Source organism: Callorhinchus milii, unplaced genomic scaffold (genome assembly GCF_018977255.1).
Source record: "Callorhinchus milii isolate IMCB2004 unplaced genomic scaffold, IMCB_Cmil_1.0 Scaffold9, whole genome shotgun sequence".
Classification (NCBI taxonomy): domain Eukaryota; kingdom Metazoa; phylum Chordata; class Chondrichthyes; order Chimaeriformes; family Callorhinchidae; genus Callorhinchus; species Callorhinchus milii.
The window spans coordinates 594,458-713,172 of record NW_024704750.1 but is presented as its reverse complement, the minus strand read 5'-3'; the positions used below and the strand labels follow the sequence as shown (position 1 = coordinate 713,172).

At 42.8% G+C, this 118,715-nt stretch overlaps 4 protein-coding genes across 10 annotated transcripts; 2 read left to right on the top strand and 2 right to left on the bottom strand.

The window, feature by feature from the left end:
* The first annotated feature begins 5,848 nt into the window (after nucleotides 1–5,848).
* Nucleotides 5,849–38,555, top strand: tc2n (tandem C2 domains, nuclear). Of its 2 annotated transcripts, none has more exons than XM_042337859.1 (13): nucleotides 5,849–6,069; nucleotides 10,749–10,839; nucleotides 12,202–12,330; nucleotides 13,101–13,298; nucleotides 13,820–13,984; nucleotides 15,013–15,101; nucleotides 15,820–15,895; nucleotides 16,484–16,569; nucleotides 17,058–17,174; nucleotides 17,810–18,001; nucleotides 19,732–19,846; nucleotides 20,316–20,524; nucleotides 37,646–38,555. In XM_042337859.1, exons 2-13 carry the CDS (start codon nucleotides 10,806–10,808, stop codon nucleotides 37,652–37,654), a joined length of 1,419 nt encoding a protein of 472 aa, XP_042193793.1. In that variant the 5' UTR covers nucleotides 5,849–6,069; nucleotides 10,749–10,805; the 3' UTR covers nucleotides 37,655–38,555.
* Nucleotides 38,122–67,551, bottom strand: LOC103188496 (cation channel sperm-associated protein subunit beta). Its single transcript, XM_042338099.1, has 24 exons — nucleotides 67,287–67,551; nucleotides 64,888–64,970; nucleotides 64,377–64,526; nucleotides 63,031–63,091; nucleotides 62,140–62,235; nucleotides 61,365–61,523; nucleotides 60,770–60,862; nucleotides 60,178–60,302; nucleotides 58,678–58,707; nucleotides 56,715–56,781; nucleotides 56,297–56,343; nucleotides 55,054–55,209; nucleotides 53,908–54,057; nucleotides 53,342–53,486; nucleotides 51,516–51,667; nucleotides 49,952–50,106; nucleotides 46,332–46,519; nucleotides 44,971–45,294; nucleotides 42,381–42,505; nucleotides 41,478–41,675; nucleotides 40,564–40,674; nucleotides 39,993–40,103; nucleotides 38,582–38,723; nucleotides 38,122–38,243 (listed from the first exon to the last, which is right to left on the bottom strand). Exons 1-24 carry the CDS (start codon nucleotides 67,363–67,365, stop codon nucleotides 38,122–38,124), a joined length of 3,069 nt encoding a protein of 1,022 aa, XP_042194033.1. The 5' UTR covers nucleotides 67,366–67,551.
* Nucleotides 67,552–70,676: 3,125 nt separating this feature from the next.
* rps6kl1 (ribosomal protein S6 kinase-like 1) lies at nucleotides 70,677–87,298 on the top strand. Of its 5 annotated transcripts, none has more exons than XM_042338231.1 (12): nucleotides 70,677–70,799; nucleotides 71,641–71,705; nucleotides 77,469–77,588; nucleotides 80,132–80,247; nucleotides 80,663–80,755; nucleotides 81,318–81,365; nucleotides 82,040–82,172; nucleotides 82,613–84,082; nucleotides 84,857–84,946; nucleotides 85,623–85,705; nucleotides 85,909–86,004; nucleotides 86,608–87,298. In XM_042338231.1, exons 3-12 carry the CDS (start codon nucleotides 77,495–77,497, stop codon nucleotides 86,716–86,718), a joined length of 2,334 nt encoding a protein of 777 aa, XP_042194165.1. In that variant the 5' UTR covers nucleotides 70,677–70,799; nucleotides 71,641–71,705; nucleotides 77,469–77,494; the 3' UTR covers nucleotides 86,719–87,298. The 5 variants fall into 5 exon arrangements, with proteins under 5 accessions (XP_042194165.1, XP_042194166.1, XP_042194164.1 ...); XM_042338230.1 differs by lacking the exon at nucleotides 70,677–70,799 and adding an exon at nucleotides 71,106–71,199; XM_042338232.1 differs by lacking the exon at nucleotides 71,641–71,705.
* Nucleotides 87,299–92,785: 5,487 nt separating this feature from the next.
* dlst (dihydrolipoamide S-succinyltransferase) lies at nucleotides 92,786–115,975 on the bottom strand. 2 transcript variants are annotated; one of them, XM_007908520.2, is made up of 15 exons: nucleotides 113,872–113,955; nucleotides 109,796–109,829; nucleotides 109,231–109,276; nucleotides 108,538–108,599; nucleotides 107,521–107,595; nucleotides 105,666–105,721; nucleotides 104,861–104,972; nucleotides 104,296–104,448; nucleotides 103,036–103,124; nucleotides 102,375–102,472; nucleotides 98,349–98,479; nucleotides 96,797–96,870; nucleotides 95,980–96,063; nucleotides 95,346–95,513; nucleotides 92,786–94,724 (listed from the first exon to the last, which is right to left on the bottom strand). In XM_007908520.2, the coding sequence occupies exons 1-15, from the start codon at nucleotides 113,938–113,940 to the stop codon at nucleotides 94,590–94,592; spliced, it is 1,386 nt and encodes a 461-aa protein (XP_007906711.1). In that variant the 5' UTR covers nucleotides 113,941–113,955; the 3' UTR covers nucleotides 92,786–94,589.
* Nucleotides 115,976–118,715: the final 2,740 nt, after the last annotated feature.

The following is a 118,715-nucleotide window of genomic DNA, read 5'->3' as shown; positions in this document are numbered from 1 at the left end:
TTGGCCAACACCATTCAATCTTTACATCCAACAGTACGGTGGTGCCAGACACAATACTACAATGGGGACATGGTTCTCAATAACTGCAGTGATATCTCTCTTCCAGCTAACCTTGAATTAAAGGCTATACAGCTTCCCTACCGCCCCCCACCCACACCTCCCTGGGGAACTGGCCTATTTTAATCAAACAGGCGCTATTGAATTAAGAACCACCTTTAAAAATTCTGTTGTCGGCTTTATTTTCGATTGAATAGATCCAACAACCCCCTGAGAGTTGATTTCATAAGAAGCTCTGGGATCCTTTGTTATTAGGTTGTCTGTGGGCATCCGCAGCACAAGACATTCTAGACTGCACACATTTTCAGCGCAGAAAGAGACTATTCGGCTCATCGAGTCTGTGTTACTACAGTTCTATCCGTTTTTCAAACCTTTGTTTCTTTATGAACCTCCTTTGCAAACCCAGCTCCCAACATAACATTGGCCTTCAGTTTCAGCAGATCAAATGTAGCAACTGAAAGAAGACATATGTGTAACTGACCTAGATGAGTCATCTGAACACACTAATCCCCTCCTGAAGTTTGGTTCTGGTTGTCTTTATATTGTTGCAACATGAGTTCCACATCTGTGTATCATAAACAGGGTCATTTTAAGCAAAGTTCCTTCTCCCTGACTGCTCATGGTATTATATCCAACTCTATTGTTCACATAGAGTCACCAAATCAAAGCATGACTGTATCAAAGGCTGGTGTGAGAAACACGCTACATGGCATTGACAACCTCCGGGTCTCTCTTGGGTATTTAACACATTATGAATTCACTCCACATCCAAATCCGAATGTTTGTTTTATTCTAAATATGTACATTTTATACTTTTAAGTATTTGGACAACAGTTATTTTATATGTAAACAAAATAAATGTTTCCCTCCTTCCTCCGAAGCCTGAGGCACTCGTTTCCTGCGCTTCTGAAGAGACAGATTTGACCCTGTGTTTGGCGATGTGTTTTGTTATATCTACTGTGTGACGCTGTCTGAGAGATGTGGCTTCTTCAAGGTGAACTGAAAAGCAGCACAATGTCCACTGGTATAATACCTTTCAGGTAGACAGGGGTCAGGCTGGCTCTGTGACTCGCTGTTTGCCTCTGGGTCAGAAGGTAATGGGTTCAAGCCCCTCGGTGGGGCGTTTCCTCCACAAAATACACAGTCACTACACTTTGCAGTATATCTGGAAAGCGCTTTGAGACAAGTCAATGACATAAGGCGTTATATCAAACGGAAGGAATATTATTAAGCGCTCTGACACGCGACCCTGCTTGAGGACGCTATATAAATGCAAGTTATTGCTGTTTGAATCTAGGCTGATGCTCCAATACAGTGCTGAGGGAGTGGGGGGGGGGGGAAGCTCTGCAGTGTCGGAGGTGCCATCCTTTGATGAGACGTTAAAACCAACGACCCCGTCTGTGACTGTTTAGGTGGACGTTAAAGATCCCGAGGCACTACTTGAAAAGTGAAGGGAGTTTTTCTCTCTCTCTCTCTCCCGATGTCCAGGCCAACAATCTCCCGGATAACATTGGCCATTGACTTCATGGCTTTGTGGGACATTGCTGTGGCATCAGTAGTTTGTGCACGTGTCCTTGATCTGACGGGGCGTGAGATCTGGAGATGTTACTGACAGATTTTATTCGAGTCAGTATTTTTTTCTCTGTGTTTCCTTACCAGAAATTGTGGTTTCTGGGTAAGGAAACACAAATAAATAAATTTCCGTTCATCACAGTTACAGACAGCAATACAAAAAATGTTGCACTTGTGCATTTCAGGTGAAGGGAGATTCCTGTGGCATTATTTCCTCTTTTGCTCATTCCTATTGCCACACTTAAACGGGCCGCACATTCCAGAACAAAGAGGCAAGATCTTAACTAACAAGGAGATATGTTCTTAAATAACAATAATAATAATCCTTGCATTTGAGATAGGCTCTTATCACATTGTCGAGACATTTCAAATACTTCACAGAATATGCTGTAAAGTGAATTGACTACATTTTGTAGGTGAAACGTGGCAACCAATTGCACACAGCAGCACTGTCCCACAAACAGTCGCGGATTGAGTGACCACATTTTTGGGGGTGAAGGATTATTACCCACAGAAAGCGAACTGCCAATCAACTAACAACCGGGTTTACTGTTAGGTAAACTGACCCGTGTGGCGTAAGGAAATGATGATCTTAAAATTCAGAGCGTAGGTGGTTTAAAGTGAAACCATTTCTTCACAAAAAAAGGTGATAATATTGTCTAAACACCCCACCCCGGGAGGATATGAAAGCAGGATTGATTGAGGGAATTAAAAGAGAGATGTGGGGGAGGCGATAGGGGAAAGAGAGAAGGAAATGGGATGACAAATATAAAGGAATCTCGTGATCCAATGGAGTCAGCTTATCAGACAACAGGGAGAAAGGAGGAGGCAAAGGGGGCTGAGGGGGTTTTATTTACATAATTGCATTGGGTGTGAGGAATGTCCTGGCAGACGCGCACAATTCACATTAGATTTGAAGAAGGAAACAGAGCAAGATCTAAAGAGGAGTCATTTGCAGAGATGTGTGTGTGGGGGGAGGGGAGGCAAGTAAATTGGATCAATTGACCGAATGGATTGCTCTTTCAAAGAGCGGCACAGACACAATAAGCCATATTTGTGCTGTAACTCTCGAGGGGTTCAATGGTTCTAAGGATAGCGGTGAGGTGGGTTAGGGCAATAGCAGCCATTTTCTAGGACCTGAGTTTTAATCTAACCAACGATTAAAGAGATGAAGATTCTTTACTGTTAAATAGTTAATATTCCCTTTGATAAGTGCCATAAAACTATACAACTTAATTTCAGAAAGTTAGTGCATAATTTTTCAATCAAGACATCTGTTGTGCCCTAATCAGACAAAGTGCTGCTATTAAAATTACATCAGCATTCTGCCAGTTTAATGCAGTACTTCTGTCAACAGCTGGCATCACTTCCCGAACCTAAGTGACTTTGGAAGCCGGATCTAAGAATTCCAGTTTGAACCTCACTGAACAGCCCCCAAACACTTCAGCCCAATTACAGTATAAACAGTTCAGCGCTGGGTCGGAGATGCTGTCCTTGGGATGAAACAATTAACAACAACAAATCATGCTGTTCAGGTGGACTTTAAAGAGCGTTATTAGAAAAAGAGGGCGTTTCCAGGAATATAAGACCAGGAGGAGGCCATTCAGCCCCTCAAGCCGGTTCTGCCATTCTATAAGATCATGGCTGATCTGTACCTCAACTCCAATTACCCACCCTTGCTCCATGTCCCTTGATACCCTGACCTAAATAATTGCGCACAGCAGTGTCCCACACACAGTCGTGGATTGAGCATTTTTACGTGAGGGCGAGGACTTTGAAGCTGATCTGTTCGCAGACAGGGAGCCGGTGGTTATAAGGAAAAACTCACTGATTGTAGCGACTTGCACATGGTTGACCCCATTGTTTGCGATGGTAAATCAATCCGACTGAGAGTCTGTCTGCGCAGTGAGACGTGAAACCCACAGCTCAAAGCTGATCTCACCAAAGACTGTGATTATATCCTCCCCAAACTGTTACAACATCTCACAGCAACAAAACATCCGAACCCAGACTTCCCCCATGCATTCAGCGCATACATTCAGGCTTAATCCTCCTCTGGGGTAATCTTTATTTCAACGTTCTGGTGACGTGCGAGAGTTCAGAGTGCTCTGCGGGAAATCTCCCAAACACCCGCAAATGGCCAGGACACCGGGAGAGAGAAATTCCCTTTTTCCTTCCCGGGATCTTTAACATCCACCTGAACAGGCAGACGGGACTTCGGTTTAACGTCTCATCCGAAAGACAAAGTAGTGGGTTTGTTGTTAACAGAAGAATTGTAAGGAATTAATTCCCACAAGTGGCTGTTGATATTGGATCAATAGAATCATTCTGCAGGGAACTGGATGAGCGAGTGTGGAAAAAGAACTGGCAACGGGGATTAATAAAGACAAAGGTTGACCTAGAAAAACAGGTGGCACAGACGCACACGCAGACACAGCCGAATGGTAACCTTCCATGTAGAAACTCTCTGTGTCTCCCTGCAATCGAACAAAACACTGTGATGCCTGTTTGTGCCAAATCAATATTACTGCTTAACTCTGGTCTGACAGAGAAGACTCAATGTCTCTGGTCCCAGCCACACAGGCACCTTCACAGTCTGCGGAGCATTGTGGAGTCCTGTAGCTCAGTGGTAACTCGCAACTCGCTTCACAAGTGAGAGACCTGAGTTCAATTCCCGGCAGAGGGCGAAACCTTGGGCAAGTTTCCTTACTCCACACAGAGCCTAATAATAATCCCTCCAAAAACAATAATAAATTGGTCATTTTCAATCTACGACTGTTTGTGGGACATTGCTGTGCGCCATTGGCTGCCGCGTGATGATAATAATAATAAAAATTAATAATCCTTGTATTTGGAATAATGCTTTTCAGGTCATCATATATAGTAAAGCATTAGATCAAATGCAGGGATTATGTAGGGATTATACTTAATATTATTACAATAGCCCTTACTGCCGGAGTATAATTCTGTGTCTCGGTGCACACAAAAGTATTATTCTAAGAATAATAATAATAATAACTTGCATTTGATATAGTGCCTTATCACGCTGTTGAAACGTCTCCAAGTGCTTCACAGGATACACTGTAAAGTGGAGTGACTGCGTATTTTGTGGGCATTTTTAAAATATTTATGTATTTTCTGTGTTTGCTTTCTCAATCCCGTTTGAAATCCTATAATCCTGTACGTCTAACACGTTCCCTCTCTCTGAGATCAAATCGTTTTTCTTTCATAATTTGGTGGGGGAAAAAATTATTTTGTGGGGTTGGGGGGAGAGAGTCGGGGGGGGGGGTGCATCAGCCGCTGTCTGACACATGAGGAAACCCATCGTTAAGAAGATCCAAACCCAAGCTAAGGTTTGGAGGACAAGGAGCTGCTGTGTGGGTGGCAGCACAGGGGTTAATGGTGTTGGGAGGCAGCACAGGGGTTAATGGTGTTGGGAGGCAGCACAGGGCTTAATGGTGTTGGGAGGCGGCACAGGGGTTAATGGTGTTGGGAGGCAGCACAGGGGTTAATGGTGTTGGGAGGCGGCACAGGGGTTAATGGAGGCGGCACAGGGGTTAATGGAGGCGGCACAGGGGTTAATGGAGGCGGCACAGGGGTTAATGGAGGCGGCACAGGGGTTAATGGAGGCGGCACAGGGGTTAATGGAGGCGGCACAGGGGTTAATGGAGGCGGCACAGGGGTTAATGGCGGCGGCACAGCACTAGGACCACACGGTGCCTCTCTCTGGGTTAATGGTTAATGGTGAAGCCGATGCTGATTAAATGAGATTGAGAAGTGAAGGTGGAAGAGAGCCTCAGACACCGGTCTGTGGGAACTCACAGACACAGCAGCAAATCCTCTCCAGAGAGAAGCATCGGGAGGGGAGGGGAGGGGAGGGCAGCAGTGAGGGGAGGAGGGAGGGGGTGGGAGGGGGACAAGTTGATCAGCAGAAAGTTTCAGCAACTTTTCAGAACTTGAGAAACTTTTCAGAAACTCGAGAAACTGTTCAGAGACTTTTCACAACTTCAGAAACTGTTCAGCGACTATTTCAAACTTTTCAGAAAGTTTTCAGAAAGTTTGGGGAACTTCAGAATAAATGGTCTGAAGTTTCTCTCCACCGCCTCCCTCACCTGGGGATCGTATTGTATTTATTCTCAAAGTGATTGGGCTTTGTGTGTGTGTGTGTGTGGGGTTTTTTTTTAATTGTTGGAATTTTTTTTCCCATTTCCACCCCCAAAAAAAATACAAGTTTAAGGCCAAGATTCTTAATTCCCTATTTTTTTTTAAAAAACAAAAAAAATCTCCCCCAGATTAAAAACAAAAGTATTTTTGTTTCGCGAAGAACAGTGAGGCCAGGAATGGAAATCCAGTGAATATTTCTGATCTGTGTGGATTCCTGGGATAAGGTGCATCTCTCAGAACTTAGCACCAGGCGCGATCCGCAATAACAGGTAACAGGTAAGCCTTCGTTTCTCTCAGTTATCTTCCTGTGAACACCTAAGAGAGGGTGTGGTGGATGGGGATTGAGGGAAGGGAGAGTGCATTTATAATAAAATATTGATTCTTGAATTTGATACAGCGCTTTATCACATCGTTCAGACATCTCAAAACGCTTCACAGAATGTATTCTGAAGTGTAGTGACTTGTGTATGTTGTGGTAAAATTTGTATATGATCTGCCGAGAGCTCCCAGATGCTACCCTGTGTGAAGGGCACTGTATAAATATAAGTTTAAGTATAAGTATAAAATAATACTGTGCTAATGACCCTCGCATTTGAGACAGCGCCTTATCATGTCATCGAAACGTCTCAAAATGCTTTGAAATGTTTTTTGTCACTCAATCCACACCTGTTTGTGGGACACTGCTGTGTGCAATTGACTGCTGCGTTTCACCCACAAAATTTACAGTCAATCTACTTTACAGTATATTCTGTGGTGCGCTTTGAGATGTTCCAACTCCGTCGTGAAAAGCTGTATCAAATACAAGGATTATTATCATACGATTCTGTATGGAAAAAAGACGAAGATTTGCTTAAAATTCCCAGTGATAGCTTTTCAGATTCCTGCCTTATGTTTTCTTCTTGTGCTGATAAACTGAGAGCTTTATGATACGGGCGGGTGCTGTTAATGCACCTTTTAGAATATGATAATAGTCTGCAATGACTGATAATCCTCCATCTGAAATGACGCACACTTGACAGGACTTGCCTGACTCAAAAATGCATTGCCAAACACTCTTAAGTGTTTAATCTTAATATTAACAAGTGTATCTTTACATTTTTGTAGAAAAATAAATAACTCCCTTTGTCTTTTCCCTCCCGTGTCTGTAAATGTGATGGGTTTCATTCTGTTATGTGAGAGAGGGAAGATGAGTCAATGTGATTGTGTCTCTGTGTGGGACCATAAATTGTAGAGTTTCGCAAGGTGTTCCTTCTGATCATTGTGACTAGGAATGTGGTTTGAAATACAACACAAATTTCACCCCACGGGGCTCATGGCAAGCCCTGATTGCTCTCTTGGTTGGACTGATATAATAACATAAATAATCCTCACTTGATATGTTGCAGTCAGAATGTCCCAAAGTGCTTCAGAAGTAATTGCTGTCAATCGCAGTGACACTATTTATAAGCAAACATGGCAACAACAACAACAACAAGATTACATTTGTATAGCGCCTTTCACGTCGGGAGGACGTCCCAAGGCACTGGACAGAGTACAGCATTTCAGATTTTTTTTATTTATTTGAGATTTTGCATTTAATAAAAATATTTCAGATATTTCAGATGGCAATGTATAATGTGCATTGGTCAATGTACTGTAAATCTCTCCCAAAGAGATAATAATAATAGTAATACACACATATTCGAGATGTCTCAAAGCGCTTCATAGAATGTATTGTAAAGTGAATTGACTGTATACTTTTGTGGGTGAAACGCGGCAGCCAATTGCGCAGCAGTCATGGATTGAGTGACCAAATTAATATTTTTTTTAAGGAATTATTAACTCTAGAAATTGATCCGCCAATCGACTAACAACCGGGTTCCTACATACTGCTCGGTAACCAGAGGTGTGTGTGTGGAGTAAGGCTACGTGGGTAAAGTTTCGCCCTGCCCAGGAATGAAACCCAGGTCCGCTCACTTGTGAGGCGAGTGGTCGAACCAATACACTACAGGACTGCACAGCGATATCCTCCAGCCCTAACCCTAAGTTCCTGATGCCGTTACAGAATGTGCAAGAGTCTATTATTGAGAAAGACAATTGTTAGTTGGTTGATCCCTTAACCAACTTAATTATATAATTACAGTCCCAGCCATTGTGTGACTATTGGGGAAGTATCATTATCTGATTTAAACACAAACCTTCTATAATAAAGAAGGTAACTCGGACAGCTGAGCATTCTTGTGAGTGTTTAATTTTAATAGGAATAACTGTTTGGAGGTTGTTCCCTTTGGGGAGTGGGGCAGTAAATGTGATAGTGATAGGGGAACAGTATTGACTCTGGGTGCTGTGCTGGTGTGAGCTATCTATTCTAATCCCATTCCCTGTCTCTTTCTACGTGCATCATGCACAGCTGCCCGTTGCTGTCTGCCAAGCTAGGATGCTAACCTTTTAACAACCTGTAAACCATTGACTTCAAAACCCACTCATCTTGAAGAGAGGAGAGGAGAAAGAGAGTGAAACAAACAGTGCCAATAAGGTCACGACGTCTCAAAGAGCTTCATGATAACTACCATGTAGTGACTGTTCTTCACAGGCATGTGAAATAAAGCCCTTGGGTGGAATTGGAAATGTAGTGTTTGGCTACAAATACACTTTACAGTCAAACACGTGAAATGCTCTGAGATGTTTTGATGAATCATCGAATACCTGTCCTAACATTTAAAATAATTTTTTTTAAAAAATCCTCCCTAACAATTAAAATGAATAAAAATTTAATTTTAAATAAATAGAATAAATAATAAATTGCAATTGTTTACACATGGGTTTTTGGTTTGCAGAATTTTAAAATTTAACCACTGTTTGTGGGATGCTGCTGTGCGCAACTCGCTGCCGCGTTTCGTCCACAAAATACACAGTAAATTCACATTGCAATATATTCTGTAAAACGCTTTGAGACGTCTGAATGATGTGTTATGATGCTATATCAAAGGCAATGATTATTATTACTATCAACAATATCATTCAATCTTTGTCTGTACCTTTCTAGGCAGATTATCACCAGTGTTGTTGTTTTGTTAAATATTCATCTGTATATACTTTGGGAAAAATGCCTAAACTTGAAGGACCCCATTAGTGTGGTGGTAAGGTATCTGTGGATTGTGTGTAACTATGTGGGGGGTGATTGCCAGCCATGCGTGAGCCCTATCTGGCATTAACACAGGTTGGCTGGTTTACTGCTAAGCTCACTCTTGCCAACAGTGAAGAAAGAACCTTTGCAACGTGGAAGCCTCGGAGGCAATGTTCAAATGCCAATCAGACAAATGCCGTTGCCAACGAGATTAGCTGGAGAAGCTACTGGTGCACAACATGGGAACCTTTTGTCTTCAGTTCTCTCGGTTCATAGTTCAGTCAGACCAATAAACACCAGTCGAGGCTTGGTTTGTAGACGTTGCTATGTGCAAATTGGCTGCCAGACTCACCCACAAGAACAAGAAACACAGTTACTACTGTCACCGCACAGTACCTTCCTGTGAAGTGCTGTGAGATGGTTTGTTGAAGGATGAGGCGCTGTATCACACTGTAAGGATGATTATATCTGACAGACAGACAGGGCAGCACATGAGAGCTTCAGTTTTGAGAGAAGACATCTCGCGGGTGATCTTGTAGATCTGGTATCAAATTTTAAATGGGAAAATTAAACCCAGAACAATACTCTTAGCATACACCAGGACAACAGACAAGAGGATGTGGGTTTAGAGTTGCAAAGGGCAGTGTCAGGACAGACAGACCCCAGGAAGTATTTCTTTAACCAAGGAGACATTAATGACTGGGACAGGTTTCCAGGAAGGGTGTCTGAATACTGGACTAATTAAAATAAACAGCTCCATGCTGAGATGGGGGGAGTGGGGGGTGGTTCTGGAAGGATGAGATCAGATAGGCGAAGTGCCTTTTTCAACCAACCACTATCCACACTCTTCCCCCCCCCCCCCCAACCCACCACATCACAGGATCAGCCTAGACAATCTGCTCTCAAAGTCCCCACTTAAAGCTTGAACCCACAACCTTCTGACTTGGAGACTAGTGTGAGAGAGAGAGAGCTACCCACTGGGCCAGGCTGACACACAAATGTTTGCAATGTAATGTGAGAATGAGGAAATAGATAATATTTGCTTTCCCATTTTTTTGAAGTGTTGTCACGCTTATCTGAGTTTATCTTTCACTTGTTATACTAGTGTGTCACGAGGACCTAGGTGTGACCAGAGTGAAGTTTGCAAGACTAGATCAGGAAGATTAAATTCTTTAACAGTAATAATCCTAGCATTTGCTATAGCAGTTTGTAACATCACTTCACAAACAATTGCTGTCCAGTGTATTGATTGTGTATTTGTAGGAAAATCTGGCAAACAATTTTCGCCGAGTAAACTCCTACAAACAACCATTCAGTATCAGCCTGGCTCAGTCAGTCGCGCTCTCACCTTTGATACGGAAAGATGTGAATTCAAGCCCCCACATCTGGACTTTGAAGGCACAATCTCGGCTGACATTCCAGGACAACAACAAGATTGCCTTTGTATAGCGCCTTTCAAGTTGGGAGGATGTCCCAAGGCACTGGACAGTGACAGCATTTCAGACCCGAGCTGGGGTCAGGGAGGGAGAGGGGAAGGGGGATGACCGAGGGGTGGTCGAAGAGGAGGGTTTTGAGGCGTACAGTGCTGGAGGAGCCAGCGCTGCATTGTTAGTTAGATCCGTTTTTTAAACTGAGACGTTAAACCAAACTTGTTCTGGTGGATGTGAAAGATCCCAAGACGAATAATTTTGGAATCCAATATTCTCATTGCACGATTTTCATTCATGTATTATTTGTTGTTGCAAAGACATGATTTTAGACATTTTTAAAAAAAAATTAACTTTTAAACATTTATTATTCCATATATTTATCTCAGAACAATAAATACACGTTGTTGTTGCTTATCTAGGGATCTCGCACACTGGTGAGGCCACCCCCAAACCTCTGATGACCCAATAGTAAAGTGATGGCAGTGTTGCAGACCGACCTGTCCGCTATAGGTAAGCAGCCACTGCTTTTCCCAGTGATGACTTTTATGCGTTGATCACATCCCGTCGGTATCCAAACCAAACCTGTTTTTCATCAAGAATCGAGGACCCGATTGTTCTCATTGTCAATCTCTTTCATCCGAAATCTCACTCCAGCCCTTGTTTAGTTCTTTGCTTCTCATCCCCAATCTCCCGGCCAACAATGTCTCTGAGGAACAGAGAGAGACCTGGATCTAGTCACCTCATCCATTAAACTAGTTCCAATTTCATGTTTGTGTGTGTGTGGATCTCTCTCCCTGTGTGGGTGTATCTCTCTCCCTGTGTGGGTGTGTGTGGGTGTATCTCTCTCCCTGTGTGGGTGTGTGTGTGTGTATCTCTCTCCCTGTATGTGTGTGTGTGTGTGTGTATCTCTCTCCCTGTGTGTGTGTATCTCTCTCCCTGTGTGGGTGTGTGTGTGTGTATCTCTCTCCCTGTGTGGGTGTGTGTGTGTGTATCTCTCTCCCTGTGTGGGTGTGTGTGTGTATCTCTCTCCCTGTGTGGGTGTGTGTGTATCTGTCTCCCTGTGTGTGTATCTGTCTCCCTGTGTGTGTGTATCTGTCTCCCTGTGTGTGTGTGTGTATCTGTCTCCCTGTGTGTGTGTGTATCTGTCTCCCTGTGTGTGTGTGTATCTGTCTCCCTGTGTGTGTGTGTATCTGTCTCCCTGTGTGTGTATCTGTCTCCCTGTGTGTGTGTATCTGTCTCCCTGTGTGTGTGTATCTGTCTCCCTGTGTGTGTATCTGTCTCCCTGTGTGTGTATCTGTCTCCCTGTGTGTGTGTATCTGTCTCCCTGTGTGTGTATCTGTCTCCCTGTGTGGGTGTATCTCTCTCCCTGTGTGTGTGTATCTGTCTCCCTGTGTGTGTATCTGTCTCCCTGTGTGTGTGTATCTGTCTCCCTGTGTGTGTATCTGTCTCCCTGTGTGTGTGTATCTGTCTCCCTGTGTGGGTATCTGTCTCCCTGTGTGGATGTATCTCTCTCCCTGTGTGTGTGTATCTCTGTGTGTGTGTGTGTGTATCTCTCTCCCTGTGTGTGTGTATCTGTCTCCCTGTGTGTGTATCTGTCTCCCTGTGTGGATGTATCTCTCTCCCTGTGTGTGTGTATCTCTCTGTGTGTGTGTGTGTATCTCTCTCCCTGTGTGGGTGTATCTCTCTCCCTGTGTGGATGTATCTCTCTCCCTGTGTGTGTATATCTGTGTGTGTGTGTGTGTGTATCTCTCTCCCTGTGTGGGTGTATCTCTCTCTCTGTGTGGGTGTATCTGTCTCCCTGTGTGTGTATGTGTCTCCCTGTGTGTGTATCTCAGTCTTGCTCTCACTCCCTGTGTGTCTTACTCTCTCTAGGATGGAGTTGGCTGGCTGTACTAGTTGTTGCGGGATCACTGATGACCATTGTGCTGGGGCTGACAGCTGACTTTATAAAGGATTGCTGCAAGAAAGCATTTAATGTGGAAAATGAAGATCATGAGGAAAGTACGTGGCTGTATCCTCTTTCTGCACCAACTGGTCTGGATTTACACTTCCCTGTGTGTGACACTTCACAGCCTCCATGACACTGTTTGGAAAGAGAAGAGAGTTTCTCCGTCTCCGTGTCCTGACCAACAATACGCACGGATTTTAAAAATTGTCACTCGCTCCACGGCTGTTTGTGGGACATCACTGTGGCAATTGGCTGCCGTATTCGCCTACAAAATACAGTCACAGTAAATCCTGTCAAGCGGTTTGAGACATCCTCTCAGCCTGAAACGCGTTGTATTAAATTCATTTATTATTATTATTATTAAGTTTGATGACGTAAAACAGAAGGAGATAAATCCGTTCAGTCCATCAGACCTATTCCACCAGTTTATTAGATCGTGGCAGATCTGCGACTCCCAATCACACCCACTTGGCATTGACTACCTCTGTTTGTGGGGTGGAGAGGTTAGCTCTTAAACAACCCACTTAAGCTCTACTTAGAAGTTTGTGGTGAAAAACCCCAGAGATAGGTTCAAACTTGAAAAAAGACAGGTTCGTACGTATGTGATATAACACGTCAAACCAGCAACTTGCAGATACTTGGGTTTTGTAATAACATTTGGTTCACATTCACTTACAAACCACACAGTCACTCCACTTTACAGTATATTTTTTGAAGCACTTTGAAACGTCTCAACGACGTGATAAGGCGCAATATCAAATGCAAGGATTATTATTGTTATTAAAGTTAAACCTGCCGTAACCACAACCCTAATTGTTCTCAGTTCCTGAGGAGCCTAAAGGTGCCTCTTCGCTGCAAGAGGTCACGTCTGGTCCAATGAAGATGGGGTGCACGGAGGATATCCTGCTGTCAAAGCTGCCTCTGGATGGCAGGGAGGTGCCCTTTGTGGTCCCAAACCTTCAAGCATCCTACATTCAGCCCAACGTTCAACGGAACTACAGCTATGCAGAGGCCAAGCCAGGTGAGCTTGTGGTTAGGAGTTAACCCGTCACTGTTGCTTAACAGTATCCAAACCAAGCTGAGATTTCCACCCATCCCACCTACACATGGAAATCCCAGAGACAGACTGTGGGAATGGAATGTGCTCTCTCTCTCTCCCTGGATTAGATTGTATCAGAGCAGAGTTAGTTCCAGAGAATTGGCATGAAATTTCTTCGGTTTCATTCAGTTAGAAACGCCCGGCTATTAAAAGGCTTGTATTATCTTTTTGAGTGTCCTTGCCACTTTGTAACCTCATTCCCAGGCCCTGTAATCCTCTTTTAATTTAAAATTAAATTGACCACCAAACACACAGTGAATCCACTTTGCCATGTATCACGTGAAGCACTTTGAGATATCTCGACCACATGATCAGGTGCGGTATAAAATGCCAGGATTATTATTATTATGATTATTACTATTATTGGGGTCGGGGCTGGGACACATGACTCTTTGTGATGATCATGGAGTTCTACCCTGTACAGTATATTTCTCTGTGTCCAGGTTTCTCGAGGACCTCCTATGTTGAGAGGAAGCTGGAGATGACGGGTGGGCTTCAGTGTATGCAGGAAATTGACGAGGTGTACAATCCCAACTTCGTGTTGCAGTCGGTGGGGGCCAGTAGAGGGCCCGGACCCCTGGGGAACACTGCGGGGCCATACGGCTCAGGTCAGTAACAATACAGAGTCTGCGACCTCCAGGTCGAGGAATCGCGTTATTAATAATAATAATAATTAATCAATCACAACCTTCTGCTACATAGTCGAGAGAGAGCTGCCCACCTACCCACTGAGCCAGGCGACGTGTTACAGAAGATTTGGCTGCATTTGTGACACATTTTACATTTTCATTTTTTAAAAAACCCAAACCACGTGATGGAGATTCTCTCTGGATCTCAGTATCTCACAGATCAACAGCTAAACACAATGGGAATCATTGTGTGGGCTTTGATTTAGATGTGCGAGATTGATATGTTTTGATTGGTTTATTGGATAGCCATGTTGATTAGATTGGAAGATGTTGGAATGCGCTTGGCTCTCCCAGTCTCACTCTGGCTCCCGTTCAGCTGCCAAAATAAGGCGGCTTCTCCCCCTCCCCCCACCCATTCGCTAATCTCACTTTGTTGGTGCCTGCACTTCAGATTAACAAAACCCTGTCACTGTTAGTTACAAAACTGTGTGAGCGACAGTGAGGTGAGACACACAATCTACTAATCAACATGTGCCAAGTGTTAGCGAGGTTTGTGCCTGCAGATGTGTGTGTGCACCAAGGTACAGAGTGCATGGTGACCGAGCTCTGTGTATGGACCCACTGCTGGAAGGAAAGGTCCAACTTCATCAATTCCTCAGAGTTTATTCTGCCTCCATTATGTTGATTCACGCACGGATCAAGTTGACAAACATTGCTGTGAGCGGGGCCGATGGGACCTCAGTTTAACTTCTCGTGTGAAGAGTAACAACCGCTAACGCTGTGTGTGGGTGTCAGCCCAGACCGGGAGCTCATGGCCCCCAAAGTCAGGCTTGAACCCACAACCTGCTGACTGTGAGACGAGAGTGGTTCCCACTGAGCCAGGCTGACGCCTGCCAGTGCATGGACTGTTTGTATTGTTTGATGGGCGTTTTCTGTCACTGCCCCCCCCGCCCCGTGTATCTCCTGCAGGACTGGGAGCTTGACGTGTTGTGACTGCTTTGTTTCAGTGTGGGACCTGAGGAGCCCCAAGCTGTCTGGCCAGGCAGCTCTCAGCAGCTCTATGTTTGATCTGTCCACAGCGCAACATCGAACCCAGGTGAGTCTCCGAGAGTCCTCTGGGCCCGGCCCTGCCCAGCTCCACCCACCTCACTATGTACTACTGGTACAGAACAGGCTACACAGAAACATGCTGATGAGTCTCAAACCAAACTGAGAATTCCCCACATCTCATCTCACATGGAAACCCCAGAGATTGTTGAAATGGAATGTGCTCTCTCTCTCTCTCCCTCTCTCCCTGGAGGGACACCTCCTGCTTACCTAATTCCAGAAAGATTAGGCGCAGGTTGGCAAGAGCCAAGGCTTGGGGGGAGCCCAGAGTGTGTGTTGGGAGTAACTGCTGGTGTCTAATCAGCTAAAACCGGACATTGAGAGCACCGTCTGGCCAGCTTTCCTGCTGCTTGTCCAGCAAGGACCACCCTACACCTCCAGTTAGGGCTTTGACTCACAGGGTTAACAGGAGCCAAGTGGGACGATTTCCTGCTACGTGACTGGATGATTCACAAAACAGAACATCAATATTTAGCAATTGAAATTACATTAACCATCTCTTTAAAAGAGCCATTGTGTTTGTCTCTCTCCCCACTTCTCCTCCCCCCAACAGAAAGCTGGAACTCACTTGGTTATTCCTTTCCAGACTCATTGCTAATCATTGCAGCACCTCAAATTGAAAGGAAACTGAGTGTCTGAAAAGTGCGCTCGCAGAATATTTTGTAATGCTGGTTATTAAAACTCTCTCTCTCTCTCTTTGCTCACAGAGATTCAGCTCCACGTCCAGTATCAACAGCAGCGTGTCGTCCATGATGGATTTCCAGGGAAGCAGTCGCAGTCTAGGTGAAGTAAATAAATAACTAATCCACTTAAAAGAGAAGGGTTAGCCATCTGGCAACAAGTTAACTGTGTCCACTGAGCTCTTCTGAGCTCAGCCATGCCTGTAGGTATCTAATCCTGCATACCCGCCTGTCCACTTCCTCCGCTCGGCGGACTCCAGCTTGCTCCATGTCCCCCGCTCCACCATCGGCAGTTGGGGCTTCAGTGGCTCTGCCCCAACCCTTTGGAACTCCACCCCACAATCCCTCTGTCTCGCCTCCTCCCTTTCCTCCTTCAAGACACATCTCAAGGCCCTCCACTTTGACCGCGCCTTCGGTCACCCGCCTACCCTCATCCTCCTGCCCTCCACCCCTCCTGATGCCAACCCCCAGCTCGGGTCCAAATCCCTGACTGTGCAGCACTTTGGGACGTCCTCCCCTCATGAATTACAAGTGTAATTTGTTGCTGTTGATCAACTTCATTATTGGAATCGGATGCCAGATTTAGGATGTTCTTGGCTCCCAGGTTTGTCGTCAGGGCTACAAAACGTCCGTCTGTATCTTTGAGTTGCATTGATCCCAGGATCTAAATGTTCTTTTCGATCCACAACAGATAGTCCTCTGGACGATTTGGGAAAACTGACCCTGAAGCTCAGCTACAAGCCATCGAGGGAGCAAATCTGGATCACCGTGGTCCAGGTAAGTTCTGTGTCTCCTAAATTGGCTTTGGTTGTCACAGAAGAAGGGACGGAGGCTGTTTAATGATGATATACAACACAGCCGTGTTATATCCCTGTGCCCAGGCCCTCGGCCCGCGTTAGAAACAAATGTCCAACTCCCAGGTTGTGAGGTCGCCGGTGAGGTCACTTCCTGCACACTGCATACGCATGCTGCTCGCCGCTGATGTCACTTCCTTTGTGACGTGTCATCGGCGGCACTTCCTGCAATAACCTGATGACCTGGAAGTTCACTTTTTTTTTTAAACGCAGGAAGCTGATCAGTCGATGCCAAAAGCCAGGTGTATTTTTTTTAACATAGAATCATAGTCTTACAGCACAGACGGCCTCGGTGGTGACGGCTCTTTGAAAGAGCCACTCACCCGTCCCAATGGAATCATTGCATTTTCTTCCTGTGGAATGTGTTAAAGATTCAAACTGCAATCTCTTTTTTTCCTTATTTTGGTGAAGGTGAAAGATTTGTACCTGGGCTGCAAACCCACAGACAAAGTGAACATTTATCTGAAAGGAACAATAACGTTACCCAAACCAGTGCACTTTAAAACGTCTGTCAAAGAGGCGACCAGTGTGAGTATCTAACCTTCAAACCTCTCGTTTTGCAATTTCATTGCCACTAATTACATTGCTGTTTTGTAATCTTGTCCCAGTTTAATACAACAACTTGCACTTATTTCACATCCTTTATGCAGAATAGTGTTTCCTTGTCCCAGTGGTTCGAGTGGAAGATCCTTGTTCTCACCTCTAAATCCCTCTCCGGTCTCGTTCCACTGTACCTCTGCAAACACCTTCAAGCCAACCGCCCTTCTCTCAACCTGCTTCATGTCCACTGCCCAATCTGCTTAACCATTAGTTTTAGCCATTAGCTATTCTACCCCTGTTCTCTGGAACTCTCTCCAGCTCGTTCCCTCCCATCTTACAGGATTCATCACAACATGTATCCATCCAGCACTGGGAAGGATTGGGACATCTTCCTGATGTGAAAAACCACGTAAATTATATTGGCTTGTAATGGCAATCATTGGCTTGGCACCTGAGCTGGGTGTGTTGAGGGGTTGTTAGGGAGGAGAAAGAGGACTGAAAGCACAGTAATAGAGATAAATCCTGAAAGTTGGGATTTCAACTCATTGACCAGTTTCCAAAGGGATTGATGATTCCTGCACTTGAACTAATGCACCACGTTTTTTCCTGTTTCTCTTTCCCAGGACCAGCTGTTCATGGAGACGTTTGTGTTTAATATCAAGCTCTCCATCCTCCAGACACATGGCCTCGTCTTCAAGGTTGTGGCTCAGACCTCGCGGAAAAGGCCAGTGGGCGAGTGCTCAGTCTCTCTCCGAGAGCTCAGCGATGTGGAGTCTGACCTCTGCCTGGAGATTCTCCCCCCTTCCAAAACCCCAGTGAGTGTCACTGTCTGGTGTGTGATAATATTAATAATACTAATGATAATGATGATAATAATAATGTAATCATAATCCTTGCATTTGATATAGTGCCTTATCATGTCGCTGAGAGTCTCAAAGCACTTCACAGGATATAGTGTAAAGTGAATTGACCGTGTGTTTTGTGGGTGAAACGCGGCAGCCAATTGCACTCAGCAGTGTCCCACAAGCAGTCTTGGATTGAATGGCCAAATTTATTTTTATTTATTTCAAAAGGATTATTACCCCCAGAAAGCAATCCTTCAATTGACTAACAACTCATTGCTGGTAAACAGGCGTGTGGAGTAATAAATAGATTTAAGTAAATCGACACTGGTGGAATTTTGACTGATCTTTGTTCCTAATTCCGTGGTGAAGCCTCACAGTTTAGCTGTTGTGTTGTGAGCTGAGTGGCAGTTGCGTGAGATTTAATAAAAGCAATATTTTCAGAGCAATTAATGATTGATCACCTCATTTTGACAACGCTACCTTTCAATCCTGTTTTTCCTGTTTTTATTTCAAGTAAAATTTTATTACATCGAAAATTGTCACCAGCAATTAAACAGCGAGAACCACCCAAATTTACTGAATGGCCTCCTACTGTTGATAAATTTCCGTGATTTACATTCGCTGCATTTTGCAATCCATTCTGTGAGACCTGGTGACTGAGCTTGTCTGCTACGAGCAAGGAATTTACCTGTACAGACTTAATGGGCCGAATGGGCTCCTTCTGCAATGTAAATTTCAAGGACTGTTCATCAAAGCAATTGGGGTATTTATTTATTTTTTGCAATTTGTGAAGCTTCACGACGTAAAGCCTGTTCTCAGTGGTAGCGCTCTCTCTCACAACAACTTGGATTTATATAGCGCCCTCCAAGGCGGACGGTGTCTCAGAGCGCTTCACAGTAACGGATCCTGGAGCCGAGCCGGGGGGAGGGGGAGGAAGGTGACCAAAGGCGCGGCTGCAAAGTCAGAAGTTTGTGGGGTTCAAGCCCCCACGCTGGGACTTGGAATCATACAGTGCAAGCTGACACTCCAATGAATTGCTTGGGGGTTGTTACATTGTGGGAGGTGTCGTCCTTCAGATGGGATGTTAAACCGAGGTGGTGTCTGCCTGTTCACGTGGATGTTAAAGATCCCGCAATGCGATTCAAAAACAGAAATCAGTTTCTCTCTCCCGGTGTCCAACAATCGCCTCCAAATAAAACTGGCCATTCGCTCCACAGCTGTTTTTGAGACGTTGCTGTGCACAATTGGCCGCTGTATTTCACCCCTAAAATACACAGTCACTGCGCTTTACAATATATTCTCTGAAGCGCTTGAGATGTCTCAATGGCATGATAAGGCCCTAAATCAAATGCAGAGATTATTAAAGCTGGATGTGGGCACGGGTGGGTACGGGTGGGTATGGGTGGGCGCGCGGGTGGGCACGTGTGCATGCGTATGCTTGTTCCGCGTCTTACAGAACCAGCCGGACCTCGAGTGGGAGGGACAGCAAGTGGTGTTCATATGGGGTGGGATAGTTTAATGACCCGCTGACATCAGCAGTAATAATCATCGCTCAGTCTTAGCTTGGCTAACGAGAGCAGAGTCAACGAAGGGCTTCTGTTTCGGCTCTTGTTTCAACTATTAAATTGAATCGAATAAAAAATGAGTAGTTTTCCCTCTTGGCTCCTGTGCTGAGTTGCGACTTGTTATTTTCTCCCCAGACCTGCCATGCCCTGCTGCACATCGGGACCTGCTTCCAGGCTATCAGCAACCGCATCCAATTGCAGGTCCTCGAGGCTCAGAACCTGCCCACCTCCTCCACACCTCTGACACTCAGTAAGTGAGGAGCTGACTTCACCTGTACAGTCCTGTAGCTCAGTGGTTAGAGCACTCACCTCGCAAGCGAGAGACCTGGGTTCGATTCCCGGGCAGGGCGAAACCTTGGACAAGTCTCCTTACTCCACACACCTCTTTTTACCCAGCAGTAAGTAGCAACGTGGTTGTTAGTCAATTAGCGGATCGCTTTTCCAGGGGTAATAATAAAATAATAATAATAATTTGGTCACTCAAACCACGACTGTTTGTGGGACACTGCTGTGTTTCGCCCACAAAATTCACAGTCACTACACAGTCAACCACTTTTCAATATATTCTGTGAAGCGATTTGAGACATCTCAATGACGTGATAAGGCGCTATATCAAATTTTAAGATTATTATTATGTATACTCACTATTTGTTTCCTGTTGTGAAACTTTTCAAAGTTGCCCAAATTAATTGTATCATTGCCTTTCCCTCCTTACCTAGATTTCTTTGTGAAGGCCATGATGGACTGCAGGGACGGGCTGATTAACAAGAAGAAAACTCGGCCTCTGAAATCTGTCAACGGGAAGGTGAAGTGGGGAGAGACCTTCCTGTTCCCCGTCTTACAGAACCAGCCGGACCTCGAGGGTCTCAGCTTCACCCTCAAACTGTACAGCAGGAGCTCAGTCAGAAGGAAGCACCTTTTGGGGCAGGTAATTTCTAAGTCGCATTTCTTTCATTGAATAGTCTCCTGCGATGGCAAAGGGCACGGGTTTAGCTGCTTGAACTCCAGCAGTACCTCACTGCATACTCTGAGGTCCCCAAATGGAGTCCAGTAGTTTATGTGGAACCTGTTGTGTATTGGTCAGAGCACTCGCCTCACAAGGCAAGAGGACCCGGGTTCGATTCCCAGGCAGAGCGAAACCATAGACAAGTTTCCTTACTCCACACACCTCTGTTTACCCAGCGGTAAGTAGGTACCTGGTTGTTAGTCGATTGGCAGATCGCTTTCTGGGGGTAATAATCAGTTGAAAAATAAATAAATTGTGGTTACTCAATCCATGACTGTTTGTAGGACACTGCTGGGTGCAATTGGCTACTGGGTTTCACCGACAAAATATACAGTCACTACACTTTACAGTATGTCCTGTGAAGCACTTTGAGATGTATCGATGATGTGATAAGGTGCTATATCAAATGCAAGGATTATTATACGCTTTGGCACTTGCCAACCTGCACCTAATACTCTCCCAGATTAGGGAAGGAGTGTGTACTCCGTGACTGACAGACAGACATCATGTTAAACGTGTGTGAACTCTAAGTGGTTTGTGTGGTGATGATTTTGTGTGTTTATATCTGACCATCAGCAAAACGAGAGCTTTGTTACTCGAATGAGAAATGAGCAGCTTTATCTTGTTAACGATTGTTAACATTGCACTTTGACAATGGGTTTGTCAGGTAAGGAAGGTGGTGTTATGCGGCGCCTCTCTCTTGTGTTTCCAATCCAGTTATTGTTAAATGTTAATCGAGTTTGATCCAGGCTCATTGTACAGCACAATGATGGATTGAAACAACAGATTGACGCAAGTTTTTTTAAAAGAAAGATTAGGAGTAAGAGGGGAAATCAGGCAGAACCTTTTTACACAAAGGCTAAAGGGCTCGTCTAACACAGCTACTGTAGTAATGGGTTCTAGAGGCCACTCAATGTCTTTCTGTGGAGAAGGGATGGATTACATGACATGGTGACAAGGCTGGCAGCTGAAGTTCTGAGGAATCTAGGAGGAATGTGCTTTTTTTTTTATTCCATTGCCCTCCTTGCCGATCCCCCCCAGCTCCACTATCCACAAAATCCAGTTGAATTCAGATTTCTGCCACCCATGTACTCATCCTCTCGAAACTCTGAACCTCCATCACCCCAGCCCTCCCCAGGCTCCACTGGCTCCCTGTCAAAGGACAGATCAACTGAATAGCATTTATATAGTTTTTATCTGCTTACTCCATTTTAAAAATAATAATCATAAAAAGTCTCACAAATAGCCATGAAGTGAATGACCCATTTTATCTGGAGTGATTGCCGGCCAGGACATGGTGGTAAACAAACAGGCCATGTTTAGGAGTTCTGACATAGGGGAAAGGAGTTGATCCTCATTTGTATGTGATTTTGTGTTTTTTTTTGCTTCGTTGAATGTCTTAAATGCTTAATTTTAAACGTCCCAAAGCTTTGTAGCTTTAGTGCTCCGGTGATAACATAACTCGACACACAGATCTGTTTTCTTTCCTCTTTGTTCTCCTCTCTGAATATTTTACTTAACAAGGACAGCCTTTCATCAAACATTCATTCAGATAGTCAGGCAGCTACTTAAAGCTACTATTCATTACAGCAGGACAGGTGGAACTCCTGGTTTGAGGGAAAGTCACGCTGTTGGTTTCAGTACTGCAACAATTTTAATATACTTTTCCAACAGCACTGTTCAGTCTTCAGAAGAGAAGGCCTTCACTGAGGTTGCTGTAAAATAAGCAGCTTTTACTTTTGAAACTCAAAATTAACACACTGCCTTGCTGAGAGATAATAATCCTTGTGTTTGATACAGCGTTTCTCACGCAAGAAAGTTGTCTCAAAGGCCAGGAGGAGGATGTTTGGTCACAATGCTTTGTGCTTCTGTGTGAAGGAACCACCAGTTGTTCAGGGTCTTTTTCCCAGCCCACATACCCTCGAGATGTACCACAGATTAGGCCCCGCACGTTGGGAAGATTTAGTTTTTTTGTACTTTGCCCAAGGCCAGTTATCAGTCGCTGCTCTCAGAGCAGTTGAGGACGATAATGGCAGGTTATTAAGGCCAAGCGTCAATGCTTCTTGATCAGCCACATTCTCTTCTAAGATTGGCCCCAAGGTGTCCCGCTCCTCATGCTGTTGACTCATTGGTTACCTTCCCAGCAGCACCGATGAAGATCAAATGATCTGAACAACTTTGTGAGAGTTTTACTGAGTAAAGTTTTCCTACTTGTCATTATTTTATTCACACTGAACCCCAGGTTAATTACAATTAACACAGACTTAACACATTGTTTATATGACTGACCCTATGTCAGGCAAGTTTCCTTACTCCACACGCCTGTTTACCCAGCAGTAAGTAGGAACCCAATTGTTAGTCGATTGGCGGATCGCTTTCCAGGGGTAATAATCCCTTTTTAAAAAAATAAAAAAAAGATAATTTAGTCACTCAATCATCAGGCCATCATTTTCATGGCAGATAATGATCATCCTTCACATGATGGAATGAGGAGGGGAAAGGCTTCTGTGATATCTCAGCTTGTTTCAGCATCTCCAGTCTTGTGTCGCTGTTTTGTAACCAGGGGGTAACAGGACTTACCTGTGGACACCCTGTATTTGAGGCCAGATAGACCTCAATATGTTTTTAATATCTTTCCCAACACAACCTCTTCCTGTTCTTAAGACCACACCTGACCTAAGTGCGTATTTGGTTAATAGCTCGGGGCTATGGGAGGAATAATGACACATAATGTAACCTGTCAGTTGAAGTTCTCCTCAAGGGGATTTTTTCCCTGTTTCCTCATTGATTAAAGCCACTTAAAAGAGGAAGTTATTTCCAGTAAGATGAAACATTCAAGACTACAAATGGCAAACAATCCACAAGATAAGTTTCTGTTTCAGAATCCAACTCCCTGTTAAATGAGCCTCAGTGAGGCTGAGCCTTACAGTCACCTTTAACTCCTGAGGAGACAAATGCCATTATTATCTCTGAACCGGAGAGTCAGGGATTTGAGCCACAAGAGTCTACGTGCTTCTAAAATCATTTTTCTGGAATTGGAATTAGCCTCGTCTGTGGGTAGCACAAAGGAGACTAGTGTGTGGGTCTGTCCACCCGACTGATCCTGAGCACTATTACCTGGGACCAAAGACGGCAGTGAACTGGCTAGTTCTCACCCTACTCAGTGTGGAACTGTGTCAAACAGGAAAACAGAATTGAGACATTCATGACTGTTTGTGGGACACTCACTGCTGTGCGTTCAATCCACGACTGTTTGTGCCCACAAAATATACAGTCAATTCACTTTACAGTATATTCTGTGAAGCGCTTTGACACGTCTCAAAGACGTGATAAGGAGCTATATCAAATGCAAGGATTATTATTATTAGCTTCTTTTGGTTCCAAATTGCTGTTCCACTTTTTGTTGTCTGACCAAACACATCTGAGCAATCCATTTACCAACTCAAAATCAATTATCCTTACATTTGATGCAGTGTCTTTCACATCAGAAGGATGTCTTGAGGTGTAAATTGTAGTGGCTGTGTATTTTGTACCAGGAGAAACTCACTTCCCTTTGGGCAGATGCAATGGGATCTTCTACCTACACAGGCAGGCGGGACCTCGGTTTAATGTCTCCCCTGAAGGACAGCACTTCCAACAATGCAGCGCTTCCCCCAGCACTGCATTGGGGTGTCAGCCAAGACGATATGAGTTCCAAGTCACAATTTGGGGCTTCAACACACAGCCTTCTAACTCTTGAGGGGGAGTGCACCCAACTGAGCCAGACTTCTGAGCTAGTGGAAGATTGAACCCTTAGCATTTCCTAATCCAGAGTATTGCACTCGGCTCTGGCACAGGGGTCTGTAAGAAAGAAAGATAAAAAGATGGGAAGAACTGACTTAATCGTAACTGGTTACCTATGGAAATACTTTGTCCCTATTTACCCTCGCGTATGTGGCTGTTGGTGACTAATGTATGCTGTTGGCTGGAATCTGACTTTGTCCTGTGTGTCTTTGTGCCTTTATTTAGGTAGTCATTGGTTCGGACAGCACCGGAGAGGCCTGGGAGCAGTGGCAGGACATGGCCAAGCACCCAGAGAAAGTTGTTCTTAAGTGGCACAAATTGAACTCCAGCTGAGGCCAAAACAGCACTTGGTATTGGATAAACCTGATCAGATCTCAGCAAATAGGACTTAGGATCTAGAACGGGAAGTTTCTTAGCATCTCGTCTCTCTGAGATGATGAGGGAGGGAGGGAGTAGGGGGAAAATGTTTGTATCATTGTATCTCGATTATTGCTATCTCATCTTCTGAGGTGGAATACAAACAGGCTGGTGTGTTACAAAGCAGTAAAACATTACGGGCTGAAATGAATGTAAATGAAACATCTCGAGGAGCTGCTAAAATTCCAAGCTGTGCTTCTGCCCTGTAACAAACTTCAGGCTGTCCATTTAATAGCGGGTAAAAACCTCATGGACCTGCTGTTGTGTGTCTCTCCTTATTGTTCCTGTTCCTGATGGACAGAAGCTGGACTGGACATGGCAATGACCAAATTTCTGTGGTTACAATGGAAGTGATCCTGTAGTTCAGTGGTTAGAGCACTCACCTCGCAAGCGAGAGACCTGGGTTCGATTCCCGGCAGGGCAAGACCTTGGGCAAGTTTCCTTACTCCACACGCCTGATAATAATCCCTCAAGAAAAAAAAAAATAATAATTTGGTCACTTCAATCCATGACTGTTTGGGACGTTGCTGTGCGCAATTGGCTGCCGTGTTTCGCCCACATACATACAGTCAATTCATTTTACAGTCTTCTGTGAAGTGCTTTGAGACGCCTAGAAGACATGAAAAGCGCTATATCAAATGCAAGGATTATTATTATTATTCTATGGCCAAAACCTTTATGTGAATAAAAAGTTGGTGTCAGATTAATGCTGTTAATAATTATAGGCTGTTTTGTGCAGTGGCCAAGGTGGTTCAGGGCCAAATTAAAATTCAGGGTGTGAAAAGCGCTATATCAAAAAGCATTATTATAAGTAATATGAGGATGTTTGGGATATGTAATGGGGAGGGGTTGGATGGGGAGGATATCTTAGTCAGGGTTGTCCAGCTGGCGGCCCACTCCCTCCATAATCCACAATATTAGGGAAGGGAAACACAAAACCTTTTTTCTTATATGGCCCACAGACATTTCTCAAATAGGGTAGACAGCCATCAGCAGCCAAAAGGCTGGACCAACCTGTCAAACTTATACACATTCTAGAATGAAGCCTGGGTAAAAAATGCACTTTTAAAGGTCTCGGAGAGATCTTGAATTCATTGTAAAGCCTCTCAGCGCAAAGCACAATCTGTCACAACGTGGCTAACTGGGATGATATAACTGGTGTTCAAATAAATTAGAAATGTCAAACTTCTTCAGGAAGGAAGAACGAAAGGGATTTTTTTTTCTTGCATATTACTGGGAATGTTGAAGGAATTTAGGGTTTCAGAAAACACGGATGAAGAAAATTCCTTCCAATTTGTTGCACATGGAACAATGCAATCTACAGTATGTCAGGTAATCTGTGGGGAATCAAAGGTTTTTTTTGGCATTGTGACCCATAGTATTTAACTCTTTATTTCACGGGTGACATTTCCATGGTTGACAGCCAAGTTGCTTCTACAGAGTATCATATTCTGTGTATAACACACAACCCAAATGTAATTGTATTGAGTCAGGCCCATGGCGAGGTGGGAGGTAGGGTGGGGGAGGATTTAGGATTTGCTTACAAATTGTTTCCTATCCTTTCTTATGGGAATCTATTTGTACTGTTGGAACCTGCATTTGTTTTGCCTTACCAGCCAATATCTACCCGCCTATTGCCTGTGATATAGTTCCTATCCAGAACCTACTGATGGTACCATTGTGCTTAGTTATCCGTGAGATGCAGTCTATGGAACCCGGTATCTCACATTATTAGATCAGAACTATTAGTGGAGTAAGCAAATGGTTATTTTGGCTTTAACTAGAGGAATGTATTGCTTTCTGATTGGCTAAACTTCAGCTATTAGGCTACTGAGTTACTGATTGGCTTTGGTTTATAAATATGGATGTTTTCTGCTCAATGTTCATCTGTTCATTTATATTACACTCCTCTGGGGGGGAGGTATTAACATAGACTCCCATATCTGATTGATAAGTTTACACAAAATCATAAATAAACCCTGGCTTCAATTGTCTCGTGGATATGAAGCATTTTGGAAGTATCTAGTTTTATGAAAAGAAATTGTGTCAATGGTGTTGATATATTTAAAGGTGGTTAAATAGCACTTTCAAGGTCTGCAATTCTATTTGAATGGGGAGTGACAAGATTTGTGCGTTACTGGGACTCTTTGTGGAACCTCTGTCCATTTCAGATTGTGTTGGTGAACAGAGACCAGTGAAGGACTCCAATAAGACAGGACCATCGACAATTGTGCTTCAAGAAGCTGATGGATTTTTTAAAAAAAAAATTAGGCTTTAATATGGTAATTTTATTGAAAATGTTACTCTACAAGCCTCTATTTTTAATAACATAGCTGTATGTTTTAATAATGTAGAAACCTGTCACTCTTATTTACCATACTAATAAAGGATAGAACTTTATACTAAGTATTTGTTGTCTCCATTTTTGTGCCAACTTTTTAATTTAATTACTCGTTGATACAAGTGACTGAACTGAATCCTCTCAACCCCTCTGCTCTGTCATCAGTGCCTTCAGCCACTACCCCCAGAACCTCTGGAACTCAATGCGTGATACATTATTGTTCTTGGGATTTAAAAACAAAACAAGATGATTAAATTCTTCGCTGAAATATGTTTGACCTAAGACACAATCAGCCCTGCCAGATGTCTGCAATAGGTGCATAGCTCACCATTGCTGGAAATGTCCCCTTCCTGGGTTAAACATTTATTTAAATCTTTATTGACATCCTAATTAAGATATTGCACTACACCTCCCCCCCCACTAGAATAGATTTATTATAGCATTTAGCTATAATTGTGTAAAAACAAAAGTGGGATGATTATATTGGTCACTCACTTCACAGATGTCTGGGGGACATTGCTATGCACCAATTAGCTGCTGTGTTCATTCCTGAAACACCCAGTCACTACACTTTACAGTAAATCATGTGAAGTGTTTTGAGCCAAGGTGCTGTAAACACTATCAATGCAAGGATTATATTATTATTTTGTCCTTCTGATGTGAAAGGTGCTTTACAAATATAATTTTGTATTGTATTTTTATAATGTAATTTCCTAAATTTACCTGCAAATTCCCTTTCAAGTGGAGGGAATAATGTATCTTTCATTCCTTAGCTGGGTGTTTTTAGGATTCGATTCAAATGGTATTCTGTAAAGGTCCAAGTAATTTTGTCTTGCATGGATTATTCAATGGAACAAACTTGTTCTTTTGCTTAGGTACAGCCTGTTAACTGATTGCACGTTAAATGGCAATCCGGATTGAGTTGGATTGGTTCAGGTGTGTTTTCTGTTGTTGGGGGGAAGGTTTAACAAGGAATGAACTCAACCAGAAACCCAGTGTTAGAGAATGAGCAGATTGCAATTTATTTTGGGGGGGGGTCAGCCGAATGTCTGACCATGCTTATGGGTATCCAAACCAGACCGAGTCCTCACTTATGTATGCCACCTACACATGGAAATATCCCCATGATTGGAATGCAATCTGCACTCTCTGTCTCCCTGGAGGGACTCACCTTGCTTACTTAATCCCAGAGACTATTATGTACTGGTTGGTGAGATCCAAAGCTTGGGGGACTCCAGAGTGTGCTTAAGAGTAGTTAATGGAGGTTAACCAGCAGAAACAGCATAACTTGTGATTGAGAGTACTGTCTGCAAGCTTTCCCGTTGCTTGTCCAGCTTCAACCACCTTAGCCGTGTGGACTTTGGTTTGCAGGATTAGAAGGAGATGAGTGAGAAGAATCCCTAGTCCTGGTGAACTAGAGAGTAGGCGAGAGAAATACTTTCAGATATGCCAAGACAGCAGAACAAGAGATCGCCTCACAGGAGTTATGAAGATCAGTTTTATACAGACAAGAGAAGGGGCATTCAATGTCTGGAAAGTTGTCACCAGGGAAAGGTAACTGAGGCCACCATCGTTAAACTGTCTTACCAAATGTTTTTTGTGTGTGAGGAGAGATGACTATTTTCACCATGAATTCACCGGTCAGTGTGACGTCTTGTGTTTTGACAGTTTTGTGTCACGTGTTTGGTCCAGCTTTCCTTGTGTTCAGTGCTTTCACGTGGGGACCTGGATCCTCTTTAAAAAATGCACACACGACTAGATCAACGTTACTAATAATTTAAGTTTATGGCTTCTGAATACGGTGCCTTTGCAAACAGAATGATTTATAGTGTGTACCGAACCAAAGGTCAGGAATAGCCCGGCGTCTCTCTGACGTGCTAAGCATGATCTCACTGTCCATATTATCTGTGTTTATTCATCATAAATATGAGAAAATGAAGATTTGACTGCAGGTGGCTATAGGTGCAAAAACAATTCAGTTTTGCTTCTGATGTTTTCTGAGACACCGTAAATAGTTTCATCATTTATTATGACACACTTAGTTGGAACGGAACCAAGGGCAAGCAGGAGTTAGAAAGAAGGTGGACTGAAGGCCAAAAGAGTCCGCTGTAGCAGTCAATCCTTGAGCAAACTCTCCAAACCAGTTTATAGGATATTTCAGTCAAATTTTTTAATTGAATCTGATTGGATGACCTTGGGCATGCCCTAAACTTCCCCCTGCCCTCAATAATAATAATCTTTGCATTTGATTACTCAAAACTTTTCACAGAATATACTGTAAAGTGTAGTGACTGTATATTTTGTGGGCGAAATGCGGTAACCAGATTCACATGGCAATGGCGAAACCTTGGGCAAGTTTCCTTACTCCACACAGAGCCTAATAATAATCCCTCCAAAACCAAAAACAATAATAAACTGGTAAATTTTAAATCCACGACTGTTTGTGGGACATTGCTGTGCGCAATTGGCTGCCGCGTTCGCCCACAAATATACAGTCAATTCACTTTACAGTGTGTTCTGTGAAGCGCTTTGGGACGTCCTCCTGACGTGAAAAGCGCTATATCAAATGCAAGGATTAAATTAAATTAAAATGACCCACAAACAGCCATGGAGGGAGTGACCAATTGTGTTTGTGGGATTATTGGCCAGGACACCAGGAGAAACTCCCTTCTTTTTCAAATAGTGCCGAGGGATCTTTACCATCTACCTGAACAATTAGAGAGGACCTCAGTTTAAAATGTCATCCGAAAGATGATGCAACCCACACCCAGGGCTGCATTGGAGTGTCTCGTTAGACTATGTAATTCCAAGTCCCGATCTGCATCTCAAACCCACAACCTTCTGACTCAGAGGCGAGAGAGACACTGACGCAATATATTGATTCCAAACATTACTTGTGCAAAGGGCGAACCCCAAACCTGAACCTCTGGTCATCTATGTAATTTTGTTGATGTTGTTTACAACAATGCAGTGCTGTCCAGCAAGCCTTACGAGGTGAAAACTGCAATGTTACAACCAGAAGAGAATACTAAAACTTAACGGAAAATATTCAGGTCTCGCATTAGGAAACAAAATACTAGTGAACTTCAGCACTAGTGAAGTGGATGGATGTGGCCAAACAGAGACCAATGGTTAGGAGCAGCTTGAATCAATTTTGTCCTTAGTGAGCTCAGGCATCACCCTGAAAAAATGCATTGTGTATTGGCACGAAAGCAAAATGATATACTTAATGAGTTGTAGGGGAATAGCAATGCTTTATTTATATGTTGGGTGTGTCTTGATCAGTGACAATGAGGCAAAAGTATTCTCATTTTGTGCTGGCAGCTGTACATTATAGCACTCTCAAGTTCCCTTAACCACTTTATCTAACAAGTTAAATTATCCTTGTCTGTCAAGGAATTGATTCCTGAACTGCATGCTAATCCCATTACAGGATGTGAAAGATGACTTGTGCACTCGTTTGTGATAAGGCTGTCATAATAATAATAATTTCATCATTTCATAATAATCCTTCAATTTGGTATAGTGCCTTATCACGTCTCTAAGAAGTCTCAAAGCACTTCACAGACTATATTGTAAAGTGGATTGACTGTGTATTTTGTGGGCGAAACAAAATAATAATAAGTAACATAGCATTGGATTCAGGCAGTAGATGGAAATTGGTCCACCCAGGCAACCATCCAACTTCCCAAAAGATTCCTTTCTCAAATCATTTTCATGATTTTGTGATAATAATCTGTGCATTTGATTCAGCGCCTGAGGATGCCTCCAAATACTTCACAGGATATTTACTGTAATGCATAATGAATTTTGTGCTCCAAGTATACAAGACCTTTGGTAGAGAATAACTTGCTGAAACATTGAAAACCTTTAATTTCCCATATATTTTGTGACAAGGTTTGCTGCCCGATCTGTCCTTAAAATTCTCTGAACCCTAGTCCCTAACAATCCCTAGTTATCCTTCATCCAGTCCCTGGCCATGACCTCTTTCCTCCACCTCTACCACATTGCCCGTCTCTCACAATACCTCATTCAACAAGCTGCCGAAACCCTTGTCCACGTCTTGGTCACCTCGCGGTGAGTCTCTCCTTCTCCACTATTCACAAAATTCAACTCATCCAAAACTCCGCCGCCCACATTCTCACCGCATTAAACTCCACACCCCAATTATCCCAATCCTTGCCAAGCGTCACTGGCTCCCTGTCACAGAGCTGATGGAATTCAAGATCCCCAAGCTAGTGCTTAAATCCCTTCACACCTTGGCACCACCCTATCTCTCCAACCTCCTCTCTCCTCACAGCACTACCCACTGCCTCCCCTCTACTGGCTCCAGCCTCCTCCTCCTCCCTCAAACCCTCGGCTCCACCATTGGCAGCCGTGTCTTCAATCACTATGCCCTGAAGCTATGGAACTCTGTCCCTCAATCCCTTCGCCTTGCCCCTTTCCCCATTTTCAGGTTGGGCCTGAAGATCTTCTTCTTTGACTGTGTGTATGGTCACCTTCCCCCTCCCCTTGGCTCAGCATCGGGCTCCGCCATTGTTAAGCACTCTGGGACACTGCCCGACATGGAAAGCACTATATAAATGTAAGTTGTTATTGTTGTTGCAGGTCTATCGGTAGTTAGCCTTCAATAATGCTCAGTTCTAGGGGCTATTGACCATTGTCAAAAGTCATGGTCTTGAAAGATCTCGTCTGTTAGGAAGACCATTTGTTTATGGCTCTTATTTTCAATCTCTTGGCTCCCCACTCTGGTCCAGGGTGCTACCCTGAGTGAATGACACTATATAAATGCAAGTTGTTGTTGTTGTCTGATTACCTCTCTCTGTCCCTCTTGTAGCCTCTTTTATTTAGTTTGAATTGCTTATCACTAAATGGTTATGAAAAATAAATCAGTGCTTTATAGGATATTTATTCGAAATAAAGGTCAAATAATGCTTAATGTGTTATAGAAGTTGAGGCATTGAACAAAACTAAGGTCTCTGATAAAACCAGTCTGGCTTCTAACATTAAAGAACATTTTATAAATAGTTTATTAACTGTTGTGTGCTTTTCTACAGATAGTGGCTAGTTTCCAATGGATGCAGCTGCCTATAGTAAATGCTCCGAGAGGTTCTCATAGCTTCACAATGAGGTTTAACCACTTCATGTGTACATGCTACTGAGCTGCCTTTTTGAGATTGTAAATACATTGTGAAGGATTTCCACCCTGCTGTTTCCTCCAGGATGTCTGACCGTACACACGACTTACAACAAACAAGACCTACGACCCTTTCTGCCATTCAAGCGCTGACAGGATCCCATTGTTCACTCCTGCAGATGGGATGTGGCTTGCACTTTCAAAGCTGACACCGAAAAATCTTGATTGAAGCGAGGCAACTTAATTGTGATTCAAGTTTGCAGCTGATTACAAACACATGCAATGTGTTAACCCCTTCCCTCAAACTTTTATTTACTAAATTGTCAGAGGTGCCATCTTTCAGATGAGTTGTTCAACTGAGGTCCCATCTGCCTGTGCGGGTGGATGCTGAAGATCCCATGCCACTTCTTAAAAAGCAAAGAGAATTCCTCCTGGAGTCCTGGCCAACAATCCCCCAGATTGATCGCTGTTTGTGCGATACTGCAGTGATCAAGTTAGCTGTTGCATTCGCCTAAAAAATACAATCACTACACTTTACAACACATCCTGTGAAGCGCTTTGAGGCAGAATCCTGGCGTGAAGGCACTATATCAACTGCAAACATTATCATTATTATCTGTTATCATGGAGGTAGCATTCTCAGATGAAATAAACTCAATATCAATATAATCTTCTGTGTCAATGAAATATGGTTATAGTGTTCAGGAAGATGCCACAGGCTAGTAGAGTGGTGTAACATTGACCATGCCACCAAATGGTGTTTGGTTCAAGCCCCAGAGATGCTTCTTTTATCATATTCACGCGACATAGCAGTCCTGAGTTTTAATACTGAGTAAATTGGTTGAGGGATGTTTTCATTAACACAAACAAATGTATTGTAATTCAAGTCCAAATGACAGGACTTAGTTACCTAGTTTATAAAACACTGATTAAGCCTCAGCTAGAGACTGTGTTCAGTTCTGAGGAAGATGTCAAGGCATTGGAGAGGGTGGAAAGGAGATTTACCAGTATAGTACCAGGAATGAGGGACTTCAGTTATCAGGAGAGGCGAGAGAAGTGAGGATTATTCTCCTTGGAAAGGAGGTTAAGAGGAGACTTAATAGAAGTATTCAAATTTATGAGATTCGATAGGGTGAACAAGGAGAAACTATTCCCACTGGCGGGTGGGTGGGTAACCCGTGGACACCGACTTAAAATAGTTATTAAAAGAAACAGAGGGGAGGGGAGGAGAAATGTTTTCACACAGCGAGTTGTTGGGATCTGGAATGCATTGCCTGAAAGGCCGGTGGAACCAATTCAATAACAACTTTTAAGAGAGTAATTATTTGAGGAAGACAAGTTTGCAGGGCTATAGGGAGAGCGGGGGAGTGGGGTTGATCAGGGCTATGGGGAGAGAGCGGGGGAGTGGGGTTGATCAGGGCTATGGGGAGAGAGCGGGGGAGTGGGGTTGATCAGGGCTATGGGGAGAGAGCGGGGGAGTGGGGTTGATCAGGGCTATGTGGAGAGAGAGCGCGGGGGAGTGGGGTTGATCAGGGCTATGTGGAGAGAGAGCGCGGGGGAGTGGGGTTGATCAGGGCTCTGGGGAGAGAGTGGGGGAGTGGGGTTGATCAGGGCTCTGGGGAGAGTGCGGGAGGGAGTGGGGTTGATCAGGGCTATGGGGAGAGTGCGGGAGGGAGTGGGGTTGATCAGGGCTATGGGGAGAGCAGAGCGCAGGGGAGTGGGGTTGATCAGGGCTCTGGGGAGAGAGCGGGGGAGTGGGGTTGATCAGGGCTCTGGGGAGAGTGCGGGAGGGAGTGGGGTTGATCGGGGCTATGGGGAGAGCAGAGCGCAGGGGAGTGGGGTTGATTTGGAAGCTCTTTTCAAAGAGCAGCACAGACACGATGGACCGAATGGCCTCCTTCTGTGCTGTATAATTCTATGATTCTAACCCCCCGCCCATCCCTGAAGCATCCAAAGTATCTGTTGCTGAGGTTTGTCCCCGGCTCAACATGTCGCCTTGGCTAATGCAGAAAGGGGAGTGTTCCAGTGAGACATGAGTGAATAAAAATAAAGCTGTTTTTCTTGTTTTCCAAAAATGACCTTTCTGTGTTCAAAAGTAGGACAAATCCAAAAAAAAGTTAATATTTCAAGTCTAATATAGAACGAGGTGTATTTAATTAGTAGCTTAAAATAGGATCTTTGTAATGGTTCCTTTGACCTAGTGGCTTTGTGATACCTTCTAAGCACTCAAATGTCCTGAAGATATCTTCTTGCGTGTTTTAGATTGAGAAATAATTTGTCAGTGTATCACTGTAATTTCATACACATATCACTGTGTCTCTCAAAGGAATAAGACAATGAAATACCTGTCATGCCACTGAACCTTTCATCCCAACTGTTACAAAACATTTGCTCACTGTAGTTTGAATGTCATTAAAAAGCATGAATTCGCTGCTCCCATGGCCACATGGGGAGAGGCAGCAATGAGCCACACAGATCATAAGATTACAAGTTCAAATGTGAATCCAGAGCTAATAATTAATCCAGTAATAATAATTCCAATTTTCCCGTTCGTTCCTGTATGGTTTGCACGCCATTAGATTTGTTCTATGGAGAATTTCAGTGAGATAAAAGTGTAAAGTTCAAACCATTGCATGTTGTAGCATAGCATGAATGTTTCTAATTGATGAGCATTCAGTATTCCCAATGTAGAGTTCCCAGCCTCCGGGTAATGTAATGAGAAATCGTTTTTGATTTCACGAAGTGTTTACCATTAGTTATTCGTTGACTTCATGACTGCTTGTGAGATCTTGCTGTGCCCAAACTGGATTTGTCTCCAAACACAGTCACCAAACTTAGCAGTAATTCGCTGAGAAATATTTTGAGTTGTATTGATGTTATCAGGTCTATATTGAATGCAGTGGATTATTATTATATTAGATGGTATAGCATTAGGAAGTATTCCTCTGCACCCCCCCTACCTCTCTGACCTCCTCTCGCCCCAAAACAGTACCCGTTGCCTCCGTTCCTCTGGGTCTGGCTTCCTCCTCATCCCCCGCTCCACCCTCAGCGGCCGTGCCTTCAGCCACTATGCCCCGAGGCTCTGGAACTGCCTTCCTCACTCCCTTTGTCTCGCTCCCTCCCTTCCCATTTTCAGGTCTCTGCTGAAGACCTTTCTCTTCGTCACCTTTGGTCACCTTCCTCCCCCTCCCCCTGGCTTGGTCCCAGGATCCGTTACTGTAAAGCGCTCTGAGACGCCGTCCGGCGTGGAGGGCGCTATATAAATCCTAATTGTTGTTGTTGTATTATGATGCTAGGATTGTTGGCCATGCTGTTACAATTCTTGGACATGTATAAGGTGAATGCCCCTAAGTAAGTAAGTAGACCAATGTTTGAGACTAACAAGGTCAGCATATTAACTCTACATTATTCTCTCACTGACATTTTTAAACACAAGCATTGAGTGACCAGGAGATAGCAGAATGTGCTGTTAATTGTAATGGCCCGCAATTGTAATGGTCTTTATATGTGATGCATTGCACAACATATCAATGTAAACATTACCATAGGTGCACCAGTGACTTGTTTTCTCAAGGTGGGAAATGCACAAGACGTTGTATTACAACAGCAGGATATGAAAGATAACTTCTGACACTGCCTGTCGTGCCTACTCAAGCCGGATCTATTTATGTCTTTCAATCTAATTGAAGAAAACTGCACCAAACTATAGTTATCCTTTGGGGAAGAATAAAGTTTTCTGAAGGATGACATGACCAATAATGCAACAGTCCCCCAGCACTGCATTGGAGTGTCATCTTAGACTATGTGAGTTCAAGTCCTGACATGTGACTTGAACCCACAAGCTTCTAACGTCACTTCATGGCTGTTTATAAAGCACGGCTGTGTGCAAAATTGGCTGCCACAGTCACCTACAATACATGGTTACTGCACTTTACAATAAAATCCTGTGAAGATATTCCAAGATATTTTCCTCATGTGCAAAGATTATTTTATTATTTAATTTCTATTCGAACCAGATACAAATGTGGATAGCGCCCTCTTCAGGGAGTGCGTTTAAATCACCACAAAATCTCAGCAGTATTCAGTGCAAACACCACTTGGCTTTTAACTTGAATCTTGTTTGCCCAAAATGTTTCTGTAATGAACTGCACAGATCAGGAATGCCTTTATTGTGCCTCTTTGCTAGAATGATTTTAAAGTGCAGTCCTGTAGCTTAGTGGTTAGAGCACTCACCTCGTAAGCGAGAGGCTGGGTTTGATTCTCGGGAGTGCGTAACTTTGGGCATGTTTCTTTACTCCACACGCCTGTTACCTAGCAGTAAGTAGGAACCGGGTTATTATTGGCAGATTGCTTTCCCGGGGATAATAATTTCTTTAAAAAAATTGCTGTTACAACTAATTTAGCCTGGATTTGTAAATATGAACTGGAATATAATCAACATTGGACTTTCACTGCCAATTTAAGTGTGACGCAAATCTATTAAACCAGCAAAACTATTAAAACTAGCCAGTAGTGCTGGCTTCTTTATCTGCTGAGAATTGAAGAAATGAAATTTAATTTAAATATTTAATAGAATAAATGTTGACTTGCTATTCCAAACTTGTAAAAAATTAAAATCTTAAGTTTAAGTCTTCCTTTTCAACTTAGAGAATCTTTTTATCAACCGTCGCACATTACTGTCAATCCAATTTGTGGGGTGCGAGGAATTATTGTAACTGCGGTGTATGAAGAAATAAATTATTAGAACAGCTCCTAGAAGCATAGCTGTAATCATACTGATTAAAGTCTGAAATGGAAAAGCCATTGGCGGGTCCTCAACATATATCTGAAAGATTTAAAAAAAAGAAAAATTAAGTTTCATTAATGAAAACCACAGTACAATATTATATTACTGGTTATATTTTGCTGGTTACATTGAATTGGTTTTGAAATATTGTAATTCAACTAATTCTGACGTATATACAATCTGATGAGGCAGAGTCATTTGTATTTTTCAAGTCAAGATATATCTGATAAATATTTAATTTACTGGTGTGGCACTTCGAGTTCTGAACAAATATACTGACATTTTCATATTATCTGAACTGGGTCTGACGAAGCGTTGTGGACCCGAAACGTTGACTCACTCTCCTTTCCCCATAGATGCTGCCTGACCTGCTGAGTGTTTCCAGTGACTTCTATTTTTGTTCTAGTACAATTCATGTTACTACCATATATTCTTATGTGAAACAAAATACACATCGGCAAAATGCAATAATTTATATAAATTTGCCACATGTAACTTTTTTTAAAAAAGTTAATTTTCATTAACTAAGTAATAAAATGCAAAATTCATAAATTTTAATTTAGTGTTTTTTTTCTCCAGATGAAATAGCAATACTACCTGAAATTCCTCAACAAGCTCACAGAATGACACTCCAGGAATAACCGTTACTCTGAAATGATACAGTTCAGAACCCTGCATTGTAGGTAAACAAACTGTTAGATAATAATAATAATCCTTACATCTCATATAGCATCTTTCATGTCAGGTGGATGTCTCAAAATGCTTCACAGGATATACTGTAAAGTGTAGTGACTAGCTTGTAGGTTAATGCAGTAACCGATGTTGTGTAACCAGCCAGAACACTCCCTTAGAAGTCCTGACATTGGGCGTGAAAACCACAACTTTCTGACTAAGAAACAAATGAGCCATCTGACACACAAACACGCAATCCTGTACAATAAGTGTATTCTTGTAAATACTAGAGTGAGAGAATACATCTCTATATCCATCCTAAATTCCTCTAATTCAGTCATTACTCTGATAGATTTACAGTTTTCTACAACAAAACACCTGGATTAGGTATACGGAATACTTACAAGCAATTTGAGAAACAATCCCTGTGCACTATAAGGAATGCTGCTGAGTGTGAGACTGAAATACTTCCTTAGTTTTTTCAAGCTTGGATCAATATTGTTACCTAGAGGGTAAAATAATGCTATTCACATAATTATCACAATTAAGCAATTCAACTGTTAAATGTTTTTATTAATTATTTAAAGAGTTGCTCAACATTTAAAATATTGTTCAATATTCACTTCCTTGATTGGAGCAATAACAAATATTACTTGATGTAATTCAGATTACAAGGTGCCATAATTGCAGATAGTCACAATAAACACTTTTTATTTCCTAACACTAAGCTGGTTACTCACTTCTCCATATAACTATTAGTCTACTTATTTAAGGATTTACTTTAAAAACACATGAATAACTGTAGCATGAAACTTCTTATTTGTACATGTGCATGTCACATACCAATAATTTTCCAGTTAGTTCTGTTGTTGACTTCAGTGATGGTGATAAAGTATGGAACTCCTAAAGGAATATCATTCATCCCAGGTCTCTTCATATAAAGGCTGATGGATAAATTATGAACTGGATACAGTATACTGAATACCTTCAGGAACAGGAATGATCATCAGTTATGATAGTAACCGATATTTACTATATCAATACCTACTTCCATTGACAAAGTACATTGAATTCTCAGGATTCTTTAGCTAAATTTAGTTATGTTCCAATTTTACAAAAAAATGGTTTCTGACATTATCATCAATAATAATATAATAATAAATAATAATCTTTGCATTTGATATAGCGCTTTTCACGTCTTCTCAACGTCTCAAAGCGCTTCACAGAATAGACTGTAAAGTGAATTGTCCGTATATTTGTGGGCAGAAACATAGTTTAACTAAACCTCCAACATTAGTTTTGAAGACTAATTATTGACTCTTAAATTATAATTTTCTGGTTGCTGTGTAAATGTGAAAACCCATTTTGAGCTGCGAAATTAAAACATTTACAGCATATATCAACAGAAATTACATATAAACTACCACTGCAAATCTGTCATTTGTTCCAAAAGTCATAAACAACAACAAAGTGACATTTGTAATTTTATAAACATAATATAGTTCTATTTTTCAATTGTAGAGATAAAACCGCTCAACTCTAGCTATAAGCCTTAAAATTAACTGTGAATCGGAAGATTCTGTGACCAATAAGCAACACTGGTAACAGAATAATAATAAACCTTGCATTTAATTTGGCACCTCATCATATTTTCGAGATATCTCAAACCGCTTCACAGAATACACTGTAAAGTGAATTAACTGTATATTGTATGGTTGAAACGTGGCAGCCAATTGCGCACAGCAGCATCCCAGTCAGTTGTGGAGTGGCCAAATTAAACCATTTATTTTTTTGAAGGGATTAGTAGCCCCGGAAAAATAATCCACCAATCGACTAACAACCGAGTTCTGACTTACTGCTAGATAAACAGAAGTGTGTAGAGTACCTCAATATACGCCCGTGTATAGGGCGCTAGTTAAAGGCAAGTTGTTGTTTTTGTTATTGGCAGTAAGGAAAATTGCCCAATGTTTTGCACTGCCCAGGAACTGAACAAAGGTCCTCTCGCTTGCAAGGTGAGTGCTCTAATCACTAAACTACAGGACGCCAGAATTAACTTCATAGAGTACTCCTGTTTGAGGCTGATAATTAAACAATACTGTATGATAATTAATGAAATACTGCTGTGTAGATTAACTGAATCTAGACAGTGAAAAAGATCAGCATTGAGAAATTGCACGCGCACATGTGGATCATCCTGGGCCTATAGTCTAAATCATGGTTGAAGTGAGATAAGAGTCTAAAGAAACCTTCTTACTCTCTCTCTACAGTCTGAATAAATAGCATACGAGGATAATTTCATTTCGTCTGTACAGCCACATTCCTCACGTGACATTTTCAAAGCACATTGTTTGTAGTGTCCAGATTCCTACAATTCAGGTGAAGAAAAATGTAAGTTAATTGATGGTGAAGAGGACCTGGGGTTGACCCTGGCTTGCAGTTGAGGTGAAGGTGTGGGCCAGCCAAATCTGTCTGTGGAGGTTGGATTTGAGCCAGATACATTCAGCAACATGTCCCTCTGACTTGAGGGAGCAGAGGTGGCTGGTAAACCTCCAGTGGAAGGACCCAGTGAGCTCCATGAAAACTTACTCTACCTGGAAAATGTTTTCCAGTGCATACCATATAACTATTGAATGACTGAAGTCATTTATCCTGCTCAATCTTGCCCAAATTGAAGGCAACTCCCTCATTTACCTCCTAATCCCTCCCTTGTGGCACCCAGCCGAGTTCAACTAATTCAACATATACCAGGAATTGAACCTAGGAACTGCTTGTTCAGGATGGCTCCAAGCCTATTTTAAATCTACCTTTTTGAATGAAGTCCTTACCTTTGAAATTTTATAAAAGTCTCGCATTCTAGGTTGTTGTGGATCAGCATTGTATATATTTTCAGACAAAGGGATACTTATTCCATACTTAGATGGTGGTCTGTAATTTGCCTATATAAGAAAAGGATTTATCTTACCATGTTTAGACAGTAGTATTATACAATGGAAATTGGAATAGTTATTGAAACAAGTAATGAATTTTGGCTGCCTTTATTAAAAAAAATTCAGGTCTATATAAGAGGTTTTTAGTTGCAATTTGATTCATTTTTCTGGGGGATTCTCAAGTACTCCAAATGCTTCAAGACACCATTCTGCATGAAAGGCGCTATATAAATTCAAGTTATAACCTAGTCACAAAATTGAAGCAAGAGCATACTTTCAAATTATAGATAAAAATATTCAGAGTGTAACTTTCTTTGACTTTTAACTCCTACCATCCTGAAGGACCTAGCTGAGAAGGGGTGAAGAGCACTCTCGTCATGCTCGTCCCTCTTCAAGGATGGCAAGGTCCCAATGCAGGTCAAGCTTACAGAAGACCTGTGTACAAAGGGCTCTCCTTATTTATCTGAGGTCCTGGGCTGCAGCGGAGAGACTTCCTACAACCCAAAGTCCAGGATTAAGCAGTGAGGTGGTTTGTGGCAAACATGGGAATTGGCCGCAGGAAGGGAGGGCTCCAGCCTACACTTTCCTTCACTAAGCACCCTGCAAGGCCCCTCGCATGAGGACCTGGATTAAGCAGCTAGCGCTGAGTAAGCCTGCAACTCGGCATTGGACTCTCACCCTCTCTGTCTCAAACCCTACATTGTAATTGTGACATATTGCTGAATAAACACTTACCTCTTGCTGCCAGTTCAGTCATACTGCTTAGCTAAAATTGCATATATTTACTTCATGTCTTAGTTTATACAACTTACAGGCAAGGTCTTCAAAGCCTTGCAAGTAGTAAAGGGAGGGCGATTGCAATTCAACCAATATTCTCTGTTGATTGAGATAGGCAGACGATGAATGATGTATTTGCCAGGTGGACAACTGCATACCAGGATAATGGTGAAAGAAGTCAGAAAACAGCGCAGCGATGCTCCAGGAATGTATACTAACAACGTTGAGTAACCCTGAACAAATACAAATGAAAAGACTTAATTAATTCCACAAATATTTTAAAAAGGTAAAAGGTAATCTGACATGAAGTAACTTTGGATGGGTTAATCTTTGTGTTCAGACACCTGGAATTCCTTAGGCACTTGCACTTGAGATTCAGTTAAAAAGGTGGTGGAGAAAATGCCCAAGCGCAGATAGAGGTCACCCTCCCAAATCTGATGACTTAGACAGGGCTATTATTATACCTCTTCTCAAGTGTGGTTTTGATACAGCCCAAGAACAAGATTTGTTGGGAATTATAATGGATTATCCTCATTCTTCCATTGGAGTAATCCTCTGTACATCATGAATATATCGAGCAACCAATTGCAAAAATTGTTGTCTGGTTGATATTAATAATAATAATTGCATTTAATTTAGTGCCTTTAGGAGCGAGGTAAGCAGGTCTGAACTGGCTTCAACGGAATGTCAGAATCGAGTCAACCCTCTCTGGCGGCCCTCTCTGGTATTTCAGTTCCTGAGCCAGGCAAGTCCACAGTACTTCAAGGCACTGATCACAGCACAGTCAGCCTAGTTCAGCAATAGGATTTGGAGGGGCAGACCAATCACTGGGGACAGGGATTCTTCCAAATCAGCTCCAAGTTAATTCTGCAAGCCAAAAGGTAATATATCATACACACTCAGATGCACTGTATAATTTGTGTCCAAAGAATACTTACTTTTTTGTAAAATAAACTGGTAGCGCGTATGTTTAGGACAATGGTACCAGAATCAATCCAGTACTGCTCATTCCGTATGTTTACCTGAATTGGATTTCCAACAGACAATTGAAATACCCAAGTATCTGGATAAGAAAAATGAAGAATGTATGAATTATCATAAAAGAATCAAGGCAGAAAAAATTGATTACTGCTCAAAATTAACTTATTTTATTCTTTAAATAAAATCCGTTTAACAGCCACATCTCACCCTTTTGGGGGTAATTCTGCCCAGTTTATTAGCAAAGAATTCAAACAGATAGGAATAGAGAATGGTTTATTAGCAGGAATGCATTTGTTACCATAACATGTTTTGAAAAATTATTTCTGCGCTGTTGGATTTGAGGCGGGAGAAAGAGATATCCATTTAAAGGAGAGGTTTGAAAAGTGCACATGATAGCGTTGGTTTAATTTTTTTTACCATAACAGAATAAGTACATAGGAGGCATTCTTGAACTTCCCTTAGAGTGGAAATTCAGATTTGACATTGAAGAGTGGGTTTCTGAGGAAGCCGCAGGTACAAATCTTTCAAAAATCACTGAATACTGGAGAGGTGCCGGGGGACTGGAGAAAGGCAGATGTTACTCCTACTTTTAAGAAAGGTAACAAAAGTGACCCAGGAAGCTACACACCACTAAGTTTGACACTTATTCAGGATAAAATCATGAAGCATCTGGACAGAAATAAAATCATGAATGATAGCTAATGATAATAATAATAACGTTCATGAAGGGGAGGTCTTGCCAATCTAATTTATTGGTTTTCTTTGAAATGTGACAAGGGAGCTTGATCAGGGTAAGCCTTTGGATGTTGTACATCTGGATTTCAGATACAGTTCCTCTTGAGAGGCTGGTACTGAAAGTTAATAAAGCGATAATTAGTAGAGGTATATTACAATCGATACACAAATGGTTGACCGGAAGAACCCAGAAGGTGGACTTACAGGGAATGTCATCGCACTGGGAAAATGTTACCAGTGGAGTTCCACGAGGGTCTGTTTGGACCTCTTGTATATGTTTATAAATGATTTGGAACTAGGAGTTGCAAGCATAGTGGCTAAGTTTGCAGATGACACCAAACTAAAGAAGGTGGTAGATTACGAAGCTGAACACGATAATTTACAGGAGGATTTGAACATACTTGGAAATTGGGCAGATCGGTGGCAGATGAAATTCAATCTGGAGAAATGTAAAATGCTTCACATGGGGACAAAAAATCCTGGGACTATTATTTGTACAGAAGGAAAATTAAATGCATGGAAAATGAAAAGGACCTGAGGTTCCTGATTGACAATAAACTGAAGCTCTCACAACAACTCTGTGGCAGTGAGTAAAGCAAACCAGATGTTGAGATGCATCAAAAGATTGATAGCAGCCGAAATAGTGGGGTAATCCTGCCACTATAAATCATTGGTGAGACCATACGTAGATACCGTATATAGTTCTGGTTGCCACGGTACAAAGAGGATATTGGAGAAATCAAGAAGATACAGAGGAGGGCAACCAAATGATTGAGGGAATGGAGGGACTGGACTATGAGGAGCGACTCAGTAAATTGGGCATGTTCACGCTGGAAAAGAGAAAATTGAGAGGCAACATGATTGCTGTCTTTAAGATTTTAAAGGGGCAAAACAATATAGATCGTGACGGGCTGTTTCAACTTGTCCAGAATAGTACAACCAGAAGACACGGCCTGTGATTGAAGGGGGGAAATTCAGAACAAATCTACTCAAACACTATTTCAGTGAGCGAACAGTAAACCTGTGGAACAGGCTCCCTTGGGAGATGGTTGAAGTAGGAAGTGTTGGTTCTTTCAAACACAGATTAGATTGTTTTCTTGTAGGAAATAACATTACGGGATACAGTAATAGGTAGTTCGGGACATATGTACATGCGACTGCCTGGAAGATGGAAGGCGAACTAGATGGATCTTGGTCTTTTTTATGTTCTAACATTTCTTATGTTCTTATGCAAGAGTGTTTCCACATGTTTGATGACATGGGAGCATTAAATCTAGAATATACTGGAAAGACCCAAGACCTATCTGGAACCATACTCAGACATTGAAACCCCATTCCACAGGGCACCAAAATTATGCCTATTTATGCATTATTTCCAGTAGATTGGGACTTGGCAAGGAGCTGTATGATACAGCTTGGCAATATTTTGTGGAAATGCGTCAACCATCGCTTACCAACCACTTGGTCTTGGTTCTCATTGATACCAGATTCATTGAATTTTTGAAAATATTAAATAATCCTCCCTCCCTGGCCTGCCCCAAGAAACAGCCCAGCTGGGTGTGTGGCAAAGTGGTCCAATGGGAGGAAAGCACTGCATTGGAGTTTTCCATAATAATCAGTTTAATTGTACACTGCCAAAGAACAAACAAAACATTTCCATCTAAAGTACTGAACAGGACACATTCAGACTTTGAACTTATGTAGTCCAGGCTGAAATGTCAATGCAATGTTCCGTTGAATGATATATTAAGGATACAAGATATATGCTATACTTAAATTATAAACAGATTTAATGTTAATCAGATACCTGACCTAATTTGGAGCTGAAGGCTTTGAAGGTAATAGAGACTGTATCATTATGATCTAAATGTTTGAGTGGAATCATTTCTATGCCGTTGATATCCTGAATCCTGGTTGTGCATTTATTTTCAATGATACGCCATCTTCTGCCATTTTTTATTCCAAAGTCATAAAGAATCCACATTCCTTTATCAAATATTCGTCGATCTCCAAGCACATCTTTGTTCGTGGCTTTTACTTTTACCCTCTTTGGACTAAGAACTTCAATGATCAGAAAACTGCTAATGCCAGGAACGACCACTGTTTTCTCAACATCAGATGCTTCAAAGCCAACATCTATTGAAAGAAATACATACTGTTGAGTTGGAGGTTTACAATTAAACAATAAGATATAAATCAGATTGATGGATGAAGAAAGAAGAGGCCCTTGTCCTATTTGATCTCGTCCTTCCAGAATATGCACCCTACAATTTTAACATCACAGCATCACGTTGTTTTTTAAATGAGTCCATTATCTTGGCCTCACCAACCCTTCTTGGCAACCTGTTCTAGTTATTAATTACTCCCTGGATAAAGAAACTTTTCCTGGTATCTTTCCTGAAATTGTCTTCTGCAACTCTAAACTTATGTCCTCTTGTTCTAGTGTCTTTTATAGCATGACAGCGCTATACACACTTGTAAGCGCTCTGGGATGCTACCCTGCATGAGGGGTGCTATATAAGTGCAAGTTGTGTTGTTGTGAAGTATTGTTCTGGGTTTACATCAATCACAGATTGCATTTATAGTGCCCTTTCATGTCAGGAGGTTGTCCCAAGGTGCTGAATAGTCAAGGTTGCACCCGAGTTGAGGCTAGGTGTCAAGAGGGGTGGAGGATAAGGGGGGTAGAATGATCAAAGGCACGGTCAAAGAAGAAGGTTTTGAGATGGGCAAGAGAAAAAAAAACACCATGCAGGAAAACCTGGCACTTGTAGGTTTATGGTGAGAATTCAAAAAAACTATTATTACAGCTCTTACTCCCACTAGCAGGTTTTTGATCTTTCTGATGCTATTGGGGAGAGAGAAAGCTGTCAAATAGCTCTCTCAAACTTGGAAGGAAGAAGAAAAATCAGAAGGTAAGTCAGTTTACATGTGCCTCATAGTGGTTGGTTACATAAGGTTGCTTTCCTAGCTTCTTATTTCAAGGAAAGTTACATCTTATATTATACAACAACAACAACAACTTGCATATATATAGCATCCTTCGCGTGGAGTAGCGTCCCAGAGTGTTTGAGACTTAAAGATGGGAAGGAGTGAAAAATATGAAATAACTCACAAAAAAAAGTACTGAACCCATTATTCAGTTAACAGATTCTATTATCCTGCAGTGTGCTTACCACCAGGTTCCAGTCTGAGGAAGATTGTTCCATTCACCTTATTCTCAACAACCAGGATATTTGAAAGAACTTTGGCAGTGAAAGGATCTGCATTGTAATGTTCTATTATGTTCACAACAGCAGCAGATATAAATCCAGGTATGTTATGTTTCTCATAAACAGCAACTATCTCACCCAAACCACCTGCCCTAAAATAGAAGTACTGGTTTATTACACAAACAATATGCATTTTGGAAATGCAACAAATTCTAGTAAAATGTGTTTAAAAAAGATATTAATATTGTTTTCATTTAAACATATTTGAGAAGTTATTACTGCTACATAAGTTATCTGACCAATTAAACTGTCTATTGTATGGCATTTTATAAAGAAGATTTTCTATACCGTTTGAAATTTAAATATGGGAGAATCCCAGGAGCTTAGGATAGCAAAATAAATGATGTGCAACAGATTTACATTTAACAGCACTCCAGACCAGGATTACTCACAATCCACCAAATAAAATTAGTCAATCATTTATTTCATGGCTATTTGTGGGGTAATGCTGTGCATACAACTGGCTGCCACGCTCGTCCACAAAACACACAGGAACTACAGTATATCCTGTGAAGTGCCTTGGGATATCCTCCAAGCAAGAAAGCGCTACGCCAAATTTAACCATTATTAGCATTATTATTAATAATACAGTACTTATCCAGTTCTCTTTTAAAAGGAATCTTTCAACACCTAGTTTACTGCAGGGAGTTTGTCCTGGAGGCTGGGAAAAAATCCTCTGAATTAATCAGTTATTTATTATATTATCCATTCATTACACAGATATTTTCTGGTATCTTGCTGTGTGTAAATTGGCTGTCACTTTTACCATAAGAACATAAGAAATGCTATACAAAAAAAGACCAAGATCCATCTAGTTCGCCTTCCATCTTCCAGGCAGTCGCATGTACATATGTCCCGAACTACCTATGTACTGTATCCCGTAATGTTATTTCCTACAAGAAAACAATCTAATCTGTGTTTGAAAGAACCAACACTTCCTACTTCAACCATCTCCCAAGGGAGCCTGTTCCACAGGTTTACTGTTCGCTCACTGAAATAGTGTTTGAGTAGATTTGTTCTGAATTTCCCCCCTTCAATCACAGGCCGTGTCTTCTGGTTGTACTATTCTGGACAAGTTGAAACAGCCCGTCACGATCTATATTGTTTTGCCCCTTTAAAATCTTAAAGACAGCAATCATGTTGCCTCTCAATTTTCTCTTTTCCAGCGTGAACATGCCCAATTTACTGAGTCGCTCCTCATAGTCCAGTCCCTCCATTCCCTCAATCATTTGGTTGCCCTCCTCTGTATCTTCTTGATTTCTCCAATATCCTCTTTGTACCGTGGCAACCAGAACTATATACGGTATCTACGTATGGTCTCGCCAATGATTTATAGTGGCAGGATTACCCCACTATTTCGGCTGCTATCAATCTTTTGATGCATCTCAACATCTGGTTTGCTTTACTCACTGCCACAGAGTTGTTGTGAGAGCTTCAGTTTATTGTCAATCAGGAACCTCAGGTCCTTTTCATTTTCCATGCATTTAATTTTCCTTCTGTACAAATAATAGTCCCAGGATTTTTTGTCCCCATGTGAAGCATTTTACATTTCTCCAGATTGAATTTCATCTGCCACCGATCTGCCCAATTTCCAAGTATGTTCAAATCCTCATAGACTCATAGAATTATACAGCACAGTATGAGACCATTTGGCCCATCGTGTCTGCATCAGCTCCGAAAAGAGCAATCCCACTGGCACGCTTTCTCTCCATAGCCCTGCAATCCTGTCCTCCCCAAATACCCACTACTTCTTTTAAAAGTTGTTATTGAATCGGCTTCCACTACCCTTTCAGGTAATGCATTCCAGATCCCAACAACTCGCTGGGTGAAAAAAAATTCCTAACCTCCCCTCTGTTTCTTTTAACAACGATCTGAAATCGGTGTCCTCGGGTTACTGACCCACATGCCAGTGGAAACAGTTTTTCCCGGTTCAACTAATCAAATCCTCTCAAGATCTTGAAAACTTCTATTAAATCCCTTCTTAATCTTCTCTGCTCTCGGGAGAATAATCCTAGTTTCGCTAACCTCTCCTCATAACTAAGGTCCTTCATTCCTGGTACCATCGGGTAAACCTCCTTTGCACCCTCTTCCATCTTTCCTAAAGTGCGGTGCCCAGAACTGAACTCAGTCTCCAACTGAGGCCTAACCAACATTTTATAAATAACTTTTGAATTCTATGCCCCTATTTATAAAGCCTAGTATCCCGTATGCTTTTGTAACAGCTTTATCCACCTGTCCTGCCACCTTCAGAGATTTGCTTACGTAGACCCCCAGGTAGGTATCTCTGTTTGCCCCCTTTAAGGTTTTACCATCAGCTTATATTGCCTCTCCTCATTCTTCCCACCAAAATGCAACACTTCGCATTTCTCCACATTAAACCTCATCTGCCACGTTTCTCCCATTTCACCAATCTGTCTAAGTCCTCTTGGAGTCTGGTGCTATCCTCCTCATCATTAACTGCTTTTCCTAGCTTAGTATCGTCTGCAAATTTGGAAACTGTGCTCCCTATATCCAGATCCAGATCATTAATATAGATCAGAAAGAGCAGTGGTCCCAATACCGATCCCTGAGGGACACCACTACACACCTTCTTTCAGTCAGAAAAGCAACCGTTTACTACCACTCTCTGCTTTCTGTCTCCGAGCCAGTTCAGGATCCATGTTGCCACAGTCCCTTTAATACCGGGGGCTTCTATTTTGTTTATAAGTCTCTTATGTGGCACTCTGTCAAATGCCTTTTGAAAATCTAGATAAATTACATCTACTGCACTACCTTCATCCACCCTCTCAGTCACTTCATCAAAAAATTCTAGTAGGTTTGTCAGACACGATCTGCCTTTAACAAATCCGTGTTGACTGTCCTTTATTAAACCATATTTTTCTTAGTGAGAATTTATATTGTTCCGGATTACTGCCTCCAGAAGTTTCCCTACCACTGATGTTAGGCTGATCAGCCTGTCGTTCTCAGGTTTATCCTTCTGCCCCTTTTTGTACAGGGGAGTAACATTTGCAACCTTAAAGTCCTCTGGCAGCACTCCAGTGTTCCAAAAAGGATTGAAAGATTGTGGCCAGAGCCTCCGCTATTTCCCCCCTTGCTTCCCTCAGTAACCGTGGATGCATCCCATCCGGACCAGGTGGCTTATCTATGTTGAGCATTATTAGTACCTCCTCTCTATTGATTTTTATTATATCCAATTTCTGTTCACACGCCTACGATATTGTGGTATTAGTTGCATCGTCTTCTTTTGTGAAGACAGTTGTGAAGTACTAATTTAGTACATCAGGTCCTTTTAATTTTCCATACATATTATTTTCCTTCCATTCAACAACAACAACAACATTACATTTGTAGCGCACCTTTCACATCAGGAGTACGTCCCAAAGCGCTGAAAATAATAGTCCCTTCCAAGATTTTGGAAGTTTACCAGTAAAAAACACTCACTGCACTTGACAGCAATTACTGTTTGACATATATGGCACAATAAAAATGAAAGTTATTTCGGTAGTTTAAAAATACTCAATTACCTCATCTTCAAACTTTTTCCAACATGAAATTCAGAAAAGTGTCTAACATGCACATTGAATGCCAATGGTTTCAAGGTAGTGAATTCATGAAATACTGCTTGCTTGTCAGTGAGAAACTGGAGTGCAAGAATACTGTCAAAGCCTGTGTCATCAGCCTGGGTAAGAATTAAATAAGTAATAATTAAGGAGCGCAAATTACCTTCAATAAAAAAGAAATGATTGAAATACACAGTAAGCCAATCTGTAACAAAGGGGATAGGTTAATATTTCAGCGATCACTTTATACCTAACTTGGTAACATTAGTAAAATATTTACAATACTATTGTACATAGCATAATTGTTTACACATGGCAGATCTAATTCAGAATGATTTATGGAATTAACAATCTATAAAAATCATTGATTATTTACAAAATTAAAGGCACCTGTAAATCTGTCTATACATATGCGTTTCCACAGTTTACACATAGCATACAATAAATCCCAGTGATTTTATTTTACTGGAGCAGGTCTGACTCACCATATCAGTCCTAAGCTAATTCCTTCAGTTTTCAAGAATGGTCACACCAATGTCTTTTTTTTCTATCGTATACAGGTCCATCATTTGTTTTTTAAAATTTTCTTCCTGTTTCTCCCTTTCATTTCTACTAAATGACCTTATTATTAAATGAACTTATTAATAAATGACCTTATTACTAAATTATTGACCTTATTACTACATCATCTTATTACTAAATGCTTTACTAAATGACCTGATTACTAAATAACTTTATTACTAAATGACCTTATTATTAAACGACATTAATCAATGACCTTATTACTAAATGACCTTATTGCTATATGACCTTATTACTTAATTGAAATTAATTTAAAAAATACACCATGCAGTAGAGGCTGACGAAGATGGAACAGGAAGCCTGGCTGGTTTTGGCCCCTCAACCCTGGGAAAATCAGGGCCAATTGACCTTCCATGCAACCCACGATTAACCAGAATTCAAACTCAAAACCTCTAAATTGCAGGAAAACATTAATGGGGTTACCCCATTAAGCTCTCACACAATGTTAACACTCTGCTGCACTCATCATCTTGAATCCTGGGCCACTCATTGGGAAATGATGGTGGGTGTTCTCAAGTACAGTATTATGGCACTGGATGACTCAAGAGGGGAACTTGAAGTTATTGATTGGATGATACATGGGCATCAGTCCCAATTGTTTATTCTCATCAATATTTGAGGGTTGAGATAGATGCCAAACTGCTTGAACATTCCACAGGACCCGAGAAGGAGTGAATGTTACTCTGGGCGTTTAAAACATTTGTCCAAATAGTTCTTCATCAATCCACACTCAAATTCCATGACAGTCTTTTCATGATCTTTGTTGAGCTACCAAGATACAAGAACTACTCTTCTCATTAAAAAGTGCATACCCCTTTGGATCAAATTTCATTGCATAGCCCACATTTAATCTCTTAAGTATAGAACCATTAATAAATTCAGTGTCATATTAAGAAACATTTCAGTTTATGATGTGGATATGCTCATGAATAGCTTGCAAACTCACCTCTAACAAAGCATCAAGATCAATTGTTTCCACTTTGAGATTATTATTTAAAGGAGGATCAAATGTTATTCTCAACAAAGTTCCTAAATGATCGCAGTGCAAAACGGATCTCTTTTTTTCAAGTTTTCCAAGTGAAACGTACCTCGTTAAACCTTTGGTTAAAAAAATAGAAATACAGTGAATCATGACAATGCAGTTGAGTCACTGAGAAAGTAATACTAACCTAAATACAGTAATAATATTGTATATTACATAGAAGTATGTTTCTAGATCATTATGTTTTGATTAATTTGATAAATTTTGATTAATTAAGTTAATTTTGATTGTGTCTGGTTTTCGATTCACATGAACATAAAGCGATTCCACCCATCTGGATTGTTTGGTCAGCTCAGCTAGGTGTCTGACATATGCAGAAACAAATCACCATGCTTAAGAATATCCAAATCATACTAGGATTTCTAATCTAAAGGTCCTCTATCTTCGCCTAATAAGTCTCCTTCCCTTTGCGGTTACCTTGATAGGATCGCACTTCAGGTTGATTGGTCCTTAGGACCTCAGCTGCAGAAGCATGAAACACCACCCATCTGTTGCTACGTCAAAGAAACATGAAGTCTTTCTCCTGGTAGAACTCCTCATCCAATTTATCCGCATATTCAAACTTAATGGCTACATTCTCATTGCTTATGAGACACTGAGGTGGATTATAGTGTCATTTTTCTTTTTATAATAACATTCACTTTAATTTCTAAGCAAATATATTTTTGTAACAAGCTTCAATGCTTTTATTTTGTGAAACATGCTATATAAATGCAAGGTATTGTTATACTATCCTTATAACGGATTTTATACTGTCCCTTAAAGCTTTTGAATTCAATCCAATAATTTCTAACAATAAATTGCTGATACAGCGTAAAGCTTTAGAGCATTTTTTGGCTACATCACTAAATATAGACATTTAATTGTACCTCTGTAACTAATAACTGCCTAATAATAATCCCTTCAAAACCAAAAACAATAATAAATTGGTCATTTTCAATCCACGACTGTTTGTGGGACACTGCTGTGCGCAATTGGCTGCCGCGTTCGCCCACTAATATAGTCAATTCACTTTACAGTGTGTTCTGTGAAGCGCTTTGAGACGTCCTCCCGACGTGAAAAGCGCAATATCAAATGCAAGGATTATTATTATTATTATTGCCCAACTGCGCCACTACCTCAACCCTCAGGCCGCTGAAACTCTTGTTCATGCCTTCATCACCTCCAGGCTCGACTATGCAAAAGGCTTGTCGGCCTTCCCAACTCCTCCCTCCACAGGCTGAAGATAATCCAGAACTCTGCAGCCCGTGTCCTCTCCCCCACCAAACTCCGTGACCCCATCTCCCCCATTCTTGCCCGACTCCACTGGCTCCCTATCCTTCAGAGGATCCAGTTCAAGATCCTGATCCTCACATACAAAACCCTCCATGGCCTCGTCCCACCCTACCTCTGCCACCTCCTAACCGCCCATTCCCTCCGCTCAGCCGGCTCTGGCCTTCCCCACGTCCCCCGACCACCCGTCCCACTATCGGCAGGAGAGCTTTCAGCCACTCTGCCCCCAACCTCTGGAATTCCATCCCCCGTCACTTCACCTCACCCGCTCCTTATCCTCCTTCAATTCCTGCCTCAAGACCCTCCTCTTTGACCATGCCATCGGCCACCCCCCTTCGCCTCCCCTCCCTCCCCGCCCCCAGCTCGGGTCTGAAATGCTGTACTCTGTCCAGCGCCTTGGGACGTCTTCCCAACGTGAAAGACACCATACAAATGTAATCTTGTTGTTGTTGTTGTACCTGGGCTGGTGTAAAAAGCATTCCCTTTGTTTGTTACGAAGATTACAACATGATTACGAAGGCATATAATTGACCTTACAACATTCTCTTGACGTAAACTCAGTATCAGCTGAAAGTAATTGCCCCCATCTTTTGAAAACCACACCTGTAACATAAAAAAGTGAGTAAAATTCTCAATGAGCATTACGTGTAATGGCCTACAAAATTTGACTGAACATATATTTTTCCATTGCTTCTTAAAAATAAGGCAATGACTTAAATGTTCATGAAAATCAATCTTTTCCACCCACATACACAAAAATCAGTTCAACTCCAATTTTGTAGGAGAAAAAGTAGTTCATTAAATTGTATTTCCTAATGCAGATGGTCTTAGAATTGTTTTAGGACCGATGTGGATAGGTACATCCAAATACTTTAACTTCATAAAGTTCACTTATGTGGAGAAATGTATTAGCCACAAAAATGAATAGTCATTTATAATTTATAGAGATGAATCCACTGACAGACATGCAATTTACAAAATAACTTCAGATTATTGCAGGTATCTGGACAAAATTATTCCTCACCTGTGATCCATAGACATAAATAACATGATTGCTTGGGTGCACAAACATTCCTTCTGGTAAGAAATCCAATTCAAAATAAAATTCTGGAAATATTTTCTTGTTGGATCCCAAAAAATTCTCCATTCTGTACACATAAACTACAGCCCGTTTCTGAAGGTAAAAGAAAAAAATAATTTAGTTCAATTAAAATATCACAAATTAAAACAGATTACTGAGAAAAAGAGCTTTAATTTAGATAATAATTTTATTCCAATTTATATAATTATTTAAAATCTTAACACATGATGGCTCAATTTAGTTGAGTTAAACTAAAAAATTACAAAGATCCTATTTATAAGAAAGCATTTTTATATTGGACGAGTTGTTCTTTTGATATCCACTATTAACTGTGTTTCATATTATGATTTGGTTTTCCGTCAATTGAGTATCTGTTGGTGGGAATCCATCACCATGCTTAATGCCAATCAAACTATCAAGAGTTCCACTTATGTACGATTTTCTTTGCTAATGGAGTGTGACATTCTCAGGATGTCCCCTGCTGCCCAAACCCAGAGAATTTAGGTGCAGGTTGGCAAGTGCTAAGGCTTGCAATAGTGGTATATTGCTGAAGTTTAAGTAGCTATTCAATAGCTATAATAATAATAACAATATTACATTATACAAGCAAAGTATAGGAAAGGCCCTACATATTGTATGATGGGGCAAATATGGAATAGCTGTTAGTATATTGAAGGAGAAGATAATATTACATTAAAACTATCTCATCCTCAGAATACCATCATTATGAATATCTACAATTCTTTTCATTGATTGTAATTAAACAATTAAAGCTACCTGTAGTCTCCTCTGGTGCATGTGTTTACAATGTGTTGCATAACATACACCCTCCCACTCCCAACATGATAATCTCATAAGAATTAAAATACTGTAATAGTATAGCATTGTCAAAATTATAAAAACTATAATGGTAATGAATTAAGATTAGCAATCTTAATTCTAGGACATTCTTAAATTTTAATTGATTTTTAAAGTCACTGAACAATTTGTTTTACAACTTACATATTCTAACACAGGCCCTAACAGCTATAATTAAAATAGCAATCTGACAGAACGAATAAAAGCAACACAAAGCAGCTCTATATTTACATGTTGATAAGCCAGGGTGATTTTTGTACTTCGCTGCTTGTCCCAAACAACAGCGATAATTATAGTATTTGTTTGCCCATAATCCCGTAGAGCCAGGTCGGATAAACACAAGTGCCACTCAGTGATGGGAATCATGATATAAATACAAGAGTTGATCTGAAAACAGAAAAAAATAAAATACACAACTATATATGAGAAAAATTGAGTTATTATAAGATCTTAGCATTACAAAATGAAGTGCACACCAGTCTTGCATGTTTCCTCCACTTCAAAATTATACAGCTAGAAGTTATTATTTTGTGCTGCACACAGTTGACTATCATTGTAGAATCACCAGTGCAAACTTATTTCTGTTGGTATCTGTAGCTCATTGATTAAAGCACTCGCCTCGCAAGTGAGTGAGACACCTGGGTTCGATTCACTCCCAGACAGGGTGAAATGTTGGGCAAGTTTCCTTACTCCACACATCTCCGTTTACTTAGCAGTGAGTAGGAAACTGGTTGTTAGTCGATTGGTGGATCGCTTTTCCAGGGCTAATAATTCCTTCAAAAAAAATAATAAATTGGTTACTCAATCCATAACTGTTTGTGGGACACTGCTGTGCGCAATTGGCTGTTGGGTTTCGCCCACATAATATACAGTCAATTTACTTTTCAGTATATTCTGTGAAGCGCTTTGAGACGTCTAAAAGACGTGAAGAGCGCTATATCAAATGCAAGGATTATTATTATCTGCTGGTACTGTGCTGAAAGTCAAGGTTCACGAAATAGCATTTATGTTATGATCACGGTAAAGAAGCATTCCAATATGAAGATACTAACACTGTGCAGGTTGAGAATGAGAAAAATGAAGGAACTGCCTGTGAGCTTCCTGGTGGGCAACACAGCTCAGCATGAAATGCTTGAGAACAATGCCACCATCTGCCTGACACTATTAAATTCATTGTGCTTACCTTTACTTTTCACAAAAAGTGCATGCTGGATCACACATATTATTCATAAAGAGGAAACTTGATAAATACATGATAAGGGAATAAACCTTCGTTCATAGCTTAATCATGTTAATCATGTTAATCATGTGATTATAGATACTTATTTACATGAAAGTGCTATACAAACACAAGTTATTATAATTGATGAAAAATGTATTATATGGCTAACTGAAGACACAAATTAATATCTGACTACAAGATAGCATATTGGAGTGAAATTCTGATGCAGTCGAAAGATGACAAAATTCTTACCTTGCCTGTGAGTGCATTTTCTTTTTCTATTATGCTCAGAAAATCACCTGCAAAATGCAAATGAATGCTTTTAGGATTATATAGGAGCTGCAGGAAGGCCACAGTAGAGAGATACAGTATTTTGTTTCACAGCCAAGAAGCAGATAGTTAAGAAAATTGCTACTGACTTAGTCAATGAACTAACTATATTTAACAAAGACTGCTGAATCAACTATCAGAGGTGTATGCAGGAATTCAACTGAGGCATGGAGAACCCAATGGAGCAATATTCCCTTGGTAACAGATTAAAGAAAAAAGGATAGGGCAACATTAACAAGGAGAACCTTTCCAAAATTCTAGTGTCCCCATGCAGGGGAATTCAGACCTGGAATATTCAATTCTCGGTCACTTTGGCATTAAAAAGAATGAACATCCTTACCTGAAAAATTTGTTTCTGTTGTTAAGCACTGCTCATTATATGAAAGCAATAATAATCTGTGGTTTATCTAAAATGAAAAAAATGTGATTGATCTTTGATATCAAATTGATGGTAAGAAAAATGAATGGTTGTATAAAGTAATATCCTTATTTTTGTAACAGGAAGGAAATAATATTTAAGAAAAGAATATTCAATGACATGGCTATAAAAGATATTTATTAAGCAATAGGCATGTAGAATATATCCCATGACCTTCACATTACACCACAGAGCAGCTGTTTTTTATTCCCCAGTAAAGTTGCTCTTATTCTGGAATTTTCCCTATTAAAATAATATAATAAATATTATCCTTGCATTTGATATAGCACTTTTCACGTCTTCTAAACATCTCAAAGCGCTTCACAGAATATACTGTAAAGTGAATTGACTGTATATTTGTGGGCGAACGCGGCAGCCAATTGCGCACAGCAGTGTCCCACAAACAGTCGTGGATTGAAGTGACCAATTTATTATTGTCTTTTTTTCTTAGGGATTATTATTAGGCGTGTGGAGTAATGAAACTTGCCCAAGGTTTTGCCCTGACCATAATCATCTAGGTCTCTCGCTTGCAAGGCGAGCGCTCTAACCACTGAGCTACAGGACTTCTATGTACTAATAGGGACCTCGCTGGTCTCCCCAGCTCCACTATTTAAAAAATCCAGCTCATTCAGAACTCTGCTGCCCGCGTACTTACCCGGTCCAAACTCCGTACCCCGATCTCACCAGTTCTGGCCAGGCTGACTCCCCATCACCGAACGTATCGACTTTAAGATGCTCACACTCGTGTTCAAATCCCTTCATTCCCTGGCACTTCCCTACCTCTCTGACCTTCTCACACCCCAATCCACCATTCACTTGACTGGCACTGGCCTCCTGCTTGTCCCTCACGCCCTCCGCTCCACCATTGGAGGTCGTGCATTCAGCCACTATGCCCCAAAACTCTGGAACACCCCCCCTCAATCTCTCCGCCTTGGCCTTTCCCTTTTCAAGTCCACCTGAAAACTTTCCTTTTCAACCGTACTTATGGTCACTCCCCTAGGCTCGGAGTCAGGCTCCACCCTGTTAAGCGATCCTGCAAGGAGGGCGCGATATAAGTGCAAGTTGTTGTTCTTGTACTAAATTTCCTTTTTATTAATAACAGTATTTTTAAAAAATAATTTAAACAAAATGTAATTCATTTTATGTTATTAATTTATATTCTGACTGATGACAATTTTAACACTCACTTTACCATCAGAACCAATTAATGGAAGGGAGGGAAGGGGGTAGAAAATGCACCTAACTTCATAAAGTAAAAGTGATACTTAGATCAGGATTTGTCTATTTATCAATATTTTGAAGACCTTGGATTCATACAGATGAATGACAAATAGGTCAGGCACACCATTTTACATGTAAGAAATGCTCTTTGCACTGCATTATTCGACAAGTGCCATTAAAAATACAGTATATGCATGAAAATATGGGGGAGTAGAGAATAAATTGCGACATTTGATCATATCACTAATGTATAGTCACATCATCAAATACTGCAGTTGATAACTAAAGACTGTATGTGGGTGCAAACATCCCTTCTCTCTACCCCCCACCCCACATCGTTTTGCCACAATTGGTTGGACTAGCTATCCTCCCGAAGCTTTCAACTACTGCTGCTGGAATTGTCACCTCTGTAGCAGACCATCTGATTGCCGCGTCAGATTGAGTATCTCTTGAAGCAGCACTAAATTGTGCATCATGGAAGTAACTTATTGTATATATTATACACATCAGTTCTAGGGCTAGTTAGCTACAAGCTGAATTTATGGTAGGCACAAATATAAGCAAGGCATTTCTTTTGTGAAAACTAAATTTACTCACCAGCCATTAACACATGAATAAAACAACTACAAATAATTTTAAACTAAATCAAAATCAATAATCTTACCTGTGGTAGGTTTAGGTGCATAATTTCAAACTGAAAAGAAGATGCATTGAAATGATTCAGTTAGTTAAACAATTAAACATTTTAATTGATTTTTGATGCAAACTCTGTTGAAGGCAATCTGGTCACTGGTGCAGTTCATCCATGTAGATACATTCAGCACAGATTCAAACTCACAATTTGCTACACGTTATTTAAGACATTTTAAGGAAAAAATATCCCTGTGAGAAACAAAAGTGAAACACAAACCACAATGAATAAATAATCTAACCAGAAATATTGAAAAAGATAATAATACTTACATTTCACACTGTGCCTCAAACATTGGGACGAAATAATAATAATCCTTGCATTTGATATAGCGCTTTTCACGTCGGGAGGACGTCCCAAAGCGCTTCACAGAACACACTGTAAAGTGAATTGACTGTATATTTGTGGGCGAACGCGGCAGCCAATTGCGCACAGCAATGTCCACAAACAGTCGTCGATTGAAAATGACCAATTTATTATTGTTTTTTGGTTTTGGAGGGATTATTATTAGGCTCTGTGTGGAGTAAGGAAACTTGCCCAAGGTTTCGCCCTGCTCAAAACACACAAGACACCTGTAAAGTGTGATGACTGTGTGTATTTTGTGGATGAACACAATTTGCGCAAGGCAATATCCCTAACAGCCATTAAATTAATGATCAATTTCAGGTTGGAGGATTGTTGGTCAGGATATAGGAGAAATTCCGCTCTCTTTTCAATTTGTGCCATGGGATCTTTAACATCAACCTGAACAGGCAGGTGGGGGTCTGGGTTTAACAACTCATCAAAAGGATGGTACCTCCAACAATGCACCACATCCAGCAGTGCACTGCAGTGTCAGCCTGAACTGGTGGTCGGCAACCTTTATGGTCGGTCATCCAAATACATTTTTCTTTATTGAATTTTTCTTCATTTATGGCCACGCCATGGGTATCGCCGGTCTGTAGCTACTGGAAAGAAGGTATTGATGTGGCGCGGACTTGCCTAAACTGGTGCCGGTGTTCAGGAGGTCACTTCTTGAAGTCCTCTGCAGGTCAAAAGTGGATTGGCATCTACTGGCCTAGACTATGTGTTTAAAGTTATGACGTAGGCTTAAACCCACAATGTTTTGATTCAGTTGTGAGAGCGTTACCAACTAGACACAGCCAATAAACAAAAAAACTCTATTGAGGATGGGGCAGTTTGAATATTTTAGAATATCTGCCAACCAGCTGTTAATAAAATCAAAATCCTAAAGCCATCACTGCAGTAACCACACATTTCATATTTGTACTTCATAAGGATTTAGACAATCAATGTACTTGTATGTAAAATACCACATTTCCACATCTAAAATAGCTTGGAGGATATCCATATAGTTGGTAAACAATATAGCCCTCCTCACATTGACCTTCTGCATAAAAGGATATTTTATTATTCTAAAATTATATTATGAACTTATATAATCACTGGATGGATATACACACGTACACATACCTTTAATTGATCGCCAGTGTTATTTACTGAGCGCAAATCTTGGCTAATAAAAAAACCATGTGTTGTCTGGATTATCAAATGATAATTAGTCAGTTTGAGATTCAACACATTGATACCTGTACAACCTGAAAACAAAATGCAATGCACTTTTTAGCTGATCAATTAATTGGATAAAACATTTCTCAAAATGATTGAATGAATGATTGATCCATAGAAAAACTTTTGTAAAGTTTCAAAACTAAACTAACATTCAAAACAGTGCAGTTCAGTGCATATCTCTTCCAATGTGAATGCACCATAGTGAAGCATTTTAATAAGATGAAAGAATATTAAGATATATGGCCAGAACAGCATAATACAAGTTAACAATAGCTGCATATCTTATAGTACAGAGATTTGAAAATACTAAAGTGGCTTTTACATAATTCTTATTATGGCATTGGCTGTGATCAGGGAGGAAGTTGCTTCTAAATGGGAACTTAAGAAGTGCACAAAATAAGAAATTGTATGAAGTAATGTAGTATTCAATACTGTTTCATGCATCTAAAACTTGGGGGACACATACACACATTCAAAATTAGTAAATAATTACCTTCAATAAGTAAAGCACACAGTGTAGGTCTGATATTGATCCACTTTTCTTCATTTGAAGTAAATGAGGTCTTGGTCACGATTAAATTAATGTCTACACATCAAAATAAGAGACGAACACAGTTTAGGGATAAACAATGAATACTAGAAGACTGTCTTTTGGTCAAAGGGTCAAGTAAGAAACTTGGCCACATGTGAACCAAGAGGATATCTTAAGCAATACTCAAAAAAAAGCTTTTGCTTGTATAGCTCAAGACCTTCAATCACTGAAATATACTCCATATGTGGTAAAATACTGAAAAAAACAAAATCCTACAAATATTTCAAAAAACACATTTGCAAAATAAATGTTAAGAAATATGCACGGATAATATTATAGAAATAAGAATTGTACGAGAAAGTGGAGACCAATATCCTATTGTGAATATAAAAACAATGTGAATATGAAATAATCACAGGAATTCAATATGTATTAATCAAAAATGTCTTCAATTGAAAGTTACACTGTCACTATAATACACACATACATCTGCCCCCTTAGTTCCTCACATGCAAATATTGGAACAGGACTAGACAAACCAAAGTAGCCTTACTACCTGAAGATCTCAATGTAGTACTATTAAATATAGGTAGAAGAATCACTACATCATTAGCGCAAGGGCTCCGAGTTATCAAGATGGACTGTAAGAGTTGCAGATCTTCAGAAAAAAAAAATGTTTGTGCTTCAGTGCCTATATTCCATTGCAGTAGGGGTTCTATAAGAAAATGATAAAAGACCATTTATTACAATTTTCCAAATCACTGTTGTCAATCTATTTTGTACTTTTCAGGAGAGATTTAATATGCAACAAAATGTAAATGACTGCTGAGGTTAGAACTTTGCTTAAACTCATTAATTCATTTGCTATACTTATCAGAAGCTTTATTGAGATAATAATTAGATAAAATAAATCAGTTTCTGTATGAACATATTGCAAATGAATTGGTACCTGCCTTACAACAGGATATTGCTCTGCTCCATGCCCCAATGGTAGGCCCCAATTGTACTATAATATAGTATATGAAAAAAATAGATCTAACAGTGGGTCTACTTCATTCCTTATATACAGTAACATCCTCCACACCATGTGATTATACCTATGAGAAATTAGGGTACACGGATAACACATTGTGGAAAAGGTCATTCTTAAAGGCGAGGTGTCTCTTTGGAAGTCTCCAAATCCTCCAAGTGGACGTAATTGTAATGGAGTTATTTTTATGTTTCTTTAGTTATATTGATTGGCTTGCAATACATATATGCGCTGTACTGTAAAACATGCTTTAAAAGAAGACAGGGTTGGAGATATTTTCAAACCAATTCATACACCCTACCTCTTGCAATATCCAGCAAGGTTCCTTCTGTCATGAACAAGCGTAACTCATAATGCAATTTTATTTTCACATAAAATTGATCCAATGGGGAAATCTCTGTTAAATATGGAAATAAACAATTGTATTTTTAATGTTTATGTTGGGGAGAAGAATGAGAAAAACTTAAATAACCAAATCATATTGAAAACCCCAATACTTACCCATTTCTTTAATTGAATTGAATTTCTCCAGAAACTAAGGTATTTACTTACAATACAATTTACATTTATATAGCAACTAACACATTGGATGTCTCAAAGCACTTGAAATGCTGTCTGGTGCCTTATTCAATGTAGCATTCCTTTCTCTTTTAATGAAATCATCCTCTATATACAATTAGCAAAATATAACAGAGTAAAATATAAAATCTTCACCCCTCCATTGATAAAAATAATAATCCTTGCAGTTGATACAGCATCTTTCATGTCACAAGGATGTCTCGAAGCGCTTCAAGGGTTTACTTCTCTTCAACCGTGCCTTCAGCTCCCCTCTCGACTCTCTACCCCCTCCTCGCTTCCTCCCTTCCCTCCCCTCACCCTGACCATTTCCCCACTACTCTGGTCCTGACCCAACTGTCCAGCGCCTTGGGACGTCCTCCTGACGTGAAAGGCGCTTTATAAATGCAATCTTGTTGTTGTTGTACTGTAAAGTAACTGTAATAGTGACTATATTCTGTAGGCGAATGTGACAGTCAAGTCCCATTAATAACCATGAAGTGAATGACCCACTTTATTTGAGGGAATTGTTGGCCAGGATATTGGGAGAAACATCTAAAAAGGAGAAAAACATTTTATTCTCCAGAAATGAATTTGTTTTGTTTACCAGAAAATAAAACACCAAATAATAAATTACCTTTTGATGATGTAATCTTATGTCTGGGAATTTCAATAAACCATGCAAGCTGATTTTGCTCCTAGGCAAAAGATAATAAAACACAATTATGACTTGCGTAAATAAACATCAAATATCTTAAACTTTCAGTCTTAATAATAATAATCCTTGCATTTGATATAGCGCTTTTCACGTCGGAAGGACGTCCCAAAGCACTTCACAGAATATACTGTAAAGTGAATTGACTGTATATTTGTGGGCGAACGCGGCAGCCAATTGCGCACAGCAATGTCCCACAAACAGTCGTAGATTGAAAATGACCAATTTATTATTGTTTTGTTTTTTTGGAGAGATTATTATTAGGCTCTGTGTGGAGTAAGGAAACTTGCCCAAGGTTTCGCCCTGACCTGCCTGGAATTGAACTCAGGTCTCTCGCTTGCAAAGCGAGTGCTCTAACCACTGAGAAAATATAACTAATATGCTACCAGATTTTTTAAAAATGTGTGCGTGTGTGTGGGGTGGGTTGTTTGGAATTTCATTTGGATTTAGAAAGTCATAAATAAAAGCTTATTGGAAAACTTCACAAAAAGTATTATCTATAATAATAAAAAAATGGTGAATGTCGCACTTCACACATTTTGGATGTTGCCCTCTCGGAAGGAGATAATTCAGCCTATTGAATCTGCACTGGCTCATGAAGCAAGGAAATCACTTCAATCCAACTGGAGGAAAAGAGTGACTGAGAGAGAAGGGGAAGGGGGAACAAGGGGAAATAAGTGTGATAGCAGGAGGTAAGAGAGAGCTAATAGCCAGAATTCAAACAAGCAAGATATAGAGAATAGAGCCAGGAGCCAAAATATTGTGTGTTATATTAACTATGCAAATTAAAATGGTTGATGTAATTTGGGAATCAAGGGGAAAATGAGCATTGATTGTAAACCCTAAATTTCAGTGGGCAAAATTTTAGTGATTGTTTATTGATGATATGGTGAAGTCGTGAAAAGACTCAAAGGATCTTAGTTTTTCAAAGTTAGGATGGATTGTCTACAATTTGCAAATTGTGTGTTTTCCCATGAATAGCTAGAATGCATATATATATATATACATAGGATAATATGTGTATATATGTATATACGTAGATGATTACAGAGTGTATTTATACTTTCCGACCTGCCAAGCGGTACCTTTTCGGTCATGTGGGCTCACTAAAAGTACATTGCATGCATGTGTAAGAGGGAGAGCAGGTATATACACCGCCTCATACCTCCACTCATCCATGGATGATTTTAAAACTATAATTTCAATTTGTATGTCTTCTTGCTCTAAAAAGATGCCATGTATATTTTACATAGAAATAAAAGTTTTACCAAGAGCTTGTCAAAGAGAAAGGCAAATTTAGTAGTTCTGTTATATATCTCCAAGGTTGGAATCAATCCTAAACTGGAATATATTGGCACAATTGTTTTCAAGCTTTGTACATCTGTTTCTTGTATGGAGTGCAAATTACAACTCGTACTCTGCAAAGAAAAAGAGTTTGTTACAAAGGTCATTTAAACATTTCAAAGCAAAAAAAGTGTTGGCATCTCGGCAACAATATTGATTAGAATTTGATTTTAATGCACAGGAAGAGCTAAAATATATTTAATGATAAAAATAATAATCTTTGCGATCGATAGAGAGCACGTTTACTGAAGCACGACTGGGTTTGACGAGTATCCGACAAACACACATACAGAAGCTGCCAAACATAACCGTTGAGAAGATAACAATTTTAAAAAAAAAAATCAGATAATTTTTGTTTTTCAGCAAAGTTAATTAATTGTGCAGCGATAAACAGTGAGGAGGGGATTCTGTTCACTACCCTTCGATGGGCATTACCAGTTTCTCCAGATCCAGGAACAGTCTGAGCTGCTGGAACCCTTGCGCTGCCGTCCCGCACTGAAACCTGGCGTTCCCGCGCTCTGGGTCACACACAACAACAACAACTTAGGGTCACACACAACAACAACAACTTAGGGTCACCACACAACAACAACAAGATTCCATTTATTGAGCGCCTTTCACGTCGGGAGGACGTCCCAAGGCGCTGTACAGTTGGGTCAGGACCCGAGCATTGGGGGGGAAATGGTCAGGGGAGGGAGGGGGTGAGGAGGGGGGGGGTGGTCAGGGTGAGGGGAGGGAAGGGAGGGGCAAGGAGGGGGGGAAATGGTCAGGGTGAGGGGAGGGAGCGAGGAGGGGGTAGAGAGTCGAGAGGGGAGGTGAAGGCACGGTTGAAGACAAAGGTCTTGAGACCGGCCTTGAAGGAGGAAAGGGAGGAAGCGGCGAAGGCACTGGGGATGGAGTTCCAGAGCCTGGGGGCTGAGAGGCTGAAGGCCACCGATGGTCGGGTGGTTGGGGCGGGGGATGTGGAGCAGACCGGAGCCAGAGGGACGGATGGTTCGGGGGGTACGTGGGGGGATAGTAGGTCGGAGAGGTAGGAGGGAGCGAGGCCGTGAATGGCCTTGTAGGTGAGGATGAGGATCCTGAATTCGATCCTCTGGGGGATGGGAAGCCAGTGGAGGCGAGCGAGGGCGAGGGTGAGGGCGAGGGTGGGAGTGAGGGCGAGGGTGGGAGTGAGGGCGAGGGTGGGAGTGAGGGCGAGGGCGGGAGTGAGGGCGAGGGCGGGAGTGAGGGCGAGGGCGGGAGTGAGGGCGAGGGCGGGAGTGAGGGCGAGGGCGGGAGTGAGGGTGAGGGTGGGAGTGAGGGCGAGGGCGGGAGTGAGGGCGAGGGGCGGGAGTGAGGGTGAGGGCGGGAGTGAGGGTGAGGGCGGGAGTGAGGGCGAGGGTGGGAGTGAGGGCGAGGGTGAGGGTGGGAGTGAGGGCGAGGGGGTGGGAGTGAAGGCGAGGGCGAGGGTGGGAGTGAGGGCGAGGGTGGGAGTGAGGGCGAGGGAGGGAGTGCGAGGGCGGGAGTGAGGGCGAGGGCGGGAGTGAGGGCGAGGGTGAGGGTGGGAGTGAGGGGAGGCGGAGGGCGGGAGTGAGGGCGAGGGGCGGGGAGTGAGGGCGAGGGTGAGGGTGGGGAGTGAGGGCGAGGGGCGGGAGTGAGGGGTGAGGGTGAGGGGTGGGAGTGAGGGCGAGGGCGGGAGTGAGGGCGAGGGCAGGAGGGGTGAGGGTGGGGGTGAGGGCGAGGGTGGGAGTGAAGGTGGGAGTGAGGGCGAGGGTGAGGGTGGGAGTGAGGGCGAGGGTGGGAGTGAGGGCGAGGGTGAGGGGGGGAGTGAGGGTGAGGGCGAGGGTGGGAGTGAGGGCGAGGGTGGGAGTGAGGGCGAGGGTGGGAGTGAGGGCGAGGGTGGGAGTGAGGGCGAGGGTGGGAGTGAGGGTGGGAGTGAGGGTGGGAGTGAGGGTGGGAGTGAGGGCGAGGGCGGGAGTGAGGGTGGGAGTGAGGGTGGGAGTGAGGGTGAGGGTGGGGGTGAGGGTGGGGGTGAGGGCGAGGGTGAGGGTGGGAGTGAGGGTGGGTGAGGGTGGGAGTGAGGGGTGAGGGTGGGGTGGGGTGAGGGTGGGGGTGAGGGTGAGGGGTGAGGGTGGGAGTGAGGGCGGAGGGGGGGGGGGGTGAGGGTGAGGGTGGGGAGTGAGGGGGAGTGGGCGGGGAGTGAGGGCGAGGGGCAAGGGTGAGGGTGGGAGTGAGGGTGAGGGTGGGGGTGGGGGTGGGAGTGAGGGTGGGAGTGAGGGTGGGGGTGAGGGTGGGGGTGAGGGTGAGGGTGAGGGGTGAGGGTGAGGGTGGGGGTGGGGGTGGGGGTGGGAGTGGGAGTGATGTGGTCGCGGTGTCTGTGTGGGACAGTACAGGAGCTGCAGAGTTCTGGATGCCCGGCAGTGTGGAGGGAGGGAGGGAGGGAGGGAGGGAGGGGGAAGGCCGACGAGGAGAGAGGTCCCCAATAGTCAACTTTAGGGTCACACACAACAACAACAACAACTTAGGGGTCAAAGTACTCCCGAAACGCGACTCCCCCCCAATACACCGCCATCGTTTACAATGTCACACCCATCACACGTGAAATTAGACACGTGACTCCGAAACCCGGAACGGTGAGGTTTTGTGCCGTGAAATAAGGGACCAAACGCTTCCCGGACCTGCGGTGTTTAACACCTACGCCATTAAAATAATAATAATAATAATAATAATATGTCACGTTGTACAGAACATTCGACCACCGCGGCCCAACGTGTTTTAAAAAGGTTGGCGTCCATCACAAAACCCCGAGGCCGCGCACTGTAACGGTAAACAACCGAAGAGGAACTCCAACATACCCATAATGTTCAGGGAGTAATCTGCCTCCGAGAGCAGCAGTTTCATGGCTATGATAAGGTTTATTGGGATCCACTCCATTCCGCCTGAAAAATGCACTGTATTTTGGGGTTCACTTTACAATAACGGGGTGTGACCGCCGCTGGTGACCCCCCGGACAGACAGCGCAGGAGCGGCGTTCAGAGCCTTTAAAGCAGTCACACGTTATACTCCTGAATTCTTTGGGTCCATCCCATACAGTGCGCCCCGAGTGCGCGGCGCGAGGGCGCGTTCAACGGTTCAACGGTTTTTTTTTAAAAAAACGAAATCTGGTTTGAAATCCAAACGGCCGCGCGGCGCCACGCCCCGCCCCCAGCCCCGCCCCGCCCCCAGCCCCGCCCCGCCCAAACTGGCCCCGCCCCCAGCCCCGCCCAAACTCGCCCCGCCCCGGCCCACACTCGCCCCGCCCAAACTGGCCCCGCCCACACTCGCCCCGCCCCCCAGCCCCGCCCACACTCGTCCCGCCCCCGCCCACACTCGCCCCGCCCCCCAGGCCCCCAGCCCCGCCCCGCCCTCCCAGGCCCGACCCCCAAGGCCCGCCCCGCCCCTCCCAGGCGCATGCGCGGGGCCGCCATTTTATGCCCCCGGAGCGGTGGCCGCGGGGTCCGAGGGATTTGGTGGGAAGGTCACCGCTGAGGTGAAGGCCCCACAACCTCTCTCTCTCTCTCCTCTCCCTTCCCTGACCTTCCCTCTCCAGGATCCAGACTCGTCTCAGACCGCGTCCCCATCAGATCCACGCAAGTTTCTGCTGTTTTTCCTGAATTTGACAGTACACGGCTGTTTAGATGGAAACCGATGATATCATTTATGTACAAATAAGCAAAAAATAAACAAAAAAGCTGAAAGGGTTCTTTAACCTCTTCAATTGTTTGCGTTTTTTCTCCTTTACTGAATATGGTGAGTCATACCCTGGGCTCTGTGGCCCTGTGACCCCTCTGCCTTCTCATTCTGTAAACACTTCACATGTCAACCTGAAGGTTAAACATCTAAAGCCTTTTTTCCATAGAATTTCTCCCAATCTTCTCTTCTCTCCTACTCGCAATCTTATACTTGAACACTTACTGAGATGTGCCTTGAAGGAGGCAATTGCATTATATGATGCAATTGGAAAAAAAGGGCTTCAGAAAAGAACTGTGTACAAAGGTCCCAACTGCTTATTCAGGTGAATGTTAAAGATCCCATTGTGAATGCAAATCGAGAAGGGAGTTTCTCTCCGTGTTCTCCGATCAGTCAGTCATTCACTTTGTGGCTGTTTGTGGGGCCTTTGTAGGCAAATTGGCTGTGGCATTTGCCTACAAGTATGCGATCATTATATTTCATAGTAAATCTGCTGTATCAAATGTCTTCCTCTTATGTATTGCTCAGTATCACACCACAAAATGCATATATTTGGTGAGGCATTGGAAGAGTGCAGTGATGTGAATGCTACTCCCAACTCTGTGACTACTGTCCGGGAGATGGGAAATAATATTGCAATAATAAAACCTGTTAAAAGTCAATGTGAGATTATAAAACAAGATAATATATAAAATTGATCATACACTCCATGTCTGTGTGTTATTGTTGTAGACAAATGGGCCGCTGCATTTGCCTACAAATACAGTAGAACCTCACAAATCCTGTCACTCAAGTGACTGTCCAAAAGTGATCTACTTAGTGAGGTGACCCGATTACTGAAACAGGTCGGATGATTCAGGTCACTGATGTACTATTAAGGGCATTGGTAATGGGTGAGGGTGATGAGCCTTCAACAACCGTACTTTGCAATCTCATTAAAATAAAGGCATTGTCACATTTAAAACAGAAGCTGTCATGTATTCAGCCCACCCTTTGAGAATGCATCCAACTTGTGTTCTGCCAGTGCCATAGATCACGGCTAAAACTGTCTATGGCTTTTGCCCTCACTGTTTTTGATTTAGTCCACTCTCTGATGTAAGGACAACTCCTTGCGTGGTGGCATGTTTACAACACTTGTCAACAGTCACTAAATCAAAACAAAGTACACACAAACTATATTCTCTGAACGCAGCACTCACCGGGAATTGGTCACAGGAGCTCAGGTTTGGGTGTCAGGCAAAGTCAATTTTCTGCTGGTGCTGCTTCTGCGATCCCGACACTCCCGGTGCCCCCATATGCCTGACCGGAGCCCTCTCTGCCCACAGTGGCAGCATTGAGGAAACAGCACGAGAAGCCCGAGGCCCAGTGCACTGTGTACAGGTTAGTAGCGAAGCCTACAGCCTATCGTTTAACATTGACAATGAAAGAGACTGTGAAAATGTGCCCACAGCTGTGAGCTGGCCGGATTACTGAGGTGACCGCCAGCCAGGTTTCTAACAGTAAACACTGCGAAGCGCTTTGAGACATTCAAGTAAGACGACAATGGGTGATATCAAATGCAAGGATTATTATATTTGTCACTATACACTATTGCTCTGTGAGACTCATGCTTTAAAAATGGCGCTGAAGTATATCATTTGGGAGTCTTGAAACAGCCTGCAGCTAAAATGTGTTCGGGGTATTCGTTTAGAAAATTACAACTTTTAGTCAAATAAATGTGTGGCATTAGATAGATACAACCGGCAATTATGACACCACATTTCCCATCAGGGATTCATCCGTTTAATAGTTGAGGCTATATAAGTGCAAGTTATTAATGATTTAGTTAGTTTATTTATTATTAAGTTGTTATTAATATTTATTTAGCATGCAAATAACAACTTGCATTTATGCGGCACTCCTCACCTGGGGTACCGAATCGGAGCGCTTAACAGCTGTGGGACTTGACGAAGAGCCGGAGATGGGTGGACGGGGGTGACTGTAGGCGGTGTCGAAGAGGAAGGTCTTTAGTTACCATCTATAGATAATAATAATATTAATTATTATTAATAAGATGGGCGAGGAAAGGGTCTTCAGTGCAAAGTAACTCATTGTTAATAATAATCCCTCCAAAAACAAAACAATAATAAATTGGTCATTCTCGATCCACGACTGTTTGTGGGACATTGCTGTGCGCAATTGGCTGCCGCGTTCCCCCACAAATATACAGTCAATTCACTTTACAGTGTGTTCTGTGGTCGAGAAGACGTGAAAAGCGCTATATCAAATGCAATTATTATTATTGCCCGAAAATGCCCCTCCAAAGGAACCACCTTTAACAAAGAATAACAAGATGGGAAGTCAGTGACTCCCAATGCCCACAGCACCGCCAGTCACTGCCCCTCCCCTCCTCCTCCCTCCCTCCCTCCCTCCCTCCCTCCTCCTCCCCTCCTCCCTCTCTCCTCCTCCCTCCTCCTCTCCTCCCCTCCCTCCCTCTCCCCCCCCCCCCCCCCCCGGGCTGCCACTCGCCACAGATGGGATGTCCTATCTTCACAGCGCTGCCGTAAAGCGGCTCCGGGAGGATCGGGATCGGGAAACATATAATGGGATAACAGAAACCCGTGTGTGAGGGATCAGGAGAAAGGCTCATCGGAGAGGAGGTGAGAGTGTGGACTAAGGTGATCCACTGGGAGGGGAGGAGGGGGGGAGGAGGGGAGGGGGAGGAGGAGGGGAGGGGAGGGGAGGGGGAGGGGAGGAGGAGGAGGAGGGAGGAGGAGGGGAGGAGAGGGAGGAGGAGGAGGAGGAGGAGGAGGAGGAGGAGGAGGAGGAGGAGGGAGGGAGGAGGAGGGAGGAGGAGGAGGGAGGAGGAGGGAGGAGGAGGAGGAGGAGGAGGAGGAGGAGGAGGAGGAAGAGGAGGGAGGGAGGAGGAAGGAGGAGGAGGAGGAGGAGGAGGGGAGGAGGAGGAGGAGGGGAGGAGGAGGAGGGAGGAAGGCGGCAGTGGAGCGGTGATGGTGACACAGTTGCAGTTGTGATACACTGTAACGGCGACAAGTGAAGAAGGTCCCAACATCACATCACCCACTGCCGCTGTCTGTCTGTGTCTCTGTCTGTCTGTCTGTCTGTCTGTCTGTCTGTGCCGCTGTCTGTCTGTCTGTCTGTGTCTCTGTCTGTCTGTCTGTCTGTCTGTCTGTGTCTCTGTCTGTCTGTGTCTGTCTGTCTGTGTCTGTCTGTCTGTGTCTGTCTGTCTGTCTGTCTGTCTGTCTGTCTGTCTGTCTGTGTCTGTCTGTCTGTGTCTGTCTGTCTGTCTGTCTGTCTGTCTGTCTGTCTGTCTGTCTGTCTGTCTGTGTCTGTCTGTCTGTCTGTGTCTCTGTCTGTCTGTCTGTCTGTCTGTCTGTGTCTGTCTGTCTGTCTGTGTCTCTGTCTGTCTGTCTGTCTGTGTCTGTCTGTCTGTCTGTCTGTCTGACACCCACAGCAGCCACCACTGGATTTTTATTTTTTCAGAAAAGCTCATTTTATTCACTGATGTGAACAAACATTGTGACATTGGGGCCAATCCACTCAGACAGGTTTGTTTTGCGTCAATGTTAAAGGTTTTACTGTTTGGTGTTTTTGGGGAGTGGGGACGGGGGGGACGGGGGGGACATGTCAAGTGAACACGTTGTACGGTGATCGGTGTGGAGCAAACGTGTGTTTGCCGCAGTGAGAAGAACTCGGTGTCATTTATAATTCATATTTTTTGAAATAAATGAGGACCGGTCCCCGTGCCTTCAGCTCCCCTCTCGACTCTCTTCCCCCTCCTCGCTCCCTCCCCTCACCCTGACCATTCCCCCCCTCCCCCCCCCCCCCCCCCCCCCCCCCCCCCCCCCCCCCCCCCCCCCCCCCCCCCCCCCCCCCCCCCCCCCCCCCCCCCCCCCCCTCCTCGCTCCCATCCCTCACCCTGACCATTTCCCCCTCCTCGCTCCCTCCCTTCCCTCCCTTCCCCTCCTTGCTCCCTCCCTTCCCTCCCCTCACCCTGACCATTTCCCCACTGCTCGGGTCCCGACCCAACTGTCCAGCGCCTTGGGACGTCCTCCCGACGTGAAAGGCATTTTATAAATGGAATCTTGTTGTTGTTGTTGTTCCTTGTGGGTGACACGAAGTCGCTCTGGGGCCATAGTCTGCAATCAGCGCTGCTCCCTCTGAGGGAGAAGGAGAAACGGTAGCGAGAGAGTGGCAGTAACACTGTGTGTGTCACCGTAAGATTTAGCAAATCAACACTATTTAATACAGTTGATGCAGCTCCGAACAGACTTTTTTAAAAAAAATAATCGGACTTGATAAAAACTGTTTTATACAGCTTTTCAGGTCCAGTGATTGACAAAAGGCAATGTGCCATTTTGTTACGTTCGCCCTACGTTCAAGTGACTTGTTGATGCGATCTGATAAATGGGTAAATGTTCCAGACCGTCTTTTCAAGGGACATCACTGCCCCTTTATCAGTTATTATTGCAATGTAAGGGATTGTTTCTGTACGTGGGTTAACAAATCCAAGTCTAATATACAGTCAATTCACTTTAGAGTATGTCCTGTGAAGTGCTTTGAGATTCTCAATGAGTTGATAAGGTGCTTTATCAAATGCAAGGATTATTATTATTATTATTGGAGGACTTTCAATGTGAGTGCTGTATTTTATTTGGTCAGCCAGGCGTCTGACACAAATGAAAACCCATCACTGTGTCTGGAATACGCACTCGCTCTCCCTGCAGCGATGAATCCTGCGTATCTAATTCCAGAGAGTATTGGGTGCAGGCGAGCAAGAACCAAGGGTTGGGTACCGCTGGCGGTTAACCGTCTAAAACCACATAGCTTTGAAAGTGCCGTCTGGCAAGCTTTTCCACTGCTTGTCCTGCTAAGTCCACCCTCAGGGCTTTGGCTTCAGGATTAACAGGAGTTGAGTGGAAGAATCCTTGCCCCTCTAAGTCCTACCAATGAACCAGGACATTCCTTGGCTATTATCAGCAGTACCCTGGAGTACTCTGGAATCGTCTGGCTCAAGAACCGGACTACTGAGTGTCATTGGCAAATTAAAATTAGGATAGTAAGTTATTGGCATTTCTGTACCCTATACAGAATTATATCAAGTCAGGGTCGCTTTAATAACTGACTGTTGCCTGTTTTATAATGAGCCCCAGAATTTCATGGTGCTGGATTTCCCTCCTTAGTATTCAATAATTATAATTGCTAGCAGTTGTTGGCACAGTGTTCTAATACACATTGAAAAGATCCACTGAAGTCTCGGTCTGTAGGACCATTTTAACTTAAAATGTGAAATTCTGGAGAATTGTGAAACATTTGGAACCTTGGAAGCCATTTCACCGCAGTTCTTCAAACGAAGCAGCTTCCAAATTAAAAACGTTTCTCCGCAATCCTGAAGTTTTAGACAGAATGGTCTTTTAGGCCAACTAAGTCAAGGTGGAATTTTGGTTTCTGTATAGAGTAATGGACGATTGGGGTGTGTTACAGGCTGGAATCCCAAACCCGAATGCAACACTTCAGTGGTTTATAACATTTCAAAAGAGGTTGCTGTTGTTAAATTTTTTCCAAATATTGTTTTGTGTGTGTTTACTTTTAGACTTTTTTTTGGAGGGGATGGGGGGACGGGGATGAGATGAGTGAGCTTTTCCATAATGAACAGATTAGCAGCATTTCATGAGTAGGAACCAATAGTTTGCTTATGTTGCATTTTGATTGATGGCATTCAGTGGGTTGGGGTGAATTTGATGCATGAACTAAGGAATGGCAGATGGACTTCTAATGTGATTAAATGTAAGTTGAAACAGGAATCACCAGTCCAATATAAACATTGGATAAAGAGAAAGATTTAATAGTGTTATTGTTGATTTATTGAAAGTATCCAGTCAATGAGAAACTTTTCTGAAAGTTTACTTGAGTACTGGAATACAAAAGGCATTTGATAAATGTGTGGAACCAAATATTTTAATCCTTTTGACTCAAAAATTGGGAGCCCAATGGCCTTCAAACATTACTGTATTGGAAAAAGCTCAGTGAAGAGCAATGGGTAATCAGGACTTGGTGCTGTAGAACGAAGCATATTTCAACTAACAGGATTTGTTTCACTGTCACAAAAACAAGATCTAGGTCTTTAAAAGGTTTTGATGTGTCCAGACTGCAAAATACTGAAAATACTGGCAACAAATATAACAACCTCGTTATAATATAATATAATGTATAATATAATATAATATATAATATAATATAATAATATAATGTGATATAATAACAATATAATGTGATGTTCGATGTCACCTTACTGATGCTATTTTAGTCTTAGTCCCCCCCAAAATTGTATGAATGGCAACGCGAAAACTCCATCGAGCTGTCAAAAGTGACAATAGTTTCCTTTGTGCTACAGTTAATAGGAGATACTCTGCACAAGAGACTGATGGATTAAGTATAGTGTGTGTTTCAGAGCTACAAGTGAGGCTATCGGTTTGCTACGAGTGATAGGAACTGGTTCAGATTATCGGGGCGCCTGGCAGCGCATGTCATTAACCAAATAGTAAATGCACTGTACTAGAGTACAGCAGCACAAAATGGAGGTCGCACCCAAAAGTCCCCAATCTCATTTGGACTGAGGGATAGGCCGGGTGTGGGGGTGGAAGCATAAAATATTGGCTTGAATCACAGTCTCATAGTAGTTGCTCATAAAGCAACAGCACTAATAAAAGGTCTGGACGGCAGGTTGGCCGCTGACATACACTGCTTGGAATGCTGAGTGGAGCCCTAAAGATAGGAGGGTTATATTATTCCCACAAGAGTGGGTTTGTAAATCGCAGTTGCAGATTCATTTTGTAAAACAATGCGAGATTGATTGTCACAGGGCTCGTTCTGTTCTATTACAGTGTCCCTTGTTCTGTTCCTTGGAACTCAGCTCCATGTCAGAGCAGGAGATGCACACAGGTGGGTGGCTGTCTGTGACGGTTGCGAGGATAACCTCACCAGTGGCCAATTGACTGCCTGTGTGTATGTGTGGGAGGAGTACTGGGCTTTGGTGCTCGTCATTCATTCACCTCCTCACAGCAGATGTCATGATCTTCGCTGTTAACTCTCTCTGTATTGAATGAGCTACACGGACCTCTTTCGATCCTCTGTCTCCTCCCCCTCTCTTCGGCCCCCACCCGCACCACCCCCCCCCCCCCCCAGCTGTGTCAAGCTAACATGAAACGGTGCTGTGTAAATGTAAATTGTATTGTACACATTTGCAATTGTGATCTCCCGTCTGATTTTTAGAATTAAATCCAAACTCTCAATAGACTGTCTCAGGTTGTGGCGAGTCGTGCCCTGAACTGAGCAACAACTTGCATTTGTATGAATCCCATTCATGTAGGATGAACGTCATAAAGCACGTCACCTAAACAACGTATAGCACCAAGCAAGGAGGAAAGGTAGGTGGGGGAGCTCTTGAGCAAAGACCTAGTCTGTGAGAGAGAGATTGTTTTAAGAGAGCATTGAAGGCAGATAGAGAAGGTGCATGGTAAAGGGGTTTGGGGAGCCAGTACTCGATTGTACAACAGACCAATAACAGGAACCTGAAAGACCAACAACAACAAAATTACATGTGTATAGCGCCTATCATATTGGGAGGATGTTCCAAGGCACTGGACAGTCTGTTTCAAACCTGAGCTGGAGGTTGGGATTGAGAAGGGTGGAGGGCAGGGTGGGAATGAGGGTGATCGAAAGCATGGTCGAAGAGAAGGGTCTTGAAGTTGGCAAGGAAAGAGGCGAGGCGGAGGGACTATGGGATGGAGTTCCAGAGGGTGGGGGCAGAGTGACTTATCAGTTTTAATAAATGGGTACAACAACAACAACAAAATTACACTTATACAGCGCCTTTTACGTCGGAAGGATAGGCATCATGCATTTAGGAGGATAAACATCAGAGGAAAATTAATGGGAAAGGTGAACTTGAGCAGAGGTTGATAAAGGTGTTATTCTCTCCCCCCCTCCCCCATACATAAACTCTCTGAACATTATGTGCCTATATATCCCAACTATGCGCCTCCTAACCGCAGCAGCTTAGTCAAATATCCAATTCCAGAATTCAAGAAGGGCCAAGACATCCACAAATTGACCTAAAGCACAGAGCAGTGGCCTGTGAAGATACTGTGATGTACCTGATGTGGAATGTCACTGTCCCAACATGGCTGGATTAAGGGATGTTGGACAAATGGGCCAGATTCTCTCCAACACTGCTCCGTAATCTAGGCTGAGAATCATAGAATCTTCCAGCACAAAAAGAGGTCATTCGGCCCATCGAGTCTGTGCCGGTTCTTTGAGAGCAATGTAATGTCAATCCCACTCCCGGCCCTTTCCCCATAACCCGCAAACCCGTCCTCCTCAAATACCCGTCCACCGCGTTTTTAAAAGTAGTTATTGAATCGGCCTCGACTGCCCTTTCAGGCGATGCCTTCCAGATTCGAACAACTCGCTGTGTGAAAAAATTCCTTCTCCCCTCCCCTCGGCTTATTTTAGAGACTATTTTGAATCTGTGACCTCGAGTCACCGACACTCCCACCAGTGGGAACAGTTTTTCCCTTTCTAACCTATCAAATCCCCTCATGATTTTCAAGACCTCTATTAGGTCCTCGTAACCTTCTCTGCTCCAATGAGACTAATCCTAACCTCTCCAGCCTTTCCTCATCATCAAAGTCCCTCATTCCTGGTACCATCCTCGTAAATCTCCTCTGCACTCTTTCCAATGCCTTAACATCCTTCCAGAACTGGGCGCAGTATTCTAACTGAGGCCTAACCAGTGTTTTATATCGTTTAATCATAATCTCCTGACTCTTGTACTCTATGCCCCTATTTATAAAGCCTAGTATCCCATATGCCCTTTTTACAGCTTTATCTACCTGTCCTGCCACCTTCAAGGATTAATTTACCTGAACCCCCAGGTCTCTCTGTTCTTTCACCCCCCTTAAGATTGTATTACCGCCTATGTTGCCTTCCTTGAGGGATCTTGATGATGAGGAAAGGCTAGAGAGGTTAGGATTATTCTCATTGGGGCAGAGACGGTTACGAGGAGACCTAATAGAGGTCTTCAAGATCATGAGAGGATTTGATAGGTTAGACAACAATGTACCCACTTTGGTGTGCTGTCTTTATGATGAACATCAAGATGGCTTCAATATAAATTATTTTCAGTAAAGGTCTATCCTCCTTCCACTATATATAAAGCTACAGGTCTCTCTCCACTCCCTTTCTCGGGCCCCAAACATGGCTGTAGGGTTGAGATTTTATAGCTGTGGGATTTTTTTTGTTTCTATCAGATGCAGAGCAACTCTTTCCACATTGTATGATCCGTAAGAAACGATGGACAAACAGATGTCTTTCCGAGAGACGGCGAGGGACCGAATGGTTAGGAAATGCTACCTCGGCTGCAGCCACCCGTAAGCCATTGTGTTTGTTCTTGTTGCTGTGATGTTTATCCCTTGTATGTCTCTGCATTGATGACGGTCACATGAGTGGAGGTTCCACACTGTGTTAAAGCCGGCTTAGGGGACGGTTTAAACATTCACGTATTTGGAAAATTCCTTGCTGCAAAATGATTCTTCCTGCGTTCTCCACCCCCGCCCCCCGCCCTCCCCTTGCATCAGTTAAAGTTTTTAATCAAAAAAATGCATGGTATGTTTACTGGGTGCAGGCGGGGAATTTCAGTCTCATCTCTTCCTGCTAACACTTTCCAGGTGGTAATTCCCCTCTGTGTATAGCAACTGCAAACTTTATTGTAACTTTGGAAGAATATTTAATCACTATATTTTGCTGCTTCTCCTCCCACTTGTTTTACCCACATGGTCATTGTCTTCCTTCTCCTTATGCACTTTATAAACCTCATGTTTTTTCCTATTTTTTCTCCTGTTGTGTCCTATTGATCCATTTGGAAAATCTGTGTTTAATTTGGCCCTGAACCACCTAGGTCACTGCACAAAACAGCCTATAATTATTAACAGTATTAATCTGACACCAACGTTTTATTCACATCATTTGTGCACAATTGGCTGCCGAGTTTCAGCCACAGAATAATAATAATAGTAATCCTTGCATTTGTTATAGCTCTTTTCACGTCTTCTAGGCGTCTCAAAGCGCTTCACAGAATAGATTATAAAGTCGATTGACCATATATTTGTGGGCGAAACGCGGCAGCCAATTGCACAGCACAGCATCCCACAAATAGTCATGGATTGAAGTAACCAATTTATTATTGGTTTTTTTCTTGAGGGATTATTATCAGGCGTGTGGAGTAAGCGTGGAAACTTGCCCAAGGTTTCGCCCTGCCGGGAATCGAACCCAGGTCTCTCGCTTGCTAGGCGAGAATATACAGTCAATTCACTTTACAGTATATTCTGCAAAGAGCTTTGAGAAGTCTCAGCCACATGATAAAGCCCTATATAAGAAATGCTAGACGAAAAAAGACCAAGGTCCATCTAGTTCGCCTTCCAACTTCCTGGCGGTCACATGTACATATGTCCTGAACTACCTATTTACTGTATCCCATAATGTTAATTCCTAAAAGAAAATGATCTAAACTATCTAATTACATATCAAATGCAAGGATTATTATTATTAAAGGCTGCAGGGACGGTGGAGTAGGGAACTGGAGTTTTGTAGTTGGGGTTTAGGCACTTTGGGGACAATAGCCGGACACATTTGTTGTTAACATTGGTTGGACTAACATTGCACTTAGATTATTATGAACAAATTACAGTTTCAACATGTTCCTTTTTTATTGGTCCTGTGGTGCACGCACTGAGTTGGTTTATTTACTCCCCAGCAGCAATGGCACTGATGCTACCAGACTGAGCACCGAACAGCCCTGACACACCCTCCTCCCCATCCTCCCCGACCCAAAGAGGTGGGCCATGCACAGCCTATCCAGAGAGGGGTCCCCAGTGCAGGAGCCTGAGCCCTGCGCTCGCCCACTGTCCCAGGCTCGTGTTTACCTGGAGCAGATCCGGAGCAGAGTGAACCCTAGTGCCCAGGAAGGCCAGCCGGCCACTCGAAGCACAGCCACCAAGCGCGACTACCTGGTCGATGCCGCAAAACAGATCCGCTTAGCCCTGGACAGGGAGGTGAACGAGGATTACCAGGCAGCGTTTAACTATTACAAGAATGGCGTGGACCTGCTCTTGAAGGGAGTGCAAGGTGTAGTTTTCTGGTGAAACCAGATTTATCAGGCGGCAGTGAACGATAAGGCGTATATACTATTAAGAAACTACGGTTTAAGAAACCGGCTTCCAAATGAAGACGGAGTTTAAGAAATTTCCACAATTGTGGGCATCGTAAATTTTAAATGTAAGAAAAAATGGTCTCCCTGGCTAATCCTAGGTGACATTTCACGCCTGGAGTGCTGTGCCTCAGTCCTCTTGTGTTACACCTTGTGTAAGGAGATGTGATCTGTCTCTCTTGTGAGCATTGATTCAGTTGCTCAGTTGTGGAGGCAGCATCAGAGATTGAATGAGAATTTGTGACCCTCTTCTCCCCCTGACTCTCTTACCTCTCTGAGCAAAAGTGAATGGCCTCATTGTATGGGAGAGGGAAAAAGGAAATCCTATAGTAACCTGTAGGGGCACTTTTATCCCAAACACAGAAGCATTAAAAAACGATTTCTACAGACAAAGCAATGCTTCATGTATTTGTTTGAAACCTTAGGATGATTCAAATAATATGAAAGTAGGAATAATAATCATACATTATCTTTAATTATCAAATAATATTTGGTAAAATTTACCTAAAATTCTGTAAAAACTGCCTAAACAGTCACCATTTGCCGACTGCCGAGGAAATTGCCATTACCTTTATTATTATGGAAGGGGAATTTACTTGAGGCTGGCGGGGATTTTCCCCATCACTTTATATATAAAAAAATGCCCTGCTGCTCACACTGTCTTGCTCGTAGATTTGAACTTGCTCTGGTTTCTCCCCCTTTCTGCAGTCGACCCCAACAAAGAACGGCGTGAAGCAGTGAAGCGGAAAACAACTCAATATCTAAAGCGAGCAGAGGAGATATTCAACTCTCACTTACAGGAGAACGGTGCCGATCATACTGGGGTAGGACTTGAGAGCACATGAACCGCACGGTTCCTGACATCTCACTAACGTTAGTAATACTGATCTGGCAGGATTAAAGCTCTGGCTTTGATTCTGGGAAAGGTGATTTCCCATTCCTGCAGTGTAGCCAGTCTCCAATCTTTCTTTCAACTGTTCTGATCTCCAGATCAACGAAACAGCGATATTCCAGTTTAAACTGTCACTCAGCATTGGTGCTGCATACTCTGCTGCCAAGCATGGCTGTGAGCTGCTATCTGTGTACTGGACAGCGCTGAGCGAGTAGCTCGCCTATTTAACGAGACCGGGGGGGGCCCCAGCTGAGCGAATCCAAAAGAAAAGATAGGAGATTTAACACAGCAGACAATAAATAAAACATTTGTTTGGTTTGGTCTAACATACATTCTCCCCTCCGTAGGGTTTCAGCAGTCTGAGGTTTCGACCGATTCGAATTCTCAGCTCCCCGGTGGAGAATCTAAAAATGTCCAAGGTCATTGCAGTCATTGACAAGGTAACTATTGTTTTGAATTCGCTGGACCAGGAATGTTAACATGTAATGATTAAACCATGTATTTAATACAGCTTTTCATCATTAATGGTAGTGTTCCACACCACTGGATTTAATACAACCTAGAATCACTGATTGTATCTTGTACGTTGGTTGGCTCTCTGAAAGAAATATCTATTCAGTCCCCTTACCCTGTATATACCATTTTATATCTATCTTTTCCATTATTTATCTAATTCCTCTTAAATAACTATTATAGATTATGCTTCAGTGACAGATTTCATGTTCTGATAACCCTCTGTGTGCGAAATAATTTCTCCTTATCTTCTTTTTGGTAATGATCGTAAATTGATTCCCCTAGTTACCTTTGTGTTTATTGCAATTAACAACCTATATCAAATGGATTGTGCATTAAGTTTGAATGTGTGATCGTCACTTACTGAAGAACACATGGTAAAATGCAGCAGCAGTACGCTTGCTAATGTAGTGAGGCTAAAATCTTATTTTTTTTCCCATTACCGTGGGATAATTAATTCTTCATTAACTTACCCCCGTCTCCATTCAGGTGTTGTTGGTGCAGAACCCATCCAGCAATGAAACTTTCATAGTCAAGGTAAATAGTAGAATTCAAACTCTCCATCAAGCTGAGGGAACTTAATATAAAAGAAAATGGAAGAGAAGAGGAATATTAGAGTAGATGGGTCCAGTTCCATAGCCATCAAAACCACTTTTTCTGGTCAGTCTAACACATCCGGTCGCATCACAATGCTTAAGATTCTCCATCGTGCTGTGGAGTGATAGGTGAAACGTAAGGCTTGTAAGCACTGAGCAAGGAAATGAGCTCTTCCCACTTAGGGATTGCAATACTAGGATTTCGGGAGCACCATTACCATATGAGATCCCTGGAATCCCAGGATTCTCCTAACCTGAATAGGGAGAGGCATTCTTGAGCAAGCAAGTCACTGTCCCTTGCCAGAGCATTAATTGTTTTATTTTAGGTCTCTACCTGGATGGGTGGGTGTCTGACACACGCAGAAGCCCATCACCGTGCTCAAGAACATCCAAACCAAGCTGAGAATTCCATGCATCCCACCTACATATGGAAATCCCAGAGATACCTTGTTGGGATGGAGTGCGCTCTCATCCCTGGAGGATGGCATGAGTCAAGAATTGGGGGACCCCAGAATGTGCATTTGAGATTGGTGGGGGGAGGAGAAATTAACATTTTAGGAGAAAAATAAAACTGTTGCAGCGCTATGCTAACTTGCCTCTCGTTGTGTTCTGAAGAGCCTCTCCAAATGCAGCTTGGTGAATCGAGAGCGGCAGACCATAATCCCACAGGGCGTGCCCTTTATGGTGCGACTCCTGCAGTTCTATGTCAGCGACGATGCCGTTTTCCTTCACCTGGAGCACGTCGCAGGTAAAGTAAAGGATAGGAGAGGGGCTGAGCAGGGCACATCCCAACCCAGGATATCCAGACTCGCAATAGTGAGGGAAACCTAAATACTGGTGAACAGAAAGCAAGAGGTATTTAGAGTCATAAAACAGGAAGATTCCAGGCTAAAACGTGACCCTGATACTGACTAACTGGATCTCTGTGTTTGTAATCAGACAGTGGCACAATTCAAACAGAAGGCAGTCATCACAAAAAGGTATTAGAACGGAACTCAATTGTGACTTTGCCAACCTTCACACTGAATAGACAAAATCACAGCCAAAACACAGGAATCCCCCCTCCCCCTCTCCGCAGCTGCTTGTTAAGTTCTTGTCACTTCTGGTGCCTGTATAACAGAATACATTTTCAGGTTAACAATACATCACCCGACATTTGGCTGTGTTTTTCCTCTTTGTTCTGTTTAGGAGGGAAGCTCTGGTCTCAGCTGCGGCACCTCCGGGCCCCGGGTCTGGAGAGAGTTATGGAATTTCCCGAATGTTCCAGTCCACATCACAAGACCATTAAACTGAAGAACAGCTACACTGCACCCACTCTCGCACTACTGTGCAATGACCACTCTGCCCTCACCGCCCACACACACAGTGAACAGCCAGGCAAGCCCCAGAATAAGGATAACCTAGAACACAACACAGAGTGCGGACACACAGGTGCTGGCACCAGTGACCCAGAGTCGTGGATTAAACCAGGACAAGTGGAAGATCAACCGGCTTTCCTAGAAAATGGTACAGACCACTGTTGGGATGAGAGAGGGAACAAAGTGAATTTTTGGCAAGGATGTAATGGAATTTCAAAGGCTTTGAATGGTCTGAAGGGACGTGATGAGGTGACAGCTTCACAAGTGGTGCTTACAGGTCCTGTAACCTTTGACATAGCTGGGTTGTTTTCAGAGAAGGATGCAGAGTTAACTCAAAGTGCCGAAACCACCAACCACAAGATGGCAATACATGCGGATGGTGTGGTGCAAAAAGACCTTCAATGTGAAAGGAACCAACTCCTCTATGAGAGTAAAATTTTAAGGTTCCACGATTGTTTTTCAGAGAGCGATGGCTCCAGATCCAAATTAGCAAAATCTCATGAAAGCCAACTGAAAGAAAGAGCTTCATTGGTTGATGATGAGTCTCGGCGAGGAACCAGCCCAATCAAAAGCCCTGTTAGAGCTACCAGCTTGAATCTGAAAGCTAACGTGAAGCAAGGACGAAAGGGTTTGTACCAAATTACGGTTAATCCCCTGGAAACCATCGAGAATAATAGAAAGGTCAACCAGGTTCTGGATAGCTCTGATGTGATTCTTGTAGGATCATCGTCTGCAATATCCATCAGAAACACGGCTGTCACTGTCTTAGGGAAGAGCCAGTCTGAGCAGAAGACTTCAGTGAGTGTGCTCAACACTGTTCAGCAACCCTCCGTAGAACTGAGATCTTCCACTTTAACCATCGTTGAGCCTCTGAGAAAGTCAAAGCTGAAAGGTCTTTCAACTGAGGAGGACCTGGATTTTGAAGATGTCAGTCATTTGAGAACCAACTCTCAATTTGATGTTTTAAACCAGGTTCCAGTCTCACACGTTCACTCTGATCAGAAGGTAACAGATTCTAGAGCGGTTTCAGGTAAAGACTTTGAGCTTTGCAGAACTGCGAGTGGGAGTGTCCCAGTGCCTTCAGATTCCCACACAGTGGAGGGCGGTCAGTCTTCATTACCTTCTCCATTTACCTGCCCAAATAATGAGCTGCCTGCCTTTGGCCAGGCCTCCACAGGACTTTCGGACGATCAAATTAGAGTATGGGTGGCCGAGCTGGTCCTTGCCTTAGAAAGCCTACATCAACAGGGAATTGTGTGTCAGGATCTAAACCCAAGAAATGTACTTCTGGATAGTTCAGGTGAGAGGGGTAAAACAACAACAAACGACAATTACATTTGTATAGTGCCTTTCATATCAGGAGGACATACCAAGGCGCTGAAAAGGTAAAAAGATGTGGATGCTTGCTTGGCTGGATTAATTCATTTCATTTTAAACAAAATATCCTGGTTGCATTTTTTGAATGGAAAATGAATCCTCAATGATGGGAACTTGAAGAGTCAGGAGAGATTTGTCTGGCCACAGAATCCTAAAGCAAAGACCTGCCACATGTCAATGTCCATCCGTGTGCCATTGGTACAAAGTCAAAGATCTGGATGTTGATCCAGCGCCTTGGGATGTCCTCCCGATGTGAAAGGCGCCATACAAATCTCATTTGTTGTTGTTAACTTTTTTGGAGGGAGTGGCGATTCCTTTATGTTCTGTTTCTTTTGTGGATTGAGAAGTGATGCCAACATTGATTCCCTGTAGCGTTCCTCTTGTTGTGTTGTTGGGAGGCATACACTGGGCAGCAATGCAGCCCCATTGTATTCCCTCCTGGATTCCCCTTTTATAGTGTGTTTGTAGAATGAGTGCTACCAACAACAACCTGCATTATATTGCTCCCTTCATGCCTGACGGTATCTCGGAGCGCTTAACAGTGGCAGACCTGATGCCAAGCCAGGGATTACTTTGTTTTTTCTGGGAAAATTCAAGCTGGGATTGTTGCTTTGATCATTGCCTTCCTACCACACTGGCATTTCCATTGTACCACACAGATTCCACTGAGTTATACTGCTGTTTGCTGTCTTACCAGGTCACGTTTGTCTGACTTACTTTGGTCAATGGAGTGAAGTTGAGGTTCAATGTAGCAGTAAAGCCGTGGAGGATATGTACTGTGCACCAGGTAATATTTCTTTTTGGTCAGCTGGGCATCAGAGACCTATCACCATGCTAAAAGAGTACCCAAACCAGGCTGCGTAATGTGAGGGCAGGAAGGGGGAAAAGAAACTGAATTGGGAGTGGAGCAGTTGGATAAATCCACTGCATAGTTATCCCAAGGCTCAGAAGGGTAAACTTCAGGCAAGGTTCTGGGTTCTATCAAGTATCTGATATGTCCACCTGCACTCCTTGTTGCCTTTCCTAAATGTGTTTCCAAATTTGGGACAGCTTTCTGCAGTGATTTTTGAGACTGGAGAAACATTCTTCACTTTAAAATTCTTAAAACACTTTTATAGCTTTTTTCACAATGAAGAATGCCTCAAAGATGGGGTAGGACCTCAAGCAGAATAGGAGAAGCTGTGGGGGTGGGGGGGGGGTGAAGGGGGAAGAGAAGAGAGTTTTTTTTAAGGTAGGTTTTGAAGCATTGTCTATTGTCAGTTAGTTGGATCCATTATCATGTCTAAGTTCCCAATCTGACTTGAGTTGGAACAATCCACAGCAGAAGGGAATGGATGGTGCGGGAAAGAGGCAAATAGAAACATTCTTCATTGCAAAGGCTTATTAAGGGCTCTGTACCTGTACTGCAACTTAGTCTAATCTGATGTTTGTGATTTGAGTCTTTCAACGTTTCCTTTTGACAGAGGTTGGTGGTATTTTGGAAGTAACGGAAGTGTGTGATTGGTGGAGCCTTGGGGCCCTGTTGTTTGAGCTGCTCACTGGGATGGTAAGAGTTCATTGGCAAGTAAAGGATTGGCATTTGTGATAATCTATACATTTCTCGTCTGATTTTTACAGCGTGAATATAAGTACATTCTCTGGTGAACACAAGGTAGAGCTTGATCAGTGAAGAGTATTTCTCATTACCAGAAAAAAAATTATAAAACCAGGCTTTGTATTCATGTTCTGTTTCCTTTCTGTGTGCCCCAGACCCTGGCTCAATGTTATCCCTCCAGAATCCAACCTCACACCCAACTCCGGCTCCCAGATCACCTCAGTCCTGCAGCAGCATCGCTCGTACGACAGGTGAGAATCCAAATTGCAATGTGCATGTGGCTCCCTCCTGGTTCAGTGTCACAGGATATTGACTCCATTCGATCAGAATCCTCTTTTACTGCCCTCATACACTGCTCCGCAGAGGCCAGATTCCTCTTCACCCAGCACACAAAATTACCAGGATCACACCCCAACGTTGGGTAAAAATGTTTCTCAATGCAATTAACAACTACCACAACGTGCCTTAATATTGCCTCCTTCAAGCGGGTTAGGTTTTCGGGAGTGCTTAACAAAGACAGAATTTGACACTGAGGACAGGGAGAAAGTGACAGAGACAAAAGGCATGGTCCAAGAAAAAAGGGTCTTCAGGTGCGATCTGAAGACAGGCCAAGAGAGAGCAGGGTGGAGGAATTTAGGGAGGGAGTTCCAGAGTTTCGGGGTGTAGTGGCTGAAAGTTAAGGTCAATCTAGTTACTGAGCCCAGTGATAATTGTCAAACAAATTACTGACATTTCATAACATGTTTAAGCTATAACATCGAACCTGATATAGACAATGCTGATATCCTCTTTCCCCCCCCCACCCATATCTGCACGTGCTCAGAGACTAATGTAATGGCTCTGATCTCTTCCAGCTATTGAAGTGGGATTGTCGCTGGCGGCTTGGCTCGGGAGAAAATGGTGTTCAAGAGATAAAGTCTCATCCTTTCTTTAGCTCTGTGCAGTGGACCAAGCTGAATGGTTAGAAATAGGGTATCCACAAGAAACACACACAGTCCAGCCCACAGACTACCAACAGTTGGGATAATGAAGGACTGGACCAAGTAGCTTGGGAAGCATTGTGTGCCTCAGCCTGCTGAGCCAACACTCACAGCAGCCAAGTGCCACAGAACAGGACACACACCAGGACCAAACATAGCCAAGCTTGAAAATGGCACCTGTTTGTGTTTAAGCCATTTGGAGCTGATCATAAAATTTGAACTGAGAGCTAACTTGAGAACAACCCAGCTCACAGAGGTGGGCAGAATCACACTTTCACAGCACAGAAAGAGAGCAGTCCGACCAAACACCTGCACTCCATCCCTTAAAAGGGATTGGAGCCACATGCATATTAATTGCAATCTGGATTTAATTACTCCCCACTCCCTCCCTCTGTTCTTTCTTCATTCCTTTTTATTTTCCTTTTCAAATATTTGTCTAATTCTCTTGAAAGATATCACAGATTGTCCTTCAGTTGGGTTTTTGGTAGGATATATATATATATTTATTTATATATAAAGTCTTAATAAGCTTTAGTGTAAATTAGTTTTCCTTTATTTGGAAAGAACTCACAGGACACCTTGCTTGGTGAAATCTTGGTTATCCCTCTGAGCAATGAATCTGTGAACCTCACGGGCCTAAAATGAGCAAAAGATGTTGATCATTCAGTTGTCTTTCTGTGCTGAAACTTACATGGCAGCTGTTAATATGTCTGATTGAATTTCCTTCACTCACCAGGCAGCTACTCTTTACAAGGGCATTACAGACCAGCTAGCTCCTTTCTCCACCACATTACATTTCCTAACCACTCTATCACCTCCTCTTCCCTACCCAGTTCCTCATATACCACTGCCTAATCATCACCCTCCTGATCTCCTATCTCACCTATCTCCCCATATACATCTCTGACCAACTCCAGTAGAGATAACATTACACAAATAATGTTTCTTACAAAAATGTTAATGATGTTAAAGCTGTCCAGGACTCTGGAATAGCTTTAGATTAACTTATTTTTTAAAATTCTAACCATGTAGCATGTTACTGTGCAGCGAAGACTCCCCAACCCATTGAGACTCTGGCTTGAGACCATGTTTGTACCTCACTTATCTTTAGCTTCTGCACCTGTCCAGCTATGCCAGTCAGCTCCCGGGATAGGTTTCACTTTTGCCTCCAGGACCAGGGTCCAAGTTTCCTCCTCTTTCCCCTCTACCAAAAAATCTACTTGTCCCCTCTGAGCACCTGGTTAACTGAGGAAACAGCTGGAGAATGCATGCCTGACCTTCCTCCAGCCGCGAGGATGCTTGAAGCATGCGACCCAGGAGGAGTGGAAAGAGAAAAAAATACTAAATCCTCAATTTTTTTTTAAAAAGTTGTTAAAAAGCGTGGTATGTTTGGATCCTAAAGAGAGTAAGTAATGTACGTCTGTCTGTGCGGGAGTCGGCACCTACTCTGTTTTAACTACCTGATCAATGTTCTATAAATCTAAATATAGAGAATTTAACCAAACCTAGTACTTGAGAGAATTTCGTCTCACACAATACATTACATGGGACAGCATGGTCGAATGTTATCCTTTCACCTCTGAACTCGTTTCAATCCAGCCCAGACAGGGTCATTTAATCTACGTCTGCATTCATTTGTTTATCCTGGAGTCCTTTAACATATTCAGTAGAGCCCTCGCATTGCAAAGAGAAAGGACCCGGGTTCAATCCTCAGGTAGGGCGAAACCTTAAGCAAGTTTCCTTACTCCACACGCCTCTTTAACTAGCAGTAAGTAGGAACCTGGTTGGTTGTCGATTGGTGGATCGGTTTTCCAGGGGTAATAATCTCTTCAAAAATTGTGGGACACTGCTGTATGTAATTGGCTGCCGGGTTTTGCCTACATAATATACATTCTATTCACGTTACAGTATATTCCGTGAAGGACTTTGAGACGCCTCGAAGACGTGATAAGGCGCTTTATCAAATGGAAGGATTATTATTATCATTTTCTGTTTCCCTTTGTTTTGTCTCGGGATGGTGCAGGTTATCCTCTCAAGTGTGGGTTCAAAACCAGCCCAGTCTGCAGGCTGGGTCCTGAAATGACCTGTAGAATCAGTAAAACATCAGCTCAATGTGACAGTTGAATAAACGAGAGGGAACATTCACTGTTATAGTACCTTATCACGACAGAACATCTCAAAGACACACAAAATAAAAAGCAGATAAAACAGATGTAGCAATAGACGTCACCTTTAAAATAAGCTTCAGACAGTACATTTTGTCAGTAAGAATTCGATTAAAAAAGACATTTGAGGTCAATCCTTCCAAATAAATACTTTACTAACAAAATGGAACCATGTAGAATTACTGTACTCCAACTCAATGAACATATTAGCACAACACATAGGGAACAGTGTAGGGCTGAGGTGGGAGATTTCTCTCACACACATGCACGTCGTTGCACCTGATTGCCTTTCCAGATTCTGGGAGATGTATAATAGAGGAATGTACCAGACCCTCTGAGGCTATGTACATTACCTCTGGGTTGTGGATCATGCCTCGCCGAGTGCAAGTTCTTTGGTACTGTTGATAAGGCCGATCTTTAGTTTATTCTTGCATATGAAATTAAGACAATTGAAGGCTTGAAAACAACAGAGTAACGTTTTCCATTAAAGATCTTGAAAAAAGACGGCTGGAATCTGGGACTTGGACTCATGTCCCAAGTCAGCTGTTGTCAATGGTGCCAAAGCGATGCATTTTTTGTACCAGCGGAGGGAGCTCCACGATTCACTAACAACTCTGCTCATGGTAAAAGACAGGTTCTGCTGATTAAATCTGACAGCAATATCTTCTATGGTCTGCCACAAAACATCATTCTGAAAATAAACTTATTTAGCACACATCATGCAGGACAGCAATCAACTCCAAGAAGGGATTCTGATGGTGAGTATATCTTTGAACAATGAGATCTGGATGTCACGACTCCCTCTTTTAACAGGTCTTAGTAGTTTGTTTTTACGTTTGTCAAGTAAAAATGCATCAAAACACTTCAAGACTAATTACTGTCAAGCATAGCGACTTTTTGTAGACAAACCTCAGCAGTCATCATTTGTACCAGTAAGCTCCCATAAACAGCCAGGAAGTGAATACCCATTTAATGCAGGATTGTTGACAAGGTGAAACTCCCCTTTTTCCCTCCTTTTGAACAGACGTGATTAGAACTTTTTTTAAATCCGGACAGAATTCTCCCTCGATACTGTAACCCATCAATGGATGTTGGGAGAAGATGTGGATCTGCTACTCTAAATCTGGGCCCTAGGCGGTGTGTGATAACAACAAATGTCTCTCCCTTCCATTCCTGTTAGAAACAGCACTCTGCTTGGCGTTGACCACAGCAGCACAATAACAATGTGCAGTTATTGTCCCTCATGTAAAATACCATCTTACGTGAGATCAAGTCCTGAGTGCCATGGGAGGGGGGAGGGGGACCACACAAGGGCTAAAGCACACAGCCCACCACCGTACAGGGCTGTACAGCACTTTATTGCTTCATTACTTTTTTGCACTAACACCACACAAAAGTGTTGTAGTGAAAGCATAAGAAAATTTATTTTCAAAACAGACATTTCTTCCCTTAACCTCCTAAGCATGTCAAGCTCACACAGCTGTGATGGTGAACAGGACAGTACTTGTTTACTTTTGTAATTGATGCAGATAATGTATTCAGATGAATCCCTTTGTGTTGTTGCTGTGGTCCACTCACAATGAATGGCAGATAAAGAAAGAATTGCCATTCATTAGACCCAATGGAGAGATGAATCGTTGCTTTGCATAAGAATAAAACTAGCTCTAATAATGGGCATGTGGTACAAATAAAACATTTTTAATATTTTTCCCTCAAATTTTAACCTCTTCAGATTCCATTAGCGAGGGCCTGTAATTAATGCAGCCTTTGCTACTTAAGCATTTATTTGATATTAATTTGTTTATTTACATCACTGTTCTTTCAAAATTTGGCAACAAGATGAAATATTAGAGAAGTTTTTTTAAAAAAAGACTATAATTCTATTTGCATGCTACTATGGGAAGAGTCTCGTTTTTGTTTTTACCCAAATAGGTTTACAAATAAATTAATTTGAGTCTTGTGTAAGACAAGAGACAAGGTAAGGGTCTGGCATGAATTGCGAGTTATCACAGCACAAGCCACCCTTTCATCTGTAAGAGCTTGGGGAGAATGCATCCCATATAAATGGATAAAGTTCTCACTTTGATGAAGAACATCAATGAGTTTATGCCTTGAAAAGTGAAGAAATAAACCCACTGACACAGTGAGTAATGATGGTAACATTTAGGTTTCTCCCACACTTCCTCAAGGCAGCTCGTTTCCTGAGAGGAGCTCAATGGGTGATGTTCTTTAAGCTTTTCAGCTCCAAATAGATATCCATCCCAGGAAAATTGTCTGGTGGACTTAGGAATTGAGCCTCAATGGACAATTTATGCTTATACAGCACCTTTCACATGGGATGAACGTATCAAAATACTTTGCAAAGATCATTGATCACCAGTCAGGAAAAAAATGTAAGGGCATTGACTGAAGGGTAAGATTAACCTAGACACAACTGCCTTCAGGGGGATGGGGGTGAGGGAAGGAGCAAAGATGCTCTCTTCAAATTGTCAGGCAGGGGAGAAGAGCAGGAACACCTGTTTAACGAATTAAGAGGAGTAAAAAGCCTATTTAAGACGATTCTCATATTTCTGAGGGTGGGTGGCTCATTTCACTCAGTCTACACTGCATCTCGCAATTCATTCTGTTGGGGATAAACTTTCATGTGGAAAGTTAATTATTATTATTAACATGTGTGAAACTTCCAACCAACATTCCAACCAAAGTCGAGAGCTTCTGAGGAGCAGAGGAAAGAGGCAGAGAAGTCAATTGAGAGTGGATCTCTTAAAAATACTGTAATACTCCCATAAGTATGATCTGTATAAATCGTATAATTGTCCAAGTCATACATCTGTCTGAGTCCCGTTCAAGAGTTTATATTCTATGCAAGTTATGTGAAACTTTGCATAAGTCACATTAAATGTATGGTTTCAACTGATAGGACTTATGTGAGATTTTACTGTATTTCATTTCCTCCCACTGAGAAAACAAGTTCCCCAAACCAGTCGCAAGGTGATTGAACCATTATATGTTTATCTTTTTTAAATAAACCATTATATACCATTTTCACCTTTATATCAATGCAACTGATCACTTTATTACTGGATATTAAACTTAGACTTCTTTGGAATTTTTAATAACAGAATGTTGACAGTGATGCAAGGCAGCATTCAAATCTGCATATTCTGGGTATCCCTAAAGTGATATTACAAGTGGGGGAGGAGAAAACTGCGTACTTGGCACAAACTATTACAAAGGAACACAGTGGTGAAGTCAGCTATGTGGAACTTAACGTTGCATGGCATCAAATCCTCAGTAACTTGATTGTTTGTTCCTTGCAGTTCATTTCAATGGGTTAACCAATCTGTTCCCCTTCCCCCATCAATTTCAGGTTAGCCTTCACACGCTTCCCCAATACCCGCACTGCAGTAAATTAAAATAAAAACACATACATAAAAGTGCCAGGAGTGAAACAGATCAGCTCATCTCAATAAACTAAATATTGCTCTTACCGCAGATCACACACTAACGTGAGCAAATTTAAGGTAACAATTGATATTAGACACCAGTGCTAGGTAGTTGTGTGCAAGCTAGGTATACATTCCTTCCCTCCCTCCAAAACTACACCAGCTCATCACTTACATTTCCCACCAGGTCCTATGGCTTTCTGTCCAAGACAGACACATCCTCCTAATGGAGCTATTCCCCTTCCTCAGAATAAATTGCTATTGGCTCCTTCCTGCTTTACCAATTTGTACGATTACAATTCATGGATGGATAGAATACACACACACACACATATATATATATATATAGAGAGAGAGAGACACATATGTCAGTTCCTCATAACGCAGGATTATGATCCCTTGAGGACTGCTTTCCCACAATGAAAAAAATTAACAAAAATGTCCAATAGGTCTGTGTTTATTCAAAGAATACCTGATTTGGCGAACAGTCTTTGTAATCTTCACATCACACCGGGTGTTGAATGTTACAGCGACAATGTATAGGATGAATAGGTTGTGCGTGTTTTGGGATTGCAAAGATTGCTCAATTCATGGAGATGACAGGATGTCAGTTGGACTTAGGTAAAAGTGGGCCTTGGCTTGTAAAGGCAAATGCTTTCTCAGCTGAGTTATTAGCCAGCAACACAGGGTAGGGTGTGGTGAGAGAGGGATAATAATAATCCTTGCATTTGATAATAGTGCCTTATCACATCTTCGAGACACCTCAAAACACTTCAATGTCCCACAAACAGTCGTGGATTGAGTGACCAAATTATTTTTAAAATTTATTTTGAAGGAATTATTACCCCCTGAAAAGCGATCAGCCAATCAACTAATAACTGGGTTCCTATTTACTGCTAGGTAAACAGAGGCATGAGGCGTAAAGAAATTTGCTCAACGTTTTGCCCCGTCCAGGAATCGAACCCGGGTCATTACACATCTTGCATCCCTTAACCCTGTCCTGCTGCAGAAACCACATCTTCCCAATGAACAGCATGGAGGACATCGGGAGACAAACCTCTTTACCTTTTATCTAAATGGTGACAAGGGTGGTCGTGGAGTGAGGGCGGGGGACGAGGGGAAAGGAAGGAAAGTAAAATAATGTACGTTTGTGGTAGTGAAGTGGACGGTGTTTAAGGAGGTGGGATCAGAAATGGAGAAAGCTTGATACCAAGTACTCCTGCACTAAAGCAGAAGATAGATGCCAGAGTAAAACTCCATCAACTCTACCTAACTGTACCTAAACCTCCAACTTCACATTGTCCCCAGAACAGCAATGATATTCCAGCTCCTACACCTGCCATCCTGGGCAAAGGTAGTGCTTTATATTCAATTAACACCAACTTATATAGTGCAGACATGAGAGGCAAGATGAACCTTGTCCCCAAATCAGCTGACATAACAACTGCAGCCAGCAGAGACTGAGCTAAAAGGCTTTCAGCTGTTCAGTCTAGTTTGGATTTAAACTGAACGGCAATATTCAAAATGTCAATTTTTTGGTGCAGTTGGTGCTGAGTGAGGTGGTGGTGGGGAAATCCCTCAGAAATCACTGTTGCTTCCAGCAGAACAGGAAAGTGCTAAATCAAGGAATGGGTACCTTTCAGAGCTCCTGCACGAGGTGCTTGTCAACAGGAGCCAGCGAGGCATCAGCCTCAAACAGCAGTGACATCTCCTGTGGTACTCCAATCTTCAATGACGTCTGTTACTTGTAATGTTGGAAGCAGAGCTCAATTGGATCTCAAGCAACATCTCTCGCTGAAGATGCTGGGTACAAATCCAAACTGTACTAACTTGGCAGAAAGTCCATATAAAATAAAGTGAGTTTGCGACAAGTAATAGGTTAGTGCATTACAATACTGAGTGTGCTAATTCTGCCTTACACAGAACATTTAGTTTTCTTACCTTGAAGTTAAAAACTTCCCTCACTTCCAAACATGGGAAGATCAATGACAATCTCAGGACAGGTTGCCTAAGCCTGTGCACTGACTAAGGTTAGCTGCATCTACCAGCAAGTCTCTAACATGCAGTATCCATCCACAATAACCGATCTGTACACAATTGCAATCTCTCCACAAAACATTCATTTACAATTAATATATATTTTTTAAAACGCCAAAAAAGTTTTAACATTTAATAATAGGATGAAAATGCATATGACATCTGTTCAGTATCTCTATGTGTTTTCTTAAATAACAAAAATAATGATTTAAATGTCGAGTAGCAGCACACGAGGGTCTTCAACCACAGCTTTAACCTTTCGGAGGAACATCACTGCCTCTCTTCCATCAATCAAGCGATGGTCATAGGTTAGCGCCACATACATCATGGGACGGATCTCAACCTGCAAAAGTGGGGAGGGGGAAATGTTCGCAGCGTGAGACAAGAATTTCTCTTTAGCAGAATTTTCATTAAACAAAATATACAGTCAATTCCCTTTACAGTGTATCCTGTGAAGCGCTTTGAGACGTCTCGAAGCCATGATAAGGCGCTGTATCAAATGCAAGCATTATTATTGTTATTGTTGGCAATGATTAGCTATCCTAGGTTCACCATCGAAGGGGAAATGGAACTCGCTTGCTTTGCTACAGATTTAGATACAAGTTGAAAACAAATTCCCTTTTGTCCCCAGTTACTGATTACAGATTCTAAACACGATGGGAGACCGACTCTCCCAATCCCACTACTTTAGGTCTAGCAGTCAGTCCTGAACTTATTGCCATGTGTGACTAGATCTTGACAGTTACAGAGGGTTATGCGATCTCTCCCTGTTTATACAAAAGGTCCTTCACGAACAGTTTACTGAAATGCATGAAAGGCCATTACTTTACCCATTTGCAGAGAATGTTGGCAAAAAGAAACAGTTCATAAAAGCTACTCATGAACGTTACTCTCTTCATCCCTGCATCCCCAACTCTTGTTCTTTATAATCCAAGCGATAGAAATTGAACAAGATAGTACTCACCTTGCCCTGAATGGCAACTGGCCTCTGGAAGATGCCATGCATACCCAGGATAGCAGACTGAGGTGGGTTGATAATTGGAGTCCCAAACAATGAGCCAAACACACCTCCATTACTGATAGTGAAAGTACCTCCATCCATATCTTCTACAGCCAGTTCATTCTTACGAGCCTAGGCCAACGACAAGGCAATGAGCATCCTTCATATGTGTATCAGGTATAATGAGAAGCTGCTAAGTATTGGTGAATAAAACAATTCATCATTTAGTCAGATGCTAAACTCAATTGGCCAATAGATTGGCCCTCCCCCTCCCTATAACATGTGGCTTCACAGTGAGTTACCCTATTCTGTTTCTCCTCCCCATCAACAGTAGCAGAAAGCCTTTTGTTTTGCCAAAATACTGATACTTAAAGTAAAATAAGTGAAAAAGATGATAATGGAGTCTGCGGCATGATGGTATTTCTCATCGACCCACGTTAGTGTGTGAGAGCAGAGATGCCATGTGTAGCCATGACAAGGTCCATCCAGTTGGCAGAAGGAATCTCCATTCATCCGACTTAGAATCTTTACCAGGGAATGCCAGCCAATGACATACCACAAATTACACCCCAATGTTAAACACTGGCCAGTGGCTTACCTTCTCCCCCAGCTCATTGATTGCCTTTTCAATGTCAGCAAAGTTCATCATTTCAACATTTCGGATCACAGGGACCACCAGACCCTACAAAGAAAACAGATAATTCTGGGTTGAAAACGCAGAGATTTTTCACCAGACAAACATCAGCATGTGGATACCCATCAGGTGACACCAGGAAACAAAGATTATTGGGCAAGACATTCCTGTTTTTAATGGGAACAAATGGAACTTTTCCATGACTCAAATTTTCTTTCCATTTGCTGAATAAATTTCAGGATCTGACAGCAACTGTAGTTCATGATAAAGGTGATCACCCAAAACGTGGTAAATCGCTAGCAAACACTGATTAACTGGAACAAACAGCATCAATCTATTTATTGCTGGACAACTTATTCAACGTTGAAGTAACCCAATACAGTTCAAATTTTTATAAAAAAATAAAGTCACAATGTAAAACAGTAGGATGCAGTTTATGAATGCATGTGAAAAAAACTCATTCATATGGGACACTGCTGTGCACAATTGGCAGCTGAGTTTCGCCCACAAAATACACTATATTTACAATACGTTCTGTGAAGCGCTTTGAGATGTCTCAACAACGTGATAATATATCAAATGCAAAGATTATTATTATTACTACTACCAGGACTTTTCTTTTTGCCCAGAAGAATAAAATGAAGCTGATTTCTTCTCTCTTTCCCTCTCCCTTTCCACATAGAATCATGCTTATTGTGGCCGGGAGAAGGTTCCAAGTTTGAAGTAGTTTGAAGTAAATCATGGAGCCTGTGATCAATAATGACCCAAGTGCAACACTCACCTTAGGTGTGGCTACAGCAACGCTGATATCAATGTATTCTCTGTAGATTATTTCTTTGGTACTATCATCAATAACTAGACAGACAAGGAGAAAGCATTAAAAGATGCTGAACTGGTGTTAATCTTAGATTAACTGGAAGGCAGGGCAGTGTCCTCAAATGTGCATAGCAAAGCCACATGAAGTACACTACCTGCACCTAATAAAGGACAATATCAATAGATCACTTCCACTATAATAACTATTATTTATTAATGGAATGTTTTTAAAAAATATTTCAATTATTTTAAGTTTTTCCCTTCTTCCATCTTTTAGGTCTCCACATGTCCAGGCTAAGAGAAGGTAAGAATCCTTGAGCCTCAATCTAAAATCCATTCAGCATCTCACTGGCAGCAAAGCTGAGATTGGAAACTCACCATGAGGGCAATACACTTCTCCTATGCCACAGCACCCACACTGACATAGCAACGTTACCGTACTTTCTCTAGCAGTTATACAACTGTTGGTATATACGGCAAAAGTGGTTCATTGACCAAGATATTTTTTCTGCTTTACTCCATTTGTTGCTTCTCATTCAATTTTTCTTGAAACCCACAAACCCCATCCCCTCCTTCCCTCAACAATACACCCTCACTTTATTGGCTGGTCTCCATATTCAAACCCGCAGAGGTAGACACATCTGCTGTGCCCTCTATACACAATCCGTTTCACATTCATATAAACAGCTTGTGGGTAAGAGATGTCTACAATCTGTGGGTAAGGAAGCTCAGAACCGTTCACACACACGGCATGAGAGCAAGGTTATTTTTAAAGGAAGAATTAAAAGGTCATTGCACTTAAAATGTAATAGTGCAAGAAACAGCAGATACTGATTTTTGGCACTCTGGCCGGGTGGGAGAGAGGTTGTCTGAATGACAGAGGGTCTCCAGTAAACTACGGAGTAGGAAAAGCGATAGGATTAATATTGGGGGAAAATCAGAGAGCATTTACGTAAAGCTTTCCCTCGGGAGATAAAGTAGGTGGGGTATATTATTCATGCTCTACGGAAGGAGCAAGTGTGATGGACAGAATTGCTTTTCATTATGTTATTACTAAAGCCTTCAAGAGGGTGACCACAGAAGCAAGTCCTGATTACAGCAAAGCATTGACTTGTGTACTTCAAGGTTACCGTATTAAAATATCATTTTTACAGGGCTTCTCTTTAACTCTTTTTAATTGCTTGTTCACAGGCTGTATCTTTGTATGTCAATGAGCATAAAAGCTAGTTTGTAAATAATTGAAGTTGATGTACAGATCAGCCATGATCTAACAGAATGGCAGAGCAGGCTCGAGGGGCCGAATGGACTACTCCTGTTCCTATATTCCTAAATCTCACCTTCATACCCTTACCCCCCTGTCCCCACCACACAGAGTCCAAATATTTACCAAAATCTCAAAAACAATTAAAATGCCATGAGATACACTGAGTGAATGTAAATCCTTTACATTACAATAGTCCTTGTTTCTTATTCAAGAGCTTATTGCTAGGATCTGGTCTTTCTAAGCCAATACTCACCAGCATTGACCACTGGCTGATTCTGCAAAGCAAAGCTGGCTGCTTTGACAAAAGCAGACATGAATCCGAGCTTCATGTTGTGTTTCTTCAGGAAAGTTTCCTTGTGTAGAGCTCTCATTTCCTGGATGTTGCTGGAAGGGAACGAATATACTTATGCATCCTAATCTACGTACTCATACAATATACACATACGTTTAATAGAAATATACTTTTGTGGGAAGTATTTGATGTTGTTCCATTTACAAGGCCTAATTAATTGGCAGGTTAAGAATAAAAGATGAATTTTAATTAGAAGAGTGTAAAGTTATACACATCAAACTATCATGTATATAGGATAACGGGATGCCTAACAACATGATAGAAAAGGAAAATAATTTGCATTTCTCAAGTCACGAACGGGAGAAACAACAATTTCTCAGAACAATGTTCCCCAAAATGACGCCTCTCTCCAAGAGCTGCTCTACCTGTTTAACCAATTCCCTGGTTTTAGTGATCGCGGATGATGTGAAGTTAACAGGACTAATCACTGAATTTCAAACCAAGTTGAAACAAGTTGCCCACATTGTTGTTGAGCCCACATTTAGAATACTGTTTGCAATTTTAGCAATGACGTTTAGAGAAGCGCGGTTGGTGCATTGTAGTGAAGGCTCAGCTCAGAGCGACTCTGGGGCAGGGCACACAGTTAGTATGGTCTCAAAAAGAATTAATGTCTTTGAAGAAATCTTTATAGAGGGTGTAATTCACTGATGCAAAGATTATTGTTAAAAAGAGACAAGTTTAAAAGAAGAGGAATATTAAACGGTATGAGATGCAAGAGAATGGGATTAAACAAGCTTCACTGAGAGAAAAGCACCAGCGTAGACTTGCTTCCAGTTTACTAACCAGTTTGGAAGACTGTTAAACACTAAATCTAATACATCCGTCTTGGTTCTCAGTTCCATGTTATTTTAATCAGTCACTGATTGTCTCTAACATTGCTATTTTCAGTAACAATTTTCAATTTCACTCAACAAACATTTACTGAGCGTCAACTAAGCCCTTACATTAACATGACTACTTGTTTAACATCTACCGCACTAAATATACTAAGCCTTTGTGAAGAGGAAGTTGAGCAGCGTTTTCTATGCAAAATACTTTCCGTAGCTCAGTATAAATGCGTGTATTTGAAAGCAATGTGCAGAATTGATTACCATTTGAATTGCTTCTGTAATTGGTTGAACTACTTTACTTTTTATGCCATAATACAACAATCATCTTGAGAACATTCTACATTTTGTTTTAGTGTGGACTGAACCTCTTTCCATTCATGCATTATTGATCCAGCGCAATTATTTCCATTCATTTGACCCGAGTGGAAGTGATAAACACTTAGTGTAGTGTACAGCTGTTTTCTGCCGCTCGCTGCACTGTGCTTCTGTCTCCTCAAAGATTTGGGGTCCCTTCTCAACTGCATATGTTATTCATGGAACAGCTATTAGCCATAAGCCAACGATAATATAAATAATAATCTTTGTATTTGATATAGCACATTTCACGTTGAAAGGATGTCTCAAAGCACTTCACAGATTTACTGTAAAGTGTAGTGACTTACTGACCTTTTTGTCGACAAATTATAAGATTTTAGAATGATCTGCCACTGGATTATGATCCCCAACATGAGTTTTGTACTTGACTATTAAGATCCTCGAAACACAACTTGCATTTATATATAAATGATGGAGATCACTGAACAGGGAAGAACACAGGTTTTTTTAAGTGCTCTGAGAAGCTACCCCTGTGAAGAGCGCTAATACTTTAGCAAGTTGTTGTTGCTATAAAGGTGTTAAGCAAAGGCAGTCAATGTAATACGTTCTCAAGAGGGTTTTGAAAGCAAGGAGAGAAGGCACAAGGTGAAGGGATTTGGGAGATGTGTTCCAGAGAGGATAGGTATTGTATCTGAAGGTCAGAACTGATCACAGGGCCATATTTACATGGGAGGTCACATGAGGCAATGTAGACTTTGTTGATCAATTTACCGCTTCACACGGGTTTTTAATAACAGATATCTGAGCCAGTTGGAGCATGTGACCCACCATCAGGTTTTCTGGGGTTTAAAAATAATGTTTTTAAAAATGCCTCCCAACCAAACATTCCACCAGTTGGTAATCAGTCTGAACAATTTGTGTCTTAAACTTGTAGCCGAGCTGGATAGCACCTCCATCAACTCTTGACAGAGAAGCATTTTCCTTGGAACTTATTCTCAGCACTACAGTACTTTTCAACAAAATAAAATAACACATCTTGAGCACAAAAAACACTCCGTAAAAAGTAGTAAAATGCATGCATACATGGTGAAATGAATGAAACATATTTTTTGAATTACTGTATATTTTCTGCTGTTCTTTTCTGCAGCTTCTAGAAATGTAAGTGTCAGTAACTAGGACTGCAGAGGCCTGTGTTAAGCAGCACAGCCCATTTACACCACAATTCACCACGAAGACTGCTCCACGATTTACACCCACACAGGGGCTCTTTATCAAAGTGCCTTGGTGAAGCTGTGAGGGGGTGGAACATTGCGAAGGTGTGGAGGTGCAGGAATACAGTAATTGTTAAGCTTGCACAATTAAATACTAAAGTAATTTAAGGAAAATAAATTAAAATACAGTGAAAAAAGGTCAAACCAACTGCACTGTCCAACAAACAGACACTCTGTTGGCAATCTGAGGGTTAAAGCTATAAAGAATCTGTAATCCCAGTGAAACCAGCAGTTTTAGGGTTAAAAGCAGTGAAAGTGGATAGCGTCTTCATTGAGCAGATAAAAGGTGTCTGTGTCTCTGTGTTTTCCCCTTAACCCTGTTTGTTTTCCTGCACTTAGGCTCATTAACTATAGGATTACTTCCCTAACACCATTACGGCATCCCCAAGATGCAAGAACACAAGAAAAGGAGCCGGGAATGATAAAATCTTCCAGTCTAACTATATCAAATTTTCATTGCCTCATCATTAAACTGCATTCATTTGACCACCAGGCTCCTCATGGGGGGGGGTTTATCTCTGTCCATCTCTTCCCTCCTTCGCGACAGTCTCCAGACAGATGTTAGTCTGGTAAAGTGCATTCTTCACTAATCTGTTTAAACAGGCATTACTACAGTACAGGCCAGCACCCTGAAGAGCTGTAAACCAAAACTGCCTTAAAAGAAATGGTAAAAGCATCATTTCCAGCACAAGAGGCAAACATTTCCCCTTAAATTAATATTGTGTGATGTGCCCACGATACAGCATAACTACATTAGGCACAAATATTTACACACATTTGCTTAAGTGGGGATGAGGTTTCAGGTTTTCGAAGGGTTTGAATAACATTTAGAAAATAATCTTCTAATCATAGGTCAAGAAAGAGCCTTAGTTTACGCTCCGTCTAAAACACGTCTCCCTGCCTGGTGTTAAGCTTTCTTCAACAGAATGCAGGAACTTCATTTGGGATGAGTTCTGCATGAAGCAAATGTTGGTGCACGGGGGTTGGAAAGGAAACACTTGCAAGGACAAGAATGAAGAAAGTAAAAATAGCTGGAGTTTGTAACACGGCCGTGCTGTGCCACTGAGCTGTTAAACATGGGTCACTGGCAGAGGGAAAGCAAGTGACAAATATATTGGCAGTATTTCTTTCGATTTAAAATCACAACAAAATACAATTTACATTTAGGTCTGTTCATGTCGGGAGCACATCTCAAAGAGCTTTACACAGCCAGCTAGGATCCCTGGGGAGGGTGGGGGTGAGGGGAAGAGGGAGAGAGTGAGAAACATCTGTATTTCAAAAACATATGAAACAGATTTATCCAGAGATTGGCTGTTCTGATAGAGCAGGACACTCGCACAGCCTCATGCTGCTTTTCAAAGCCCAAAACGTTTACAAATAGAAACTCATAGAATTTATTTGGTGCTGGCTTCGGGGGTGAGGGAAGGAGGTATTTGAGAACAATCAGAATATGGTACACACAGCAGCTTAGCAATAAGAAGACAACTCACTTTTTAATCAAATGGCCTCACCTCATGTCAATCTCATTAAAGGTGGTCAGCATGGCACACGTATTCTGAGACTCCTTTAGGCGCTGTGCAATTCGCAGCCGCATCCTGTTCATTTTCACCTAAACGTTGAAAAAAAGAAGTTAAAATAACAAATGATTTCAGTCGCACAAACTTGTTTTCAAGGCTTGTTACCTATTTAAGTGATCTGTTTAAAATGCTCGACATGATATTTGTAAAATGTGTGCAGATTACAAGCAAGAACATTAAAACATGTTGGTTAGATTATGGCCAATCTTTTAATCCTCTTTCCCCATAACCCTTATTTCCCAAACATACAACTAGATCCTTGGTAACCCAGTTACACAAAGTATTAATAATAATAATATTAATCCTTGCATTTCATATAGTGGCTTGAAAACGCTTCACATACACTATAAAGTGTAGTGACTGTGTATTTTGTGGGCAAAACATGGCCGCCAATTGAGCACAGCAGTGTCCCACAAACAATCGATTGAGTGACCAAATTATTATGTTTTTTTTGAAGGGATTATTAGCCACTTATTATTATTATATACCCTGGAGCAAATTGTAGTTTGTATCCACTCCCTGTCCAGCCCCACTACAACTCATAGAAGATAAAAGGTAAATTGGCTAAACATCTGGCATCGCTGGTCGCTCCTACCTTGTGCTCTGATCTGCCACCTTTCAGCCCTGCATCTGGGGCTTCCACTGAGAATCCTGCAGGCACCGCGGAGGCTTTCACTGCTGAGACTGCAATAAAAACAGAAGCCATGAAAGAAAGTGAGGCACTTACTTTTGCATCACATCCATGCATGTTTTGTCTTTGAATGCTGTGTCTAAAGACGTCTCTCTGATTGTGCCTTCAGCCACCCCCAATCTTCCTCCAGCTCAGGTTCCCACTCAGACATAGTAAAGAGCTGTGAGCGATTCTCTCTAAGTCACTGCGGCACACTGGCAACCCAGTGAAATAGCAAGCCTCCCGAACATTCACACAAGTCTAGGTATGTCCATGCTCCATAAACAGTTGTTTTATGCCATAAATCAAGAAATATTCAATCAAGAATATGTATTTTGCTGGCCAACCATAAAGGGAATATCGAGATAAAGAGTAAAGGTTGGGCACGACTGTAATTGGTCATGCAATTACATGGACATTGTCTATACAAACCAGAGACGTGGCTTGTCTTAGATTTGGAAGAAGATGTTGAGTCTGCCACTTGTAAACGCTGAGCAGGTATTCACCTCAGAGCTGAGCTCACATACAGAAATGCACTTTACTGTTGAGATTCCTAGAACTAGGTTATAATGTAGGCAGACCCCACTGGCTTATTTAAGTGGTTAAATTTGAATGGGATCAAATCTTGAGCATCAATCTCTTTTAATACATTTAAATTTAAACCAAGCATGAAGCATTAAAGTGTATCTCCTTAAACCTCACCGTCGACTTCAGAAATACATTCAACAAAACTAAAAGTGTAATGATGCATTTTATTCCTCTGTCATTAGGTTCCTGCTGCAGCTGGGGAGAGAGCAAGCACTGACCATGAGTCTGTGGGATGTGGTCATTGAAGCTTTTATACTCGAATACTCTAAACAAGGTTCAGTAGAAACGCTCAATCACTCCATGAGGGGAAAACTATTTAATGCAAACTATATATACCATGCATACGACAGAGAACAGAACACTTAAAATCTTTTTGACTTTCTTCCTATTTTTTTCTTTTTCAACAGACTTGACAATATCACACAGCGAGTTAGAAATCTCTGCTCCCCAATGCTGCAAAGGAGCACAACTCTAATATGATGAATAATTATTCAGAATTAAGACTTTCTTTATCTCGATATTCCCACTTGCTCCTAAGCACAGTTCATCCACCCAAATCACTTCTGTTGGTGCGGGTCCCAAGTTGCTGTTGCTCACCGGGTTTACTGTCCATGGGCTGTGTGGATACCTGTGGAACAGGCGGCATTGTGGTTGGGATTGGCCCTGTGCTGTGTGCAGGGGCTGAAGGTGGTGTCACTGCTGGTTGGGGAGCAGTTGGAGCTTCTGCTGCTTTGGGCTTTGCAGCACCAGCTGGAGAAGCAAAAATAAACCACATTAACTTTGCTCCAATCTCGAGCTTCTCTGCTTTGTTATACAGATACAGTGTATGTGTGGGGGAGAAGGGGGAACGAGAGAGAGTATGTACTGTACGTGCAGCACATTTAACTAGTCTTAAGGAAGTGAAGTAATTACACATATATAACACAACTCAATTGCATTGGGGGCAAGAATGTAGCAATTTTACTCAAGGCTGTGGTAAGCGTGCACGCAACACTACTCAGGTCTAGGGTGAGAACATCAAACACCACACTTTACTCATGTCGCAAGGAGCGAGTCAGCACACTGTAAGGGGAGGTGTGTTCACACACACACAATATTGGTATAAGCGGATGTGCATACAAGGCACACCACAGGTTTGGTGGAATCAGATGTGTACACTTACCTTGTGTTTTCCTGAGTTTGAAGAGAGGGGTTCCTCCTTCTACTTTACCTCCATCGGGGACCAGGAGTTCCTCAATCACACCAGCATGTGGAGCAGGAACCTGCACTGCTGTCTGAAAGGAAGAGAATACATTCAGAAACGCAGCAACCTCTTGCTGCTCGGAGTTTGGGTGAGGAATGTACAGTGAGTAGTGGATTTTACTACACCAGCTTCTTGATCAACAAATAGAGCTCAAAAAGATGCCAGGCAGTCCTGACAGACACTTTGGGAGTTTAGTATGGAACTCCAGTGGGGGATAGACCCAAACGAGGTGTCAACCCAACCACTTTACAGCACTCCTGAGGCGCTATCCTGCGTGAAGGATGCTATATAAATGGAAGTTGTTGTTATGGGCTGAAAGGCCACCACCGATGCTATAAATAGGTCACTCAGTGACATAATAAATGGGGACTGAGGGCTGTAGAAATCATCAGGGAAAGTTACAGTAAAGGTGATATAGCCCAGTTGTCACTCTCACCAAATCCCCAGCAACTTGTTATTGTGAGTAATGTTAAGGCCTCTGTCCCACCATTGGAGGCCGTGCTTTCAGCCACTATGCCCAAAACTCTTCAGTTCGTGCCTCCGGTCACCCCCCCGCTCCCAATGGCTCGGCATCAGGCTCCGCCACTGTAAAGTGCTCTGGGACGCTACCATGAGAGGCACTGTGTAAATGTTGTTTAGGTTTGCCAGCTCTCTCGCCTTGGGAACAGTGTATGATGCAGGGGTACCTTGAAGAAATGATACCTCACCAGAAACAGCTACCCACCTTGTCAGTCTCAATTTCACATACCACCTCGTCTTCAGCGACTGTATCACCCACAGCTGCAACAGAACACACGGAGTGAAGATGCATCTCACCCAGAGAATGCCAATTACTCTGATGCAAGAAAATAGCAAATAGCAAAAAATATTACTTTCTGGCGTTCGGGGGGGGGGGGGTCAGAATCTTAACCATGATTTACTGGTTCCAAGAAGTGAAAGCCAGTTAAAAAAATGTGCACACGAATTGTGGTCAACACATGTGCCCAATTAACAAGCACAACCACAGCTAGGTGTGAAATGCACAGGGTGGAAACTGTGTTTAGATTGAAATACAGGTTCTTAAAAATACCCCACCACAACTTCAGGACGTGCCAGTGTAAAGATGGTAGAGACATTTACTGTACCTTAAAGCCTTTGGCATCCTTGGGAGTAAAAGACCAGAGTGTCGTGAGTCGATTATACAGTGAAAAACTCTGGCATTTATATCAAGTAATAAAAATAAAAGGGAATCCAAATCTATTAGCTTTGCACTGCTTTCATGGTCAATAGTGTCACTTTCATGGTAACTTGCTGACATTATGCTGTGAACTGGCAGATACAGTACTTTTCCTTTGTCTCCTCCCCACCCACTAAATTCTTCCCATCAGTGCTGTAAATTTCTATGATTCTGTGAATTAACCTATGATCTTCTTCAACTTCCTCAGGTCATCAGTGGAGCCACAGAATGTCCAAAGCAAATTGACATTTATTATCACCAAAATCCCAAACCAGAATTTATCACTTTAAGTGACTCCAAATCATGCTGTTCAAGGCTTTATCTGCCTGATGACTGCCCTATCCTTTCTTCTCAAAGGACACCCTTTGTCTACCTTCCTACCCAACCCAGTTCCTCTGATCAAAGCATCATTGCTGGCTCAAAGGATGGAATCTATATTCCCACATTATCCTCTGTAAATACCACTACATAATCATGGGTTGACCAGCCATCCAATCTTCACTCCTTAAAAAGCAGCTCACTTCACAAGCGTTCTCCCAGCCTGAGAATCTAACTCACTGTGGACATTGAGAGGCGGGAATTGTGTGTGTGTGTGAGGATTGTCCTAGTCCATGCTGCAGAGCCATGATGTACCAGCTGTTTTCAGCAGTCTGATGTTATTCGCCTGTTTCTAGTCCAATTACGAGAAGTTGCCCACAAGTTGCTTTTTATTCCTTATTGGTAAAAACCCATTTATTTGTGGCTAAACTACACCTCTGTGATAATGATTGTCTGGTATTAAGACATTCTACACTGTTGCAGGCTGCTCTGAACAAAGAGGACAGTAGCAGGGCATCAAGTCACACATTGATGGTTCTCTAATGCCTCTACTGTACATCTACAGCATAGACCAGGCAGCTGGTGACTCACGGCAGTCACTCTACCCTAATACCCACGTCCTTTTATGAAACTTACAGGCTTCAGAGTGCAACAGAACGAAAGATCACGGAAAGAGAGCTTGACATGCACGTTTGCTTTAAAGCGCAGTTCAGAACAGATTTATCACAGCAGCAAATTCAGCTATTGCTAAACACGTCACAAATAATGAAATATTAGCAACAAAGAGTGAATGTTTTCAAGATAAAATCCCCAAATAAGAAAATCCCAAACCAAGTGGATGATTGTGCCCAAATTTAGTCTCTCGTCCCACCAGATCAATTCGCAAACTTTATATGGGATTACATTTCATTTTTTCTATTTTATTGCAACTTGTGAAGATTTAAAGTGCTCTGGGACGTGGACCTTACATGGACCCCGACCAATATGCAATCATGTGAAGCCAGTCTTATAACCAACCAAATGTACATACTAATGGCCAAGTTACCTTTCTCCCACCTGACATCTCCCTCTGTGACAGACTCTGCAAACGCTGGCGTGTTCACTGTCATCACCTCGTCATCTGTGGAAGCATGTTAGGGACAATTAAAAGCTACTGTGGAAAAAGGCAACTCATCACGAGGCTGACAGTGAAGATGTCACCCACTTAATAACATTTACCTAAATTTATTGTACCTTCAGTGTTTGCTCAGACTTGAGGAAACTAGCAAAGGAAAATAAGCACACAGCCCCACCTGCCTCAAGACAGACCCCAAAGAACTTTACTTAAAAGTGAGCACGGCACATTAACATTCAAGGTTACATTCTTAAGTGGAAGATAATGTTAACTCTGAATTGTGTAATTTGCACAGTAAACAGGGTCTTGCTTCTATTTGCCATGAAAAGGAGGGCAGCCACTAGGGAGCTTTTATGTTTAAATTACTTTAGATCAATTTTCATTCCTGTCTTTTGGCTAAATTTAATGAGAATTTGATCTTGTATCATTCAAATGTGAGAATGAGGAAATATATTTTTTAAATTGTTGGGGGGAAATGTTTTGTTTAGCACACTTTTCATCTCTGGATCGCAAAGTTCAAACCTAACTCAGGCAGATGTTAAGTCCCATGTAAACTGATCTTAAGGATTCTCAATCTGCTCCCTATTGAGCATGGACTCACAGCATAAGATAACCGCACATTCAGTCAGAGAGACTGGTGTGGAAACATTTTCTGGGTTTAAATTGCTATCATTTTTTTCTCTCTCTCAATCTGCAACACTAAGTGACTGTCGATACCACCCACTGTAATCTGATCAGGTAGCTTCAGGATTCAGCACAATTAGATTTATTTAATTCTTACCTCATCCAAATAGCAACTATCCTGGAGTCAATTCACACAGTAAAAACATGCTAATGTTTAGCTTTCTAAATAACTCACGGTGAAGGCAGCATAATATGCAATCCCACAGATTTAAACCTAGCAGCATGTTGTATATGATTATTATTATACGATGGTTCAATACTTACTGAAAACTGCAGAAGTCTTAAAGTGTCGGATGTGGAAGATCCTGAATTTGGAGACATTTTCTCTGTAAATAAAACACTACAATTAGAGTTTCAGTGCAGACATGAGATAATGATAAAACAAACAGGATAGTGTCCATCTGAGCACAAGATGTGTATTAAACAAGAAAGTGATCAGAACGGCAAAAATAATGTAACCAGGGACGCGGTCAATCTGCTAAATGGTGCACACTTTCCCATTAAAACTCAATCTGGTAAACGGTGCACTCTTACCCAGTAAAATTTTCCATGTTGTGAGGTGGCACTTCCTATAACATGTCTGTCACACAATTCATGTCACCACAGTATAAGCAGACCACAAGCAGAACAGCAGAAGGTCAAGTGCAATTGGGTTTCCAATCCTTTCCCCTTCAGAAGGAAAACCCGTATTTAGCTAAATATTGAAATGGTGCATTCTACCCTAACCCCTCCCCCCCACACCACCATTCCAAAGAAGCCAATTCTGGAGCAAGCCATGCTGAGTATCTTACATGTATTTATCAGAGGGCAACATACATTACAACAGGTTCAAGGGGTATAAGACATGGAAGGATGAAATATCAAACTAGCCTGTTGGTCTATAAACTACATAACATCTATATCAGAAAGTGGCACATAAAATAAGATGATCTCTGCAGTTCTTCTCTCAGGACTTACTGAAACTGTCGGTTATTATTGACCACTCGATGGCCCACCGAGAGACCTAGAAGAGACAGGTTGTCAGTTATTGCCAATCACGTTTCACATGTAGTACTTAGCAAATCTCTACATCAAACTTTAGAAAGCAGCATTTAGCAGCCCATTTACACATAGCAAAGAATCACAAACAGTCAGGAAATTAATTGCAAGTTTTTATTGGGGTGAATGGCGTTGGCCAGGACACCAGGAGAAACTCTCTCCCCCCTAGTGCTGTGTGCATTTAAAGATCATTTAACCAGGCAGACAGGACCTTGCTTTAACCTCTGGTCAGAAAGACCAGAAATGGCAGACAGTTGGAGGATGGAAAGTGATTATAATATAGATTTACATTCATAGAATGGAAAAATTCCCACATTTGAGAAAATCAAAATTCTGCAAAGTTGGGAAAGAAATACAAATGATTTTCCTGAGTCAAATCTTGCAAAATAAGGCACTAAATCTATACAGCAAGAGTCAGCCCTGAAGCGGGTCTTCAACCACAAGTCTTGTTGACATCAACTACCAAACAACAGAAAACACTCACCCGAGAGAGCTCTTCGTCCTAATGATCCACTAGCCTTGAGAGAGAATGGAAAGAGAGAGAGCATTTTATTCTCCGACACAAGCTGTTTAAATGGCATGGCTTTCATCACTGGCTGATGGGAAAGCCACTAATCTAACAGTTGAATAGTAATCTACCGCATGAATTGCTGCATTTTACAAAATGTTTTTTGGTCTTTACAAAATACAAATATTGTTGATAGTTACAAGTGTGTCTCAATTAACCATTTATTTGTGTTTTTGTAGTGTTGGTAATCATTGGAAAACTGAATCCAGTGGATACAATTTGAAAGCTTTTGCGTACAGCAGCAACAACAACTTGCATTTATATTGCGACCCTCATGCAGGATAGTGTCCCAGAGCGCTGGACATTGGCGAAGCACGACACCACAGGCACGTTATTGCCACATTCCCCTGATGGAGACCCACAGGCACCAATAACAAACAATCCTTGCACTGAATATAGCACCTATAACATTGAAACATCAGAATGCCTCCAGAACTGCTGTCAAACTGGTCAACATGGGCATGCGCTGTGCATGCAGGAAGGTGCCACAAACAGGCAGGAGATTAAAGACAAACTGATTTGGAGGAGGCTGGCCAGGGCACCCGGAGAAACTCCTCCATGTTTTTGAAGAATGTCAAGTTCGATGTAAATTAGAAAGTTATTAAATAAACCAATTTGCCAATCGCACTGACCGTCTGACCAAACCCTCACCTCCACCAATGATCAATTCCAGCCTGTTTAGGACTAATCAGCAATTAAACTGATTAAAGTGAATTCAAAACAGGACAAGAGATTTTTCCCCCTTTTGTTAGCAATAACATAAAATGGGACCTTAAATTACTTAGGAGAACAATGTTCATTCATTGTTGAGGTGCGAAATGTCCTGGTAAGCAAGGTGATAATAATAATAATTATTAGAGGATTGAGGCCATTGTGGGTTTCAAGAGGGAAATAAACAGGTATAGAAAGATAGAGGCTTAAATAGATAGAGAGATAGGGTGGGCAGTGAGACTGAACGATCACCTTCCTCTGAGAGCCCGTGCAGACTCAATGGGCTGAATTGTTTTAGGATTCTATACCGACCAGACAGAATTTCCAGCTATGGAGCCGGACAAAATCAGTTAGGATATGACATATTAAAGACAGTGCCACACCCTTTGCAGTGACTACCTACTGGGAAGGAAAAGAACATTATTATATCATGTACTTTGGCATTTTTTTTAAATGGAGAAAAGTAGAAAGAGCAGTCAGGTTTTTTGGGGGCGGGGGAAGAAGAGGAAATACATTGTAAAGTAGTTGCAGCAAATGTCACCTATTCTGTTTAAGTTTGGAGATAACTATATTTGGTACAAAGTTCAGCAATAGCATTAACCATTAGAATTTGCTTTGTAAATGTTTTAACCCAGTGTCAAATATCTACCAGTGAGGAGAGTGCGCTCATCCCTTCATTAAAGGATCCACTGTATATTTCAATTGGAACAAACAGTACATTTTTGTTGTTTATTATTTTAATAATAATCCTTGATATAATTTGATACACGTTATGTGAGGCCTTTAAAGTATCTCAAAGCCCTTCACAGAATTTACTGTAAAGTGCAGTGACGTGTATTCTGTAGCGGTTTAGCTTCCTTCTTGCATTGTATTCCTTGTGAATAATTCCTGAACATATATATGATCACTCTGGTTACCCTTCGCTACCTAGATTAGTGGAGTCCTGTAGCTCAGTGGTTAGAGCACTCGTTTTGCAAGCGAGAGACCTGAGTTCAATTCCAGGCAGAGGGCGAAACCTTGGGCAAGTTTCCTTACTCCACACAGAGCCTAATAATAAACCCTCCAAAACCCAAAACAATAATAAATTGGTCATTTTCAATCTATGACTGTTTGTGGGACATTGCTGTGCGCAATTGGCTGCTGCGTTCACCCACAAATATACAGTCAATTCACTTTACAGTGTGTTCTGTGAAGCGCTTTGGGACGTCCTCCCGACCTGAAAAGTGCTATATCAAATGCAAGGATTATTATTATTATTATTATTATTATATTCCTAGACTCTGGGAACATGTCATCATTATTTCTAGCTGAAAACAAAAAAGGACACAGAGGGACAAAAATAATGAAAGGACAAGTCACCTCCAAGTCATTCAGAAACACATCCTAAAATGCTCAAAGACCAAGACTGGAAGCCCTAGAGTGAGTCATCTACCTGCTCTCTCAGATGGATGTTGCTTTTAGCTGTGTTTTTTTTGGAGGGCGTGGGAGGAGAGAGAGCACTAACATCATAATGTGAATTAACTGGAAAAAAACGAATCATGTGAATTACTAACCCAAGTGGTATTTTTAAAAGTTCTGCATTTCTCATCTTTGACCATTCAGCAATTCTCAGAGTCCAGTGGGAAGCAGCAGTGATCCGCAGGATTAAACTGAATGTCAGGACAGCAACACTAAGCTGGTGGCTTTCTCCAGCATAAAAGAGCTCCAGTGCTGTAGTACAGAGCAACCGAGGGAAAAGGATATAGTGCCGCAGTAGACACTATATTTGTCTGGCTTCCAAGTAGCACATACAACAAGGATCTGCTCAGCTCAGTTTCCACTCCCCAAACTCATGGCCAAAGGGAACTGAGTAGGAATGTTATACTACCATGAGGGTGGATGAAAGCAATACAAAGTAAACATAACTGTTGCTGGTTTCTTTAATTTTATGTAATCTACTGAACAAGCCAGTAATTGTACTGGAAGTTAGAAAGACACAGGAATGGCATATCACTGTAACACAAGAGGGCTTGGCACAAGGTATTCACATCTGAACACTAACCAAACTCGGGTCGCCTCCTGACTAGTCAATGTCAAAACTGCTAACACACTGTGACTACACAAGGCAGCAAATGGTGGCACCCCTTCCCCTCTCCCTCCTCCCCCCCAGTGTGGTGCCTAGGGAGTAAGGAATTTAGGAACAGGGGTAGGCCATTCAGCCCCTCAAGCCTGTTCCGCCATTCTATAAAATCATGGCTGAACTGTAACTCAACTCCAATTACCCACCTTGCCCCATATCCCTCGATATTCTTAACTAACAAATATCTATCCACCTCAGTCTCAAAAATTTAAATGGGTCCTGCATCCACAGCCTTTCGGTGGAGGGAGAAAGTGAAGCAGAAAAGATACAGAAAGACTTTCTGGTTTGTGATCTTAGGTTGGCTGTGACAAACATTGTGCTGTATGCTCTGCTCTCGTCGCCAACGCTTCTCTGGCATATGGAACAAAGCAGAATAATCACCACTGATCTGAGTGAAAGATATAAAATAATGAAGGGAATTGACGAGCGAGAGAAGGGACAACTCTTCCTTCTGGTACAAAGATCAGAAACAAGGCAACATGGCCTTGACATTAGAGTTAAGTCAATGAGAAATAAAACGTTTTTTTTTCACACAAAAAGTGGTGAGAAAATGGAATTCACTGCACCAGAATTTCATAGATACAGAATCAAATTGGAATGTTTAAAAAGATAAATACTGCACTTTGTAACTGTAGGTAATAATTATTAGTTATTATTTTATTCAAGCCTGACAATACACAATAGACTACTATTTTCTTTTGCTCATTTATCATGGTTTTGTGGTACATGACTACCCGATCCTACTTCCCCTTCATTTGGCCATAACTGGAAAGGGTTGAAACAGTTTTTGATCCCAGAGCACAGAAATCCAAGCAACTACAGCTTCAAAACCAATCAAGACTAGCGAGTTACAGGCTTCACCATGAGATCCTTGTTCAAAGTGCCTTGCTCTGGGGGCAAATAAATCAATTTCCACTTCTCCAATTGAAGTGGGTTGTTCATGTAAAGGTCACAGTTTACACAGCAGTATTAACATAAGCTCAAACCAGTTTCCATTGCAAACACACATACTGTCATCTGTAGCCCAAATATTTTTTTCATCTCTCTCTCCCAATGAATCTAAATTTATCTATCTTGTTACTGATTTACCAACCAGCAAGAATAAGTAATTTACTCACTCAAAACCTTTCAGAATTCTGAAGACGTCTACAATAAAACTCACAAAAGTCGTGTCATTCGGGACATCAGTCGGGACGCGAAGTCCGAGTTGCAGGCAAACTGTATAAGTCATGTATAAGGCTGGAAATAAATGTACAGATTTGGAGAGGCAAAAATGCAAAGGGCTTTGAAGGTTATGACAAGGAATTTAAAGTCTGTGGTACTAATTACCAGATGTCAGGACAGGTAAAAGTGGAACCAAGAAAGTGCAGAGATTGACCAAAGAGAAACCAATGAAGTGGTTGAGTGTCACAAATCACAGAGGTCAAAGAAAGAAGAGAAAATGGGTCAGCGTTGGGGGAAGGTTAGAAACCAGAGTGAATGGTCTCTCACAGGTAATGAGAGATAGTCCAAAAATATGGGACCGTGGGGTGATTTTAACAGGTGGAGGTGGATACTTGAGGCCAATCGAGCAGCTGTGAGTGTATCTACAACTTACCACAGACCATGGACCAAGCCCACGATTTCTGTGGTCTCATGTACAACACCACACTCACTATTCGAATTCAAGACCCTCATCCTCACCTACAAGGCCATTCACGGCCGCGCTCCCTCCTACCTCTCTGACCTACTAACCCCCTACCTACCCCCCCGTACCCTCCGTTCCTCCGGCTCCGGTCTGCTCCACATCCCCCGCCCCAACCGCCCGACCATCGGTGGCCTTCAGCCTCTCAGCCCCGAGGCTCTGGAACTCCATCCCCAGTGCCTTCGCCGCTTCCTCCCTTTCCTCCTTCAAAGCCGGTCTCAAGACCTTTCTCTTTGACCGTGCCTTCAGCTCCCCTCTCGACTCTCTACCCCCTCCTCACTCCCTCCCTTCCCTCCCCTCACCCTGACCATTTCCCCCCAATGCTCGGGTCCTGACCCAACTGTACAGCACCTTGGGACGTCCTCCCGACGTGAAAGGCGCTCTATAAATGGAATCTTGTTGTTGTTGTATACATTTATTCACACTGAGGGTATATCAATACAGCTGCACAGTCAGAAGACATTGTAGTTATTAGCCAGTGGGGGCTAAAGGTAGATGGGGGGGAGGGGTCACATTGGCCGGTGATTAGGAATTATTGGGGGTTGAAACCCTGGAAAGTTTAACACATTCTGTACCCAGAAACATAGTAACTAGCCCGACATTGGATATTTTAACACATTTCCCACGAGAATATTCTCAAATGGATTCCACCAAATAAAGACCTCGGGCAAAGCAAAGTACTGGCAACATGTCCTCAAAGGAACTCGGTGCAGCGTCAGCAAAGTGGCGCTTAAACACTATAATAAAACATAGACAATAATAAAAACTGCAGTATTGAGGGGGAAAAAAGAGACGTGTCGAGCGAGGTGCGGAATTTTATGAGGAGCCACTGCTGTACAAAACATACCGAGAGCCGGGGATCCGCACACTCAAAGGGGAGTGGGAGTTAAACTGAGTCAACGTGACCTCCGCGTGAAAAAATGCCAACGAAGGTCGGGGCCGGGGGGGGGGGAGGGGGCGGGGGGGAGGGGCCCGGGGCACCGGAGGGGAGGGGCCCGGGAGGGGAGGGGTCGGGAGGGGAGGGGCCGGGGAGGGGGGAGGGGCTGCGGGAGGGGAGGGGCTGCGGGGGTCACAGTGCGCGGGGCGGACAGGGCCTGAAGGGCGCGATATGAACCCGAGGCGGTGTTGTTGTTGCTGTCGCGCGGTGGCCTCTGGTCAATAATAATGACCCCATCCCGCGGGGTCTGACCCGGGGCTCATTTCGCCGTCGAGACGCCTCGAAGCGCCTCACGGGACACACTGTGCAGTGTGTAGTGACTGTGTGTTTTGTGGGGGCAGAGCAGCCGCCGTGGGCTGAAGGTCTGTTGGGGGGCGGTGTGGGGCTCAGGGCCGCGGTGTAAACACAAGTTGTTGTTGTTGCCGGTGTCGGCTCCAGGCCTCAGGCCTGTGCCCCCCCCCCGCTCCCCTCCCCTCCCGCGCCGCCGCCGCTAATTTCCGGGCCCGGGCCCCCGCCCCCGCTTTACCTGCAGGGCCCCGGGACGGCGGGTCACGGCCCAGCGGCTCAGGCTCCGGGACACAGACCGACACCGAGCGAACATGGCGGCGACTGCGGAGCCGCGCGACAGCCGAGGAGACCGGAAGTCACTCCGACTGCACCAACTCCCCGAGAGGCGCGGGGGCGCGCGGGGGGACCTCCGGCAAAACACCCCCCGACACGGACTGTGGCTCTCGTGTGTTTCTCTTCAACCACAACAACAACAACACAATGTCGGTGAGAGCTCCGAGTAATCAAAATGTTTTATACAGGAATTCTCCCCCCCCCAACTTCCTCCAATTTGAACGAATGGCGGCTGGACTGTGCCATTTGTACACCAAATGGGGGAGTGGCCGGGGGAGGGAGGGGCCGGGGGGAGAGGGAGGGGCCGGGGGGGGAGGGAGGGGCCTGGGGGGGAGAGGGAGGGGCCTGGGGGGGGGAGGGAGGGGCCTGGGGGGGGAGAGGGAGGGGCCGGGGGAGGGAGGTAGGGGCCGGGGTGAGGGAGGGGCCGGGGGGAGAGGGAGGGGCCTGGGTGGGGGAGGGAGGGGCCTGGGTGGGGGAGGGAGGGGCCTGGGTGGGGGAGGGAGGGGCCTGGGTGGGGGGAGAGGGAGGGGGTGGGGGGAGAGGGAGGGGCCGGGGGCAGAGGGAGGGGCCGGGGTGATGGAGGGAGGGGCCTGGGTGGGGGGGAGGGAGGGGTTCCCTGACTGACACACACGTCACTTATTGTAAATGCTTCAGGAAAAGATAATATTTTGGGGAAGATGTCATTTTGGACTGAATGATTGATTGACTGATTGACTGATTGATTGTGATTTGTTTCCTGAAACGCTGATTCTTTCAAACACATCTTAAATACTTTTCTTTTGGGAAATAACCTTATGGGATATTGTACAGAGGGAGTGCAGGCGACCGCCCGGAAGGTGGAAGGTGAACTGGATGGACCTCTCGGTCTTTTCCTCACGTAGCATTTCTTACGTTGTTGTGCTTCCATTCCTCATCCAAATTCACCTCCAACTTCCAATTCGTTGCTGTTTGAGGGACGACAGCGTTCACTGTCGCTTTACAGTACTTACCAACACGACGGAGAAGCGGACACGGGGTAAAGGCTTATGCGGAGGATAAGCACCGGCGTGAACAAGTCGGGGGGAGCAGTCTGTTTCTGTGCTGTCGCATTCTATGTCATCGTTCTAATACAAACATTGACTTTGTTTCACACCTGTTATTTAGCAAAGTCATTTGAGATGTTCATTTTACACCAAATCAGTGTAAGTTCCTGACGGTACTGCAGCAATGCCATGTCTGTGTCCCGAGTCGGGTTTGCCACTCGCTGGTTTGTTTGACCAGACTCGCTGGTTTGTTTGACCAGACTCGCTGGTTTGTTTGACCAGACTCGCTGGTTTGTTTGACCAGACTCGCTGGTTTGCACTGCTTTGCCAGTTGCTGGTCATGTAATGTGCTGCGTTTCTCAGGGCCTGAGAAACCCACCTGTTACTGTCACATTCTCACTCTCAGTCAAACAAGAGGATGCGAATGAGTGAGTCGCGCACTTTCATTCAAACTGTGGTTCTGGGATCGAGATTGACAGTATATCTATTGAAGCTGCACATTGCCGCTCGGTTTAATATACTGTAGTGCTCAAGGAAACGAGTCAGAAAGTTCTGAGGGGGAGGTGTTACACAATGTCCAAAGGTCACGACAGATGTGGGCGAAGAGGTGCTTTTGAGTCTTTTTGTCAACATGACGGGCAGTGTCCCCGATACACATTGTAATTCATACTTTATAAATTCATTATACATTGTAAATGCTTTACAGTGTATAATGTGAAACGCTCCGAGACATCTCAACCACATGACAAGGCACTGTGATGACCATCAAAGGCCAGGAATATTATTATTATTATTATTATTATTATTATTATTATTGTCGGTGTGACCCCCAGGACTGCTCTGATGATCAGCAACGTGAGAAAGTGCGGAGCAAATAGCCGACTCCCCCTCTGCCGGGAGTGGTTTGCTCCGCCTGTTCCCATATCTGCACGTCAATCAGAGGGCTGAGCCCCAGTGCGGTTGGTGGGGCGGGTGAGTGACGTGTGGGAGTCCTGGGCTGACAGGTGCGGATGGACAGACACACACCACACACACAGCTCTGGTACCTGTGAGCGAACCCTCGTGTCACTGAACTAAACGGACCTGAATGTTCAGAGTTAAGCTTTATTATTGCGCTCTCACAGCGGCTGTTATTATCATTTACCCCCACAGCCCCCGGACTGCCCCCACAGCCCCCGGACTGCCCCCACTGCCCCCACAGCCCCCACTGCCCCCGGACTGCCCCCACTGCCCGGACTGCCCCCACAGCCCCCACAGCCCCCACAGCCCGGACTGCCCCCACAGCCCGGACTGCCCCCACTGCCCCCACAGCCCCCACTGCCCCCACAGCACTGCCCCACAGCCCGGACTGCCCCCACTGCCCCCACAGCCCGGACTACCCCCACTGCCCCCACAGCCCCCACTGCCCCCACAGCCCGGACTGCCCCCACAGCCCGGACTGCCCCCACAGCCCGGACTGCCCCCACAGCCCGGACTGCCCCCACAGCCCCGTCTGTCAAACAGGTGAGTACGTTTCTCTGCCTTTTACAAAAAATGATGTGTTTGGGATCAAAGCGATAGACAGACGTTACTGTGTGACAGACAGAGACAGACAGAGAGACAGAGAGACAGACAGACAGAGAGAGAGACACACACAGAGAGAGAGAGACAGACAGACAGAGAGAGAGACACACAGAGAGAGAGAGAGACAGACAGACAGAGAGAGAGACACACAGAGAGAGAGACAGAGAGACAGACACAGA

What these genes read in the sequence shown, in the direction of transcription:
- dlst (XM_007908520.2), bottom strand. Translation starts at nt 113,940, where the DNA reads ATGACTTATACAGTTTGCCTGCAACTCGGACTTCGCGTCCCGACTGAT. An exon ending in AATAATAACCGACAGTTTCA is followed by an intron (nt 108,600 to 109,230) that starts GTAAGTCCTGAG and finishes TTTTATTTACAG; the next exon opens with AGAAAATGTCTCCAAATTCA. An exon ending in GCCCATGGACAGTAAACCCG is followed by an intron (nt 103,125 to 104,295) that starts GTGAGCAACAGC and finishes TTTTTATTGCAG; the next exon opens with TCTCAGCAGTGAAAGCCTCC.
- tc2n (XM_042337859.1), top strand. Translation starts at nt 10,806, where the DNA reads ATGGCAGTGTTGCAGACCGACCTGTCCGCTATAG. An exon ending in GACCGACCTGTCCGCTATAG is followed by an intron (nt 10,840 to 12,201) that starts GTAAGCAGCCAC and finishes TACTCTCTCTAG; the next exon opens with GATGGAGTTGGCTGGCTGTA. An exon ending in CTGTCAAAGAGGCGACCAGT is followed by an intron (nt 17,175 to 17,809) that starts GTGAGTATCTAA and finishes TCTCTTTCCCAG; the next exon opens with GACCAGCTGTTCATGGAGAC.
- rps6kl1 (XM_042338229.1), top strand. Translation starts at nt 79,059, where the DNA reads ATGCACAGCCTATCCAGAGAGGGGTCCCCAGTGCAGGAGCCTGAGCCC. An exon ending in GGATATGTACTGTGCACCAG is followed by an intron (nt 84,947 to 85,622) that starts GTAATATTTCTT and finishes TCCTTTTGACAG; the next exon opens with AGGTTGGTGGTATTTTGGAA. An exon ending in TTGAGCTGCTCACTGGGATG is followed by an intron (nt 85,706 to 85,908) that starts GTAAGAGTTCAT and finishes TGTGTGCCCCAG; the next exon opens with ACCCTGGCTCAATGTTATCC.
- LOC103188496 (XM_042338099.1), bottom strand. Translation starts at nt 67,365, where the DNA reads ATGGAGTGGATCCCAATAAACCTTATCATAGCCATGAAACTGCTGCTC. An exon ending in TGCACCTAAACCTACCACAG is followed by an intron (nt 56,782 to 58,677) that starts GTAAGATTATTG and finishes TTTTCATTTTAG; the next exon opens with ATAAACCACAGATTATTATT. An exon ending in TTTATGTCTATGGATCACAG is followed by an intron (nt 53,487 to 53,907) that starts GTGAGGAATAAT and finishes TTTATGTTACAG; the next exon opens with GTGTGGTTTTCAAAAGATGG.